We start from the raw sequence: 141387 nt of genomic DNA, 5'->3' as shown, positions 1-141387 counted from the left end.
TATATGATATATATGACATATGTTCTCCGAACCTGCACTCAAAACTCAGTGCCACTGCCACATGTAAAAGATAAATACAATGTTAAGTTCATGAAAAATAGTGACAAATCAAACGTGGACTCGCCAAAATAAATAACAATGGGGATGTTTGGACGCCACATGCTTTTTGTGATTACGTTTTAGACTTAGACTTAGACAGACTCTCTAATAAAATGCAATGCAATATAAATAAAATAAAAAGAATTTAAGATAAACAAGATTTGCATATTTTCAAATAGTGTGTAAAAATATAAGTAGATACAAGTAAATGTACACTTTATACAAGGGAGGACAGACAGTAAAGCACAGTCATGTTGTGAAAGATCTTTTACAGACAGGTGAGGTATTTTAGCGTTGTCCTGTAGCGTTCACTGTAGGAACGGAACTGGAGGAGTCTGTTGTCCATGATGGAGAGCAGTTTGTCCAGTGTCCTCCTGTCTATCACTGTTGCAGACGCCTCCAACTGAGTAACGACAACTTGTTCGGCTTTCCGGATCAGTTTGTCCATCCAGGTCCCAAGTCCCTGTACTTTGTCAATATTATCTGTGTAGCGCAAATGGTGTGCATACTGGCAGCACGTCAATAATGACTTCAACTACAAATCATTTCACAGGATGCAATTACAATTCATGTCAGAGCCACTCGATGAAACCAGTATCCATCCAGGATGAAATCATCAGTCACGATCAGATCAAAAGTTCTTTACCATCACTTTACTTCAATGATGTAACAACCACCAACGACTAACACAAGGGTGTCCAAAGTGCGGCCCGGGTGCCATACGCTGTATTGTTATTGGCCTGTGGCACTTATTTAATTCATATATGAATTATATTTAAAATGAAGTATAATTTAACACTGCCCTGCGATTGGCTGGTGACCAGTCCAGGGCGTACCCCGCCTCTTGCCCAAAGTCAGCTGGGATAGGCTCCAGCATACCCCCAGGGCCCTAATGAGGATAAGCGGCATAGAAAATGATGGATGGATAATTTAACACAAATAATAAAACAAGAAAAATCTGCAGTAATTTTGCAAGAATAAAGTCAAAATATTAAGAGAAAAAAGTTGTAATCTAATGATAAAGAGTTGAACTTTTACAAGAATACATTTGTAAGATGAGGAAAAATATCATTTTAGTAGCATAAAGTATGTGAAATATTAAGGAAAAAATACATGATTTTTTAAAAAGTCTGATTTTTATGAAAAACAACCAAAACAATGAATAAAGTTGTCATTTTTGGAAAATTAGGGCGCGGCAAAAGTTATAATGTTACGAGAATAAAGTCAAATATTATGGGAATAAAGTCATAATTACGAGAAGAAAATTTACAAGAAGAAAGTCGAAATACGTCGTCGAAAACAAACAGCTGAAATTTTATGACAATAAAGTCAAAATATTAAGAGAAAAAAGTTGCAATTTTAGGAGAACAAATTTGGAATATTATGAGGAAAAACTATGTAATTTTAGTGGCATAGAGTGGAAATTGTTAAGAACAAATATGTTATTTTTCAAAAGTCTTAATATTATGAAAAACAAACAAAACAAAGTTGCTCATTTTTGGAAAATGAGTTAGGGGAAAAAGTTCGAATTTAATGCGAACAAAGTCATAATATTACGAAAAGAATATGTATGAAGACTATTTAAAAAGAAATTGTAGTATTTTGGAAAAAAAAACAGCAAAAGTGGTGAAGAAGACAGAAGTTGATGCTAACAATAAGATTTTTCACCGATATCACAAAGCTGAGATGCAGTTTTTTTCTTGAACTATAACTTCGTAGCATATCTGTGTTGCTTTACAAAATATAAAGTTGCATCCTTCCATTTTTCATTTTGTGGCCCTTGCTGGAAAAAGTTTGGACACCCCGTGAATAACAATTTCAAAATACACCAAAGTAGACCAACAGCTCCTTGCTAGGAGATGTCGTACTTGCATAAACACCTGCACGGAAGGGATGCGACTGCAGATTCTAAAAACGTTGAACCCCTCCATGGTCGTGAGTGCTTCTCCTGGTGCGGGGCCTCCTCGGAATTGCCCTCGATTTTCCGCCCCCCGCCGCTATTCCAAACCAGCCCATTTTCTTCAGGGCATGGTTTCGTCCTTGCCACCTGCAGTGTGTGGCGGCAATCCGTCTTAAACTGACAACATGATCTCATTTCCTTGACTTGACATCTTTGAGGGTAAATAGATTTCCAGTCATTCCCTTTTCTTAACGAGGCGACACCCCAACACGCTTGAATGAAAGCTTATTTTGAAGTCCCCGAGTTACCTTTGTCCTCGCCGTCACCCCCACCTCGTCTTTGCGGCTTTTCCTTCGCTCTGTCTTTCCCCAGATGTCTGCTCGCCAGCTGCGCTCAGATGGCTGTTTTAGCCGACGTGCACACACAAACACGCGCATCCTCTCCGGGGTGACCCTCTGATTACAAAAGAGGTCCAGGTCTATTGTCTTCCACATGTAAAGACTTTCACTTCTCTCTTTTCATGGCTTTTTTGTTCCCCGTCTGTGACCACTTCAATATGAAACAGATGCCCGTGGCTCTCAAGTGACTGCAGACAAACACGACTTATGGTCAGAGAAGGTCAGGAATTTCAGTGTTTTTCCACCCCTAATCGGATTAGTTTTTGAGACTAATATGAAAGTGATTAGACTGCAGCTCTTGGCACACCGGGGTGGTGAGACCGGGGTTGGTTTATTTATGTTTTATCACTGTTTGATTTATCCCACACGTTGAGAGAGATACGCTGACTTTCCTGTATGGAAACACTAACAGTTTCAGACTCAATGATGAGGGTGTGAATGTGACTGAAGCTAATTAGGCTTAAGTGTGGTTTACACAACGTCAATTTATCAAAACAGTCGTTTATTTACAGCACAACCAAACTGATCTTGACAAAAACCCTGTAAAACAGAGTAGGAGTGTCGACTATTTGATGATTTGATTCGGAGGAGTGTGATTCCACTGTCAATCCCGCCGTGGAATCATGTGAAAATGTCATGTGGTCAAGATGGTACCGTTCTGACAACATGGGGGGGCCCACAGCAGCTGCTGAGCATACATTTTTACATAGAATGTCTATGTTTTTGTTATAACAAGCCTATTTTGATACAAACTCAGCCTCATTTGTGTTATTAAAGAATTGAAAATGACGTATGTCATAAACAGAAGACCTATACTTCTCTAAGATGGTGGTGGGTACACACGCAAAGCCCAGTGTGTCTTCCAGATTTGTAGGTTTTTAGTTTTTATTTTGTTCATATCAGGTCTGATGTAACATCTTCTATCTTCATTACACTAGACAAGATCTTCTGGATGTTGGACTTCACAGTGCCAACATTTTAGCACCGATTTTCGACTCATCTCTGAGAGCTCCACAGTACCAGAGCCTACACACACCACCCAGCCAGGCAGAAGTGCTTGCCCGCCGTGTCCAGAACGTAAACCAAGGCGAGGAAGGCGCGGAGGAACACAAGCTTAACACCAAGCTAGCACACGGCACAAATTCTCCTTAGCGAACATTTGTCTTGATAATGTGCGGCCTTTATTGAATAAAATGGACCCAAATTAAGATACTTTTGGACTGCAACATCATCATTTTCACCGAGACATGACTAAACAACGGAGTACCGGACAAAGCTATTGAGCTAGCCGACCATCACACACTTTGGGCTGAAACAAGCGAGACAAGAGGCCGAGGACTGCGCATTTACAGTATGGGAAGTGCTTTCTGTTTTCTGTGGGAAAAATGTGTAAACAAAGATGGTAGAAAAGTTAGTTGAATGCGATGGAAATGTGAGCGATCACACACGCTGGCATCGATAGACTGTGACAGGCTGTCGTCAAATGACTCCACATTTTAAACACTATTTTTCATGCTCACGGTCATAAGGGGCAAAGTGCGGCCCTTGTCAACGGGCGTACTGTTATCTGGTCGCACATGTGTGAGTTGATGAAAAATGTACTCGCAACGTCTCATATTTTATTGGCAAAATGCGACCATTGAGTCGCAGCCTGGAGCGCTGTGTACAAGACCGTACTCATGCGCGCTGATTGGGTGCATGAGTGCAAACGGACATGTTATTATATTCATTGTGTCTGACGCTGAGAAAAGCTTTCGCTGCTTTTCCACCGTCTTGTTTCAGCTGTTGTATGTTTTCATGCGTCACGTCACGTACACTCACACAACTGGAGCAAATCATGTCATCAACATGCACTGTTACTCGCTTTAGTCTACAAAATATTACACAAACGTACTGAGTGTGTATGTGGCTGTATCTCATGTCTGCTCGCCGTCACGTGGTTGAAAGCCAGTAAGTCCGCACTGCTATACAAACTGTACACTGTACGCCTGTGAAGTATATCCAAGTTTCATTTCTATGGAATTGTCCCTTGAGAAAATATAACAAAATACTTGCTGAAGTATGAGGGCTGTAGTCCGAGTTTAGCAGCACAATGGTGGTCTGTGTAGTGTAGTGTGGTGTTTCCATGGCGACAGGGGAGTCTGTTGTGATGCCGCCTCGCTAAACCAACACAAATTTAGACTTGATGCAAAGTTCCAGCCTGTGTTTGACTTATGACGGTGACATCATCAAGCATTACATTGAAGTGCGGCGTTCAAGCACGCTTGCTTTCCAAAGATCCAACTCATCTCCGATCCCCAATGTTGAGATGATGAATGGCCATGAGAAGCCGCTGGAGAACAGAGTCTGGTCTCATCTTTTTTTGGGTTTTTTTCCCCCTGACGCGTAACTCTTTCCGCCCGGCTCTCGTCTCCGCAGTCTGTCTCTCTTTGTGGCTTCTTCACCTCTGACCTTTAACCCCCTCAGAGCCTGAGCCGGGGTCGTTTTTGAGCCCAAGGTGGAAGATCATAAATCTGCCACTACTGAGACAAGCACATCGGTGTGCAAAAAGAGCAAAGTTAGCAAAGGGTCTCGTCACCGGGTCGATGACAACCACAGAGGAAGTTTACCAGGTTTATGTTGCGGAAAGGATGTGTGCAAAGTCACATGATGCAGCACATACGCTTTGAACCTCGCTGTTAATCAGTAGTTAGCCATTCATTCATATTAAAAATGCCTTTACATCCACTCCTGATCAAAATTTCAAGACCAGCTAAGTAAGTCGAGCTTCAAAATGCAAAAAGAAAAAATGGGAATGAGACAAATAAATGTTTTGAGTAAGAAGTTTATTGCAAACAAGAATTAAAGTGAAATGAAAAAGACCATTAAGACCACAGACTTTAAAAGCCAAAATCTTGTCAAAATGGGATTGCGGAGCTGCATAAGCAAGGCGTCTCGCAGCGCGCCACTGCTGCTGAGGTTGGACGCAGTGAGGCGGTCATTTGAAACTCATCCTGAGGGTTATGGAACACAAAAGTGGTAGACCCCAAAAAATGTCACCGGCCCTAAGCCAGAGGACCTCATTGGCTGTCATCCAAGACACGAGACCATCCTCGGCCCAAATGAAGGTTGCTACTGGGGCAGAGTGCAGTCCAACAACCATCAGACACCATCTGCCAGAGAAGGCTTTTAAGAACAAAAAATATGTCTTCAAAGGCCTCGTCTCCTTCAACGCCACAAAATTGTCAGTTTGGAATTTTCTGGAGCACACCAAACATGGGACATTGAAAGGTGGAAGAAAGTTTCATTCTCTGATGAGAAAAAATCGAACCTTGACGGTCCTGATGGCCTCCAACATTACTGGCATGAAAGGAGATCCCACCTGAGAGGTTTTCCACATGGCACGGTGGAGGGGACGCCATCCTGATCCTCCAATGGAATAATGGAGCTTCAGGTTGTGCAGGGGCGTCAAACGGCAGCTGGGGGCATCCCTCATGACTGAAGACCCTCGTCTGTGCTGGCTCTTTCAACGGGACAACGCTGCATTTGGCAATGTGCACGGCGTACATGTCAATTCAATGTCAATTCAATGTCAATTCTTGAAATTTTTCAACTGGTCTTAACATTTTGGTCAGGTGGCAGTTCACCATGTTATTAGTGTTAATGTTTAAGTTTTCCTACACACACCAGTATTTGATGCCGCCGTTAAGTTTTTCTAACTTAACTTTGCATTTGATTTATGAATGGGAGCTTCATCGCAGACTTAAAAGGGATCATTGTGTGTTTGCCGTGTGCAAACATGGCAGAGGGCAGACCCATGCGGTGTTAACGTGTGCACACACACACACACACACACACACACGCACACACACACCGCTCAGCGCTCATGCACAAACCTGAGCCACGCTTTACATGAATGCTGGGGCTTGCATCAGCCAATATATGCCGTGTTGTGTAAAGGTAAACAGAAGCAAAAGCTTTTTTAGCGGCGCTCTAATGCAACACAGTTTGCAGAAGATAGGGTGGATTGATAGATTGATTTGTTCTAGAGTCAACCTGTGGCCATCATAAAACCTTTAACTGTCCAGGCCATGCTTCCACAAACATTTAACCATTCTTCATTGGCATACAAGTGTAAAAAGAAGTGAACTACTGTATATTAGAGTATAAAGATCCCCCCAAAAATGACCAATCAAGAAAGTGGAGCTTTTTCAAGAAATATTCAGATATAGCATCATTTTTAGCTGTCATACAAGTGTAAAAAGAAGTGAACCACCTCATATTAAATGATAAAAGACATGACAATCACTCTTTGACACAGGATGAAAGTTGGGTTTGGTTTGGTTTAATGTTATGTGAACATGCATGCAGGTGACAATGGAATACACCTCATGAAGCAGTTCACGGTTCCACTTGTCCAAAAGGAGCAGGAAGAAGCAAAGCTTATTTAATCCTACCCCCCATCCGTTCCTCATCTCGTGCAGTACATGTTATTCACTTCTTGTATTCCATGTAATATAATAACCTGTGTAATAATTAATAGATGATAACAAATAAAAACTAGCATGACAGAACCATAAATATAATAATCAATATCATAAGAAATAAATAAGATAAAGCAAGTTCAAGGCTCTTCTGCCTTATATTTAGCAAACATCAACTGCTTCAATTGGCTCGTCTCGGTACATCGTTTGACTTCCTTGCTCAATCCGCTCCGTAGTTGAATTCCGCATACTGAAATGCTGGGGGTGTTCAGCGTTGTTCTCGCATGTACTGTAAGTGTTTCAAGTTTCATTTTCCTGTAAGATCATATTTCTCCTCTCTAGTAAAGAACGTTTTGGGGTAACAAGTTTTTGTTAACCTTATGCATTATTTTAGCAGTTTGAAAATTTACTAAATCAGCAAATTTTAGTATCTGTGATTTAAAAAATAAAGGGTTTGCATGTTCTCTATACGCGGCATTATGAGTTATCCTCACCCATCTTTTTAGCAGCACACTGAGTCAGTCATTTGTGATGTGAAAAAAAAGTTTGTCTTTTTCCAAATCCAATTGTTTGTGATCTGTGGAAGAAAAAGCGTCCAATTTCGCATCTTCTTGTGGCTGTTTTCCTTTTCCATGTTGGGAGACCACAGAATTTATCTCGATCCTTGATGTCTTTGACAGCAAGAACTCTGGCCTCTGGTCCTCCAATTCATTTGATGTTTACTGGCATTCATGGAGACGTTTGTTCCTTTCAGCTTCCTTCCTTGTTTCAGCAGTGCAGCCTTGAATTTCCTGTTAGTGAACTTGACGATGGTGTTCCTGCCATGCAGCAGGATGGGTACAAGTGTCAATAGTTTGGATGCCTACGTCCACCTCCTTAGCTTGCAAAAAGTGACTTGTTGCTCCGTTGAGGTGATATCCATTTCGTCTGGTTGGTCCGTGTTGGCCACTGCCCTGGCAAAGGACCTAGGCTTGACCCGAAGCCCCGTCACGACCACATCATTCATTCGTGTGTTCTGTTCCGTGTCATCTATGGAGGTTTTCAGTTGCTCGATGATTTCATCTTTTTCTTCAGTCTCTTTTTTGTGAGTGGTTCTCCGTGCTGCATTCATTTCCTGTGACTCTTTGTTCTCCACTCTCAGACTTTGAACTTCATCCGTCAAGTCCTGGACCTTCTTCATTCAGGAGCCCGTGTTTTGTTGCAAGGGGTCCAGCATCTTTACCTTCTCCTTCTTGTCAAGTTTCAGTAGCATTTGTGCTAGGATATCTTCTTGCTTTTCCACGTTGTCCTGGAACTTCTTCCCCATTTGTACATCAACATGATTACTCGGTTGACGCTTCCAAAAGGTCTCTGCGGCGGAGGGGTGGGTACAAAACTCGCACCTCTGGATATCGGCGACTGGTGGGCGGGTACGGAACCGACACCTTCCATGCTTTTAACCAAATCCGGAGTGCTTCGACCTGAACTGCTGGAGCCACCGCGAGATCCGCTTCTTCTCTCTTTTATCTTTGGCATTATTGCGGTTGCTGGGCAACACCGTCTCGAGTGTTGTCAATTAGCCGTTTTACACTGCCTTCGGTGTTTAATATTGGTTGGAACAGCGAGTTTGTGTCTCTCACCAGGCCTTGTTACAGCTGGACATATCTCCTCAAGAAGACTCCAAGATGTTTAAGAGTCAGGCTTCGTCGATTCAAAGCCGACAGCTGTGCAGGGATTCATGACATTTTCATGCATAGCACTTTTCATTGTTCTCAGCTGTTTATACAAGTGTAAAAAGAAGTAAATCACAATATATTAAAGCAGGGGGGTCCAAACTCTTTCCAGTAAGGGCCACATATGGAAACGTCAAAGGATGTGTGGGCCCTTTTGGTATTTTTATATTGTAAAAAGGCTAAAAAAAGACATTTTGTATGTATTTCAAGTCAGCTTTGTGTGTTGGTGACGAAGCATATTGTTCTTATTTATTAGAGTGACGGAGATGTCGGCAATATGATGATAGTTTTTACAATGATGTGCATTCCAGTTATTGTCATTCTCATCACTATCATAGTTCATCATTTCATGACTACTATTACTACTAATATGCATGACTGTTTCAATGCAGTATTGTTATTGTGCTTGTTGATATTATTTTGTCCGTCAAGGTCTTTATAGCCCTCACAGACATTTGCTGGTGTAGTCCTGTTTGTTTCTGTTGTTTTGTTATTGTTGTCACAATTTTTGTTGTTGCTGTTGTCCTTGTCTCTCTCTTTTTTGTCCCCCTCTTATTCCTACACTCCCCTCCCTGTTTTCTTTTCTCTTCTTCTCTATCCCCTCCTGCTCCGGCCGCTCCAAATTTGCATAACAAAAAACATCAAAGTCAAATAACTTCTGTATAACAGGGGAAGTGTAGCTCACACTTTTCCCTGGCAGAGCAAATCTGTTGAGCACTTGAGGGCATTTAGATCAACAACACTATCTGCCCTAATGGCTGGACAGGACAAAAAACCATTTATATAAGACATATCTGGAGTTATTACATAATTCCACATGTGTTCCTTCATAGTGTTGAGAATCTACAATGTAAATAACAGGAAAATAAAGAAAAGGCATTGAATGAGAAGGTGTGTCCAAAGGATATATATTTTTAAATCACAATCGCCCTTTGGCGAAGGGTGAAAGTGAAACATTTTGAAGAATGTATAGCACTTTTTAAAAAATCATTTTAGCTGTCCAGAAGTAACCACTGTATATTAAGATATTAAAAAAAGACAGTCACCCTTTGCCGCAGGGCAAAAGTGAACTCTTGTCAGGAAATGTTGACATATAGCGCTTTAAAAAATCATTTTAGCTGTCTTATACGTGTAAAAAGAAGTTAAATACACAAGATATGTTTGGGTTTTTTTTAAATGGCCATCATTCTTTGACAGAGGAGCTTTTTCAAAAAATGCTCACGCATAGCCCTTTTTAAAAATCGTTTTAGCCGTCGTACAAGTGTAAAAAAAAGTGAAGCACTGTGTTTTAAGCTATGGAACAAAGACAGTCACCCTTTGTTGCTGGGCAGAAGTGAAGTCTTTTCAGGAAATGTTCATATTTAGCGCATTTGAAAATCATTTTAGCTGCCAAGCATAAAAAGAAGTTAACTTGTAGCCAATTTGCATCGTAAAACTTCAAACCAATAGACCAGGGGTCTCAAACCCGCAGCCCGCGGGCCATTTGTGGCCTGTCGGGTCATATTTTGCGGCCCACGACTACGTAGACATGGAGGAGTAGTGTAAATGCTATAAAAAATATTTCTTTGTGATATGATTCTACTTTATATCATTGATCTACTTGAGAGACATGAGATGTTGTGTTTTACTGTTTTTCAGAAAGCGAAACTAAAGTCCTGTTTACACTTATGTTGCTAAACATCCTCATTCTTTTGTACCATTGCTGCCAATACTTCATGCGGCCCAGCCACAACCAGACCCTATCTCCAGCGCCCCCCAGGTAAATTGAGTTTGAGACCCCTGCAATAGACTGAACTCTTTTCAGACTTCAATCCGCTTTACAGACGGTGACATGTGACAAGTGGAGGTGTCTGCTTCCAGTCAGCAGCTCGTAGAAAGACGTACCACAGGTCAACTTCTAAGATAAGTCATTTACACAGCTGGGTCCTGGCTCTGTTTGGGCCAGGAAGCGGTATCTGGTTTGGGTCACATGGTGCATGCGGGCCCCCTACATTTAAACGCACACACACACGCCATGCTCGGTTAACATACGGGTGGTTTACTTTGCGGCCTTGGCTGGTAAAGCATGTGAGACAGGATAATTGCCCAGCGTTTTCCAGACGAAACGCTACAATTAGCATGAAAAGCTCTGTGCTATTGCTTTGTGTTATGGACGTATGGGGGGGGGGTGTCGCAGCGATAGCGGGAGTGATAGCGTCACAAATCATATGGTTGCCTTGCACTTCTGGGGTTAATTACACCCCACATTAGACACACTAAAACATTTATTTCCCTCTTACAGTTTGTCTATACATGGCCCCATTCACAGAACCTTGTGTTAAGTGCTCAGCATGTCAAGCGCAAGCACATATTTACAATGTCGTAAACACCGACTCATACTTGCAGCCTCTCTCCACTCGGGTGCGAGTCAGAGCTGCACTTAAGCACATACAGGTGTGTTTCTGGCACGGGTGGAAAGCTGTCAGGTGTGTTTGCTATTACAACTTGATAATGACTGTCATTAGGGCCCGGCTTAGAACAGGCATGCTGGCAAGGAGGGCCGCTGGAAATGTAATAATGCTTTTACCACCGGGGAAGGCATTTTACACTCCTTACGTCACCCGTCAACATGTATTTATAGAGCAGCCTTTCCCTTATGAATAATACTGGTATTCTGGTTGCAGTGGGCTAGAAGCGCATTATTAGCATTATTAGCATTATTAGCATCACTGGCAATGACGCATGTGCATTTCATTTTTTATGAACGCCCTGGGAGACAAAAGTAACAGAAAACAAATATGTTTACAAATACAAATGAACATTTTTTTTGTCTGGGTTTTTAATGTCACAAGCAAGACGGAGCCGTGAGTGAGGGTTTTTTTAATGGGGGCGACAGGAGTCACCAAAAGTGTCGCTAGATTAGTTGCTACTTGTTTTTTGTTGTTGTTTTTTTTTAAAAAACAGAATTTAGAGCGCTGTGAAAACTTGCTAAATTTGCAACACTGCTGCATCTTCTTCTTTTCTGGCAAACCATTCATTCATTCATTCATTTTCTATGCTGCATAACCCTCATTAGGGTCGCTGGGGTACGCTGGAGCCTATCCCAGCTTTGTCATTTTGCCCATCATCCATAATCCTTATGTGGGACATGAACGCACGTCTTTCTCTGTTCTGTGTGTTCTCTGTTCTGTGTGTTGTACGTCCCATTACGTGCATTCTTAGCTGCCTCTTTTTATCTGTTTTTATATCTTTAGAAAGCACAGAAAAGAGAAAGACGTGTGTTCCTGGCACGCAAGTCTAAAAATAAGTTAACCGCTATCAGCAATATTAAAACATGCACACGCAGTCGTAGCTTTAATGACAAAAGCGTAAAGCAAAGGGGATTTGCGTTGCATGTGCACCTCCCGCATCCTGCGTTGTAACTTTGGCATCGAAGTGTAAAAATAAATTAACCGCTGGAAAAACATAAAAACAACAAGAAAAATCGAAACACACCCACAGTGAATGAGGTTTCAATTTGATGCAGTTTATCAGCTCATACTGGTCACCTTGTTGATGATTTCCTCGAACCGTGCAAAATTGTTAAGACCTCGTTCATCGTGGTTAATTGGTTCCTGACCCGACTGCAATAAGTACATTTCCAGGATATGAATTAGCTGAATATTTTTGTAATTAGAGCATAGAAAACCTGTTTATGACTTTCACAATACGCGTTTTAACATCATTAGAGCCCTGTAGACATGAAGTAACACCCCTATAGTCACTTTTACTCTCCTATTCGTCTTTGTTTACATCACATTGCTCAGCACGCCCTCTCAGCCACGGCATGTCGGCTCAGCTGTGCTGGCTCCGTAGCCAGTGTCCATGCAGTGTGAAAGGTAACGTAATCTAACGTCATGGCTCATAACATTGCTGATGCCCTTGTGACCACAGTGGAACACGTAACGTTTTTTTTCGTATAACTGCTGTTTTACCATGCACATGACAATAAAACTCTCTTGAATCTTGAACTGGTCAGTCTACATGTTTTCACGAATAACAGGCCGTCGTCACACACGTAACAGAGATCATTTCTTTGTTGTTTTTTGAAAAAACGCCATATCGTGAGGAAACGGTACTCGAACTGCGATACAGCGAGGGATGACTGTGCAGCCCTTGTGTGCGATCCCAGTAGGTGGTGCATGTGTACCCAATGTTGTGTCCCAACCGGGTAGGGTAGCGAGCTGCCAAAGTTTTAAAGCTTAGTCTGCTGTCGTATGAGACGACGTGCAGTTGTGGCGGCCCACCCTCCTCGCTTCCTGTGCTGCTCGGCCTCCTCTTCATCCTGCAACAGCCTGACTGGATCATCCGAGGCACAGCTGCACCTGAGACCACGGGGGGAGGAAGGAGGCTTTTTGGGGGGTGTGATGGTGCTTTCATGTGCATGGGGGGGAAACCGCTTGGGAATGGGACGTAGATACGCTGAATCTCTGGAAGGTTTGTTCTCTTTCACTTTCATCTCTTATTTTACAACTTGATTCTCCTCATGTTTTGATGACAAATGGCGCCCGGACCGCACTTTGGACGCCCCCGGTCTAAATGAACAAACACAAATGTGAAGCATTGAACGGCGTTGCGAGGATGTGTCGTATTCTACACTGGTCGCTAGGTGTCAGTAATGTTCCTGTCATGTTTGGTGAGACACACAAGCACCAGACTTGATCGCCAGAGCAGCAGGCTTTTCTTGCAGGTGTGCCTGATCTCAGGCACAATAATCCCTAAGACGGGCTGCTGTTGCGGCTGTAACTGACGCCGAGCTCAAACTCAACTCTGATCCGCCAACGTCACTTCCTGTCCGCCCCCCATTTTCCTCCCCCGAGCACCGGAACACATTTACAGCAACACACACAAGCACAAGTCTTATTTATGTCTTCTTCTCTGATTATGTCTGCTTTACTGCATTGGGTCGTTTGTATGTAAAGGACTGCAGGGGTGTTATTTCATGTTTACCGGGCTCTAATAAATTAAAAAATACGTATTTAGAAGGTCGTAAACAGTTTATAAATAACGAAATTCACTTCTGACCATCAGGTCTGGCACCAACAGCGATAAACGAGGGATTACTGTACTTGTAACACTTGCATGACAGTTAATCTAAACAGTTAACCTAAAATTTTTAACGGTTCTATGGTGGCGACAGTTTTCCCGCCATTCCGTTGGGGAAATTAAAGTGCATTAGATTGTTTTGGTGCTGCACTGAACTCAGTGTGAAAAGTAATTCCAGACAGGAGGCGGACAAATAGTGGAATTAAGAACATAATGTCCTCCTTGCCGCAGTAAATGGACCTCATTACCGTCGAACGACTTACCCAACATGTTTTCGTCATGAGAACGCTCTCCGCCTGGAAGCGGAACATTCCCAAACGGGAACCTTGCCTAATTCCCAGCTGTCTGAATGCATAATAATAAAACCCCCCTTTCCACTCCCTTCCTCTCAGTACAGCCTTCCATCGTGTCAGCGCCTCCTTCCAGTCTTTGAGTTGACTGAGTTTGGCAGCTCCGATGCAACAAGTCCCAACACTGCTGCTTTTCCTGCACCTGCACACACGCAAGCACACTCTCCTGACTGACAGGGATTCTTTGAACCCTTTTTCTGTTGCAAGCCTGAGCCCAGTTGCTTGCACAATGAACACATGGGCTTGTTTATTGACAGTATCGCGATCAAACTTGACGCCACTTAACTGCACACTGTTATTTTCTTTAAGGGCTTGCACTTTTTATTATTGCCGCCTCGCCAGCTGGGATGGATCCATCAATGATATCCATGACCTCCTTGGGTGCTGTGAGCAGAAGCACAGGCAGATGTGCTCACATTCGCTCAACGCTTCAGCTAAACATCCTCATGTCTAATTATATTCCTGAAACCTGACCGTCCTGCAATAGATACGACAGGGGTGTCCAAACTTTTTCCACAGAGGACACTAGGGCCACTTTTACATTTTTTAAATCAACCCAAGTAGATATGCTGAGACCTTTTTTTTATACGAAAAAAATGCCTCCTGCTCAGCTTCGGTGACAAAGCGTACAGTCCTTGCTACATGGCGGTTCGAACATCACTGGCTTTCAAAAATAAATAAATTAATAAAGGATGGCCGTTTCATTAGCTTACATTACATGACCTTAACTTGCACTGCATTGAGCCAGCCATGGCATGTCCGACATGATGGAGTGATCAAAAAGTTCTCCTCCCATTCCGTGTGGAAGTGGTGCGTTTTCGCTTCTTACTTTGTCTTCCCCACTCTGTTCAAAACACACAAGTCTATTGGAGGCTAGCTTGTTAGGTCGATAGCTTGCTACGCTTAAAGCAGCGGCCATCTCTTATGTCCCTGCAGTGGTCCAGTAGCCTGCACATTAGTGTTGTGCAAGGTGGTGAAACAAAGAAGAATAGGAGTGTAAATCTGACTATGGGGGTGTTATTTCATGTCTACAGGGCTCTAATAATGTTAAAAAAACCATATTTAGAAAGTCATAACCAGGTTTTCTATGCTCTAACTACGAAAATACACTATTCTGTTTATTAATATTGAATTCTACTCTACGGAAATTCACTTATCTCCGTCAGGTCTGGAACCAGTTAACCGCGATAAAGTGTAACCTTTTCGAAACACTCCCCAAGTGGTGGCCCCCCCTCACGGAAGTCTGTTTGCACAACCACAGACGACATCATGGGCTGACTGCTGGTTCCGGCTGCCATTTTGTTTAGCGAGCTAATTGGATGCTAACAAAGAAGGACGTTTTGTGATGAAAAGAATACATTAAGAACACAGCTGGACTCACACAGTGCATCGACATCATGGCACCATGCCGCCATGTCGTACGCGGACCGCAGAACGCTCGGAAATCGATTTTCGATGTTAACTGAAATTTTCTGGATTGTTTCTCTCTCTCCCAAATGTCCCCAAAAAGTGCTGGGGGGTAAACTACCAAAATGAGCTGCGTATCAAGTCCATGTTTCCCCACACGGAGAGCCAGCGTGTCTCGTTGCTGCCAAACCAAAACAAAAGATACAAACGAAACATTACGTCCTAGCACGAGAACACACAGAATGCGCTTCTAATTTACGACAATGACGGTGATAATTCTAACTGGACAAACCACTTCTGATTGGCTGAGGAAGCTAAATGAATGAATGAGTTAACCGTAGACCAACGACACATAAGCACAATGCAACAAAAGGGTTGTGACACACTGGATGGGATCGTTCAAAGGCTGGGCTCCTTTTTTTTTTACACTGTGAACCAGCATTGTGCTCCTCTCTAGTTGTCTGTGTGTGTGTGTGTGTGTGTGTGTGTGTGTGTGTGTGTGTGTGTGTGTGTGTGTGTGTGTGTGTGTGTCTTTGTGAGTATCGTGGCACCTTGTTGCATGACTGTATCTCATGCTACACTCTCCTTTCTGGCTATTTTTTGTTTTTTGCTCTTTAACACCAAGCAGCCGCTGACTCAAATCGGGCGTATTTGAAGAAGTGTGCAACCTTTCAAAAAGGAAAAAGTAACGTGGCCGTGTCAAGGAGAGGGAGGGTAAATAAAAACGTGAACGAGCCACTGCATTCACCGTCGTTCTCCTTTCTCGCCACAGTGTAACTGTCAGGACGTTGGGTAATTCATAAAGACGCTTCTCAAGGCGGTCGGCTAATGCACCCTCGTCTGGCTCGCTGTGTTTGTTCAGAGACTTTGGCACATTTTGGGGTAAAAGTCGAGCCCGTCACACGCAAACCGGAAAGCGGGACCGATGTCTCGCAAAGGCCGGGAGCAGAAACAACGTTACGGCATCTCCTGCACTGCAGTCGTTGCTTCTGTCTTAGGAGGCGCTATACGGAGCTCTTTGCCTGGATATTTTGGTACATTTTGGGTGAAAACCCCCCAAAAAACAAGTACAGCTGCACATCACGGTTGGAACATCACTCATTCATTCTATCGTGTTTTTTTTTTTTAATGAATGAATGAATAATTTAATTTTGTGGTTGACTATGGACTATTATCAGTCCCAACATATTGAAAGACGCATTGTGGTCACCAGGCGTCAGTAACGTTACATTAGCTTACATCACATGACCTTAACTTGCACTGCATGGAGTCCGCCATGGCATGTCCGACATGATGGAGTGAAAACAAGTTCTCCTCCCATTCCGTGTGGAAGTGGTACGTTTTTGGCTTCTTACTTTGTCCTTCTTCCCCATTCCGTTATAAACCCTTTAATGTGAGAAAAAATACATTTGAAGCTAAATAGCTAGCTCGATAGCATGCTATGCTTAGAAGCCGTGGCCATCTCTTGTGCTATATTTTTGTGCAATGTAATGTAAACAAAGGATAATCAGAGTGTAAAAATGACTATGGGGGGGTTATTTCATGTCTAAAGGGCTATTAAAAACTGTCTTAAGAAAGTTATAAACTGCTTTTTTTATGCTATAACTGTGAAAATATTCCGTTTATTAATATTGAATCCTACTTTGCAGAAATGCACTTATCTCTGTCAGATCGGGAACTAATTAACCGCGATAAACGAAGGACGACCGCGCAAACCTTTGCCAAACACTTCCCAAATGGGGGCCCCCTCTCACGGAAGTCTGTTGGACGAGAGAGGCACCCTGCCGACCTACGCATCCGTTGATCTTTTTGCTAACAGCAAAGACTCCAAAGTGTCAAGACCAGCCAATCATTTCCAGCGCCGCTGTTGCATCGGGTTCCACGTCACCACCGTGCTGTGTGCGCCCCAGGCCGCTCTCTGCCCCGAAACAAGCTAATCTCTGTTTCCAGCGCTGGCCTGGCTCCAGCTGGCCAGCGTTTACACAGCCAGGCATAAACACTTAAGATTATGGATGAGTCTGATTTATTGCTCCGGCCCCAGACGGCTGTTTTGGCACGGGACGTCACGGAAAACTCTCATGGCGATCTTTGCTTACCCTCCAAGCATGACTCATTGTTATTGTTATTGTTGTCTTTCCGCATAATGGAGAGGATCAAGTGTTGCTCACACCCACAACTCAACACACTGTATCGACAAAAGTATTGGGACACTTGGTTCTTTGGTCCCTTCTGGTTTATCCAAAAGGTGCTGTAGTTTATTTCGAGAAAAAAATGCATCTTTGCTGTTTCTTTTTTCCCCATTTTTGCTGGGCTGTTTTTTTCAAATTCTCCAAATATTTCAACTTTCTTCTTAAATAATCTTTGTAAAAAAAAAAATAGTTTGGTGAGATTTTGACTTTGTTCCCATAATATTGTAACTTTTTCCCCGTCCTGCTCCGGTCATCCCTCGCAGGATGGTGTTTTTCACAAATGAATGAGTGAGAGCTAAAAACTAGAGATGCTGCCGATACCGCTATGGATCATCCTTGAGTGAAATCAGCCGATACCGATACCGATCACATAGATTAAGTGTACATTTTTAAACGTACTTTTGGCTTTATCAAGGGTCACCACCCTTTTTTCTCGTGAGAGCTACTTTTACAAAATGAAAACGGCCGAAAAGCTCCTCGGCCGTCAGGGTTGGGGGGTCAGTCATTGTATGTCCAAAATGATAGAAGGAAAACAAAAAAATATCCTCCAATCCCGTGTGGAAGTGGTACGTTTTTGGCTTCTTAAGTTTAGAAGAAATAAATTTGAGGCTAACTGATTAGCTTGTTAGCTTGCTAGCTAGCGGTCTTCTTGAGTCCCTGCAGCATTTGAGTTGTGCAATTTGATGTAAACAATGAATAAAGGTGACAAGTGGGGTTGTATTTCCAGCTCTAATAATGTGAAAAAGTGTACTTAGAACGTCACAAACACATTTTCTACGATCTAACTACAAAAATTTGTCTTCATGTTTTGATGTTATTCTTGTCAAATTACAGGTGATAATTTTCTTTTAATATTTTGACTTTATTCTTTTAACATTATCATTTTTTCCGAATTCTAATTTTCCAAACGTTTCGTTTGTTTCTCATAATATGACTTTAAAAAATAACATATTTCTTTAATATAACTTTATTATTTCTTTCCTTTAATTCTACTTAACATTACGTCATTATTCTTGGATTAAAATAAAATTTCCCATTAAATTACAACTTTTTTTCTCTTAATACGCCCCCCCGGGCCACCCTGTGGACAGCCCTGGCCGACACCAAACTCATCCAAGCATGCCAAAATGGACTTTGCGTTGTGCTCTTGGGAACAGAAAAGGACCCCCCCCCCCCCAAGCTGTTCCCACATAGTTGGACCCATACAAACGATTACAAACGATCCAAGATGTCGTGCTAAGATTCAGAGTGGCAGTCCAACGCATTTAAGGAGCGCGTCTCGATACTTTCATCCATTTGATACACGCACATGTACGCCCTCTCTCTCTCACACACACACACACACACACACACACACACGCACGCACGCACGCACACTTGTTGTTTCTCACAGTCTCGCAGTTGTTTGATTTACTTGCTGACCTCTGATCTCGTCTGGGCGGTGCTGGACTTTTGGCCATGCTGCCGTTCCAACTGGTCCAGCTCCAACATAACTGCACTTGTGTGTGCGCGTGTGTGCGTGCGTGCGTGCGTGCGGGCGTGTGTGTGTGTGTCTGTGTGATGACCCAAGCCAACCTTTACGTTTCCTGTCATTAGTGAAAGTCATTCCATTCACATGCACACAGGATATCGGCGTTATTGAAAGAAGCATCTATCTGGGGTGTTGTGCCGTGTTTGTACGTCCCACAGTTGAAGCTGAAGGCCCCTGAGATCGTACATTTGGGATTTTGGCCAACATTTTTGGTGAAAAACCTGTTAAAGTCACGGAGTTGCAACCGCATAACTTCATGAGAACCTGACAGTGGTTAACTTCTTTTTACACTTGACAATTAAAAGATTAGCTTACCCCGGGCCTTCGTCATGAACGTGTTTTCTGGGTGGTTAGCTTCTTTTTACACTTGTGTGACAGTTATTTCCACCCATCCTTTTTCTATCCTAATTAGGGTGACGGGGTATGCTGGAGCCTATCCCAGCAGACTCCGGGTGAGAGGCGGGGTACCCCCTAGACTGGCACGCATGATTTCCTGTTAGGAAAAATGTTAGTAGTTTTAAAAAAGCGAACAAGTGCAAAGTCCACCGGCGTTCCAGAAGTCCCATAACGGATTTGCAAAAACACAAAGTCAAATATGGCAGGAGGAACTGGAGAAATGCTCATCAGACAATCAGCGGTTTGGCTGCGGGACCCGCCGTCACCCTTCAGTGAGAAGAACGTAAACTTCTCAAATATGAAATTCATCGCATAGACTACACTGATGTATTTCAGTTTGAAATGTAGAAAGACGGTCTGCAATGGCTACGTGGCTGCCCGCAGCGTGCTGGCTTTTCAACGTGTTGCAAGCGTCCCAGTATACGCCGCCCTCACCCTGCTGCCAGCACGCCAGCTACGCCCCAAGTCGCTCACGCCCTGCTCCTCCTCCTTCACGGACGTCGCGTCGTTACGCTGCCATTTTGTGGGCAAAGACCACTAAAAAGGGAAGTGAGTCGCGACCCACCAGTTGAGAATCCCTGCTTTATGTGACAAGGTCCTTGAAAGCAGCAAAGATCTTATGTATGACATTTCAAGGACTGCATGGAAAAGAAGAAAAAGCACGGGGCAAACATCGTCTTTATGACCAGAGCGGCCTACAAGAACGTTGTGCGGCGTGCGGCCATCGAGCTGATGTGCTTCACCAGGCAAATGTGATGATGTATGCTGTCTCAACACACGACGGCAGATAGAGAAGTTGGAAAAAAAGAGGTGACACACTTCCAGCGTCTCCTGTTGAGGCTGGCGAGCTCCATCGTGACGCTTTTAATCTACTTGAGCTCGTGGGTTAGCTCCTTGTCCTCATTGTGCAACACTCAAAACACCTCAATCCCTTGTTCTCACTCCCCGTTAAGCCCCAGATAAGGAAGTGGATTGCTTTTTCTTTGGTTTTTTTGCTTCTTTCAGTGAGAGTGAGCCTGTGGGAGACCAAGCGGGGGGGCAGTAAATCTCTGCAGCTCCCAAGTACATATGGAGGAATGATAATCAGCTTTCTGCAGATGAGCTAATGTCCTTACCGCGGCTGAGGAAAGGAGACGAGAGGAGAGGAAAGGAGGTCTATATTTAGTGTCCACGCTCGCCCACTTTGACGGAGGATCACAGCAACGTTCTCGTTAGCATATCTCATCTCTATGTGCTAGAATGCGTTCAAACGGAGAGAGAAGACGTGAAGGAGCGCAGGAGGAGAGCAGGAAGTAGAGACCAGTTAGCACGCATCCCCGGGAGGAGGCCAGGGCTCTGCCGGTAGTAACATCAGCACGTGTTTCACCATCCCAGCCCACCGTTGCCAACCCGCCCGCCGCTAATGAGGTTTGGCAAACGCCGCAGTGACGGCAGAGTGACGTCTCTCCGAGGGGAAATCCTTCACGTTCAGCTGTCACTTGCTGGCAAGGTGGCAGGGGGGCACCTTGGAGCGTTGGCCCGGTAGAACCTTTCACTCATGATAAAGCATCATTGCTTGTTTAAATGCCGAGCGGCATGACCTTAACAAGGAAAAGCCTCCAATGTGGCCGAATGACAACAATTCTGCAAAGATGTGTGGGCCAAAATTCCTCCACAGCGCTGTAAGAGACTCATTGCAAGTTATCACAAAAAAAACAGCCGCGCACCACAAATGGCCCCCGGGCCGCACTTTGGACACCACTGGTGTAGCATGTCCCGCATCGTGCCACATAACCTGTAAATCCTCTTCATTGTTGTGATTTAAAAAGTGCTATTCCAAACCAAAGAAACACTGCGTATGTCAAGGGGCAGCGTTGCTTTAGAGTAGTCAGTGTACAGCTTGTATAGCACGTTTCATATCTATAAGCATCGTCCCTTGAGAAGACATCCTGCAGTAAAACGTGAGGGGTGTACTCACCTTTCCGAGACGCTGTAAATACAGTACGGTGGATCCCTGCATATTGAGGGGGGGGGTTCACAGAAAACACATCTCATTCACCGTACTTGGGTAATAATTGATCGATATGCGATAATGCATGTCAAATGTACAGCATGCATGTCCCACTGTTAGAGAGCCACAATATTGACATGTTTATGTCTTTTCATGCTGAGATGTCACACTTTGTTCAACGGTCCTTGAACCACATTGTTGTTGTGAGCTTAGTGCGAAGCGGAAGCACGAGCTACTCACACTAGCTACTCACACTAGCTACTCACACTAGCTACTCACACTAGCTATTCACACTAGCTACTCACACTAGCTACTCACACTAGCTACTCACACTAGCTATTCACACTAGCTACTCACACTAGCTACTCACACTAGCTACTCACACTAGCTATTCACACTAGCTACTCACACTAGCTACTCACACTAGCTACTCACACTAGCTATTCACACTAGCTACTCACACTAGCTACTCACACCAGCTACTCACACTAGTTACTCACACTAGTTACTCACACTAGCTACTCACACCAGCTATTCACACTAGCTATTCACACTAGCTACTCACACCAGCTACTCACACTAGCTACTCACACTAGTTACTCACACTAGTTACTCACACTAGCTACTCACACTAGCTATTCACACTAGCTACTCACACTAGCTACTCACACTAGCTATTCACACTAGCTACTCACACCAGCTACTCACACTAGTTACTCACACTAGTTACTCACACTAGCTACTCACACCAGCTATTCACACTAGCTATTCACACTAGCTACTCACACCAGCTACTCACACTAGCTACTCACACTAGTTACTCACACTAGTTACTCACACTAGCTACTCACACTAGCTATTCACACTAGCTACTCACACTAGCTACTCACACTAGCTATTCACACTAGCTACTCACACTAGCTACTAGCTATTATCATTCATTAGTGGTGAGCACCTACAGTATACATTTTACTCTTTACATGTGTTTCAGAAAGTTTCAAGCAATAGTTTGGATTTTTTGACGTGAAGTTGTATTACGCCGCACGGTGGCCAAGTTGTTAGCATGTTGGCCACACAAGGCAGGAGGTTTCGGTTTGAATCTCTGTTGGGCATCTCTGTGTGGAGTTTGCATGTTCTCCCCGTGCGTGTGTGGGTTTTCTCCGGGTACTCCGGTTTCCTCCCACATTCCAAAAACATGCATGTTAGCTTCATTGGTGACTCTAAAGTGTCCATAGGTATGAATGTGAGTGTGAATGGTTGCTTGTCTATATGTGCCCTGCCATTGGCTGGCGACCAGTCCAGGGTGTACCCCGCCTGTCACACAAAGTCAGCTGGGATAGGCTCCAGCATACCCGTGACCCTAATGAGGATAAGCGGCATAGAAAATGGATGGAAGTTGTATGACACCAACATTAGCAATAAAAGTGTTGAAAATTTATGACACAATTTTGCCTCACACTCTTAAAGGGATAGTTTGGATTTTTTTGACATGAAGTTGTATGACATGCCCCCCAGCTTGACTTACCCCCCACTTGGTCTCTTAAGTCCAGTTCTGGTCAGATTTCTGTGATGTAGTTCCGCTTAGTTGCTGGGGACAATTAAGTCAAGAGTTTGGTTTCAGAAATCTGAACTGGACTTAACTGGACTGGAATTGTCATTATGGACTAAAAAACATCATTTTTATTGCTAATGATGAGAAATGGGAGAACATCAACGTCAAGCTAGCAGGAGGCTTTGAAAGGCGGTAGGAGGAGTGAGCCGTGTGTCATAGCGAGACATTTTTACTGGCGTATCAGTTATTTGCGGTTTTTTTGGGGGGGGGTGCCATTTGCTGGTGGTCCCGGAATGTGAAAGAAAACAACCAAGATGTGGCTTTCAGCTTTAATTTAAGAGTTTTCACAAAAAAAGTGGCATTAGCCATTCAGGAAGTACAGCCATTTCATCCAGAGCACCGCGTGGACAATGATTGCTAATAGCCATGAAGATAATAACCACGTCAACTGCTATTGGAACAGCTTGCTGGTGTTTGCTGATGATGTCACTTCCTGTTTTGTCGGTGCCGACCAAAGGCAGCCCCTTTCTCTGTCCAAATCGCTGTGGACCCAACTGCGTCTGCTCCTGCTGGTATTGATGCTCTAATCTCAGAGTGGTTAAGGTGCAGTGACCGCAGCGACGTGTACGGTTTGCTTTTGTTTACTGGAAATCATCGACTCACATTCTCCATTTTGCACACGTCAACTGCTGCGAGTCATTGCATTTTTCAGTTTTGGTCAAACGTGACGAAAGGCCGTCTGGGTCGTGACTCTCTCTGTGGTTGCGACCACTTCACCTTCTTTCGCAGCACATAAGAAATGAAACTGTCTGAAAATGACCCTCCTATTTCACTGGTACTGTATCAGCATTTTTTTATTGCGTCTCTCTTTAATTCTTTAGAGTGGCGTGTTGCTACTTCCTCTTTGGTGATCGGCCCGTGTGTTTCAGAGTCTTTTGTCTAAATATTGCAGCAACGACAACAACAAGAAAAATAATCACTTGGTCCCCCGCAGCGCAGGTAACCTCTGCTCAGCAATACATTCATTGAATGGAGCGGATTTCTACAAAAATCACAAAAATATATCTTTCCCTTTAATCCCAGGCACTTGAAGACGTAAAAAGCATGCATTGTTTTGTTGTTTCTCGTGTAGCGGTCATGTAAACAGTAGTCGCTTCCTCATTTTGCATTATTAAAAAAGTCACATGGTAGCAGACAGAAAGTGACGCCCCGTCCACCTTGAAGGGGATGTGGAGATCATTGGCGCTCGGGTGTCCGCTCCCTGTGAGATATCGCCAAAGACAGTCCAGGCTGTTGGGAGGTCGAAGCCTAAAAACTGATGGGTGAGTCTGCGACCCTCCGCCAGGTTCCATTGTCCTCATTCACCCTTCCTGGTAAAATTGGACTCTCACTTCCCCCACTTTAGGGAAGCGACGAGATCGCCCCTTTCTGAGAGCGTGCAAAGTGGACGGCTAGTAGTAGTGGAGGTTTAGTTACAGGGCAGCCATGTGGCGTACATGGGATGCTGCGAGGGGGGGGCGTACGGCTGGGGCGGCGAGGGCGGGCAGGAGAAGAGGGGCTGGACCTGAGCGACGTAGTAGTTGCTGAAGTTGCAGTTGGCGACGTACGGGGCGGGCTGGTAGAAGCAGGTGACGTTTGCGGCGTTGGGGATGGCGTTCTGCTCGGCCAGCACGTGCAGCGCCAGCGAGGAGATGAGGCCCAGCGTCTGGCGCCTCTCGTGGCCCATCAGGCACACCGTGCTCTCCTGCACCACGTCGTACAGTACGGCCAGGTAGTCGTACTTCCTGTCCTCCAGGTCCACAAAGTGGTTCTGCAGGTAGGACTCCAGCTTCCGCTTCTGCTCGCTCACGTCGGGGAAGTCTATGAAGAAGCGCGAGCACATGTAGCGCTGCAGCACTTTCATCTCCGTGTCGCAGGCCGCCCGGAAACCCCTTACCAGCAGGTGGCAATACTTCAGCAGGCCCCCGCCTCGGATCTCCTCTGGGCTCCTGGTGCAGATGAGACGCTTGCGCAGGTGGTCCAGGGCGGCGGGGAAGTCACCGTAGACGCTCTCGCCGAGGATGGTGGGATGGAAGGTGGCGGCCATGGGGTGCTCTGAGCACTCGTAGAAGAGCAGGAGCGAGTCCAGGCGGATTTGAAAGGAGTCGACGCTGAACTCGAACTGCCGCCGGAGGGAGTCCACGAATTTGAGCTCCACGTTCTTGCCTCGGTTGTTGGAGAGCGAGATGAGGCTCCAGCGGTCCGAGTCGTTGCAGACCTTCACCATCTTTTGGACGTAGGCCTCCTGAAGAAACATGGAGGAGCAGGTTGTCAGGAAGGAAGTGTTTGCATGTATCATCAGCAAGTAGCGTTCTTTTTCCGTACAACTGGATCAACTCTGTCATTGGTTACAAAATATTGGACATCTCCAAGGAGCTCAAACGTGTGACACTGGACAGGAAAACAGGAACGTCATAGCGTCGCCTCAAAGCACGTCCTGTATGAAATATCCATTGTTGGCAATGCGTCACCGCAGATCATGTGCGCGTGGGTGTTCCAAATTTTGGTGCTGCACCCTTGGGAGGACCCGGTCGACAATGACAATACCGTACGGAGGCAACACCTCAGAAAGCCGCCTCCACCCTTGTTAAAGGAGACGGAGCAGCCCTTCCTTACCCATTTATGGAAATATGCTAGGCGGCTCCATCGCTAGCCTCAATTGTAAGCCTTTGGACAGCATTAGGACATGATTGGCCTTCATATGTGGCGTCGTAGGGACGCAGGCCCAGAATTGGAACGCAGTTATATTATTCGGCTTTCACGATTTATTTCCGAGGGAATTTGCAGCTGGTTTTGGGGGCTGTTAGCCAGTGTATCTGCATAAACACAAGTACACAACTATTAAGTACTAGTGATGGCCGGGTATTGACCGAGTTGTTCAAAACTCATGAGTTTTTCACTGAACCGGGACTCGCGGGTGTTAACTCGTTCACTTACCCTGCTGCTGCTAGCTACTTGAAAAAGAAAAGCATCAATTGTGCAACTGTTACTCTAACTGCATTTGTATAAATGTATTAACCCTGTGGGAAAAGCAACAGGTCTGCTCCTTGCCTCAAATCAACTCTCCTTTCCACTTCCTGTTCCTGTGTGAGCCGTTTCTCGCTAACGCCGAGCTGAGCACTCGAACCGGGGAGCCGGGCTCACGAGCTTCGTGAGTCGGGTAGGTGGACTGCGAGTTTCTCGGGTGATGAAGACGCCTCATTCAGCGCTGGATGAAATGTGGACGTCGCCGCCATGTTGGATGTGGCAAGAGAGAACGGGGGAGATGCCTGATTCATGTTCTGCATGGAATTGTACCAATCAGTTTACAGTCCAGACAAGAACTCACGGGATTACCTTTCACAGGTTAGGCTGAAAAAAGACTTCTGATTGTATTTTGCCGTAGTAACATCGTTTTACCGACAGAATTTGTTGACTTTGGGGCATCATACCGTGGATTCCTGCGGTGAAACCAGCCTCCACAAACGTTGTATGAAGGCGCTTTATTAAGTTTGGTGTATTTGTTTAAGGAGCAGATCTGCCACATCCAAACGTCCCAATGAGGTGTTAGCATGTACATCTGTGGGAGCCTCCGTGTCATCCGTATTTTGCGCATGCGCACTGTGACCCCCGAGTCGAGTGAATTAGTGAGTGGCTCATAAAAACTCGAGTCAGTGAAAGGAATCGAGTTTCCCACAACTATTAAAAGTTGCCGTTGTCCAATAAGAGACCAAGAGCTAGCTAAATGGAGAGCGGTGAAGCATACGATTCAAGAGTCAAATTGCATGTTGAGTACGATCAATTTGTACTAACATTGAAAGTACTCCCTGCCTCCTCACGCCCTCCACCCCCACAACGGTTCACCTCCACCACCACCCCGCCCCCCACCCGGGGCCTGCCCCACTATTTGAGAAGCACTACTCTCGCTGTACAAAAAAGCAGAACCTTCCGCAAGGAGCAGAGAATAAACATGAAGTTTTGTTGCACAAAAGCCATTACCTAACACACTCTTCCTTGTTTTTACACTCCTGAAAGACTGCTTATTTAACCGAGCTCCTTATCATGGAAAGACAAGTGGGACGTGTAGGCATGGTGTTTTGCTTCTGGTGGTGATGATCATCATCCTCTGGTGGGTCATTGGTCGCCCAGTTCAGTCCAGTCTGGTTCGGCATCGGGGTAACTTAGAAGGCTGACCTATTAATGTTGATTGGATCCAGCTGGATTAGACAGGACCCTCTTAAATGGCCCAAATAGGTTCGGATGTGCTAGATTTGAAAGACTACACATTTTCAACATATATGGGCAACCCATCTAATCTTCACAACACACATGCTTATGGTGTCATACATTTACCTTTAAGGTCATAGGTGTGATCTTCTCCTTGTTCACGCCCTCAGGCAAGAAGTCCAGCAGGCAGTCCAGAACCAAATCTTTCACAATTTGGAACTCGAGCTCCCCTTTGAGGTCGGCGCAGAAGATGAGGTCCAGGTCCTTCCACCCCAGGCCGCTGTCCTCGTGCAGGACGTAGCTGGCCGCCGAGCCGTTGAGCCGCACCTCCCGGACGTGGATCCGCTTCTCCTCCATGCGGCTGCGGACCACCTTGACGATGTCGCGCGGCTTCACCTCCAGCGTGGGGAAGCTCCAGCGGCCGTGGATGGGGATGGAGCCGGTGAGGATGGCGTCCAGCCGCTGCACTTGCTCCCAGTTGAGCACGCTCAGGTTGACGCTCTTCCCGTCGGCGCCCACACAATCCACATTCTCACCCATCTTCTCTTGCCTCTTCTCTCAAAAGTTTCCTGCAAGAGTTGCTGGGCCACTTTTACGCACTGCAGCCCGGCTCTTGGGTGCGCATGGCGGAACAAGCTCTTAATATGATTGTCCTACTTCTTACATAAGGTCTGCGCCCCAGACAAATTTAATTCAGGAGCCTCACGGTCTCGCGGCTCATTAGTCACCGTGCGTCGTAGCAAGGCTGGGGCGTCCGCATCCACTGCAAAAGTCCCCCTCTGTCCACTTTTAGTCCACAAGGCTCGCCGACGCGTCCATGACGTCCCACGCTATACCTCTTTTGGCTGACTTTTACGCACGGTGAGGCTCCGTGTATGCTGGATGAGGACTCACATTTTGGCCCGTTCTCTGTCGCCGATAGTGCATGCCATAGATTTGAAGCTTCCTTTGAAGCAAACTAGGCGAACTCTTTCCTGTGGCCGAGCTTCCCGTCGAGAGAGCTTGAGAGAGAGAGAGAGCCCTCAAGGTGGGCGGGCTCTCTATTGATCGACAGGCGGAACCACCTCCATCGCTACTGTCCCTGTTATTTGTAGAGTGACTGAGGAGGCTGCAGGCTGGAGGAGTGACAAGGGGAGGTCCACACCGGACGCCCTACTTGAAACTGAAAGCTTGTTATTCTCCTAAAATGAGAAGTTTGCCCCAAACTATGCTGCCAGCTAGTTTCATCGACCTTTCTTCTCATGTTGATGCTTGCACTTAATTCATGGTAGTTATATGACCACTGCTGCCTGCCGTGCAGTAAAAGTTGCAACTTAATGTGATATTTGACAGCGATATTAGTCTGGACAAGTTAAACTGGATTTTTCACACATTTCCTCTAAAACCGCATAGCCTTAGTTTTAAAAAATAGTATATATTATATATATAAATATATATTGTAATACAGTATTGTAAATAGGGATTCACAACGTTTTTAAACAGCTAATACCATGCAGAGAGAAAATACACTGTCCCCCAAAACAGAGTACGCACCTTCATCAAGCACTTTTATTACAGTATACCTTCTCAAGGGACAATACTGTAGAAAGTAAGCTTGGATATACTTTAGAGCAGTCCGTGTACAGCTTGTATAACAGCACAGTCACCCCCATTCATGGTAGACTGGTTTATTATTAGTCAAAACATCTTGAAATACAAGTGATATGTAGTATTCTGGTCACTGGGCGGCCGTCTTACCTTGCACTCCATGTAGCCAGCCATGGATGCAGAGTCAAAAAAAGTTTCCCCTCCCATTCCGTGTGGAATTGGTACGTTTTTGCCTTCTTACTTTGCCTTTCTTCCGCACTCCGTTTGAAACCTTTTCTTAAGATGAGAAGAAATAAATTCGAGCCTAACTTTTTAGCTTGCTAGCTCGTTAGCTGGCTAGCTTGTTAGCTTGCTAGCTAGCGGCTGTATCGAGTCCCTGCAGCATAAGAGTTGGGCACTGCGGTGTAAAAGAGGAATAGGAGTGTGAAGGTGACTATAGGGGTGTTATTTCATGTCTACAGGTCTCTGATGTTAAAAATTGTATTTAGAAAGTCAAAGAGGTTTTCTATGAAAATATTCAATTTCTTAACATTGAATCCTGTATCATTTAACACGGTTGGGTCTGGAACCAATTCCCCACCATAGTTGTGGTCTGGGGCTGCATGAGTGCTGCCGGCACTGGGGAGCTGCGGTCCACTGAGGGGGAAACATGAATTCCAACATGTACTGTTGTATTTATGACATTGTCAAGCAGAAACTTCGTTTTCCAACATGATAAGGAGCCCAAGCATACTTCCAAAATGCCAAGCGCCTCGCTGAGGAGGCTGAAGGTGATGGAGGGGTCAAGTATGTCTCCTCCAGAAAGGAAGGAAGGAAGATGGATGAGTGCAAGGGTCTAGCATCCACCAGCTCCACCAGTGATGTCATCATGGAGGACTGGAAGAGGATTCCTGTAACAACATGTGCAGCTCTAGTCAATTCCATGCCCAAGAGGATTAAGGCAGTGCTTGATAACAATGGAGCAAAGGACACAGTTTTGGACTCAACTTGTGTTGCTATTTGCACAATCAAGGCTGTGTGTGGGTAGTGAAAGCATACTGCTCTACAAGCTGTATACTGACTACTCGTAAGTATGTACATGTTTACTTTGACATGTGATGCATCAAATGTAGACGTGAACGCTTGTGACCCTGTTTGTCCGGAAGTAGGCTAGAGGCTCCGCTCTAGAGGCCCGCTCTCACCTTTTGTGTGCGGCGTGAGTTGTCAGGGAGAATCTGTCAGCCAGCATACCTGCGTCACAGCAGACGAGCCCATTAACCAGCTTACTGCAGATTAGCGTGTGTGCGCGCGCAGTGATACACACACACGCGCGCACGCACACACGCGACTTTTACACGGGCATGTGCAGAGAGACGCATGCATGTGTGTTTGCACACGCTCATGTAATAAATAACCACCATTTTGACATGAATAATAGTTAGGGGTGTCACAGGACGACACAAGACTGGGTTTACGAGACAAAAGGGATTTTAGCGTTACTTTTAAGAAAAGTACAATGAAAAAAATCTTTGCATATTTGACATTATGCTGTAATCAGCTCATTTAATTTCTACTACGTTGCACTCGGTATGTTAGGGGCCCTGCCTCCACCCACCGACAGTGTGACTGACAAAAGGGCTCACTCTATTCATGCCGTTGTTCTATGCAACAAATGCACCAAGCTGCTGAAACCAATGCACAGAGTGAACTCCCTTCCTTCCTGTTTGGAGGCGGGAGATGAGGAAAACATGGCAATGTATTGAGGCGGGCAAAATTAACGAGTTCATTTTCTTTTATTGTGTAATTAATTAATTTATTATCGTCCCAGGCCGAGTGCCCACGAGACAGTTTTTTCTCAACGAGAAAGCTTGTCACGTTTTAATCCGGCGAGATCTTGACAGGAGGTCTCGTGTCACCTCTAGCGGCCGTGGCTCCACCCACCGAGACAAAGATGCTGTATGACTGACAAAAGGGCTCACTCTGTTCGTGCCGTTGTTCTATGGAACAAACGGCAAGGTGCTGAAACCACCAATGTACAGAATGCAGCCGCTTCCTTCCTGTTATTTGGCATACGTATTGAGGCCGGAAGAACTATTGACAATTTATTGTGTGATTAATTCATTCATTCATTATCTTCCCAGGTCTAGTGCCCATGAGACAGCCGAATGAGAAATCTTGTCACGCTTAAATCTCACGATATCTTGTGAGAGGAGATTTTGTGACCCCCCCTAACAATAACACATAATTGGGAAGAAGGCTTATAGCAAGTAGCTGCTGCGCACAATATGGTCACCTGACCACAACAATCGGTAGACCAACCAAGTCATCCAAGTACTGTCTTAAAACGTCAACGTCTGTCGTCTTTCGCCAGCAGGTTCCAGTTTCTGTTCACGTCGGCTGGTAAACAATAAGAACGCAGCACATTTGGAGGCAGAATTCGTTTCTGTTTGCTGCACGGCCGTAAGACCATGCAAGCCCTGCAGGTTTGCAGGTTTACCTAATAAATGGTCTTCTCCATAGTAATCAATCAAATACGTTGTGAGCATCTATCCATCCGGACATTTTCTTTCTCTTCCAGTCATCAGGGCAGATAGTTTTGTTGATCTAAATGCTCTTCCATGCTAAACAGATGTTCTCTGCCATCCATACATTTTCTATACCACTTGTCCTGACTCAGGTATTTGGGAGCGTATATACCATATATTCCCCTTGCCACAGACTGAGCAGGCTGAGGCGGGACGGCGAGTCACCCTCCCACTTTCTCCCCATTCATCAGCTGGCTCAATGTCAGACTTAGTGCTTGCGACTCTTTGTCGTGAAGTGGCTACTTAGCCGACCTCTGACCTGCCAAGTGGATGACACCGGCTTGCTCTCCAGCGTCTGACGACATCGGAGGATTGACCATGGGATTTCTGACAAGACCCCTCGTTGGCTTGCCAAATTGTACCCTATAGTGAGCGTTGGTGTTCTCTACGGAAGAAGTTGGCATTGCCTCATCGTTACCCGTTGCAAAGTATGATTTCCTTCAAGGGCTGTGAGAAACAAAAAGAAGAACTTCTCTGTCGCAAGCCCACAGTTATCTGTATGTGCTGAGTCTTCCTTCCTCCCGCTTCATCCTGATCTTTCCCCTTTTCCACTCTTCCTGCATGTGGAAGTTCATTAAGAGCTTAGAGTGAGCCCGTTAGCCGAACGTGCCTTCACCCACGTACCTCCTTCCCACCGCCTCATCTGGATTTGCAGTAGTTGACGGTGGGAATCTCAAACAAAGAATAATGGCAACGCTCAGGGCTATCTTTGAGTAAGGATTTTCATAGTCCAATCTGATTCGTTGGATTTTGATATGTTTTCACCTCTAATGGTGATCCTTACAAATAAACAGATCCCATTTGCGACTCTTTCCACTCACACACTCGATAAACAACTTAGCATGGTAGGTGTGCAACAAGAGTACCTTTATCAGTGGGTAATGTGGGATCGTAACTCATCCATTTCATTCACTAAAGACCGCACATGGTCAAGAAAGATACTCAGTAAGGAGAGTCTGTGCGCTGTGCTAGCTCGGTGTTAGCTCGTATTCCTCCTCGCCTTTGTTTACGTCCTCAAGGTGGCTTGCAAGCACCTCTGGGTGCTGTGCCTGTAGACTCCGGTACTGTGGAGCTCTCAGAGACGAGTCGAAGATCGGTGATAAAAACGTTGGCGCTGCGAAATCCAATATCCTAAAGTTCTTGTCGAGTGCTAAACCAGACCCGATATGAACAAAACAATAACTAGAAAACTGCAAATCTGGAAGACAGGCTGGGCTTCGCTGTGTGTATGCGCCGAATACACACTGGAATCCCACTCCTCTGAACTGAACTGTCCAATAGTTGACTCTTCTAAGGCACCCCTAATTGTAATGTAGAAGATTGAAATAAACCGCTTAGCTGAGTGTAGCCTAGCCCAGCATAAAGATGGTCAACTTGGTGAAATCTTATTTTGCTTGGTTGTACAATGGAGACCAGGTAGTTTAGCTTAGCATATTAAACAAAACGAGCGTTTCTTGACGACGGGACATCGCCAGCTGCTGGCCTGGCGTGCATCATTCAGCTTGTTCAATCCATTTTGGAGGATCAGTGTGAATGGGGACCTTTTCCATTCATGTTGTATGTCAAAATATGCGCAAGAAAAAAAAACAACCCTGTTTTTACTTATTGTAGGTGTCGTCATGTACACGCACCCCCCAGTGTGATAGCATCTCTTGGCATAGACGTCCATTAAAGGAGACACCAGTGTGCAAAAGTGCATTTTATCATGTTTGAAAATAGTTCAAATGTACTTCCCATCAATTCTTGTCCCGACCTCTCTCACAGAGACCTTTGCTGACCGTGATCCACCTTGAGGAGCGCTCTCAGTGGTGTAAGCCCCCACTAAACTCTTCCAAACCCACTAATGAGCTTCGCTGACGTGCCCTGCTGTGTAAGCCACACTGCAGCACTTTCTCTCCTTCGTGCGAGTAAGCAAACACATTCACGTCGCTTTATTTTAATGTGTGGAAATTCCTTCTTAATAAAAAGGCGCCATCTTGCTCACACACCTCTATCATTGTTCCGCTTTTGCGGAGCAGTCATGAGCAACAGGAAGTGAATCATTCTGTGGCTCCATTTCCTGTATTGACTCGCGGCCAGAGATGTGGAGAACTTATTGATACCTTATATGTTTGTCAAGTGAGATCTCGGCTAGAAATGATCTGTTTGTTCAGTCCCGCCTCGAACAGGATGTAGAACAAAACAGGAAGTCTGTATTTGCTGAAATAGCGGTCCAGCATGTCGAGCTTTTAATTCCCTTCAAGTCTCAAAAAACATAACTTGATCTAATGCAGTCCACCACTGGGCGCTAAGTCCAAGAATAATGTAGGGCACGTCTCCTTACAAAGGTCAACTGCTTGAAAGGAGCTGCGGCGCCATCTGCTGGAGGCTTGTTCTCAACCCAATATCTTGCAAAGTAGCCTCTGGGTGGCGCTGTTTTTTTGCAGCAACTCTTAAATGATCCTCAAATGAAGCACGAGCAGATGTGTTTGCACAGCTGTGTCCAGTCTGGACTTTGAACGCAGCAAAATTATAATCTAATCTAGGGATGCACCTCATGTTCAAAGATTGTTTACATGTGACTCGGAGTGATGATGCATCCCTTTGTTCCTGAAAAAGTGCTGACCTGGCTGTCTGGAACAGGCAGGTTGCTTTGTCGTGACTCATCCTGACCTCTTTGTATCAATTATTTACCCTTCATCTTCTCTGTCCAGCTGTGGATTCCTTCTATTCCCTTTATTTGTAATCGTAGGTTTGTGTTACCAGGTGCCAGCAACTGTGTGCTGTCCCATATGGAAAAGATAAAATCTCTTTTGTTTGAAACTTGCATGTAATGCATCAGACATGAAAGCAGGGATAAGATGCTTAGTAAGTTGCTACAAAATGAGACTTATCAGAACAATATATGCAGTCTCAGTAGGGAAGCCCAGACTTTCCGGTCTCCGGCCACCTCTTCCAGTTCCACCGGGAGGACACCAAGGCGTTCCCAGGCCAGCTCCCGGCCTCCTCCCGGCTGGAACACCTCACCAGGGAGGCAAGCAGGAGGCATCTGGACTGAATGCGTGAGGCACCTCAACTGGTTCCTCTCGATGTGAAGGAGCAGCGGCACTACTCCCCCCGGAGCTTGTGTGGTGAGTCCAGCCCCTCTACGGAGGAAACTCATTTCCACTTGAATCCGCAATCTCGTTCTTTCGGTCGCAACCCAAAGCCCATGACCATAGGTGAGGGTGGGAGCGTAGATTGACCTGGAAATTGAGAGCTTCACCTTCCGGCTCAGCTCTCTCTCTTCACCACATAAACACTAACACAACACAACACTTTTTACCATTCTTAATGGTAGCACTGGTGTAAAAAGAAGTGAACCCTTGCACAAAACTAAAACAAAAACACAGTTTAGTATAACTAGTATAGTTAGCATATAGTGTAGTCTTTGGCCATCCCTATGCAAGCTAATTCTATGACGCTATCACCTACATGTTGATATACATTGGAACCTTGGTTAGCGTCATGAATTCGTTCCAGAAGGTCTGACTAACCAAAACGAATCAATTTTTCCCATAGAAAATCATGCGAACCCAATTAATCCGTTCCAGAAAGCCAAAAATGCTAACACCAAACCCGTTTTTATAGCTTTACAATTATAGTTCGACATGCACAAAAATTGCGAGTGACGACTGTAAATGCATTTAGAATTGTGGTATGCATGTAGAACTATATTTATAAACTATAAAAACGTGTTTTATGTTAACATTTTTGAGCTAATAGGATGCTAACAAGGAAGGATGTTTTCTGATTTAAAAAAATATATATGTCACGAACACAGAAGGATTCACGCAGTGTGTTAATAACGCGACAAAACATATTGCACACTAACCGGAGAAAGCAACGCTTTCAATGTTAACCAAAAACCACGCTAACATGAGCTGGCGGCTGCTAACTGAAGTTCCACTCTATTGCATGATTGTGGTCCGAAATGGAGGTTTTGTGCTGCTTTAGAGTCGTATTTTAACCAAAAGTAGAGGTTGTGACTCATCCTGGCATGGCTTTGAAACACTTATTTGCTTTTTACCATCCTTTTTGTTTAGTTTTTGGTTTTTTTTTTAACTATGTGGCCACAGCAACAGCACAGAGCTGTCCCACGAGCCAAAAAAACAACACTAAACCAGCCATATTTGTTTTGACGTCCCCCCCATAATGATTATGTCCACAAAGGATGCAAAAGTAGAAACAAATATCTTGCAGCCGGCGTCTGCTCGTGTGTGTGTTACATTGTTGACAGCTTTATGCAAGAAGGGAGTGCAGTTCATTGACACGTTCATTCCTGGGCTTGTGTGTCTTATCAAAATTATTTATCAGACCGCATTCCTTGCCGCAGCGTCATACATAACTGCTGCGTGGTGTTTATAATCACCGTCTTTTCCTGTTTAGAGCGCCGTGGTGAAAGAAGTGTGTGTACGTACACCATGTCCAGCTGGACTATGTTTGATGACGTCAGCGCTCGCACATGCTGAGCTGGTTTAAGTTCCATTTAAGGCAGACGATGCCACAATTAATGCAAAGAAAGGGACACCACAGCAGCGTTGAAGCATTCCTCACACATTTCCTCTTGGCGGATTTGGCGAAATTTGACCATGGGAACGCTAGAATTGAGATTGAGATCAGCAGCTGCGCGTTATTTGGCCCAGTTCTTCTTTGTCTGCTCCAGTGAATCAATCCTGCTATCGTATGCTGTTTATTTAACAGCACGTAGATGCTATGTCTTTAACCTGGGATGTCCTCAAGGGTGGGTGTTTTGAATCAAGTTCTTTTTGTAGCCCTGTCAGACGAACCATGAGGCACACCTACACAATCGAATGTAATCCAATACAAGTGGGAAGAAAACTAAATGGTAGTTTTACATCAAATCAACTGGAAGCATACTGGAATAATTATTTTAAAATATGTTTGATTTTTTTATGTAGCTCGGGCAATAATAAAAAATAATTATAAATAAATTAAATAAATATAAAATAAATATTACAATAATGCATACATTACAATTAATTAATTTCAATAATAAATAAATATAAAATATTAAAAATGATAACAAAAAAATTCTTTGATTTGTTTCTATCTCACAACAGCTTTACTCCTGCTCAGAAAAGAGGTTACCGTGTGATGGGTCAACCTTTGATGGGCCGTATTACCGTAGTCCTCCAGTATTTCACTACGTTTGAAAAATGTTTTTTTGTGCTGTTACTTACTTATACACGGGAGCGTATTTAGTCATTTGGGGGCTCGAGGCAAACCCAGTCATTGGAGGATGTAATTGTAATTTAGGCCACGTTTTTCCTGCTTTTGAAATCTTCTGCAGTTATCTGTCAGCTTAAGCTGCTAGTTACATTGACATGTTGGTACATATAAATATAATAAATACATATTCATGTTTATCATCGACTAACAAGTGTGGATATGAGAAAATTGTCGTCTTTCCTGCGCCAGCTTCCTCAGATAAAGTCCTTAAAGTCCTCCTGGGGCTTTATTATTCCCGAGCAAGTGAATCATCTCAAGGCTTTCACTGTAATTGATAAGAACACGAAGCAACGTTTAATTGTCCCTCTCGGCTTCATCTCGAGAACTACTGCCTTCTCCGCGGCTGACACCTGCTGTCGTCGCGTGTCTACGTTTGTTGTGACTTTGAAAAAGGTTGACGCCTTCAGTGACCGTCTCCTCTTCTTCGCCCCACCTCTTCTCCAAACGAGGCCAACGTGTTTGTTTTCTTCCGTCTTCCTGAATCCATCTGCACATGCGCAGTAACTTGGAATAGTCCATTGCATAAGAACTTTAGTAGTTCTTTATTACATGAATTAAGACAAAAACAGAAAATAATCAGGTTTTATGAGATGTTTGGGGGCCGTAGGAAATCTCGGGGCCCTAGGTGTTTGCCTAAAGGCAAGTCTGCCCCTGCTTATACGTATAATAGGTATACAGTGTTCCCTCGTTTATCGCAGGGGTAGGTTCCCAAAATAGCCCTCAATAAGTGAAATCTGCGAATTAAACAACCTTATTTGTTTACAATGATCATATACAGTATGTTTTAAGGCTGTAAAACCCCTCACAACACTTTATACACTTTTCTCAGACAGCCATTAACATTTTCTCACACTTTAAACACGCTGAAAGTTCAAATTTTGTTTGAATTTTAATGATTGATCATTGATTGGACACAATAATTGATGAAGTGACTCACCATATTCACAGCTCTGACCTTGCTTCGTCTTGGCGTCGTAGTGTTTTTGTATCCGTGTTTAAACATTTTGCTCCTGCCGTCGTCCTCCTCGTCCTGCTCCTTGAACCAAAGATTCATTTTCTCGGTTTTGCGTCTTCTTTCTTCTTCTATTGTTTTTTGGCGTTAGCAAGCAGCTGATGTAGCTTGCTAGCGACGGCACGAAGGAGATTGATTGACAATGGTCTACAGCCAATCAGGACGCAGAACGGAATGGGCGGGTTCTCCCTTAGCCAATAAGGGCTGTTGTGGCTCCATATTGGGCGCCTATTGTCTGCTTTGGGTTCCTAATTGCTGGTGCAAACACAGACTAAACAAACACAGACTAGGTGGAGCTGCACAGCAGGAGTATACAACACCCTCTACTGGCAGCACTAGTAATTACAATAACAGAGCACCAATAGATTGCTCTAATACACCACAAGGATGCAGAACGCACTTGCTGTTAAAAAAATATTCAAAATTGCAAAAACCCGCAAAACAGCGAATTTGAGAAAGGTGAACCGCGATGTAGCGAGGGAAGACTGTAGTTACTTATATAATACTGTAGGTCTTATACTGTACTTACATAGCCAGAGCAAATCATAAAATGCATCCCAAACAACATGTTGGGCCTGCAGTGGGTTACTTTCATCCAGATGGAAGCAGAACAGGAAGTGTTTGGAAAGCGGTTTGTTTGTCAGGATGGAGTTAGCCAAATAATATCCCGCTGTCTCATGACACAGAGGACTTCTCTGCTCTCACAGGCTGGATGCCCGTCAAAAGCGATAGGAGCACGCCGGAAGACAATCTGGGTAAAATGCTATTAGTATGAATATCAGTAATAAGTAATAACAGTATTTTGTGGTCCGCGCTGGCGTGTATATACCTCTATTGCGTTCCATTTTAAATGTCCATAGACTAGTTAGTTAGTTAGTTGGCCCGCAGCAATATGGAATTGTGTGTCTCATGTGACCCTCCCCAGTTAGACGCAGCTGTTTCCACTTTGACAAAGCAAAGGCTTTTATATCGGGTGTCTCCACATCCTCTGATGAAGTGTTGGGCGATGGCGCTCGTCATCGCTACATGACTTGGAATAAATACGGGACACAAAAGGCTGTAAACATAAAGGACGGACCACACGCGTGTGTGCGTGCAATAATGCTGGAACAACAGTAACAAACACTGCAGGGTGACGGCGGGCCAAGACACACAAATGATGCAGGAACCATTCAATCACAAATCCTCCTCAGGACGATGGAGGAGTAGCGTGGCTGTGCATTTTATACTTTAACGCAACGTGACGTACTTCAGCTGCAGTAGCGCTCCCCTTTGTTGACCAAGTGTCAGGGTGATACCATGTGGATTGCACTGTTATAGATCTTCAAGCATCAAGAAAAGGAGCAAAGGATCCAGGTCCAGAGCCCAGAGAAGGAAAGAGTGAGTCACAACCAAAGAGCTGCAGTCAGTCTTGACCTCTCTCTCTATTTGCTTTTTATTAACTGCGCCGTCTAGACAAGTCAAAACCATGAATGTTGTTGTTTCCTTTGCAGCTGAGGGCTTGAACAGTGCATAAAAACCCGCTGGTCAGCCACACAGCACATTGTAGATGGATACGCTGTAGTTCGGTTATCCTGTAGATGACAAGCAAGAGATGAGGCTGCATCGGTAGCAGCCTCCTGGATCCATAAGAATCAGCCATAAATCCTGAGATGAATGCATTGTGGAGACATGCACCGGGTATCGCAAGACTAGCAACCAGTTCACAGTCCACCTCTTAACGCGAGAGCCTGGGCTGCCAGCGAAACGCTTGTCGTGCATAGCTCCGTAGCTTAGCATGACTGACAATGAGAATGGATGTAAATAGCATTAGCAGCGCGCTAGCTAGTCACCGGGAAACATTTTCAACACATCAGAAAAACATACGCACATTTAACGATCTAATTGATCTTATTTATTATAAAACTAAGACAGGAACAACATCAAATTAAAAGCACTAAATGAATACAGAGCCACCATCCACCAGTTTGAGCCTGGACTTTGTTTTTCAGAGAGGCGACCGAACAAGTAGCACATTAGCACTTGATAAGGTCAAGAAATCTTACCTTCATGCATTCCCACATGGTATCAACATTTGGGACCAAATATGACGTGAAAGAATAAGGGGGAAAGTGCAGTATAGTAGTCTATTTGGGAGAAAGTTAGATAGTGTGTTCAAGGACCATCCAACAAAGCAACAAACAATTTAAACATGCAAAAACTGGTGGATTTCTGCGTATAATTTTTTTTTACAAATTATTTTATTATTTATATTTTAAGTGTGTTTTTTTTTTTTTTTAATCATTGCTCCTGAACGTGGTTGGGGACCCCTGCCGTACCGCATGCTTGGGGATATGATGTGTGCTCATCTACACATCTGAAAATATTGTAAGACTGACACTTTTATACAATTGGCTTTTTTTTATTTTAGAATGATGAAAGTCTACATTAACAAATGTAACTGTTAAATCGTATCCAATCCAATCGAGTCCAGTCGAATTGTTCTGTTTTTAAATATGTCATTTTTGAATCGTATCTTAACTTGTGTATCGAGATGTGTATGGAATCGTCCAACATAAAGAGATTTACATCCCTAAGCTATAGATAGTAGATTATAGCTGCTTAGATGGATGGATCTCATGAAAGCTAGCTAGACAGATGGATGATAGCCACGGACATACAGTATATACGTAGACGCCTCATCGAGCTCTGATCTGTACGTCAACGTCGCCGCCATATTGGATGTGTCAAGGCTGCACTGTAAATGAATACACGCTACTTTCTGCTATATAGCTGATGTAATGTGAATTACTCCTGTGTGGGATCTCAGCAAATACATTGTTTTTGGTGCCTAACTGTTTCCCAAGTATATTAGTGCATGTGGGAATGTATAAACAAGAGGCATTACCTTACATTTCTTTGTAGAAAGGCGCTTTATGAAAAGTAAGTACATTTACTTGTATTCATTTACAGCGCAGCCTTGACACATCCAATTTGGCGGCGACGTTGGCGTATCGTAGCAGTGGACAAACCCACTCGATGCGGCCTCTACGTGAATATATCTGTGGATGATAGCTATAGCTACCAAATGGATGTAGCGTAGCGAGCTAACACGCTCCCTGGCTAGCTGAATGTAGTACATGCGTGCGTTATAAAGTCTTTCTCCTCCTGTTTGTTCGCTTCTCTCTGTCAAAGCAACGCAAACACACATTTCTCATTTCTTCCACTGGATGCGCTCCAACCAAAACATTTATTCAATCTTTTCATTAATTTGGTTCCCTTGTAACTGCAGAGAGACAACAATCAATCCCCTGATAACGCGGCGATAGCCTGAAGATAAATCTTACCTAATATGATAAGAAAACACACTCCAGACTTTGCAAGATAGCAATCACTGAAAAGGGTTATTAAAATGTACAATAAACAGGAAGCCTGCTCTCTAAATGTTCACCAGAGGCTCTTTTTTGAACATTTTTGGCCGTTGTAGTCAGCACACAGCGGATTTGAGGGGAAACAGTGCTTGGTGTCAAACATGATTGTTAAATCATGAATCATGCTTGGGTCTGTGGGAAATAAAAGTCATTTTTAACCACAACTTTTAAAACTCTATTTTAGTCTGAAGTCTTTTTTATTTATTTTTTTTTAGAATGAAGAACTACAAGCCAACTTGATGCTTAGCCCTCTGCTGCCCCCTTTGGTGTAACCTGGTATTACATGGAAAGCACAGATACAGTTGATAAATAGAATGAAATTAAGCGTACAATGAAGTTAAATTGTCACCTGATAAATGCAATCTCACAGGCAACCTGAATAAGCGTCACTCTCGGTGTACAAAATATTTATTCTCCCCAAATATCAACACTTATTTCCATGTGGACCCAAAGGGTGACATCCTCATATGATGAACTTGCAGCCTCCCACTCCAAACCCCACTGTTCCCACCCCCTCATCACAGTGGGATGTACAGTGGATATCTGTGAGGATCCTGCAGAGAGATGGAACTTTTGCACCGCACGTCTTTTAAGTGATAGTGACTTTTACTGGATCACACATTTAAGGTAGATTTGGAATTTTCTCCCTTTTGCATTCCGTGTGTTCACCAAATGTATACTCATACTAAGTCATTTTTGTAGATATTTTGCTAAGGCTTCATTTGTCCTCAAAAAATTCTTAGGATTTCACTTTGTTTTAGGTTTGTTACATTTTATTTAATAGCTTATATTAATCGGTTTATTTGCATTGCTGCACGTGTGTGAAATGTATTGATTTGTAGTCTAGTCGATGCAGTCATTGCTTGCTTCCTTGGCGGTGGGTTAGGTGTTGATTTTGGCGACATCTTCGGGCCAAATGGTATAACGCAGCTTTTTTTTTGGACGTTATGATGCTTCTCGCGAGGTTATTCTATTTTAGAATCGTGCTGCATTCCCGAAACCTGGTAAGTCTCAATGTTCAGACCTCGCGACTTGGAAAGTGCATTGAAACACTACTGGGTGTTTATTTGTAGCTGATATTGTCTATCTGCTAAATATCACGGTGTGTAATTTAGTGTAAACATCAGTTTATCCGCGTTGTTATTCCTTAAAATACAACAATGATTGATGCTAACAAAATAGGTTACCGATTAGCGAGATTTGTAGTCAAGACCAAAGTTGTTTTTGTTTACTGGAGCTCTCAATTTGGGATAATTCCTGTATCCTTGTCCCCTTACCTTATTTATCATTTCCTTTCTCTTTTTTTCCAGCTATGGGTCTTGTAGAACTTCTTTGTCTCCTGTTTTGTGTGGCTTCCAGTCATGCAAACAGCAATTTGCACAAGTGGACCAAGCAGAACCTTCCTGTGCTGATGGACCGTCGCATCGAATTTGTAACGAAAACTTTATTCAGAAGCCCAACGCTTGATGCAGATGGAAGCCCTGTGGAGACACTCTGCGGGATCGAGTGCCAAAGACGCCTACCGGACTTAACTCAGAACGAGCAAGAGAGGATTCTGGGCTACGAAACCATGTACGACAACGGCACGTGTACACGCACCGATGTGATACTGCAGGGTTTGAATGCAACGAGACCTCGTAAGAACACCCCGACTCGCCAGAAGCGCCAGGTTTACGGCGCCGATGGACGCTTCGTTATATCGGACACACAGTTCATCACCAACTACCCCTTCGCCACCGCGGTGCGCCTGTCCACGGGCTGCTCGGGGGTCTTGGTCTCCCCAAAGCATGTGCTGACGGCGGCTCACTGCATCCACGACGGCAGCCGCTACTTGGAGAGTGTGCAACGCCTAAAAGTGGGGGTGCTACAACTCAGAAATAATAGAGCGGGTAGGAAGAGAAGGAGGAGGCAACAGAGGGCTGCGAGGAAAGGGAACAGGAGAAAAATGGAGGATGAAGAGAAGCAGAGTAGCACTGATGAAGATCCAGTGAGAGGGCAAAAAGGCGGGAAGGCAAAAGGGGAGCAAAGAAGTACAGGAGTGAGTCACCTGAGGAGGAAGCCCATCTTTCGCTGGACACGAGTCAAACAAACACGCATCCCTCAAGGATGGATGCACTCCAAGAACTCCATCGCCTCCTTGGCCGCCGACTACGACTATACCCTCCTGGAGCTCAAACGACCCGTCAAACAGAAGTACATGGAGATCGGCGTGGCGCCTCCCACCATCCTCCCATCCCGGATCCACTTCTCAGGCTATGACGATGACCAAAGCCTGCTGACCGGCCTTGGGGGCGAGAAGGTGGTCTACCGCTTTTGCTCTGTGACCAAGGAATCGGACGATTTGATGTACCAGCACTGTGACGCTCGGCCGGGCGCCACGGGAGCGGGTGTTTACGTTCGTTTGAGGCAAGAAGGCGGGAAAGGGAAGTGGCAGCGGAGGGTGATTGGGGTGTTCTCGGGCCATCAGTGGGTGGAGGTAGGGGACGGCGAGCAGAGGGACTTTAATGTGGCAGTGAGGATCACTCCTCCGAAATATGCACAGATCTGCCACTGGATCCATGGAGACCTGAGCCACTGCAAGGAGGTTTGAAAGACAATCTTTGGAGGACTTACTGGAAAACCTTTGTCCAATTTTGTGTTCAAATTGAAGGCCACTAAGGCTGCTCGTCACTTAGTTTGCTTTCTCTGGTGCAAATCATTTTGTGAGACCCTTGGTTTAGAATCCAAATGAACAAACTGGTGATGTGACTCTTTTTTGTATCGGGCCGGTCAGGCATCACAGGTTTAAGTCTACCGGCGGAAACAAAGAACTATTGGCCATTTTTGACCGGTCGTACGACAACCGGTCAGAATTTTGTTCCGCCCTGACAACGATCCTGGACAAATGTAGCAAAGTTACGACCAGATTTCCTGATCCACTCTTTCTCGCCTTTAAAATTGAACAGTATACGCAAATGATGTTAAGAAGTGCCGTTCTTGCGCATCTAGTATATACGCCTATACCGATTTCTTTTCGTTTTGGCACAGACCAAGGCTTCTTGTTTTTAGCATTAGCATTCCGCATTAGCATTCGAATCTCCAAACAGATTTAGAGAGTGAAACAAGAGTTCAGTTGAAACGTAGCAAATGATACCCGTGTAAAAGCGTCTTGAGACTATCCATAAATTAACGAATAGTTGGCTTCCTCAAGTTCGAGTCTAAGACCCCTTGGTTTAGAATCCAAGTAAACAAAGCATGGTGTGGACGAGTCACTCACCTTTTTTGTATCTCTCCGGTCAGGCATCGTCGGTTTAAGTCTACTGGCGGAAACAAAGAACAATTGGCCATTTTTGACCGGTCATACGACAATCGGTCAGAATTTTGTTCTGCCCTGACGGTGATCCTGGACAAACGTCGTTAAGGCCAAGTTTCCTCTTTCTCGCCGTTAAAATGAACAGCATGTGCAAATGATGAATCTCTACCTCCACCTATACCTATTTCTTAGCGTTTTGGCACAGATCAAGGCTTGTTGTTTTTAGCATTTAGGATTATGCATCATTCGCATTCCGAGTCCCCAAACAGATTTAGAGAAACGAGAGTTCGATTGAAACGTAGCAAATGGTACCCGTGTAAAAGCGGCCTATCGCTAATGACTGTTGATGGCCGCGGACGTTGCGCAGTGTCGTACACGTGTTCCCATCATGTGGTGAGACTTTGTGCACGAGCCTGGTCATGGTCTACTAAAAATACTTCATGTGTCAGGACGGCGTGGGTCATAAGAGTTAACCTGTGCGACCGTTCCATCAATCAACGGACAAGACCGGATGGAGATGAGTGACGAGCCGTGAGGGTGGTTTGGGTCAGTGTATTTGTATTTTATTGCATCTCAGATGGGGGGCTCACATGCAGGTTGGACAGGGAGAAAGGAAGGAAGCGGGGCGGCCATCCTCAGAAAATCTCAACAGCCGTCACAGAAGATACTGAGCAAACATCTATCCGCATTCTCTTTGTATGTAAAGGTCATCGTCGTCTTTATTTTCCTTTTCAACACGTAAAATGCCACAAGGAGATTAAGTTACAGTCACTTGTTTGGAAATCAACAACACAGAAGAACATCCAGCGTATGTATACTTGAGTGCTTTACAGCGGGTCTTCCCAGTGAGCGTCCAATCGCATGCACCGATGCTAGCATGTCTCATTGAGCCTGTTTGGAAAACAAAAGAAGGCGGGACCTGTCGCCATGCACTCCACACCAGCAGAGGGCACCACAGAGCAATGTTTTGTTCAATACTGCCTCTACTAGACCGACAAAATCATGCTCCCCCTCTTTGATATGTAACTAAAATATATGGTATTTGTTATCATCAAAATGAATAAAATATGTCAAATCTATCATCAAAACAGTCTTGAATGCATATGTCCTTTTCAGCACTAAGAAAAAGAAGGTGAACACAGTGGATAACGCCGCGTTTGCATGTATTTTTGTTATCAAGGATGAACATGGAGGGCAAAGCGGACATACTGGAGGTACAAGCATGACACAAACATCGCTCAGTATTAGTTGGGACAACGAGGACAGCTCAGTATTAGTTGGAACCAAGAAGTAGGAGGTTAAAGGAGTAAGGAGGCTGGGTGGGTTGTTGGCCAGTGAAGTTACACACACCGAAACACAGTCCACATTGAATTAACAACACAGTCCTCGTCTGCCAGATGCACAAAGAAACCACCGTACCATTCCAAGTCCAGAATGAATCTAAATACACATTCATTTTTTTTCTCTTTTTTCTCCCCTCATAGTATATATTAAGTAAAGTTTAACACTGATACACACACACACACGCACACGCACGCACAAGTTTGTCTGTATCTAGGGTTCACATTCACAGTTGTGCTACAACAGTACATCATGAAGGGCGGGGGAGTTTTTGAGAGGTTGCGGCCTCTAGAGGGGAGCGGGGGTTCGTTGGGCTGGTGGTCCAGGTGGGCGAGGGAGGCGGCAGTGGGGAAGTGCAGACATCCACAGAGCTCCAGACACGAAAAGATTCCAACCTGCGTTAGCAGCGAGACATTCACGTTAGTAAACGGTGTCTTTCTAGCAGCCAATTCTGATTGGACGATACCAGACGTCGGTCGGTATGGTACTTGAACTTATGTAAGTGCCATGTTTACCTTGGAGGTCTTTGTCGGGCCTACATGAAGTCCTTGATGTTGAGGTCATCCAGGGCGTTCCTGGGGGGAGGAGGCTTTCTGGGGCTCTGGGCCACTCCAGGAGACATCTGAACACACACACACACACACACACACACACACACACATGTCCGCTCACTTTGTCAGGGGAAAAGCTGTCAATTGACACGAAGTGACTGACATGCATACAAATCCATGAGTCTGTAAACAAGAGTGGGTTACCGGGGTGGCACCGGTGGCAGGGAAGCCCGGCCTAACCATACTAGGCATCATCGGAGCTCCAACACCCGGTGCCCCGGGCTTTCACAGAGACAGACACAAAGAAAAGGAGACGCTAAGACACAAGCTCTGACATTTAAAGTGTGCTTTAAGGGGAGGGACACCTAATAAAGGGAAAGTCCTTGACTTTCCGGTAATGTCCGCTTTGTTTTGAGGGACATTACTGGACTGGACTGGACTGGGTGGTCTTACCATGCTGTAGCCCGGGTGGCTCCCCATAAATGGAGGAACACCCAAGGGTGCTGGCTAAAGGTGTAGAGGGGAGGGAGAGGAGGCGGAGTTGGGGTCACTAACATGTAAGACAAACAATACAAGACAATGCACGGCAAAGAAAAGCACACACGTACACGCGGACACACTAACACAACAACAACCCTTTAAACCTGAGAAGTCAACATCAGCGCTTCATAGATGAGCACTAGCAGGAGCTCGCTAGAGCATGCACAAAGGTTTAACTGAGAACGTTTTTACAGCAGGCAGCCTTCAGGTGAGGAAGTTTATATGGAAGCCCGTTTCCGCCACTGAAGCAAAAGAAAACGTCTCAATGCTAAGTCAGAATTATGAGGTAAGAAGTCAAAATGATGACATCAAAAGTTGAAATGATGGGATAAAAAGTCATATTCATGAGACAGGAAAGTCATAATTATGAGATAAAAAGTCGGCATTATGAGATACAAACTGCACATTCACAGTTCCTATCTCCTAATTTTGACTTTGCACATGCACACATTTCTAGCTCATAATTTGGACTTCTTATCTGAGCTTTTCGACTTTTTATCTCGTAATTGACGTTTCTATCTCATGATAATGACTTATCTCATAATTTCAACTTTCTACCTCATAATTATGACTTTTATCTCATAATTTCTACTTTTTATCTCATAAGTTCAAATTTTTGATCTCATAATTATGACTTTATCTCATAACTGTGACTTTCTTATCTCATAGTTAGGATTTTTTTTAATCTAATCATTTCTACTTTTATCTCATTATTTCGACTTTTTAGCTCATAATGTCAACTTTTTATCTTATAAGTTCAACTTTTTGGTCTCATAACCAGAACTTTTTATCTCATAATTATGACGTCCTTATCTCATAATTTCGATTTTCTATGTTATAATTATGACTTTATCTCATAATTTGGATTTTTTTATCTAATCATTTCTACTTTTTATCTCATTATTTTGACTTTTTAGCTCATAATTTCAACTTTTTATCTCATAATTCAGACTTTTTAGCTCATAGCTTTGACTATGGATTATGGCTTACCATTGGGATATTTTATTTTATTTCAGTATCGGACACGGGCTTCCATAAGTTTAACACAAAATCTGTGTTAAAAAAAAAGCAAAAGTAGGCGGAGTTTAGCTGCCAAGCAAGTAGTGTTTGAACTCCAAACAAGCTGCCTCCAAGCAACAGCTTCCATCAGTCGCCTTTTCATCACTCTCCAGCGGATACTCCAGAAATGATATCATGATTCTAAAAGTGATATTTAAAGGTCCCCTACTAGGCCGATGTATGATGGTGTTCTAGCAGTGTGATGTGTCCCTGGAGCCTGAGAAAAGTTCATCAGCAAAAAGACTAACCTAGCATGATGCTGCTGTTAAAAAGGGAGTGTGATGTTAGCACTGTAGCTCACATATGCTATTGTTAATAACGTTTGTATCGTTAATGTTACGTTAATTAACTAATAATGATTAAAAAAAGGTCTTTAGAGGATCGTGAGCAGGTTTTCCATATCGGAACTACGGACTTTTCTAAAGAAGGAATCGTAGTTCGCAGAAATTCACTTACCACGGTCGGGTGTGGAAGCAATGAATGGCGCTAAATGAGGGATTGCATCTATGACGTTGGACAAGTGCAGAGTTCAGGTGAATATGTAAAAAGTGGATAAAGGGCTCAGTAGCGTTAAAGCTACAGTAGCACAAAACGGCGCATTCCCAGTGGGACTTCTGACTAAAAGGGTTTAAATTCTAGAATCAAGGTTGGGTTTTGGACAAAACACTACTGTGGGACCTCTGACGTGTATTTAAAAGGTTTGAAAAATATTACAATACGGGACCTTTAAGTGAGATTTGACCTAATCTTATCTGCTGCCTTTTCAAACACAGGTGGACCTGCCACCTGGAGAGCCCGATGAAGGCAACGCGTCCACGCCCTGCCTGGCACGGCCATGCGGCTCCACTCCATGCTAATAAAGACACACAACATTTACCATGGGGGCACCCCAACTGGGGGGAGCTACCTGAGGGGCCGCTGGGGTTCCCATTGTGAGATCTGACGTGAGGAAGAGAAAGGGAAAGAGAAAAAGGTACTGCAATATTACCGTCTTCTTTTTAAATAAGTCAACATTTGCTAAATACCGAAAACAGTGGAGCCTCGGAACTCGAACACAATCCTTCCAGGACGCCTTGACCTTTTTTTTAGTTTGTTTTTGGAGTTCCGAGTCTGCCAGACACTGCTTTCAATGTGAGTGATATTGGTGTGACTAAAAGGACTACTTACTACTTGCCATGTTAGCCATGGAGGTGTCAACATCACCCGCCTGGGGGGTCAGGGTGGGCTTCATTACGTCTCCTAGCCCATCAAATGCTACAGGAAGGAAGGGAGGGGGGGTACAATGGGCGAGAAAGGGAGAGGAGGTAGTTTAGCTATCTACAGTGTCGCAGCAGACACGCTTGCTACTTGGAGTCACCATGACAACCAGTGGCAGTCGCCATGACGACAGAGGGAGGAAATGAGCTACAGAGCTGATAACTATGATTTAAGCTTAGAGGGAAGTGTAGCGAGCACATGCTACCATTTCAGTCCCAAATAGGCTGCATTGTTTATCTCGTATTTAAAAAGGATGCTACTAGTTTGCATTATTGGACGGACACATAACCGTTTATAATGACAAAAAAATAATAGTAAAAAATATATATTGAAATGTAAAATCATTTTATTTATTATAGTATAGATTATCCAAATGTTGAGGATGTAAGGCAAACAATAAAAGCAATATATCATATCAAAATAGAAATATATGAACATGTGAAGGAATTACCTTTCATTATTTTTATGAATGAAGTTCTTTTTAAACGAGGCTTTGAAAATGAAAGACAACATTTTAATACATTTAAATGTAATAGAAAACTATATTATATTTGTCGAAATATTACAAAATCTGTTTTTTACATATTTGATTGACTTGTACATTTTTGAATTTTGTATTATCTTTTAAACATTGAAAACGGAATTTACTGACATTTCAATATCATATATAAAGGTGTTGTTTTATTTATTTCTACATTTTAGTCAGCTTTTTTTGTTGTGTTTTGAGGGCTGAAAATCATAAAATGTTAATATAATGTGAAGGAATTATATTTGATTTATTTGTACATACATTTTTAAATTATATTTGCGGAACTGAAAGCAAAACATAATCACATTTTATATGCCACAGGGGCTGTATTGTATTTATTTGTACATTTTATCCAGCTTTTTTAAATGATATTTTTAGAATTGGAAGCAAAATATAATAAATTCTAATATAACACATAAAGGAATTCAATGTTATTTATTCGTACATTTTATTTAGCATTTTTTAAAATTCTGTTTATAGGAATTAAAGCAAAACATAATCAATTTTAATCTGACATATAAAGGAATTGTATTGTATATTTGTACATTTTATTCAGCTTTTTTAAAGTGCTGTTTTTTAGAATGGAAGGCGTCAGACACATGCATCCCTGCCGTCTTAGTGTGGGCTCGATGCTGTGGTGCTTTATGGGAAGGGAAAGTCGATCTGCAGCAATGTTGGCGGGCGGGGCCTCTCTTAAAGAAGCACCGCACTGCAATGCAGCACCGCACCGTCCATGAGACACGACGAGCAAGGCGTTAAAAGGAGCGAGGAAACTCACCGAGTCAAATGGCGGGAAGCAAGCAATGAGCCAGCCCGAGAGCCAGAACAGAGAGAGAGAGAGAGAGAGAGAGAGAGAGCAGGGAAAATAAGAGAGGAAGAAAGAAAGCGGAAAATAAAGCGCATCAATGCCAAGAATATGAGAGACCGACAGGAGAGAAAGGGTTAAGGCGGCAACCCGGCACACTGTCGGTTATATAATCATCATCACCATCATATGATGCAGAGCGGCGGCACGGGCTGTTTGAGTTACCGTGGTTACCAGTGACACAGCGGGGAGTGGAAAGGTGGAAGGAATTCCCTCAAGACTCACGAGCACGACGGCCGCATGCAAATGAGACGACGCTAACACGAGTGGGATTTAGTAGGATTTTGCACCAAAAAGAAAACGCACTAACTCGCGGAAGATGTCATTTTTTGCAGCATCTTCGGCGAAAGCGGAAGTCAAACATCATTAGTGGGTTTTTTGTTGCAATTTCCTGCTAAATTCGCATGGCAACAAGTGGCATGATAAGCTACCAGTACTAGATGCTATATGAGTTGCAATTAGGGCTGTCAAGTGAGTAAAAATTGTCATCAAATTAAATCCCAGACATTTTTCAAAAGGAAACCCCTTCAGTAGCGGCCGTTTTAGACAAGTTTGGCTGATCGTTCAAGGCACACAGAACATTGTGTCCTATGGTTATATAAAGATGGAACCTACCAAAGGAAAGATTAGACTCCCGTCTTTCATCAGGAAAAAAAAGTTTGTTTCTACCATTTTCCGTTCTTTAGTAATCAGCAGTAGAACATCGGTAAGTTTCGGGAAAATATCAGTTCCTGACTAAAAAACAGAGAGAAAATCAGCTTTTTGTGAAAAGACACGTTTCAAGCATAATTTTCAACTGAAATATCTAAACAACGACTCCAACAACACAACAAAAGGTGTTTCTTTTACATCAAAATACAAACATAACACCATGAACTTTTTACCATTTTCACATTTGGAAGTGAACTATGTGTGTGCACGTGCACGTGTGTGTGTGTGTGTGTGTGCGTCCAAATTTCCCTACAATGCGTCTTTTTTATTTTGTTGTGGTCCACAATGTAACTGCTGCCTTCATGCTTTATCCTATTGCGTGTTTCTCCTTCCTCTCATGTTGCACTTCTGCCACCTAGTGGCCTAGTTTTTGTGGCATTAAAATTGCTCTCAAGCCCTAATGCACTGGTGAGGAGTTGCATCATCACCTCCTTAAAAACGTAAAAGAACGTAAAAGAAAGGCAGAAGTACGTCTTTGGTATGAATGAGTTCATCAGTTTTCAAATAAATAAATCACGATTAATCACCATGTGCAACTATATGTGACTTTTTTTTTGCTCAGCTTGCTCACCATCACGGCATACGACGCTCTGTGCCATTCGTTTGCGGCCGAGTCGGCAGCGCTGTTCATATGTGGCGTCCTTGCTGAGTTAACCTGCTGTTGATGTGTTCAGGTCGGGATAAAGTTCTCAAAGAGCGGCAGATGCCGTGGGGACGCCGTGGTGGCGCCGTCTGCCATCATAACAGATGTGACTTGACAGGATGCTCATGCGTTATTGACTCGAAATGCTTTAACATGATTTATGCCATAAATGACCTCATTTTCCGGACTATTGGTCGCACCAGCCGAAAATGAACAATGAAGAAGAAAAAAACATACTCGCACTGGACTAGAAGTTGCATTTTGGGGGGCAAATTTATTTGATAAAGTCAGAAAACCAAGAACAGACGTTTCGTCTTGAAAGGCGAGTTAAACACCATGCTAAATAGGCATCTGCTAACGTACCATATCAACACTTAGCCTAAACAGCACAACTGGTTTCTCAGTTGTCGCTGAGAAGGTAAGTTGATGCTTACATTGTAAATTGTCAGTGGTACAGGAGTGATGGGAGTAGCAGATACTGGCACACACGCCTACAGCGCCCTCTCGTGGCTGTCAGTGTGGAAAAACAACACATATAAGTCGCTCCGGAGTATAAGGCGCAGGACCAGCCAAACCATGAAAAAAAGTGCGACTGATAGTCCGGAAAATACGTTAGTTGCCGCCGTTAACGAGCTATTTTTGAGAGCCCTAGCTGCAACATAGCTGACTAGCATGCATCGATAATGAGTCAAATGAAACCACATGTGTGAAGGGTCAGGGTCAACATTTCAGAGGGTTTACCTGACATGAGTTCCGCCCCGGGGGCAGCAGCGGCGGCGGCTGCAGCGGGGGCAGCTGCAGGGGCGTCGCCCGCTCCGGTGGACTCTGTCGGGTCAACCGAGCAACGAGCGTAAATGTGGCAGGTCAGAGCCCGCGGAGACGCGTCCATCGCAGCATTAAGGCAAAGAGGGGGGAGGAATAGTCAGCCTGGGACCTGACAGCACACTGCTAACGCCAAAAAGAGCTCGCAGTTAGAAAGGACAGGCTGCAAAATAAACACTGGCAGCACATATTCAAGATTCACACATTCGTCCAACACATCAAACAAAGCCATCGCTATCGAGTGGACATCTTTCCCAAAGTTTGAAACCCTGCTGTGATGCTGGCTACCCACCACAAAACAGGCTCATGAGGTCTCCGCTGTCAGTTTTGGGTGGGGGCACAGAGGAAAGGATGGGTGGGATTGCTGACACGTCGAATAAATCCGCTGGGGAAGGGAAGGGGTTAACATGGAGATGATGTTAAAATGGGACATCAGCAAACAATCTCAATGCATGCAAGAGCAAACAAACAGTGGCCTCCGCTCTTCTAGACGTCCTGCCTCCTTTTCCAACTTCCTTTTAGACGATATCGGCTATTCTTCAACCAAAATACTGTACAGTGCATTAGCATGGTCTTACAGCCGTGCAGCAAGTGCAAACGTAGATGTAACTTTGCCACAGCACGCGTGCTTGTCTGCTCCAAGTAACATGTGACAGTGAGGAAACAAGCAGCGGACGTTTAGTTCCGCCTCCAGCTGCACTTCATTATTGACAGGAAGTGATCATCAAAATACGCGCATATCATTCGTGCTCATAAGTCATAGTCTTGCTTTGAGGAACAAATGAATTCAATGCCTGGCTCAGGGGCGTCCAAACTTTTGTTGTTGTTACCGCGGGGCTGCATACTGAAATTCAAAGGATTCGAGTGGCCATTTTGATTTTTTTAAACGGGCTGAAGCTAACCCATGTAGATATACTAATAGATGTACTGTAGATATATTACATTTTTTCAACTTTTGCTGCTGTTGTTTTTGTTTAATGGTATTTTTAGAATAAGCCGCAGGTCAATAAGAAACACACTCTGGACCGCAAATGGCTCCCGGGCTGCACTTTAAACACCCCGGGTCTAGAACTGGAGAAGGACTTGTGTAAGGCTCTAATTGAGTAGATAAACATCCAGGAAAGACAGCATTTACATGAATGCAGAGCGTGCAAAACATGCTAAAGCAGGGGCGGCTGTTTTTTTAGTGGCTCACAGCATTTCAGCAAAAAAGTCACAATTTTACGAGAATAATGTCATAATATGATGAGGAAAAATAACGTCCTTTGGGTAGCACGACGTTTAAATATTAAAGACAGATGTCAGTTCTTTAAAAAGTCGTAAGATGACGAGAAACAAACAAAGCAAATGAATAAAGTTGTCACTTTTGGAAAATTAGGTTGCGGAAAAAGTTACACTGCTACGAGAATAAAGTGAAAATATGAAAGGAAATAAAGTCACCATTACAAGAAGAATATGTACAAGTGGAAGTAGATGGATAATTTACAAGAATTAAGTCAAAATATTACGAGAAAACGGTCGTATTCTATTGAGAAAAAAGGTCGCAATTTTATGACAATAAACTTGTAATATTATGATTCATAATAGAGTTGAAATATTTAAGAAAAAATATGTTGTTATATTTTTTTAAGTTGTAATTTTTGGAAAATTAGGTTGTCAAAAAAGTTATAATAATATAGGAATAAAATCATAACATTATCAACATGTACAAAGATTATTTAAGAAGAAAGTATATTTGGAAATTTAAAAAAAAAGCAAAAATGGGAAAAAAGAGCAAAGTTGATACTAATAATGCACTTTCTCACCTGTCGAGCAAAGCTGACATGCAGTGTTTCTTTTCAAATATCGCATCCTTTCATTTTTCAGCCTGTGGCTGGAACAACTTTGGACACCCCCGTACTAAAGTATTTAGTGAAAATTTTAAAACATGTTTTCTTATCTGGCTCGAGTAGACGACAACGCCGCCGTGTGACACAGCAAAGCAGGAAATGAGAGCACACCAGAGGGGGGGCAGCATGGATGCAAGAAGGGGAGTACCTGCTGTGAACAAGTCAGCAGTGGGCGCGGCCTCTGCTTTGGTGCACCTTGTGTCAGGCGTGGACTCAAAGAAAGCTACGAAAGCATGACCAAAATGCTCAAAACATGACAGCAGGCAATCACAATGAGTAGTAAATTCAGGCGCAGGTCAAGAGGAGCGAGGCAGCGCACACACGTTCCACGTTCGTCGTTTACCGCTGAAAAGATCGACCGCAGGGTCGGCGTTGGGGGCTACGGGTGCCGAAACGGTTGCCGTGGTGACGATGCCGGTGCTGGATGCGGAGGTGAAGAGCGATGAGGGTGAAGGGGGGGGCAGGGCAGAGCTAAACCCCGGGTTCTCCGCTGAGATCACGCCAAAAAGGTCTAGACCTGGAGATGCTGCGGTGGTGGTGCTACCATCTGAGGGGGCGAAGGGGTCTTGTGGGAAGATGAAGCGGGATGTTAGACACAAAAAAAACTAAAACACAATGGATGCTTGATGCCTCAAGCCATGAAAAATGCTGCATTCAAGAGACCTGGGAAGTTGGAAGTTTAAGACAGACGAAAACTGCCCTTTTTTTTATTTCGCCCGTCATCACAGTCCTGATGTGAAACATGAACACACGTGTCTTTTTCTTTTCTGTGTGTTCTGAAGATATAAAAACAGCTAAAAAGAGGCAGCTAAGAATGCAGGAAATGGGATGCACCTATTCCGCCTATAAAGCCTTCTGAAAAAAATCCCAAAAGCGCCAACAACGCTTCATTTCCCTAACATGACCTGCATATTAACCAAGCTACAGCGACATTGTTATCATTATTGTTATTAACATTGTTACGCCCAAAAACGACTTTACTGCCGTAGTGACACTTCGCCACACCATACCGGCTAGCTACTAGCCGACTAGCTTCACCACACACTCGCTCACGATGCCTCAGGCCACTAGCGAAAGGTAGCGCTACGTATTGGAGCTGCCGACACTGCTGCTGTGGTTTTGTTTTGGGGCTTGGAAAAGTTAGCGCTAGGCGTAGCGTTCCTTTCTATGTTGCTATGTGAAATCAATGCACCCAGGAAGGAGGTTCCCAAAATAGTGTAAGTATTCCATGTTATCATGAATGTACCTGTTACTACATGCTCACAGCATGGATAGAAAACCATAAAACCTTGTTGGAGCTTTTTAATAGCGGGCTATCTAGGCGGAATAGGTGTGTCCCATTATGTGCATTTATTAGCTGCCTCTTTTTACCTGTTTTTATATCTTTAGAACACACAGAAGAGAGAGAGATGTGTGTTCATGTCTCACATCAGGATTGTGGATGATGGGCACCGTTCCAAAAAATGTATTTTTCCTTGAAGTAGAGTACATCTGTATGGTGGATGGTGGTTAGCATATTCTGTGGTGGTCATCCATGTTTTTTGTTTACGTTCGACCTTTTGGGCTGTCTCTTGTGCACTCCAAGCGGGATATTTCCCACTTCCCACTGCTCTCAAATGCAGCAGAAAAGCTCCCATCCGCTCCTGTTGTCGTTTGTTGGCTAAACATCCCCGATGCACAGCATCTTGTTAGCTGGTCCTAACAAGAACTAAAAGCGTCCACCTGCCACGTGTCCTCCTTTTTTACACGGACATGTGAAGGCAAGTGATGAAAGAGAGGGAGGGAAGTGCATTGTCTTTTGTCTCCATGGCAACAAGAACTCAGAGCATCACGGAGCACCTCCTGGAAACGTTCAAGCCATACTGCTACAATAACTACAACACTTCGGGGAAGGCCATTTTCATGCCCCAGCTCCAAAAAGGCATCCTTTGGGACAACAGCAACAGAGATTAGAGCAAAGCCAGCAGGCCGTCTGTCAGGTCCAACATCAGTGATCTCAGACCTCACAAATGGACCAGAATTTCCACAGAAACACACCAAAATCTTCTAGAACGTCTTCCCAGAAGAGTAGAAGCTGGCATAGCCACAAAGGACGGGACCCACTCCACATTTCTCATCCTTCCATCCATCCATGCACACTCTTTCACACGCTCTTCTTTACTGTAGGTCACCCACCAGCTCCGGCGGTGGCGGACGGTGCTGCGGCCGGGGCGGCGGCGGCAGCGGCTCCGCCCTCCGCTGCTGCGGCAGAGGCCTCAGTGGCGGCAGCGGGTGCGGCGAAGGTGTCTGAGGTTCACACGCGACAGCAGATAGACGAAGGAGAAGAGACAGAGAAGTCAAGAGAGAAAAAGGGAGTCGGGACAAGAACTTGCAGCGCTGACTGGTTGCCGTGACACGAAGGTGACAGACGAATGGTGGTACAGACAAGGAGGCATTCTAGCAGAGAATATTCCACACGAAAAAACGATATGCGGTGATGGCACGTGTTTCAGCTCACGTCAGCAGCTGTGACAAGAGTTTGATAGAAGTGCTTTCCCGCTGCGTTGGAGAAAAGCACACCAGTCTATCAAACTCAAACTCCATATAAGATGGAAGCTGATTACGTCACCAATGGCCAGCATTTTAACACCAATGCATCGCCAAGGATCGATTGCTTCACTTTTCTTGATGCATTTTGCTTGCAGATTGTACACATCATTGAGTGAAGTACAGTGGAACCTCTGAGGTCGTACAATGTGGAACTCTGGGAAATAGCCCTCCAAAGTTGCCGAAAACATTCTAGTAACTTCCGGGACGCATCAAAAATGGATTCGGCGTGTTTTACTGTTTTTTGTGCTTTTTTTGCGACATGTTTTCCGCAAAGAAGGAGAATCAACAAGAAGAAGACTACAGTATACACAGAAAGTGATGTGAAGTTAGTGGACTTGCATTCAAAGACTCCAGCCTCATTTGCTATCAAAGAAGGGGTACAGTCATCTCACGTTTATCGCCGTTCATTGTTTGCAGACCCCAATGCAGTCAAGGGTGAATTTCTACAAAGTACTCAATATTAATAAATGGAGTATTTTCATAGTTAGAGCATACAAAACCTGTTGTTGCCATTATTAGAGCTCTGTAGACATAAAATAACACCCCTATAGTCACCATTACGCTCCCATTCTTCTTCTTCTTCTTCTTCTTTGTTTACACTACGTTGCACAACTGTCATGCGCAGGCTACGGGGTCACTGCAGGGACACAAGAGACAGCCGCCGCTTTAAACATACCATGCTACCGAGCTAACTACTTAGCCTCCAGTGTGTTTATTCTAAACTTAAGAAAGTGTTTCAAAAGGATTGGGGAAGAAGGACAAAGTAAGGAGCCACCACTTCCAGACGGAATGAGACGGCAACTTTGTTTCAGTCTATCACGTCGGACTGACATGAAATATCTTGAAATATGTTTTGACCAATAACAGGCCACAGTCAACCACGAGCAGCCATCATTTATTCATGTGTGAATGGTTGTTTGTCTACATGTGCCCCGTGATTGGATGGCAACCAGTCCGGGGTGTACCCTGCTTCCTGCCCAAAGTCAGCTGGGATAGTCTCCGGCACACCCCTGCGGCCTTCGTGAGGGGAAGCGGCACAGAAAAAGGACGGATGGATAATTTTGGAAAAAGGCGATTTTCGAACCTCAACACAGCGAGTGACGACTCATTTTAGCAAGTTTTATAACTTCTTTTTACGCGTGTGTGACAGTTAAAAGAAGTGTATGCAGCGGGTTCCTCCAGCTGCCTCGAGGGCGCCAACATTTGAACGTACTACAAGGTTTATACCCCGCCTGGTCGTGCTTTGATGCGTAAGCTACGCCGACATCACAGACGCAAGCACACTTGTTGTGTTTGTTGCCAGCAAATGATATCAATTTGGCAAAGTTGACCTGTTAAGAATGGCAAAGCAATTCATTGAATGTATTGATGATAACCACACAATGACCCCAAATTATTGCTTGCTTCGCTTGCCACACAGTCATGGCCAAACATATTAGCATTATGCTAGCCGGCAGTGGTTTTCTTATATTTTTGCGTTTCAAAAGCAACATCATTTGGAGCGAGCCGCATGCCGTCCCTTTAAGAATATAACAAAAATGAACAACTTGACTATTTTAGATTTGTAGGTTTTATTATTAACAGTGGTCTTTATTTATTTATACTTTATTTGTAACTTGAACTTTATTTGTGCACCTGTATGAGCCTTAAGGTCACTTAAGAATCGTACAGTCATGAATGTTTTATCTGGGACAGATTATTTTTAACTCCGTTAAAAGAAAATATTTCAAAAAGCAAATAAATCAGTCGTCAATTATCATCCTGAAATATGTACAGTAGTACCTCGCATAACATAAACCTCCTTTACATAAATTCCACTGAACGTAAAGACTTTATGTAAAGTGTTTGCTTCGTTTTACAGAACAAATTCCATGTAACATAAAGCGTCAAGTCAGTGCAAGTCTTTTTTTTTTCAATCAACTTTATTAATGCCTCAAGTCGGTGCAAGTTCAGACTAACACTTGGTGACGCTTTCTGACGCATCACGCTCTCATTGGCTGATTATCGGGGCCTTTGATTATTAAAATTTTGCACACAGCATCATCGTGTAGTGCGTGTGCGTTTGTCTGTGAGACCAGCTGACTCTTACACTCGGTGAGTCGCGTTTCGACTCAGGCTAGTCCTCCTCCTCCTTCCTGCCTCCACTTGCGCTCCTGATCAAGACATCTCGTGAACTGTAGGATTGTTTTTGTTTTTCAGTTTTATTCATTTACATTAATCTTGTTTATTACCTTATTTTATATTGGAATGTTACTCTACTATGTTTATGCTAACGTTTTCTTATATTTTCCCACCATATTTGGTGGACTTTGAATATTTTGAAGTGCCAAAGGGGTGAGTTTGGGAAGATCTTGGAATGGATTAGGCTATTTACATGTATTTTACGCTTCGTATAACATAAAATCCCTATAACATAAAGGTTCTCGGAACTGATTATTTACGTTGTAAGGGCGTCTACTGTATTGTGTTTGACCTGAAAGGTTCCACTCTATTAGCACATTTTCTGTGGTTGCACTTTAGATGACAGCCTGCAAATTCCAGTCACATGATTTTATCAATAAAAAGCTTGTTACAAGGCAGGGTTACAAGGTAAGGAATAATATGATCTCATCTGTTAGTTGAGGAAGTACTGCAGCTGAACAACAGTGAGTATTATCATTTACATTCAAAGGTCAAACTAGTGATGAGCGCTATCTCCAGTCCCTCTACGTCCTCATCACATGACACCACAAAGACGTTTACACTCTAGTATCATGTCCCGCTCTGCAAAAAATGCTGACAACATGAATTTGGGCTGTACTTTAAAATGCTACCACGTATGTGCATGCAACTGAGTGTGGCATCACATCATCCGCAGGGTTCTGGGTGGGGCGGGAACTGAGCTTCCCAGGGCGGTTCTATGATACAGAACCCCTGGAAGCCCACTAACCTCCTAACAGATCCATATTGGTGGCGCCAGGGGAGGAATCGGCCGCTGTGCTAGTGGGAGGAGCTAGAGAGACTCCGGCCTCTGGTGCCGCAGGGGTGGGCGTGGCCCCCGTGGGGGACTGGGCGGCCTCCGCTGCGAGGGTGGGCTCAGCTAGCAAGGAGTCGCCCATTTCTGCGAGTGCCGACGAGGAAGGGGGGAGTGCGGGGGGGTCGGCGTCCCCAAATTAAAGGCGCCAAAGTAAGCAGGAAGCAAAAAGAGGCAGCCATGGCACCCATTTACAAAAATAAAGGTCAAATTCAAATCAAGCCCAGTTAAGATCATTTGGAATTGAAAAGCAAAATCCAGATTGTAACCAAATCAAAAAATAGCAAACAACCCCCAAAAAAATTTAAAAAAAGCCCCCGTTAGAAACCAAAACCAGACAATGGAAGATGCGGAAGGTAGGGGGGAGGAGAGAGAGAGAGAAACAAGAAAACTCAGACTAAAGAAGAAGAACAGCTTAGAGGACACAAACCAGGAGGTAAACGTGACACATCCCAACACACTGACACACTTGGAGGGCCTCCGTTACGGAGGTCACCTGAAGGATAAAGAAGGAACACTCACCCGAGCCGAGGAGGTCTGTGCAGGACAACACAATCATTATTACAGGATGTTTGCAAGAACATGTAAACATGTACAGGTATATGCTGTACCTACCTCCCCAGGACGTGGGGGCTGCTGACGTTGCTGGGGGGCCAGAGGAGGAGAGGGGATCCAGGTCCAGCAAGGAACTGGAGAATAACGTGAAAAAAATATTAATGTACTCACTTCCTTACATCACACTTTTAAAAAGTCCCAAAGATCGACCTCCCACTGTAAACATAGAACATATACAGTATATACGTACTTACTGTATTTATATATATTTGAGTATTTATGTACGCCTTCTATCTCTTACCATAAAACATAGCATATTTACAGTCATGGAAATCATGATTAGACCACTAGGGGTGCAACCATACACTAAATTCACGGTTCGGGTCTGTTCGATACGTTTGTGTTACGGTTCGATATTTTTTCGATACAAAAAATAAATTACCTTGCCTTTTTTAATTTGAATTTTATTGAAATTGCCAACATTTTTCAACATTTCCAGCACGGTATGACTGTGGGAGGCGGAGCTCAGCGGCTCCGTGCTTGACAATGCAACCTAAGCCAGAGTAGTCGATCGCAGATACACTGAGCTTTCAGCACAGAGCGCCGTCAGAAGTTGATGAAATAAATATGAAACATCATATTGTTCGATACTGGGGTCAGTTCACATGTGTATTGAACGGTTCGATCCAGATACATGTGTTGTTACACCCCGACAGACCACCCTTGTTTCTTCACTTTCTTGTTCATTTTAATGCCTGGTACAACTAAAGGTGCCTTTGATTGGACAAATATAACAATGACAACAAAAATAGCTCATATGAGTACATTTTTTGGCAGGACAATGCTATAACTATTCATGTAAGAACTTACTGTAAGTGATTTTGGTGATCATCAAGAAAAGCATGGAAGTTGCTGGATATCAGCTCTTAAATGAAATGAATGTCCTAACAAATGTACCTTTAGTTGTACCAGGCATTACAATTATATTCATGATATTTTGATTTTATTACGCAGTCGTGAACCAACTGCTAAAAAATAATGTCTATAAATGACCTTGTCCACTCGTAATGTTTATGAATTGCCTTAATCTATAGCTGACTTCCTCGCTTTTTGGGGCAACGTAGCGCAGGTGAAACAGCGCTTCTGAGTAACTTTGGGTTTTTTTGGGTGTTTGCAGGAATTCCGCCTGGCAACAACAGCGGCCACATGAGCCGTTACATACTCTTCCGCTGGCTCCGGTGCAGCTGGAGCCGCGGCGGCAGCGGCGGCGCTCTCCCCAGGCGGAGGCTGCAGTGTGGGGACGGCGTTTGAGGATTTGGCCGGAGTGGAAGTTGGAGACACGTTGTTTGTGGGAGACCCCTGGAAGGTACGTGACGGCTGCTCACTCCATGGGCCAACAGACACAAGTCTAGAAGCTGTTTAAAACCTGCAGCTTACCTTAGTTGGAGACCTAGAAGAACGGAAGGGAAGGGAGACATTTTGATTAAGTGTCATTTTCTTTGACAAGAGACTCGACAAATTTGCTAAATGTTGCTCCACATAGTGCATCATTTGAGCATATGAAGGGTTTTATTCCAAAAGCAACGTATTCATGACATTCAGACAGTAGTCGGCTGAGCAATGATTCATTTTTGTGCTAAATGAGCACATTTATGAATCCGGGAATAAACCTCTTCATATTTTTCACAAGAATTTAGCAGTTATTTAAAAATAATGATTGTAAATACATTCATATTTGTATTTACTTAAATTCATATTCAGTTATTTGAAGATCTTTTATTACACATGAATCCCTGACTCCTTATTATAATATAATAGAAAAATGACAAAAATAATTTGATTTAATGGAAAATGAAAGCAATTTGATAGCAAAAATGTAGAAATATAGCCGCAATTACAGATTTCTACTAAATTCTTGTGTGGACACATTGTTATGATTCTATTATTATTATTATTATTAAGTATGACTGAGACAACACACACTTGTCTCGTACGGCATGTGTGTCTTGTAGAGCTCACACATGCACACACACACACACACACACGCACACACGCACGCACACACACACACACACATAACATGTAATCTACAGCGTCCTAATAGACTCTATTCCCATGGGGATCACCTGATAGCCTCCCATGGGAATAGCACGTCCGTTTACGTGCTCGGGGTAAATAAAGTAACATTCAAAGAGATTACAGTCCGCCGCCGCCCCAAAGCCAACACACGGTTGATGCTCACCCTTCACTGGGGGTTCCAAATGAACGAAAAAGGGGGGATAAAAGAGAGGAAGGGTTAAAGGAAAAGATAGGAATACAACAACTAGAAGGGCACCTTGTAGATCACAAACCTACAATGCCCACAAATTCATCTCTCAGCTAATTAACAAAAAAAAGTGATCATTATTTGAAATGTATGACATATCATTTTACTAAATAGTATTTCATTTTTAAATATTTCATTATTGTTATGAATAAATAAATTCAATAAAAAAATAGATTTAAAAGGTAAACTCTTTAAAGCAATGGGGATTTTTCCCAGAGAAATTAATGAATAAAAACAATATTTGAAAAACTGGGAGAAAAATCCTGAAAAAAAAATCAAGTTCTCTGTAATTTCTTGAGGTGGCATGAATGTGATCCTGCTCACAAGCAAACAAACAAAACCTCTCTAAATGTGATCCTAAAGCCACGAATGAATGAAATTAAAGTTAAAAATAAAGCTCCAAGATGACACTAAAATTCAAAATTACCCCTTCTTGCCGCCTTTTACGTCCTCCAAGCCATTCATGTGCGTTTCCAGAGACTCCAGGATACTGCTGGGAGCCTGACAAGAAACAAAACAACACCGTCATCAAGGTTGAAATAAGGAAACTCCCACATCAGAACACACAACGGTCTACACCAGGGGTGTCCAAACGTTTGTCCAGTGTGGGCCACATGGAGAAATGAAAGCATGCAACTTTGCCACTTTGATATTTTGTAAAGCTATGCTAACAAGTTATATATATTTAAACTGCATCTCAGCTTTGTGATATAAGTGAAAAAGTAGGGATGAGCGATGTACTGTACAAGTATCTGCATCTGCATCTGCATCTGTATCTGTATCTGTATCTGCATCTGCATCTGTATCTGTTCACCCATCTAAATTATCCATATCCGTATCTGTACTCGGAGCATAAACCTGAAGTGGGCGTGGTTTAAGCGGAAATGGGCAGGGCTTAAATCAGTACATTGTTTTAAGTGTGAAATTGACATGGATTGATCAAAGGTTGCTATATTTATTGTTTATGATTCATCCATATGTGTACTATGTATGTGTGAAAGTCACCTGTAAGACTTTATTATTTCATTATTTTTGAATGATGTGTGTGACGTTGGTGATTCATGCAGACATCCGTTGATGGCAAAGAGGGAAATAATCTGTCAGCCTTGTTCACTGTAGCTTTCTCTAAAGCAGCGCGTTCAGGCCTACAAGCACCACTTTCCAACTTTATATCACCAGACAAATTATAAGCAAGCAGACGGAAACAAAACAACAACGTCAGTGACTGACGCGCGAGCTGTCTTGTGAAATGCACCGCATGCATCACGAAACAAGTTCAAGATTGCAACGTGCATCCTGCAACGTATTGAGAGGGGTGTAATGTTTGACCACGATTATGTATACAGTGCAGTATGATAGCCATACAGGCAGAATGTTTGATGCAGCTGGGCAGGTGTACCTAATGTTGTGACCAGTCAATGTATGTTACTGTTACCACTCTAAAATTGCCAAAGGAAAGTTAACAAAATTGTTATATTTTAGGTAGCACGCCTGTTTTATGATGACTTCATGGAATAAGACAAAAATACATTTCAAGGAAAAAAGCGGCAATGCTATCCCAACTGAGTTGCACAAGTGACTGACGCAACACAAGCCTGCACAGCGCTGTCCTGGCAAATGCACGGCGTACTTCACCAAACAAGTTTACCAAGCAACTTTAGATACAAACCGAAATAGAGGCGAGCTGAGGAAAACCTAATAAACGCCACACGAGCCCTTTTCAACTTGCCAATTGCGCCGTGTACGTGAATGAGGCACCGCTCAGCTCCCATGTGGCTCCAGCCCAGACGGCGTGTCTTGGGAGGGGCGGTCGCTGTGTGTGACTGGCCAATCACAGAGCGTGAAGAGCGAATACATAATGAGGATTTTCTTTTCATCACAATTACGAATAATGACGAGATATACTCCTTTCATGCTCGTATTCGGCAAAAATGTTTATCACGAGTATCCGGCTCATCCCTACGAGAAAGCATATTTCCCCCAAAAATACATATTTATTTTCTTTTGTTTGATTCTCCTATTACTTTTTTAAAATAATGTATTTTTACTTTAATGTTTTTTTTTTTTATTTATGTTTATTCTCATAAAATTGTGCCTTTGTTTCCTCATTGGAATACGAGTTTTTTCTCTTAATAGTTTAACTTTACTCTTGTAAAATTGCAACAATTTTTTTCCATTTCGGCTACTGTTTATTCTTCTTGAAAATTGTCTTTGTGTAATAATAATTTGACTTTATGTCCAGAATATTTAGACTTTATTCTCGTAACATTAGATAACATTATATAAATTATTCCGCAACCTAATTTGACAAAAATTACAACTACATTTTTTTTGTTTCTCATAATATTACAACTTTAATAATAATAATAATAATAATAATAATAATAATAACAATAATAATAAATGTTTTCTTGAGTATTTCAACATTTTGCTACTAACACGATGTCATTTTTCCTCATAATATTAGGACTTTATTGTCATAAAAGTTTTTGTCGTTAGAGCCCAACTTTTTTCTCTTAAAATGTTTTTCTTTTTTTTTTGTTAAATTGTATTTTTAGAATGTGCCGCGGGCCAATAAAAAAACAGCCACGGGCCACAAACGGCCCCCAGCCCGCACTTTGGACACCACTGGTCTACACCTACATTATAAATGACCAGGATTTAAAAACAGAAGACCCAACACCAGCGCTTCAAAAAACCCACACCCATACATGCACACACACACACACACACACACAATCAGCGTGTACTGTACATCTGACTCGTGTGTCAAACAGGATTAAAGTCAACATGCCGGCACGCCATCCTGCAAACAGGCACTCGGCCTGCGTTACTACGGTTACCGCTTCCTCGAGAGGTTTAAAAGGACAGTCGTCATCGTCCGAGTCTGCCAGGTCCGCCACCACCCCCGGGTGGAGACACTGAGGTCAGTGGTGGGGGAGGGGTGGGTGGGAGATGGCAGTGGGTGAAACGTGGCGTACGTGTGCGTGCATGAGTGCAGCATTCGTGCACGTTACCAATCTTAGTCTATTGTAGGAATTCGATGGAGAGATGATGGGGTGACTCACGTAGTTGATGTCAGGAATGTCATTTTTGTCAACTCCAACTGTCTGTAGAGAGAAATCAAGTTTTAAAAAAACAAAACGCCACTATTTATTTTATAATGTGCACGAGTGGTCGGCAGGTACCTCTGCCAGCTTCATGAACTCGCCAATCTTTGTCACTCGGGTCAGGAACCTCTTGTAGATCTCCAAAGCCTCTTTACAATCACTCTTTTTCATTTTGAAGTATTTCTCTGCACAAAAAAACATCACAATCTATTTTAGGAGCCGATATAAAGGAATTATGACATCATACTGAGAAATCTGATTTTTAAAAAATAGCTACGATAACCGATCATTTAAAAAAATGCTCCAATGAAGCGAGATTACCTGTACTGGGCAGGTGAGCAAATCAAGCGCTCCTTTTTTCTCCTGCCTGTGACGTTAACGGGCTGCTGTAACTTCCCCCGAGCTCACTTGTAAACATTCACGTTTCGAGGAAGACCAACATTCACACTCACATTCATACCTCGCCACTGAACCTAACATGCTAATTTTGGGAACGTGGGAGGAAACCAGAGTACCCGGAGAAAACCCACGCACGCACGAGGAGAACATGCAAACTCCACACAGACATTCGAACTCATATCTTCCAGATCTCCTGACTGTGTGGCCAACATGCTAACCACTCGTTATCGGTACCATATCGGTCTTGAGGCGCACAAAGTTATCGGTATCAGTATCAGTTTGAAAAAAAAGATATCGTGCATCTCAAATCTATTTTTTTGTCCGTTTCTGGTTACTATGGTGTTGCCAGACGGACCTAATAGGTTGATGATGCCATCGTTGTAGGATGCAAAGAGTTTGACCAGGTCCTTGAAGAGCAGCATGAAAGCGGCGTTGATGATCCCGTTGTTCAGCTCCTTGGGGTGAACCTGACCAGAGAAAGGGGAGAGCTTTCTTCCCACTGGTGTAATCCAATCAAAACATAGAAGCAAATGGGAATTCTTGTAGCCGGACTTACGTCAAACTCAAGGAGCGTGTCGATCTGAGTCTGCAGGACAGGCATGCCCTTCAGGAGCTTCTCTGTGGTCATGGTCCTCATCACGCCTTCGGCCCTGGTTTACAAACACAACGTGCTCACACTAAGACGTGCAAATGAGCCGAATGGAAGAAACCAATTCCACCAAACGTCTATGAACCGATAATGTTCACACATTTGTGTTTGGATTCTGGTTTCCGGTTTGACTTTTGGGCATTTCTGTAAAACGTCAGGTACTTCCTGTACTAGCTCACCGCTGTGACTTCACATCTGTATCAAGAATCAGTCACTGCTGACTGTGGTTCTGGTGACGTACCCCTTCTTCACTCTGGTGAAGTCAAACGCCATCTGGCGGTATGCAAAGGCTTTCTCGTTCAGGTATCGCCCGTACCGTCTGATGAATGTAGACATGTCGTAGCCTTAAGAAGAGAGCAGATAATGTCCATCATGTATCGTTTTCCACATTACCAACTCATGAAGAGGGGCCGTGCCAGTGTGCTCATATGGGAAGCAGCTGATCTCGACACGAGAATGCCTTATTACGTAAGTCAGGCATGGAGGCATCAGCTGTTTGTTTTTGGCGGGTTTTACCGTGAGAGCCAGTTTTGTCGATGAAGTTGCTGAGGTTGAACAGGGAGGTCCTGGAGGCCAAATACTGGATGAACCTCTGCAGGGAAAGACATTCAAGGATGCTTTTTCAGCCTCAAAACCATGTGCTTCTAGACAGCTCTTGTTGGCTCACCTCATTCCCGTGCACACACATGTGGTGGGTGGTGACGAGGGCCTTGAAGACCACCACCCAGCTGGCGTTGGTGGCCCGCTCGAACAGCGTGTCGGCCATCTGGGGGATGTTGACGTTGGTGGTGTTGGTGGCCGACACCAGGTCTGGAAGACAAACACGGCCACTTTTATTTAGCATCGTCATTAGTAGTAGTAGTGGAAATGGGAAACCATGCCCCACGGAATCCAGCAGATAGATGCAATTTGCATTTGATATGTAATACAGAGCAGTGATTCAACAATGAAACCATGTGTATTAAAAGCCACCACCCTTGTAGTTTGAGCATAGAAAACCTGTTTACGACCTGAAAATGTTTTTAACATTATTAGAGCCCTCTGACATGAAATAACACCCCTATAGTTAATATAATATATTATATACAGTATCTATATCTATACAGTATATTGTATGGACTCACACAGACACACATAACCCTAGCCGACAGTTTGTCTCATTTCATTCACTTACTACACGCATACACAGTAATCCCTAATTTATCGCGCTTAATTGGTTCCAGACCCGACCATGTTTAGTGAATTTCTGTTAAAGCAGGATTCAATATTAGCACAGAGTTCCCTCGCTCTATCGCGGTTCACCTTTCGCAGACTTTTTTTGTGCTTTTTTTTTTTTATTACAGCGTATGAACGCGTCAATCAGTCTCCTTCGTGCTGCCCTGCCGTGTCTCCTGTGTCATAGCTAGCTTGCTTGCTTGCAGTCTTTGTAGGTTTGCAAGTTTCTCCTCGACAAAACCCACAAAGTCGACGAAACGTCCTGTGCCCAAAAGGCAGAGGGGGATTCTAACCATTGCACAAAAGGTTGGACTACTAATATTCGGTTCGGGCAGGGGGGCTGCAACAGGAGAAGTACTACAGCAATATGTTTTAACAAGGACATAAAAACGCTACAGTACAGCAGAACGGCGACAGGATGAAAAGGCGCGGTCAGAGTAGTGAAATACGCGTGAGTCACTTAATCATTTCCTGTGTCCAACCTAATAGGTTGGTCATTAAAATTGAAACAAAGGTTAGAAGTTTTTGGAGAGTGTTTAAACAAGAAGGAAATGTGAGTAAATGTTAATGCCTGTCTGAGAAGAGCGTATAAAGTGTATGGTCAGGGGATGCAGCCTTAGAACATACAGTATATAGTAATTGTGAAAAAATGTAATCGGCCACTTCGCAGATTTCGCTTTTTATGGGCTATTTTGGGAACCTATCCCTCGCGATAAACAACGGAAAACTGTAAATGGAATATTTTTGTAGTTATGGCATAGAAAACCTGTTTATAACCTTCTAAATACACTTTTTAACATGATTAGAGCCCTCTAGACATGAACAGCCATAGAGACACCTTTACATCTGTATTACCCAATGTAGTAGATATAGTCAGAGAAAATAAGACGTATTAGACGTGAATCAGACAGCATAGACTCACACGTTAGCAGTTTCTTGTTGTTTATTCTGGACAGCGTACTTCCGCCATTACAAGCCACTCGTAGTAGCCATTATAGTCACAGTAAATGTGTTCCCTTGGGAACCTTTGTGTGGGGAGTCTAGCACCAGTCTCACCGAACACTGACACCTAGTGGCCAATGTAGAATACAGTAATAGATTCACATTTACAATGCTTCTTCTGCCTCGTATTTGTATTTTAGTTCATTTACTGAGCTCATTTCACCATTTTATGCTTGAAAATGCTTGATTTAGACCAAGAATAAGTTCAATTTGCTTAAATATGCATATGGAGTAGGTGGCATTCAAGCACAAAACAGCGATCATTTATAAATTCAGTAATTTTGGAAAAAACGCAATAGATTGAGGGAGCGATGATGATGATGATGCTATGTTAGATACGCGTCAGAGTTGCCAGGTCTCGCGAGAGAAACACGTGACAAGCCCAAACAGGGAACTTCCAACTTTGCAAGCAACTTTAAGTTGCTTATAATAAGCGGACCTGGCAACACGGATACATGTACCCAGGCCGTTTGAATACATGACTACAGCATGTCTTCTGAATGCCTTAATTTTGTATTTTGTGCTTGAAAATGCTTAATTTAGGCCAAAAATGTACTTAAATATGGATATTTTTCATATTTGTGGCTAATACCAGGCTGCAGTAAAGTGTGAAACGGTGAGGAACCGCGATATGATTTTTTTCATGAATATTTTTGGAGAAACCGTGAGAGAGTGAAGCTGCGAAAGTCAAAGCGCGAAGTGGCGAGGGCTGACGGTATGAAGATGTTGTTCGATGAATACTGCTAAAACTGCTCAATTCTATTTTCCATTACAGCTCTTGTATGGCAGGTGTCCCTATTATTATGTTCGTAGAGTGTAAATGAAGTAGAGGTTGAGTAAAGATAAGTGCTATGCTGTCCCCTGACACTGATGTCTAAAAAAAAGGGGGGGAAAGAGGAGAGCATCAACTATTGGCAGGCAGCTTCGTTAATGGAAGCAGATATAGTGAGCAGGCCTTGGCCTTGCTTTAAATAGACACAGATATTAAACGGTAGACAAGAGGAAGAAGTGCAGTGAGCTAAGGGGAGGACGGTGGTAACACGACAGAATAGCAGGCTGGACATGAGGGGTGAGGAGTGGAAGGGGGGGCTTGGAAAGAGATTATATCTAATCACTCGTCTCAGTCTTCCTGCCCAGCCCCCTTCAGGACATCAGCCACACCTGTTTTGACACACCATCTCCAACGTTCTGCATTTTTATGGACTAAATTGTACAATTTCTTGTTGTTTCCATATTGTCAGTGTTGCAATACGCCCCCAACGTGCATGACCCACAATGGGTGCTTATACTACTGCCATACATGATATTGTCATGTCACAGCTACAAATGATTGTTAATTTGACATTACATACAACCATATCAGGTCATATTAGTAACCTGTGTGATCATTTTTTGCATTTTTGTTGCTGTGCAGGTTTTCAGTGTCAGCTCTCTGCTTTATGTCATGATATCATCACCTATAGTAAACAAACAGGCAGTATGTGACACATACTGTCAGTGTGTGTGTGTAATAAGGATTGTCCAAGCTAAATAAAGACTCTTACGGTAATCCACAGGCTGCAGAAGCACTGTAAGAATGAACTATGAGCTCTCCTGGTCATTAGGTACACCTGCACACCATCCACTGCAAGACTTGTACCAACACACATATGCTTTTACAAAGACAAATGCTCTCTTTTCCATTCACCCTCTCCCACACTGTCCTATGGAGAGTCCTTTCTAATAACCCGATAACCCCGTTTGAATACAAGAGAGGTGTGAAAATATTAGGAACAGCTTTCACCGTGATGCCACGCACTTTTTGCACCACGACACACAACAAAAACAAAAGTGACGTTTTTTTCAATACAGATTTTGTATTGGATCTTAATAATAATAATAATAATAATGTTCTTGACAGATCGGCACCCTGGACATTGGCAACCAGGTCATGTGACCACAGCAAGTCTCATGACGTCCCAGACTGTCCTAACACTGAACTTATGGTGAGACTGCGCTCAAGAAGACATTGGACTTTTGGGTAAATGCTTTAATAGCAACATTATTTACCCGTGATGACAGCACTGCATGTCACGTTTCTTCGTTGTCATGGAAACGGACTCTTTATCACTAAGATAGCGCCGCTGCAGTGTACTCTTAATTGATTAAATGCACGGTTTGGAATATGTGTGCTCAGATTTATTTTGAGCCGCTGTTGAGTCAGTTGACCTTGTGTGCGTGCATGCGCACGTGCGTGTGCGTGTGTTCTCTATGTTCTCTATGAATGCCCCCCAGTGTCCATTTGACCACAGCGTCTAATTAGTGGTCGTGTTCTCAAGCTGAGAGAGAGCAATATAATGTGACTTCCAGCAGAGTTTTATTGGTGTTTATTTTAATTTAAGCCTTTAATATTTACAAGTTAACAAACATACAATTTACCAACCGCAACAACCACCAGTGCACTCACAATAATGCCGTAATGCAAATTCATCCCTGACACTCAGGCCTGTCATTTGCCCTCTCTCTGTCCTGTCATTTCACTGCCAACCCCTGACATTCTTAATCAGTTACCATGGCTACAACACTGCACCAACAACATGCACACCCCAGGGCCACATGTGCTTTGCAAAAACACCACCCGAAGGAGTAAAAATAACACTTTATATCAATCTAAAATACCATGGACCATGCTAGTCTGTCATAAAACACACAGAAACACTTGACGCTATCTAATATAGTTCCAGGCGACTGTTATTGGTGAGTAGCATGTTCTCCCCCCATTAATATCTAGGTTAGAAACACAGAAAGAGAAGCACGGTGGCCTATATACCACGACAAGGCGGCCTAGAAATAGACACAAACAAGAAATGCATTCAAATAGTCTTGGATTGTCTAGAAGTGATCGCTCAAAGGTCTTTCAGGCGGTGTGCATGCATGTGGAGCACCTCTACGAGCAACCATGCATGCAACACATGCACAGCAGCAGATGCCTGCAGTTTCGTCTTAGCTCCAAGAAGCCAAAGAAAGGCGGTCTTAACATCGACGCCTTTTGCTGTGTAAATAATGCAGGACAGTCATTGGCTGATTAGTGAATTATTCACAAGAGGGAGCGGATCACAAGATATGTAGCCTTCGTCCAAGAAGGCGGTGAAGTGTACTTATAGATAGATCAAAATATATCTGTTGCTCTGCGTGTCAATATTAGTCAATATTTTACGTCGGGCTGTCGTAGTGATTCATCCTGGTTTGCCTGTGCTGTGATAAAGCCGTTAATGGAGCTTCTTATTTAGCTTTTATGTTTTATGTAGAAAAACACTTTCATTTGTACATTGTATTGATTTGCAGGTGGGTTATGATTAGAGGCTGGGGTTAGGGTCAATTTTGGGAAGGGTTAAGGTTAGGCGTGTGGCGACGGTCAAGTTCTGTTATACTATTTTCTCATAAGAAAGCACGGAAATAGCAATAATTACCTGCACGGGTAATTTGTTTCAATGTTAAAGTGTATCAAGAAGTTAACCAGCTTAATATTAATATGTTTAACTAGAATAAACCTTCTCAAACGCTGACAACTAATGCACTGAAAAACAAAACAACACACTGCTGAAAGTTGCTACTCTTGTTAGGTACTCTCAATCTGGAGTTGATGTCTATATTATCTACTTTCTAGTTGTATTCTAGTAAGACGGACAAATATTCAAAGTGAAACAATTCCTGGGCGAATTAAAAAACAATTTTGCCATCGTAAGTCATGGAAATGGCAATAACCCGTTCCAGGGTCAAATTGTCACCATCATAACACTTCTTTTAACGACAGGTATTTAAAAAAATAATAATAATTTAACCTCAAAGTGTATCAATAAGTTAAGCACTGATGCAATGCAAAACACAAAAAAAAGCAAATAGGACACTGCAAAAAGTGGTTAGCCAGATGGTAGCTTGTTTGCGGCTAGCATTAGCTATTTTAAACTTTATTCGGCTCAATTTGGCATGAATTCACAATTGGTGGACCTCACAGGTGGTTCCTTAGCATTTGTCAATTACAGCGCTGCTAAAAACACCATCACCAGATATTATTACACTTTCAATGTTGATTTTATGTCTCTATTATCTCATTGTTGTTGCACCATGTATTGGCATTTCTGCAGTGCCTATTGTGAATACTGTGCAGATGCTCCATGCTAACAGCTAGCCTGCCTGCAGCACAGACTGGTTGCAGAGTCATTTAGTTGCAAGTGATAATGAACCAGGTGGTTTCTGTGGCTTGGCCTATAGCCTGTCTGGGTTTGTATCGTCCTTGCTAGAGGATCGCCATGGTTACTTTAATTCTTTCAGGGGTGGTGTCCAAACATTTCCACCCAGGGCTGCATGCTGAAAAATCAAAGGATGAAGTACAGCATGTAGAATTTTTTTATTTTGCAAGTAAAAAAAGTTGCATTATTATTAGCTATCCCAGCATTTTCTCATTATGTTGTGCCTTTTTGCTCAATTTCCCTCGTTTTTTATGTGTTATTTTATTTCTCATTATTACTACAATGTGCAGCAGGCCGCAAATGCCCCCATGGCCGCACCTTGGACACCCCTGAATTCATTACACCACCATTGTGCATGCATGCTGCTGCCTTGAGCACATTTTGTGAATAGTTAAACTGCATGTTGTGCTTGACTTACAGTCCAGGTGCTTCTTCTTGGGCGCCATCACTTCATGAGTGGTGGCCTTGCACACGGCCCGGGCCATGTCTGAGCCCGTCAGCTGGTACTGGGCCGCGGCGATGCGGTCCGTGAGCGTCTGCCCGGACATTTGGACCCCCTCTGGAATGCTTCACCGCAGGAGAAACAATCAATCTATATATCGCCCACCGCAGCTTCCCAGGTGGTTCTGCAGCAAACAGGCCTTTGACCTTCTTCTTGCCTGGTTTGGATGGAAACGACACAGGAAATGTGGTATTTGTTTCAAATGGGGCTTCGTGCTGATAAAAAATGAGTTTCTTGTGGTTCGACTTACGTGACTTGCTCACGGCTTGTCCGGTTTTCGGCAACCACGGTGCGCCTTCAGCACCTCGGACAGCTAAAGCCACTCGGTTATGTAACACCCCACTAGCGGTGGGAGCCCTGCAGCTGATATTAAGCCCCCAAATGTGTGAAACTAAATAACACACAAATCCGCCTTTTTGCTTAACATTCCATGGGTAGGTCCGATATTACGTCCCGGGGGTGCATGTGGATTATTCCTCTTACGACGTCTTCAAAGAAAGGGAAAAAAATAATCATCAAAAAAAATTGCGGCGTTCTTCCCTTGATTCTGCGGCGACAGAAAATGTGCACCGAATGCGCAAAAAGTGTGCGCAGTACAAGAAGCCGAGGAGGAGGGGACAGGATCCCTATTCTCCTTCCATGCGCTATTTTTTTTATATATACGCCTTTTATCTGTATGGACACGGAGACACTCCTCCCCCCAGTGGATGCTTGGACACGGGTGGGTGACACACACGGACCAGCCCACCTCTCTTAAAGGGGAGTGGACATGGGCGGTGGGTTATTTAGTGTTCAAGCAGCCGGCGCGCCACAACAAAGGGTTAATAAATGGCCGTGACATGGGTTTATGCACGGCTGCATTCAACCTTAGCATCACATATTTGCAACTATAAACCCCACAGTAAACGCGATTTAAGTCTGTCCCTGTTTTGTTTTGGCGCAGTGCACTGGAAATGACGTGTCTAACCTCCTGTTGGTTACATGCATGGCGTAATTTCAGTATTCATATCATTTTAATACGTAATGTGTCATATTGCATTCATAATATCGCTATTATTTCCATAGGGGTGTATATTTTGCACAAAAACGCAAGGCTTTCCGGTCCCGGATATCACGTCGCCCAGCGTAATGACGTCACACAAGAATACTCCCATTTCCCAGCCTCCTCCGGCTGTTGATCGAAAACGTTGATTTCTCTCGTATTTCCTGCAGTCAGTTCATAGAGATGTAAAAAGACGCGATGTCTGTGAGTGTTATTGTATATGTTTATATTTTTTTATTTAATAGCTACCAAGAAATTAGTCGATTCATTAAACTGACACGTCATGCGTCACGTGAGGCACCCGGAAGCTTACTTCTGTATTCTTGCATTTTCTCCCAGTCGTCCCACTAAAATAACATAATTTACGCAGCATATCCATTTTGTTTTATATATTTATATCGTTAAGGTAATCCGAGGAAACTACTCGAGACACGAGCGCCTGTCATCACCTCAAGGTGACGTACCCGGAAGTGTGGCCACGTCGCCAAGTACTACGGGGAATAGAAAACTACACAATAGGTGAGTAAAAGTACTTACTGTTTTAACGGGTCAAAGTAAGATGTTTACAGCGTTTATTAGCACCAGATTTGTAAGATTTAAGCCATTTACAGCGAGTGTGTGCAAGTTGGTTGTATCATGTAATATTAAATCACTTTTATTGAGTTTAAACTTTGCCCTCGTCTTGTTCTTCTTGCTGGTCTAGTCGGCATTGATAGAGCTAGACTTTTGTATATTTTCCTCTAACTGGAAACACACAAGTAGGACATTTAGTATAGTATTTCTTTCTGCTACCAATGCTGGACCTAGCATTATATTTAGTTGACTGAGTGATGTGTCTGTGATGTGTTTCAGCCATGGCACACTTTCAGGAAGTGTCAAAACGGTCCACTTTGCATCCTAAACCTGCAGGCTTGGTTTTGCAGTATGGCACTGCTGGCTTCAGGACCAACGCCAAGCATCTGGACCACATCATGTTCAGGATGGGGCTGGTGGCCACTCTGCGGTCCAAAAAAACGAAAGCAGCCATCGGAGTCATGGTCACCGCCTCTCACAACCCTGAGGTTCTCTGGGATCAAGTCATGTTTCGTTGTCCGTTCTCTGTGACACAGAATCATTAGTGATCATTAATGATTCCTTTATGACTGAACTTGTAGGAGGACAACGGTGTGAAGCTGATTGATCCCATGGGTGAGATGTTGACTGCAGCATGGGAAGGCCACGCCACTCATCTGGCCAACGTGGAGCAGCAGGAGTTACCTTCCGTGCTCGAAGACATGATAGAGAAAGAAAGCATAGACATGAGCCAGGAAGCAGTTGTGTTTGTGGGCAAAGACACCAGGTATAGTGTAACGTTCCCAAACGCTGGCACAGTTAGTCCTTCATATCTTCTGAAAAATGTCACTACAGGAGCAGCAGTGACAGCCTCTCACAAGCAGTGCTGGATGGAGTGCATGCGCTGCATGGTCACAGCAAAGGTTAGCATCATTTTCCTTTACATTTCTTATTTGTTTGTTTTTAGACTTTACCTTGTCATATCCCCTCAGATTATGGGTTGGTGACCACCCCACAGCTCCACTACATGGTGCGCTGTCACAACACACAGGGGCTCTATGGTGAGGCCACAGTGGAAGGCTACTACAGCAAACTCTGCCAGGCTTTCATTGAGCTCACCAAGAATGTAAGACAATTCTCCGACGTCACGCTAATTCTTCATTTCAACGTATGTGTGTTTGATTTTGCCATCCATTTATCGTGTCATCAGACACCCAACCGCACAGATGACCAGAAGCACCTGACTGTGGACGGCGCCAACGGCATCGGTGCGCTGAAGGTACGCGAGATGGAGCACCACCTCAAGAGGGAGTTGCAGGTTTCGCTCTTCAACCACGGCGATGGACAGCTCAACCACCAGTGTGGTGCCGATTTTGTGAAAGTGCAGCAGAAACTTCCAACAGGTGTGATTTTTGTCTTAAGATGCAATTTTACTTGCAAAAGGTGCCATGAAATGCGCTCATTAACCACACAATTTAATGAGATCCAATACTGGAACTAGGGATGCTACGATTGATCGGCCACCGATCAGTATCGGCCGATTTCCGTGAAAACGCACGTGATCGGCATATGCCAATTAATGCCTTTCAACGCCGTTTACAAAAGCCGATCACAAAAGCCGATCACCTGTGACTCGTACTGTTGCAGCCTGCAGCGATCCCTGCGTGCAGTGTAGTGTCTTACCCCAACGTAGGCCTCACCGCCTGACCTTGGCATTGCCCTAACCTTTCTCCCTTATACGGCACACCTGGCCAATAGCACTCATAAATAAATTGAAAAATGTATCGTTAATCCATGTGATCAGTATTTGTATCGGCTGATTTCAGTCATGGATGATTGGTATCGGAATTGGCAGCATAAAACCCTTGTCTGAGCATCCCTAACAGGAACAGTTTTAAATATCCTAAGACTGGCTAAACATTACGTAAATATTATTATTTAACATAAATGAATAATATACAGTATAGTAATTATTAGTATCATTATATAATAATGATTATTAAATATCATGTTAATGAATCTATCTTACTGTGTCCATAAAAGGCATAAAGGTGAACACGGGCGAGCGCTGCTGTTCATTTGACGGCGACGGCGACCGCATCATATATTACTACACCAGCTCAGATGGACGTTTCCATCTGCTGGATGGAGACAAGATAGCAACGCTCATCAGCACTTTTCTGAAAGAGCTGCTCATCCAAGTATGACACGTAAACAGTAAATAAATGTACTGTAGCAACAAAAATGCTCACACGTGTACATGATTCTTTTAAAGGCCGGTCTGAATTTGAAGTTAGCAGTGGTACAAACCGCGTACGCTAACAGCAGCTCAACACACTACCTGGAAGACAGCATGAAGGTGATCGTGAGGTGCACAAAGACTGGAGTGAAGCACCTTCATCATGCGGCACAGGAGTTTGACACGGGGGTGTACTTTGAGGCCAACGGCCACGGAACGGTGAGGGACGCATATGAATGAGAAAAGTCTACTTCACGACAAGCACCTCGCAAGCTTGTGTGTCTGCGTTGGTGTCAGGTGCTGTTCAGCAAGGCAGCTGAGGAGAAGATAAAGCAGCTCGCTGACGACCCAAACACAGACGACACCAGGAAAAGAGCAGCTCTTCTGCTGCGGCACACCATCAATGTCATTAACCAGGTCTCTCTCACACACACACACACACACACACACACACACACACTTTTGAATAGGGATGTATACTATTGCTGACATCATTTTGCTGTGTTTAACTGCGTAAAGACTGTAGGTGACGCCATCTCTGACATGCTGCTAATAGAGGCTATATTAGCCCTGAAGGGAATGACTGTGCAGCAGTGGGACGCCATCTACACCGACCTGCCCAACAGGCAGCTGAAAGTCAAGGTAAGGCCTCTCTGACACCACCAACAAACACCGGAACACTTTTTTCACTGATAACCAAAGCAGCTTCATTTGTTTTTGTTGAAGTCTGCACTGCCGGGGGGGGAAAGGTCCTGGGACACATGGCAAAGCTGAATTATACATAACATTTATACTGTACACGGCAGGCACATATACTGTATTTATACTGTATTAACAGTAGTAGGGTATTATTAATAGTGGCGTTTACGTACTCAACTGCAGCGAGTACTGGGCATTTATTAGACAATTTGTACAAGTTGGTATTTAAATGTACTGTATTTGTGGAAAAAAGAAAAAGTACTATTTTATAGTAATAAAATAGGAAAATTAAAATGATATCGAATACGGTTTAATAATAACCATTATAATAATAACCATCGCTATCGGCAGCTTCATCACATTGAGCTTTTGTTGATTTTGATCACAAATAATTTCTTAAATTAATGTATTAAAGCAGATGTTTACTTGAGGTGTGGCATTTTTTTTTTTGTTCAAGTAGACAAATGATTAATGGAGGCAGAGGCCATTTTTTTGAGCAGTGTACCCCATTACTTTTGTTTGTATCATATATTCTGCTGTAGTACAGCTAACGCTGATTCACATACTGTAGACATAGAGTAGAGTGGCTTTGTGTGCGCTACAGGTGTCGGAACGCAGGGTGGTTGACACGGCCGACGCCGAGAGACGCGCCGTGAGCCCCGCGGGCCTGCAGGACGCCATTGACGGCCTGGTGAAGAAATACAGACACGCTCGCTCCTTCGTGAGGCCGTCTGGCACAGAGGATGTCGTGAGAGTTTACGCCGAGGCCGAGACTCAGGTAGGAATCTTTCCTCTGACACTCTTCTGGATTTGTGTACATTGCTTACACTGTGTGTTTGGTTTTAGGAGAGTGCTGACTCCCTTGCACATGAAGTCAGCCTTGCAGTGTATCGCCTCGCTGGGGGGGTGGGAGACGAACCCAAACCTTTGCACTAGACAACAAAACAACACTGTTTTGTATTTGAAAAAGACTGGAAGCAGACATGCTCAAACCTCGCACTGTACGTGTAATAGTGTACTTGTAGCTTTTTGCTGAGGTGACGTTATACCTGCCATCATTATCACACCACTACGACACTACGAAAGCATTAGAAACACAATCAAGGGTATTTTTATTACAGGAAATGTACTTTGTTGTTCTTGTTGGGTTAATTTTGGTTCATGGTTCATGGTTTTAATTCATCTTGAACATGCATACAAGTCAAACAGTTGCACATCACACAATACAGTTCACAGTTTTGCATGTCCAAAAAGGAGTAGGAAGAAGCAAAGCTTATTTAATCCTACCCCTCATCAGCTTCACATCAATTGCAATACATTCACTCCCTCTTGTTCTTCCAGGTATGCTTTGTAAGGCTACATGACAATGTAGTGCGATCATAACAAGGTTTTCACTTACTAAAAGGAAGCTACAGGCATAATGATAACTGATAGAATGATTGAAGAAGTGTTTGATTGACAATGAATGAGTACAGACCATGTAGTCACCACAATGAAAAGTTAATAGTCAGTATAGTAATGGTTAGATGTAGTATTGTATGTACACAGTGGTTCAGGTCTCTTCTTCTTTGTATTTTGTGAACATCAACTGCTTGTACTTTTTCTTAAAATGGCTCATTGTTGTGCATTGTTTGAGTTCCTTATTCAATCCGTTCCACAACTTGATTCCACATACAGAAATGCTGAAAGTTTTCAGTGTTGTCCGTGCATAAAGGTGTTTTAGGTTAAATTTTCCTCTCAGATCATATTTCTCCTCTCTTGTTGATAAGAATTGTTTTACATTTTTCGGTAGAAGGTTATTGTTTGCTTTATGCATAATTTTAGCCGTCTGAAGGTTTACTAGATCCGCAAATTTTAATAATTGTGATTTTATAAATAAGGAATTTGTGTGTTCTCTGTAAGCAGCATTATGGATGATCCTGAGTGACCTTTTTTGTAGCACAGTTAGTGGCTGAAGTGCACTTTTATAGTTATTGCCCCATAACTCGGCACAGTAAGTTAGATATGGTAATATCAGTGAACAGTAGAGCGTATGTAGTGCTTTTTGGTCAAGGACAAATTTAGCTTTATTCAGTATTGAGGTGTTTCTTGCCACTTTATGTTTTACATTTTTAATGTGAGATTTCCAGTTCATCTTCTCATCTATTATAACCCCGAGAAATTTATTTTTGTTTACCCTGTCAATGTCTACCCCATCAATTTGTATTTGCTGGTACGTTTCCTTTTTACACTTACCAAATAGCATTACTTTAGTTTCACTGAGGTTCAGTGATAGTCTGTTTTTATCAAACCATCTTTTTAGTAGAGTTAGTTCATCTGTGATGTGTTGTACTAGCTCTGGTGTGCTGTCTCCAGAACATAATGCGATTGTATCGTCTGCAAATAATACTAGCTTTAGGTCTCTTGGGACTTGACAGATGTCGTTTATATATAGATTGAATAGTTTTGGTCCTAGAATTGACCCCTGGGGAACGCCGCATGATATGTTTAACTCCTCGGACGTATGTTCTCCTAGCTTCACATATTGCCTCCTGTCAGCTAAGTAGCTTTTAACCCAGTTCAAGACTAACCCTCTGATTCCATACCTTTCTAGTTTAGTGATTAGAATATCATGATTAATTGTGTCAAAGGCTTTTGTTAAATCCATAAATACTGCAGCCGTGCACTTTCTATGATCTATAGCATTGGTGATTTCCTCTGTAATTTCTATCAGTGCCATGGAAGTTGAAATGTTGCTTCTGTATCCGTATTGACTCTCCGTGAGTAACTCATTTTTTTTATAAAATTGTCCAACCTGTTATTAAATAGTTTTTCAATGATTTTGGAAAATTGTGGCAGTAAGGACACTGGTCGGTAATTTATGAATTGATGTTTGTTTCCATTTTTAAAGATTGGAACTACTTTAGCTATTTTCATTTTATTTGGGAATTTACCTGTCTGGAATGATAGGTTGCTAAGGTACGTTAGCGGTTGTACAATCTCATTTATAACCCTTTTTATCGTTTCCATTTCTATTCCGTTGCAATCGGTTGATGTTTTTGCTTTGAATTTGTTGACAATATCAATGATTTCCTTTTGTGTGACGTTAGTGAGGAACATGGAATTGGGATTCTTGTCTATGATCTCATTTCTTTCTTCTACTGGTGGGTAATTTGGGATCTTTGTTTCCAGTTCCGGTCCAATATTTACGAAGTAGTTGTTGAACTTTTCAACTACCTGATTCATATTATCATATTTATCATTTCTATCTATAAAATAAAGAGGGTAGTCTTTCTTTGCACCGTTCCGTATAATACTGTTTAGAATGCCCCATGTTGCTCTAGTGTTGTTTTTATTCTTGATTAATAATTGACTATAATAGTCTTTCCTACACACTCTCAGGATGTTTGTTAACTTATTTTTGTATGCTTTATATATTTTTTAGAATGATAAATCTCCTATATAGTGTATTTTTCTTCTTACAGGCATTTAGTAGTCCCTTGGTCATCCATGGCTGATTTCTCTTCCTTTGCTTATTAAATACTTCTCTCAGTGGACAATGTCTGTTATAGCACTTCATGTAGACATTAAGAAAGTTTTTATACGCCTCGTTCACATCATTCTCACTATATACGCACTCCCATCTTTGTTTTTCCAAATCTTTCCTAAAAGCACTAATACTTTCCTCTGTATGTGATCTTCTGACTGTCCTGATATCGTCCTTCTTTCTCTTTTTATAGTTTTCATTATAAATCGTAAACACCGGAAGATGGTCAGTAATATCATTAATTAACAGTCCACTTGTCGTGTTGTCGTCGAAATCATTGGTAAATATGTTGTCAATTAATGTTGCGCTGTGATCTGTAATTCTGCTTGGCCTGGTGATTTTTGGATAAAGACGTAAACTGTTCATTGTATCTATAAAGTTATCTTTTCTGTTTTGGTTGTTTGAATTTAGAAGGTCAATATTGAAATCTCCACATAAAAAGATTATTTTTTGGCTAGTGTCTGTCAATGTTGCTTTGATCCAATCCTCAAATATTTCAATGCTAGACTTAGGTGTTCTGTATATACAACTTATTAGTACATTTTTACTTTTCTCTTTACTGATTTCAATAGTTATGCATTCTAGAATGTTATCAATAGCAATTGACATGTTCTTTACCACTTTATAAATCAGATTTTTATCCACATACACAGCCACTCCTCCTCCACTTTTGTTGTTCCTATTGACGTAGTTCATGTCATAACCTTCCAGCTCAAAGTCCACGCCTTTGTAGTCATTAATCCAAGTTTCTGAGATAGCGATTATTTTAAAGGGTTCCTTAAATAGACTCAAGTATTGTTTGATGTTATTATAATTTGCATACATACTTCTACTATTAATGTGAATGATTGACAACTGATTGCCTATATTAAAGTTGTCATTGTATTGTTCATCTGTATAGTAGCAGCAGTCATTTCTGATATGAGAAAAGAAGTTTGTGTCTGGGTCTATGTCTTCCTCCAATATTGTTTGTATGTGTTATGAAATGTAGTAGTATAATGTCTACATATGTTAACCAGCTACCATCGTCATGAGGTCAATCATGAGCTATTATCAATAAGACAATTTGTATTATATTAGTTTCTCCAGATCCTTCAGACTCCTGACCATTAGTACTTTTGCTTGTTCTGGTGTTCTGGTGCTTGTTTGGGAACAAATTGCTGCACACTGCTTTGGTCGTATCCACTTGTCTCTGACAATGTGGGCTGTGGCTTCTCCTTGGCACTATGGTACTGCTCTGTATTTGTTTATACGCGTGACACAAGACACACTTCCTGGCTCTAACTCAATGTGTGCGATGTGGGATAGTGGTACGCTTCTGTACTGTACCGGGAAAATCAGATTACGAATACATGTACCATTACACCGCTACATAATAACTGTCGTTAATTCCTGGGTCATTTTTACACTCCCAGTCTCCATTAACATTTGATCTACTGTGTAAATTGCCTTTTTAATTTTGTAAATAATAAAACAATCACATCTGTTTACATCTGTTCTAACGATTCCTGGGTGGAACTGGAAATAAATAATGCAAAAATACATACACCATTTGTTCTCGTTTCTTGCGTTGTCATTTGTGTTTATTGTAAAATAAGTCATCCAAACACACACACACACACGGGAGTGAAGCACGTTAGATAGAATATCAGGTTGCTAAGTGGGGGGAGGTTGGGTAGTTTTATTCTTCCTTTGCGTCATCAGCAGCAGCAGTTTCGGAAGTGCTGAAGGTACGCTCATGTGTGTCGCTCTTGTTAGTTTCCCCGTCTGTCCTAACTGTCCTGGGGAGACAGAAGGGTCACAACAAGGGGAAAAATAGGATTAAGATACACTGCGAGTATGATTACAGTCACCCCTTGCAATATCGTGGTTTGATTATCCTTCACTGTATTGCGTTTTTTTTAATTAATTAATGAATAAATGATGGCAGTTTGGTGGTAGACTATGGTCTATTATTAGTCAAAACATATTGAAATACTGTACAAGTACAAAACATTGAGACATTACCTTACATTACCTTAACCCTGCATGAAGTCAGCCATGGCATGTTCGACATGATAAAGTGAAAAAGACTTCTCCTCCAATTCAGTGTGTAAGTGGCACGTTTTTGGCTTAAGTTTAGAAAAAGATCATTTGAGGCTAACTGATTAGCTTGCTAGCTGGCGGCCGTCTCAAGTCCCTGCAGCATAAGCGTTGAACAGCGTGTTGTAAGCAAAGAATAATAGGAGTGTAAAGGTGACTATGTGAGTGTTATTTCATGTTAAAATCCATATTTAAAGTCATAAATGGGTTTTCTATGTCCTAACTACAAAAGTATTCCCATTTATCAACAATGAATCCTATATCGCGGAAATTAACCAATTAACCGCTATAAACGAGGGACGACTGTAGACTGCCTTTTAATGTGGACACAACGTGGTCCAGGTTCTTTTTAGCTTATATAATAAATTAAGGCTCCTTTTTAAAGTTAGATCACAATGAAGTAAACACAACAGGAACTGGGTCACTTTTTGGTGTCAACCCAACACATTTCATTTATGAGGGACCACATAGTACATGTGAAAACAGCCTCAAACCCTCCTGGAATGAACCAAATTGACACCAGCATAAGTTCAGTGTGCTTCGGTTTCTTGGAGTGGGTGTACCATGTGACCACAAAGTGGTTCAGGTTCACTTAGCCTTGTATATTGACAGAGGTGGACCATAAACAGACCTGAATCCTCTTTCAAATGACCATGCAATATGAACACAAGTTGTACAAGTTTTTTTTTTTTTTTTAAAGGGACCGAATGTGAAAATGTCTAAAGTGAGTCGACCTGAGACCGGTCTCAGTTGTGTTGCTTCATTACTCCCTTAAAGTGGTTTGTCTAACATGTGCAATGTGAATACAAAGTGGTCCAGGTTCACTTTGCCTTACATTACCATTGGATTGAACTGGAGCCTCTTGAGACCTGAAATGGACCAGAAATAGAACCCCTTTTCTGTTCACTTTGTGGGCAGGACTGAATTCTGTTCGTGTGTAAACAACAGCCTGGCAAAGTGAATTTAAAAGAGGAGCCACTAGATGGCAGATGTGCCACTGCTCTACCTTTCAGACGTTTCCGTGGCCTTGTCCTCATTGGCTCTTTCGGATGGCGGTGTGGCGTCCTCCGCGCCAGCTTCACTGCCACTCGGAGCTCCCTCCACCTCCATCGCGGGTGCGTCGACGGCCACCGGTGGGGAGGGGTCACTGTCTGAGACCACCAGTGTTGTGGATGCTGGACTCAGAGACAGGCTGCAGACCATCGTGCTCAGACGGTGGTCTTCACCTTCAATCAGTTTCCTGGTGAAGAGAGAAAATGCCAGGTCACTTTTGCGCCTTTTGTCCATTTAGTGTATTGTGTAATTGTCACACCTGTAGGTTGTAATCTCAATCTCCAGAGCCATCTTGACGTTCAGCAAATCCTGATGTTCTCGTAGAAGCAAAGCGATCTTCTCCTTGGTCACCTTCAACTCCAGCTTGAGCGCTTCGATGCGCTCCTGCGCCAAGCAAAATTTGTTTTTTCTTTAAAGACTTTTTAGTGTTTAATGGCGTAAATACCTGCAGTTCTTGCTCTTTCTCCTTGTATTTGTCCAAAGAGTCACGAATCAGAGCCTCCAAGTATGCGTTCCTTGTCTTGAGTGCATCCAGCTCTCGCTCCTTGATGAGAATCTACTCCCAAAAACAACATGTTTTCACCTTTTCTCAGGCAGAGAATTGAAGTAAGCAGTACTCACATCCTTCTTGTAACAGCCCATCTCCTCCCTCAGACTGCGAAAACTTTGGACGTGCTTGCTGGAGGCGTTGCTCAGGTCCTGAAACTTTGCTTTGTACCAAGCGTCCATGTCCTGCAGAGTAAAAACCAAAACCATCATCTCTGCAGATGAAGTCACTTCAAAGATGCTGCCTGGCTTCAACTGCTGCAGCCCACCTGGAGGTTTTTAGCGGCGATGCAGTCGTACTGAGACTGGATCTGCTTTAGAGCGGAGGCCAGATCCGGAACACCAAAGGTCAGGTCAATTTTAGAGGTGGCTGAGGAGATCTTCTGCATCAGCTCCTCGATTTCCTTTTGGTGGAACAGAAACAACGTGAAACACTCCACACAATACTGTAAAATCAAATGACAGTACTATGCTTACTGTATGCACTATTATTATTGTTGATGTACAAGATGTAAGACATCCTATTTTATGTGCTTTTGACACTACCGCGTCCTTCCCCGTAGACTGGGGGCAGATAAATAATAGAAAGTGACGACCGGAGCGGCGGCTGCGGGCGCTGCGACACGCCGTCGTGATGGTGACGCAAAAGCTTCTCCTTCGTCCGTCTTCCTTTTTACGCTTTCTGTTTATGCTCCTGCGTGGATGGGGAAAAGTGTGATGGTGGCCGGGGAAGCAGTGATAGCAGAAGATTCAAGCACTCACCAAACAAAGTGCAGATGTTGTCTGGGGACACGTGCAAAATGGAAAGCTGTGACGTAGCTTTATAGTCATCTATCATTTTCTTCGTCAGTGTAGCTTTTTCTTACAAACAACAAGAATGTACCCTGAAAGCATATTTAGCACGGGTTTTACCAACACCATACTTCTTGTGGCCGTCCCTGAAGCACCCACTTCCTCTTGCAGTCCCTGCTGCTGACTGAAGAAGAAGACGACGAACGAGGAGAAGGAGAAGGATGGGAAACAGAAGAAAAAAGAGGCAGACAAAGAAGAAGGGGAAGGAAGAGTAGAGGATAAAGAGGAAGGAGGAAAAGAAGAGAACGAGAAAAAAGGACAAGAGAAGAGGAAATATGAGAAACGGAAAAAGAGGAGGACAAAGAAACAGATGAAGAAGAATAAATAGAAGGAGGAGAAGCACTAGAAGATGAAGGGGAAGAAGGACAAGAAGAAACAAGCGAAGCAGGAAAAGGAGGAGAGAAGGAGGATGAGGAAAGAGGAGAAGAAGAAAGATGAGAAGAAGGAGAAGAAGGGAGAAGAAAAGGCAAAAGAAGAAGAGAAGGCGGAGAAGAAGGAGAAGAAGGGAGAAGAAAAGGCAAAAGAAGAAGAGAAGGAGGAGAAGAAGAAGAGAAGGTAGAGAAAAAGAAAGACAAGGAAGAGGAGGAGGAGAGAATGAAAGAAAAGATGGAGAGGAGGGAGGAAGAAGAAGAAGACAGAAGAGAAGCAGGAGATGGCGTAGGAGGAGGAGGAGAAGAGGAGATGAAGGAGAAGAAGAATACAGTGTTCAGGGGAGAAGAAGGCAGAGGAGAAGAAGAAAGATGAGAAGGAGGAGAAGGAGAATAAAAAAGAAGGAGGAGAAGAAAAAAGAGACAAGAGGAAGTCGGAGTAGGAAGAAGAAAGACGAGAAATAGGAGAAGATGAAAGAAGAGTGGCAGGAGAGGGAGAAATCGGAGAAGAAGAGACAGAGGAGGAGAAGCAAGACAAGGAGGAGAATAACAAAGAAGGAGGAGAAGAAGAAGAAAGAAGAGACCGACCAAGAGAAGAAGTTCAATGAGGAGGAGAAGAACAAAGATGAGAAGGAGCAGGAGAAGTAGAAGGAGGCGCTGGAGACATAGAAGGAGAGTAGGAGGAGGAGAGGAAGACAGTGTTGACTTGGCTGAATGGTGTTGTGTGTTGTTGGAATACGTCTTGTTGGATGACCAGCTGCTAACGACTAGCGTGTCATCACGTTGATGACATCATCACCTCGCCTCTGCTTGCTCGTCTTCACCTCAAACTTTTCATCTTTTTTTTTTCCTGTGAAAACATGAAACGTCCTCTCTTGATGCTCAAACCCACTCGTGTTCTCGCTTTGATAAACGACCAAAGGCTGGATGACCACGATGATGATGCTACTCCAACTAGCATACTCGCCCGCTCTTCTTGGCTTACGTACGACACGTAATCCATCCTTTTCACGAGCATCCATCGCGTGTCGTTCAAAAGGAGTAGGCGTCTTGCACACAGGAACACATGAGTACATTTCAAAAATCAGCATAGCAGCAGATTGGTGTTTTTATAGCATTTAGATGGAGAAAGATTTTAAAAAAACACCCACTCGAGTCTAAAAATACATCCTGGCCATGATGAAGATGCGCTGCCGTCATGGAAAAAGTGCTCATCTAATTATGATGTTGTGTTGTTCCTGTTAAAGCTGCAAAGACCCCACATTTTCTTCACTTTTGACCTCCTGCGCGTGTCCCAACACTTTTGTCCAGTCGGTGGCTGCTGTTGTCTAACCTGCAGAAGGTGCACGAGTTCGTCTGGCAGACGGAATGCTGTACTCGTTACGCGGCAACCACACCGCCAAGACCACAAACACCAGCGTCACCTTTTCGGAAAAACGAGGCCTCCGTGGGCTTTTGCTCAGGTGGCAAAGCCAAAAAGGACTTTCAACACGGTGGACTGCATCCCCATGCCAACGCAGCAACTTTAAAATCATTTCATGAAGTCATAAAGCACAAGGTGACAAGGTGAGGAAATTACTTTTCTTTTTGTATTAACTGCATTATTATTATTTTTTTTACAGATTTACAGTCTCAAACTTCAACTTACTGATTTTCATTACTGTTGCTCCGTGCCTTGGTGTATCCCACACCAAGAATACGCATCGAAAGTATGCCTTGGATAGCATACATGAAATACATTATGGATTTAGCTTTAAACGTAAAAAAAAACAACCAAAAAACAAAAACGATTTCCTTTCGTGCCTCTCATCCGAGCCAGCTTCATCGTGTCATGCTCAAAGACTAGATAGGACAGCTGTCGTCAGACTAGATGTGATATGATTCACTTCATTCCACTTAGAATACGACTCACTCCAATCACCATCAGATCTAATCGCATTGCGTAGTGAATGGAGTGAATTGTATTGCATCGCGAAAGGAGTCAATCGTATTGCATTGCGAGATGAGTGAATTGTTTTGCGACGCAAATCGTGAATGGATATCACGATATCACGTATTGCATCGTGACCGGAGTGAATCGTTTTGCATCACAAGCTGAGTGAATTGTATTGCATCTCGAATGGAGTGAATCATATTGCATCCTAAACAGAGTGAACTGTTTTGCATCATGAACTGGTGAATTGTATTGCATCATGAAAGGAGTCAATCGTATTGCATTGCGAGATGAGTGAATTGTTTTGCAACGCAAACAGAGTGAATCGTATTGCGTCGTGAACAGAGTGAATTGTAATACATTGTGAATGGAGTTATCGTATTGCATTGTGAACGGAGTGAATCATATTGCATCGTGAACAGAGTGAATCACATTGCATTGTGAACAGAGTGAATCTTTTTGTAATGCAAACGGAGTGAATCGTATTACATCGTGAACAGAGTGAATAATATTGCATCACTAGCGGACTGAATCGTATTGCATTGCAAACAGAGTCAATCGTTTTGCATCATGAATGGAGTGAATCGTATTGCATCGTGAACGGAGTGAATCGTATTGCATTGTGAAAGGAGTGAATCATATTGCATCGCGAGCGGAGTGAATCATTTTGCATCGTGAACGAAGTGAATTGTATTGCATCATGAGCACAGTGAATCGCATTGCATCTTGAACAAAGTGAATGAAATTGTATTGTGAATGGAGTGAATCGTATTGCATTGTGAACAGAGTGAATTGTATTGTATCGTGAACAGACTGAATCATATTATATCACTGAGTGGAAAGTGGAGTGAAAGTGGAGTGAACCATGTATCTGGAGCAGAGTGAATTGTATCGTACCATTTCATGTCCTAATTATGTTGCAATTGCAGTGGATCGTATCATATTGGAATTTGAATTGTATTGCATTGTAATTGGAGTGAGTCAATTGTTCTCGTAAATATAGTGAATCATTTTGTATCCTAAGTGGAATGAAGCGAATCCTACTGCATCTTAAATTGAGTGAATCATATTGCTACTGTGTCACAGCATAATCGTAATGAAGTGAATCGTATTGTATCATAACAGGAGAGGAAAGTATTGTACTGTACAGCATTGTAGTCCAAGTGCATGAACCGTATTACATTGTATCGTTACCAGAGTGTTGGATCCTCATCTGAGAAAACTGTATCGCATGTAACTGATGCAAATCGTAAATTTGTCCAGAAGGGCAACAAAAAAGCTTGGAATGCTGCAAAGAGATGCACTGCTTCACGGGCCAAACACCCACCAAAAACTACAAGACACGTTATCTTGTCTTGCTTGTTGCAGACGAAAGAGACCAAACAAGAGCGAGGGAGCGTCTTTGTGCGTCTGCTTTTGTTCATTTAATCTGTCGCTGCGTGGAATGTTTACGATTTAAGAAGCTGCACTGTTTTCTGTTCATCCCGCTTTCAACAAACTTCAGCGCTAGCGAGCAGTCAGAAACAACAACAGCAGATAAAAGTCACACGCGCACACACGGATTCTTGAAAACCTCCACTGTGGAAGAACGTCATCATCAAATGAACAATTTACGGTGAGAAAAAGGTTACTTTTATGGTGGAAACTTTACATTTATGTAAAAAAAAGGCTAAACATGTTGCTTGAAGCTACAAATAAACAAATATAAGCTTACATTAAATAGTAAGGAGGTGACTTTAAAACGTGATTCCAAATAATAAGCGTGTTCTTGTGGTAAAGAAATGCTGCGGTCCTCTGTGGCCCCCTGGTGGCTGAAATATTGCATTGCATCAAAAGTGAAAGAAATATAATAGTGAAATAAAAACACCAAACCACATAATAAAAGATCTTTTTATTCACAATAGAAGTGTAACAAATATAGTATATTAAAAAGTCTGCAGCTCATTCATCTAATTTGAATCCACAAAGCGCAGAATATCTTTATATAAACGTCCAGTGGTCTCTCTGCCACTATGGAATAGTTGCAATAATTCTCCATAATATTTCTAATAATCACCATCATTTTATGAACAACAACAAAAAAAATTACCACAAAGTAATATTTTATATGAAGACCAAAAAAAAGAGAGTAAACTGTGTGCAATGGAATGATTGCGGTCACATAAATCTTGATTTATTAAACAGGAAAACTATAATTAAATTAAACAAAATTATTATTAAAACAAGAGCTACGTTTCTGCCTACATCAGCTGAAATTAGCTAGAAAAACAAAATCTTAGGATACAAAAATGAATGTCAGATGCAATTTTTTTCTTTTAAACCCTTTTTTAACCACAATTATAGAGTAATGTAATGTAATTAAATTATCTCACGGAGCTTCCAGCCTACAAATATCTTCAATTATCCTCCAGCAAATGTATTACCAAGATACACTGCAACTGCCAAATAGTTTTACCCACGCAGATTGAAATAAAGCAAAGTTGTCCTCACCGAAGCAGTGAAATTTTGTCGGGCGGGTAAACATCACAATAAATAAATATTTCATCTATCCACGGGTTTCCAGATTAAAACGCCCCAAATTGGAACTGAAATTAAGAAATGTCACGGAAAAATGCCAGCGAAAACGTCTCATTTGAGGAAGACAAATGTGAGGAAAAAGAAGACAACGATGGAAAAAAAACAGGAAAAAGTAAGATGAAGAACAGACCGGGAAAAAAGAGGAAGACAAAGAAGTCGCCGTCTCATTTGTGCTCTGAGACGAAAACAATACTACTTCTTCACATTAGCCGGTACATTCACAAATTTCTCTCCAAAACTTTACGTGTACTTCCTGCTGTTCGCTGACATGAACCAATCAACTACGACAGTAGTCGCTAATTCGTCACAACGATTATTCACTCCTACTAATTAGACTGCAACAACAGCACCCCCTGGTGGTCAGCTTGTAACGCTACAACACTATCGGCAGGTCCCGAATAAGTTAACACAATTAAAGACATTCAAATCCATCATTGCATGGATACAAACGCAAAGTCAACACAAATTAATTGTCACTGATTACAATCTGATGGGACGGCTTGTCAACCACAATTTTGACCGAACGGATGCCGTACACGAGAGAAGTGATCCCCATTCCTTAGGTACACCATCTCATCTTTATAGTGGATACAGAAATGTGTGTATTTATCGTATAATGTTATTTTGACACGATTGCTAGCCATCATTATAGCTGCTGCTTCCTGATGGGACAAATATTGTACTGAAAACATGATCACAAGCAAGTCGCGTTTGTATAAAGAAAAATGTCGACAATTCACATGAATGCGAAATCCCTCCCCCCACCACACAGACACACACACAGTTGATGTACCTAATGAAATGTCCACGGAGTGAATAACGTCAAAGGTATGAAATGGTCCGGACTGATCATGTGATCTAATCAATTAAGGACCAGAAATCAAACAAGAGCGCCCGTGCATGACTGAGATGTTTTCTGTTGTAAAAAGCCATCTTGTGTCGAGCAGTGGACCGCTGTAATGTACACCTCTCACCACTTGGTGTCAGTGTTGCACAACGTTTACCCTCCACTGGTCCCGTCAAAGCAGCTGCACGTTTCATGTTCGCCAGGAGGGGGCACTACTAAACCAACTATCACCTGAAGATGATTTGTTGTTGTTTTGGTAGCATCCTCATGTCTCTCTCGCTCTCTCTCTCTTAAAGCTACAGTACTAATATCTACCACTAATGATCACCAAGCCTTTGTTTGTGGGAGCAACTTCAGAAGCGAAGGCACAAGTTCAAACTAGCTTCTGAGGTGTCGCCTTGGACACGCCCATAAAAAAAAACATCTGGAGAATGATGCATTGAGAAGCGGAACTACAAGGACTGTTATGGCTTCCAGTGTGTGAGCACGTGTGCGTCTCCTCATAGAGGAGGGGGGCAGCCTTCCTCACATGGCAGAAAAACCACCCAAGAAGACGACCAACATCCAAAACAAAGATTGCAAAAAAAACAAAAACAATAAACAAACTAGCACAAAGTTTACCCTCCCCGCCCCCAATAAAAAAAACTTTTTTTTTTTTTGACACGCATGAGCGCCAAGGAAGAAATTCTGCCCTTACATAAACTATGCTTGGTAGACGACCACCAGGTATCCCACCTGACATCTCGGGTTTTTTTAGAGTGCATTTTGGGGGTGTGGCCGCATACGCAAAAACTTTCCATTTTTGCTCCATTTTCCAACATTATTTCAATCGATCCACACTTCAGACGGCCCCCGTGTCGCTGCACCACATAGTGGCAAGGACTGGTACTGCAGTTTCATCAACACTGACTGGTCAATTTGTCTTCATTTTCGGAGATAGTCATTTTGTCCCACTTTTTGCAAACCGGGCCCGCAGCTTGTGTCTTTTATTGTACCGCTGCTTTTTCTGGAAATACTTTTTTTTTGTTTGTTATTGTTTTAAAGGCCTGCAAAGAAAACAAAAAGCTGGGAAATAAGTTGAAATGTGGAATATTAAAAGAAACGTCAGACTAATAGGAAAGAATATTGGCTTTGTCAGCTAGAAAAATTCTCATTTCTGATCATATTTTGGATTATTTTGGAATAAAAAAGAGAGGTGAATAGAAAAGCGGTTCCTGCATGATTGATGTTTCCTGCACGCGGTCTCGGAGGAAGCAGCCTGGGCGTCGCTGCCCTGGATTGTGTGGTTTCGCGCCGCCTTGTTTTTTTGAGAAGAATTTCGAAAGTTGCGTGGTGAGTATTTAACGAGGGATAGATTTCGGGCACGTTTTCTTGTAAACACGATCACAGGATGCGACGTTACTGGCAGGTCATGAGAGGGCGTGGCTACAGTTCCCAAGCCACACCCCCCTCAGGAGATGTCCTTTTTTTTTTTGGAAAACATCCTGTATCCGTCCTGAAGGTCAAAAGAGCAAACGTGGTTTCCTGCGGATGCTGAGGCGGGACAGCAGAGGGGGGAGAAGACGAATGTAAACAAAGATGGCGTCCGGGATCGTCCTCCTTGGCGCCACCGGTTAGCACACTAGCGTCACGTCTGGCGCCGGTTCTGAAGAGAACATTGGACCACCTTAGAGTGGTGAAAATATCCCACAGAAGACAAGTGGAAAGTGAAAGTCCACTTGGATCCCATGAATTCCAAAGCAAACAAACTTCCGGTCCAGAGAAATCCGAAGCGTCGGGCTCGGGTCTATGAGATCCGAGGTTCTCGGTGCGCATGGTCGGCTACTCCACCTCGTTGTTCTGCTCCGTCTGCCGCTCGCTCCTGATGACGGGCAGAGGGTGGGCCTCCGTGTTGAAGACCCAGTGGTCGAAGGGAATGTGGTCGTCATCAGAGAAGAGCAGGTAGAGATACCTGAAGCACACGCACACAACGCTCACCTTCAAAGTCAAAATGCCATGTGTGTGTGTGTGTGTGTGTCTCACTTGAGCGTCTCCGCCAGGAAGAAGCTCTGCTGCACGTCGTCGTGGTTGGGCTTGGCCGCGTAGACGTCCCTGATGCCGCTGTAGCCCCCCTCCATCTTACAGTGCCGCTCCAAGGCCTGCAGACGAGGTCCCGGCGGTTATAAAGCTTACAATGCGCCTGCTGCTGTGTTAGCTGACGTGGCTGAGCTAGCTGTTAGCGTCCCTCACCTGGACGGCCTCCCAGCCCCAGTCCCGGTACTTGGGGTCGTGGGTGAACCTCCACATGTACATGTAGGTCTCGATCACCTCAGGGCGCAGGATGAAGTATTTCTCGTTCTGCCGAGTGGCGATGGCCTCCACTCCTCCGTCGAAGCGGAACGCCTCCGGGCCCAACTTTAAAGCTAAATAAAAAGCAAAGCCGTCAGGACCGGAAGATCGTCTCGAACGAGAACCTGATGAGTTACTGGTTCTGGAAAGACTCGTGACAGGTGCGTGCGATCTCGGCGGCTTGCTCCATCTGGTGGCCCGTCTTGTCGCCGGGCGCCCCGTCGGCACCGAGCGCCATCATGCCACCCGCAAAGCAGGTGAGGTGACCCATTTTGTGCTCCAGTAGACCCCCCTTCCATTCGGCGATGTACGTCAGGCCGCCGCTCGACTTCCTTATCAGGTTGGTCTCGATGGCCTGGGACGGACGCAGACGAACACCGCTTACAGACTCCCCGCAAAAAAGTCACGTTTAGCCACGTAACGGCGCAGCACGTCGTCGTTTACTCCACGCTTTTGAAGCTGCAGCTTTTCATAACGCCACGAACTGAAAACCGTCCTCCCCGGGCTTCACTACACATCTAAAAATGACGGCTAGAGCTCTGCCAGAGATCTGTCGGTCTGCTACAGACGCCGGAGCTGCAAGTTTTTCTTCAGCAAACAGGCTAACCTAGCATGATGTTGAAGTGAAATGTTAGCGTTGTAGCTCACATGTGGCTATGCTAGTATCGGTTTCTGCAGGCTTCTCTACACATCTGAAAATGATGCCTGGAACTCTGCTAACTATCCATCTATCCGCCAGTGCTGGTGTCCCACTCCTTCATGATACTACGGTGTATTTTGGGGAGTATTTGTACATTTTATACGTGGTATGTTGTGTGCTAAGACGTTATAAACGGTATATTCCAATGCAAAAGTGAAGGACATTATGTTTTCCTTATAATATCACAAGCTTATTCTCTTAAAACTGAAACTTGTTTCTTGTTTCTTCATCATTTCTTAATAATTTGACTTTGTTCCGAAAAAATGGCGGCTGTTTTTTTTTCCTCTCGATTTTCCAACTAATTTTTGGCTTCCCATTTTCTTCTCGGAATTCCGACTTTACTCCCTTAACTTATACCCCCCCCCTCCCCAAAACGCAATTTTCCCAAAATTAAAACTTTATTCAGTGTTTTGTTTCTCATAATATTCTAAATACAGTGATATGTTTTTAAAAAATGTCTTTTTTCCTTAAGGCATCTTTTTTGGTCAGGTTGTTCAGCCTGCGGTAATCCACCACCATCCGCAGATCTCCATTTTTCTTTCTGACAAGAACAACTGGAGAGGCGTAGGGGCTCTGTGATTCCTCTATGATGCCTGTTGCTAAGAGGTCCTGAAGATGCCGTTTCAAGTCACTGAAGTCTGCAGGTGAGACACGCCTTGTTCGTTCCTTGAATGGTACATGATCTTCCAGTTCTATGCGACGGGTGATCCCTGCAATACTGCCAACATCCAAATCATGTCTCGCAAATGCAGTGGGTACCTCTTTCATGACTCTAGCCTCTATGTGCTCCTTCAGCTGTGGTGATATGGGGCTGTCACTGAAATCCAGATGGAGGGCATCAACAGCTGAGTTAACCTTTTCATCCTGGGACACCAGCAGGGAATATGCTTGCGGCTCAGACATATCTGACAGGGTGTTCTGGTCAGAGAGCACAACAGGCACAGCCCAGTCAATTAAGAAACACTCAGCAATGGTTGTCTTTGGATGCAAGGTAATGTCACGTTGGGACATATTTCGTACAGCCAGTTTAAATTTGTTGTGGGATTCAGATTTTACATCCACTATCTGATTATAGACAATCAGACCACCTGGTGTGGGAATTTCATCTGTAGCCCCTACAAGCGCCTGAAACCCCTCAGGTGATTTAGTGTGGCAGCTGCCTTTCACTGTGCGAAGTTCACCACGCTTTATACGTACAGGTACTTTGCTACTCAGAGTCACGCGCAGAACTTTGGCATCTTTTGTTTGGGAGTCGGTAGCTTTAGAACATTCGGTGTAAGCCATCGCCCAGTTAGCCTGGATAGGAAGAACTTCCAGAAACTGTGTTCCACCCTGCTTTTGGCAATTCTTAACCATCGGGCGCAGTGTGTTTGTGCCAACAAGGAGAGGGTACTTGTTGTTGTAAGATTGGTCTGGGCTTATTAATGCTAAAATGTGAAAGCATTTGTCTGTGCCACATGCACCTTTAGGGAACCGAATATCCACTTCCACATAGCCCACATAAGGAATTCTTTGTCCAGCTGCACCTTCAATGTCGAGCACCTTCTCAGTGGAGAACAACAGTCTGTGGGAAAGATATCGGGAATAAAATGACTGAGATATAATTGTCACTTGGGACCCTGAATCAACAATGCAATTGCATTTCACTCCATCCAGCCATGCTTCACTATCACAAGGCTCTCCCACAAGGCCTTCTGGGACATTAGAGATTTGGCTCTCATTTGAGGGATTACGCATACGCTGACTCAAAAGATGGAAGCTTGTATGGCAATGAGCTCCAGCTTGCTCCACAGCTGGAGCTCCTACTAGTTTAAAGACAGATCTTGCTGGAGGTTTTGCTGTTGATGGGTTAGTGAACGTCTGTCCTGTCTGACTTGGTGTCTCTCACAAAGTTTCTTTTGCACCAGCACCGCATTTGGTGGGCTAGCGCACTGTGGCAGCATATGCGAGTCTTCGCCACAATTGTAGCAGAAATTCCTAACCTTTGTGAAACTCTGGGTGGGAACATTCAAGACTGTTGCTGTGGTGTTATTTTTAGCCCGAGGGGGGAGCTTTCTCACAGGACGGTCATTTCTAAAGGCTTGTTCGTTCGGTGGACATGCATTTTTCCGAAGCTCCTCCTCCAACTGACTGATCCTCTCCTCGAGTCGCTTCGTGTCCAGAGTATGCAGCCTTGGGTGTTGGTTGCAGGAAAGAGATGTTGACTCATCAGGAGCTAAATGTGCTTTGGTATAAACTTTGTTTGAAACACCGCCCACTTGTCGCTTTTTCCTCATTTCCTTTAACTGACTTTCTTTTTCATTAGTCCTAATTTTGAACAGTAACTCGGAGAAGGTAAGAGTCCGAGTGGCAAGGTCATTCAAATGCAGGGTGGCAATCAAAAAGTCATCCCAGCAACCTCTGCGAAACTGCTTCAATAGCTGCATGTCAGCATCTTGTTTAGCCACACCACCACTTTCAACAACTTCCTGCAGAAGGGTTTGGAGTCGACGCAGGTAGTTGGATGCTGTCTCTCCACTGTTCTGGTGAGTCTCTAGGAACTGGATGTACAGCTCCTCTCCTCCTGTAACATTACCATAAGCCTTGTCTAGTTCAAGGAGGTAAGCACTGGGTGATGCTTGTGCTCCAATGGAGAGAGCTACATTTAAGGCAGGGGTCAGCAAGCTGTCGAGTAACATACGACGCTGCTGTGCCTCTGACAGACTAGAGTCGTCTAGTGCCTGCTTAGCTCGAAGCCTCCATATGCCATAGTCTACCTCTGTAGAAGGTTTGGGAGAGTTTCCAGAAAATAGGCGTGACTCTCTGGGAGCAGGAAAAGACACCAGTGGATCATGTTTCACAATATGTTCCACAATCACTCTCGTGACATCTGCGGGCAGTGGGTTAACAAGCAAGGTGTCATCAGGGGCCTGTGTAGCACTTGATGGCGGAGTAGTATGGTGTGGGACAGCGAGCCTTGGATTGGGTGCAGTATGTGTTTCAAAGGCAGCAGCCGGGGTTGAAGTTGTCGGCCCCTTGTCTCCATCATCTTCACGCCTGATATGTTTCATTGCTACATGACGTAGAGTAGTGGGATTCACATTGTATTCTAGGGCCAACTCATTAACTTGCTCACTAAAACTAGCAGTTAGGTCACCAATGACACCAGCAAGGGGCACTACATCCTCTGAGTGGCTCACCTGAAGACTTGGGTGGACAGTATTTATCTACCTGAATAACCTCCCAACATGAATCCTCAACCTGATACTCTTCGTCTAAGAGCATTGGGGTTATATCCTCACTAAACTGGCATAGCATGACACTGGAAAGACTGCTAATATGCTGCACTTTGACAACATCATCTTGTGCAGCAAAAACCCTTTTAACTTCTGTTAGCTGCACATTAGGTGAAACACCTCTGAGAAGTACAGTGTACTCTGGATCAAATCCATACCTTTCACAAAACTCCATATTTTTCTTTAGTTTGCAAGTAATATATATGTTCTAATGTTTGACCTTTTAAGTGCTTTACAGTTTGAGATGCACTTCAAGTCCCTGTTCGGGCGCCAATTTTTTTTCTTACTACTTTGGATGTAACCAGTGAGTAATTAAAACAGAGTCCTGATAGCAGTTTACTATCAATCCAGATTTAATTATTTGCTGGACTGAAATGCATCTCTTATTTTGTTTCACAAACTAGAAGTCAGCGAACATAACAACATGCATGGACAAAACATTTAAACATAACACACAAAAAAAAATATCTATATATATAATAATGAATGTCCCTTAAACTGTCCTGAGCACAATTTAAGATTTGCTGGCCAGCATACAAAAATAAAGAGTCTATAGAGCTCTATACATGTATATATGGGCTGTGTATGAAGGAATGAGTGTGTGCTGTGGTGCCTGGGATGCTCCAGCAACAGCAGGATGGTAACGATGATGATGACAAGGAGGTGGATGGTGTCCTCTTCCTCCACTGTAGCCAACAAGGAACAGCAACAGTCTCTCACATCCAATTCGCTAGCAGGAAAACAGCATAATGTCATGCAGTGATGGATTGAGCAGACAGGCCTGGCACACACAGGTGGCTCTCCTACACACTTTGACCATGTGCGAGCCTACAGCGCTCACTATAACAATATACTGTAATGCACACTGTAATATAAACAAACACAGGGAACATAGTCACCTATATCATTTAAAATAACCTTCTGCTATGAACTAACAGGATTCAAACTATCACATCTATACAAATGAATGGCAACTCCGCCTAGCATAGCAACTAATTAGCGATTAGCGATTGACACACTAATACCATTATTTTGCAAACATATTTTACAATCAACACAACTGTATAATATAAATGACATTGCACATCTCACATGAATGCTCACCTAGCAGGAAAACAGCATAATGTCATGCAGTGATGGATTGAGCAGACAGGCCTGGCACACACAGGTGGCTCTCCTACACACTTTGACCATGTGCGAGCCTACAGCGCTCACTAGGGGCACCATGGTAACCAATTAACGACTGTCGCAATACTGTCGTAAAGATGTCAATTTCTTATAAAGACAATCACATACAATTATAATAAAACAACGAATGTATAAAATTTAGTAGCACCTTATTTAACTGATAACTGATAACGACAGTGGCATTAATCCCTGAACATTATCTGTAGAAAAATAACATTTCTTTTAATCACACAAAACACAGCTGGGTTACAGATTCATTAAACAAAAGGAAAAGAAAAAAAAAAAGAAAAAAAAAAAAAAAAAAAGAAGAAGAAGATTCATTAAACTGACACGTCATGCGTCACGTGAGGCACCCGGAAGCTTACTTCTGTATTCTTGCATTTTCTCCCAGTCGTCCCACTAAAATGACATAATTTACGCAGCATATCCATTTTGTTTTATATATTTATATCGTTAAGGTAATCCGAGGAAACTACTCGAGACACGAGCGCCTGTCATCACCTCAAGGGGAGGTACCCGGAAGTGTGGCGTGTGGCCACGTTGCCAAGTCCTACGAGGAACGGAAAACTACACAATAGGTGAGTAAAAATACTTACTGTTTTAACGGGTCAAAGTAAGATGTTTACAGCGTTTATTAGCACCAGATTTGTAAGATTTAAGCCATTTACAGCGAGTGTGTGCAAGTTGGTTTGGTTTGGTTTGGTTTAGTTTATTTGAACATGAAGGTTACAATGGAATACATCTCGTGAATCATTTTTTGACAGTTCCACATGTCCAAAAGGAGTAGGAAGAAGCAAAGCTTATTTAATCCTACCCCCCTTCCAATCTACATCTTGTACAGTACATGTTGTTCACTTCCTGCATTCCATGTCATGTTTTCAGTGATAGTCAGGATAACACATAATAGATAACGGTGAGATAGCCCTCCCCCCAAAAAAAGAAAGAACATAATAATGATGACAATACTAAATAAATAAATAAATAAGAACAAAGCTTTTTCTTTTTTTTTCTTCTTTTTTTCTTCTTTTTTCTTTTTTTTTTAAACACAACAAAAAAAATTATAAAAAAAATAAAAATAAAAAATAAATAAATAAAAAATAAAATTTAATTAAATTTAAAAAAAAATTATAATAATAAATAAATAAATAAATAAAATAACAAACCTGACAGAACAATCAGGACTCTTCTGCCTTGTATTTAGCAAACATCAACTGCTTGTATTGTTTTTTGAATTTGCTCATCTCTGTACATTGTTTGAGTTCTTTACTCAATCCGTTCCATAATTTAATTCCACACACGGAAATGCTGTGGGTTTTCAGCGTTGTTCTCGCATATAAATGTTTTAGGTTTAATTTTCCTCTAAGATCATATTTCTCCTCTCTGATTGAGAAATACTTAATTAGATTTTTGGGTAACGAGTTATTATTAACTTTATACATTATTCTAGCGGTTTGAAAGTGTACTAAATCTGCGAATTTTAATATCTGTGATTTTAAAAATAAAGGGTTTGTATGTTCTCTATACTTGGCATTATGAATGATCCTCACAGATCTTTTTTGCAGTACAGTGAGTGAGTGAAGATTGCTTTTATAATTATTTCCCCATATCTCCACACAATACGTTAGATATGGTAATACTAAGGAACAGTACAGAGCGTGGAGTGATTTTTGATCAAGAACATATTTTGCTTTATTCAATATAGAGATGTTTCTCGCCACCTTTTGCTGTATACATTTAATATGAGATTTCCAACTCATTTTTTCATCTATTATAACCCCAAGGAATTTATATTCTTCCACTTTTTCAATATCCGTTCCATTAATTTGTATTTGGTCGTACGTGTCCTTTTTACTATTACCAAATAGCATTATTTTAGTTTTACTTAAATTCAGAGATAATCTATTCTTGTCAAACCATGACTTTAATATGACCATTTCATCTTTGACCTTTTTAATGAGTTCTTGTGTGCTTTCACCAGAACAGAAAGCGGTGGTATCATCGGCGAATAAGACCAATTTTAAGTTGTTAGTTACTTTGCAATTGTCGTTAATGTACAAGTTAAACAGTTTTGGTCCCAGTATGGACCCCTGTGGTACTCCACACGTATTGTGTAGACTCCCAGATGTATATTCTCCTAGCTTTACAAATTGTTTCCTCTTTGCTAGGTAGCTTTTAACCCAATTTAAGACTAAACCTCTAATTCCGTACCTTTCTAATTTTGAAATTAAAATAGTGTGATTAATTGTATCGAAAGCTTTTGTCAGATCCATGAATACTGCAGCTGCGCATCTTCTGTTGTCTATGGCAGTAGTGATTTCCTCCGTGATTTCCATCAGTGCCATAGAAGTTGAAATGTTGGCTCTGTAACCATATTGACTACTTGCCAATAATTCATTCTTATTAATAAATTTGTCCAACCTATTATTAAATAGCTTCTCCACAATTTTCGAGAATTGTGGTAACAAGGAAACTGGTCGATAATTTGTAAATTGGTGTTTGTCTCCTTTTTTGAAAATTGCAACCACCTTGGCTGTTTTCATTTTGCTTGGAAATATTGCAGTCTGAAATGATAAGTTACTAATATATGTTAACGGGTCTGCGATCTCATTGATGACCCTTTTAATTGTTTCCATTTCGATCCCATGACAATCAGTTGATGTTTTTGCCTTAAAATGGTTAACAATGTCAATGATCTCCTTTTTGGTTACAGCAATGAGAAACATAGAATTAAGATTCCTATCAATAATATCAATCCCTTCATCAATTGTGTCTTGTTTTGGAATTTCTTCTTCCAGTTTTTGTCCAATATTTACAAAGTAATCGTTAAACATTTCAGCTACCGCATTCATGTCATTCCTGTAAGTGTTTCCAACCATGAAATAGGGAGGATAGTCTGCTTTCTTAACGTTGTTCTTTATAATACTATTTAAGATGCCCCAAGTTGCTCTCATGTTATTTTTGTTCTTATTTAGTACGTGACTATAATATTCCCTCTTACACACTCTCAAGATAGTTGTCAACTTGTTTTTGGAAGTCTTATACTTTTGTTCTGCTTCTTTAGTCTGTTGAATGATAAATGTCCTGTATAATGTGTTCTTCTTCTTACAGGCGTTTTTTAGTCCTTTTGTCATCCATGGCTGCTGGTTTTTCTTTTGCTTCTTGGGCTTTTCTTGCCAGGGACAGTTCTTATCGTAGAGCTCCATATAAGTACCAAGGAAGCTGTCATATGCCTCGTCCACATCTATTGCACTGTAGACACTCTCCCAACTTTGTTCTTCTAGTCCTATCTTGAAGGCACGGATGTTGTCCTCTGTACGCAATCTTTGAAAAGTCTTTTTTGCCTCCGCCTGTTTTTTCTTATAATGTTCATTGTAGATTGTAAACACTGGAAGATGATCACTGATGTCACTAATTAGCAGGCCACTGATGGTGTTGTTATCAAAGTCATTGGTGAATATATTATCCATGAGGGTGGCACAGTGCTCTGTTATTCTACTTGGTCTAATGATTTTAGGATATAAACTCAAGCTATAATATTAATATTACATGGTTGTATCATGTAATATTAAATCACTTTTATTGAGTTTAAACTTTGCCCTCGTCTTGTTCTTCTTGCTGGTCTAGTCGGCATTGATAGAGCTAGACTTTTGTATATTTTCCTCTAACTGGAAACACACAAGTAGGACATTTAGTATAGTATTTCTTTCTGCTACCAATGCTGGACCTAGCATTATATTTAGTTGACTGAGTGATGTGTCTGTGATGTGTTTCAGCCATGGCACACTTTCAGGAAGTGTCAAAACGGTCCACTTTGCATTCTAAACCTGCAGGCTTGGTTTTGCAGTATGGCACTGCTGGCTTCAGGACCAACGCCAAGCATCTGGACCACATCATGTTCAGGATGGGGCTGGTGGCCACTCTGCGGTCCAAAAAAACGAAAGCAGCCATCGGAGTCATGGTCACCGCCTCTCACAACCCTGAGGTTCTCTGGGATCAAGTCATGTTTCGTTGTCCGTTCTCTGTGACACAGAATCATTAGTGATCATTAATGATTCCTTTATGACTGAACTTGTAGGAGGACAACGGTGTGAAGCTGATTGATCCCATGGGTGAGATGTTGACTGCAGCATGGGAAGGCCACGCCACTCATCTGGCCAACGTGGAGCAGCAGGAGTTACCTTCCGTGCTCGAAGACATGATAGAGAAAGAAAGCATAGACATGAGCCAGGAAGCAGTTGTGTTTGTGGGCAAAGACACCAGGTATAGTGTAACGTTCCCAAACGCTGGCACAGTTAGTCCTTCATATCTTCTGAAAAATGTCACTACAGGAGCAGCAGTGACAGCCTCTCACAAGCAGTGCTGGATGGAGTGCATGCGCTGCATGGTCACAGCAAAGGTTAGCATCATTTTCCTTTACATTTCTTATTTGTTTGTTTTTAGACTTTACCTTGTCATATCCCCTCAGATTATGGGTTGGTGACCACCCCACAGCTCCACTACATGGTGCGCTGTCACAACACACAGGGGCTCTATGGTGAGGCCACAGTTGAAGGCTACTACAGCAAACTCTGCCAGGCTTTCATTGAGCTCACCAAGAATGTAAGACAATTCTCCGACGTCACGCTAATTCTTCATTTCAACGTATGTGTGTTTGATTTTGCCATCCATTTATCGTGTCATCAGACACCCAACCGCACAGATGACCAGAAGCACCTGACTGTGGACGGCGCCAACGGCATCGGTGCGCTGAAGGTACGCGAGATGGAGCACCACCTCAAGAGGGAGTTGCAGGTTTCGCTCTTCAACCACGGCGATGGACAGCTCAACCACCAGTGTGGTGCCGATTTTGTGAAAGTGCAGCAGAAACTTCCAACAGGTGTGATTTTTGTCTTAAGATGCAATTTTACTTGCAAAAGGTGCCATGAAATGCGCTCATTAACCACACAATTTAATGAGATCCAATACTGGAACTAGGGATGCTACGATTGATCGGCCACCGATCAGTATCGGCCGATTTCCGTGAAAACGCACGTGATCGGCATATGCCAATTTATGCCAATTAATGCCTATCAACGCCGTTTACAAAAGCCGATCACAAAAGCCGATCACCTGTGGCTCGTACTGTTGCAGCCTGCAGCGATCCCTGCGTGCAGTGTAGTGTCTTACCCTAACGTAGGCCTCCCCGCCTCCCCGCCTGACCTTGGCATTGCCCTAACCTTTCTCCCTTATACGGCACACCTGGCCAATAGCACTCATAAATAAATTGAAAAATGTATCGTTAATCCATGTGATCAGTATTTGTATCGGCTGATTTCAGTCATGGATGATTGGTATCGGAATTGGCAGCATAAAACCCTTGTCTGAGCATCCCTAACAGGAACAGTTTTAAATATCCTAAGACTGGCTAAACATTACGTAAATATTATTATTTAACATAAATGAATAATATACAGTATAGTAATTATTAGTATCATTATATAATAATGATTATTAAATATCATGTTAATGAATCTATCTTACTGTGTCCATAAAAGGCATAAAGGTGAACACGGGCGAGCGCTGCTGTTCATTTGACGGCGACGGCGACCGCATCGTATATTACTACACCAGCTCAGATGGACGTTTCCATCTGCTGGATGGAGACAAGATAGCAACGCTCATCAGCACTTTTCTGAAAGAGCTGCTCATCCAAGTATGACACGTAAACAGTAAATAAATGTACTGTAGCAACAAAAATGCTCACACTTGTACGTGATTCTTTTAAAGGCCGGTCTGAATTTGAAGTTAGCAGTGGTACAAACCGCGTACGCTAACGGCAGCTCGACACACTACCTGGAAGACAGCATGAAGGTGATCGTGAGGTGCACAAAGACTGGAGTGAAGCACCTTCATCATGCGGCACAGGAGTTTGACACGGGGGTGTACTTTGAGGCCAACGGCCACGGAACGGTGAGGGACGCATATGAATGAGAAAAGTCTACTTCACGACAAGCACCTCGCAAGCTTGTGTGTCTGCGTTGGTGTCAGGTGCTGTTCAGCAAGGCAGCTGAGGAGAAGATAAAGCAGCTCGCTGACGACCCAAACACAGACGACACCAGGAAAAGAGCAGCTCTTCTGCTGCGGCACACCATCAATGTCATTAACCAGGTCTCTCTCTCATACACACACACACACACACACACACACACTTTTGAATAGGGATGTATACTATTGCTGACATCATTTTGCTGTGTTTAACTGCGTAAAGACTGTAGGTGACGCCATCTCTGACATGCTGCTAATAGAGGCTATATTAGCCCTGAAGGGAATGACTGTGCAGCAGTGGGACGCCATCTACACCGACCTGCCCAACAGGCAGCTGAAAGTCAAGGTAAGGCCTCTCTGACACCACCAACAAACACCGGAACACTTTTTTCACTGATAACCAAAGCAGCTTCATTTGTTTTTGTTGAAGTCTGCACTGCCGTGGGGGGAAAGGTCCTGGGACACATGGCAAAGCTGAATTATACATAACATTTATACTGTACACGGCAGGCACATATATACTGTATTTATACTGTATTAACAGTAGTAGGGTATTATTAATAGTGGCGTTTACGTACTCAACTGCAGCGAGTACTGGGCATTTATTAGACAATTTGTACAAGTTGGTATTTAAATGTACTGTATTTGTGGAAAAAAGAAAAAGTACTATTTTATAATAATAAAATAGGAAAATTAAAATGATATCGAATACGGTTTAATAATAACCATTATAATAATAACCATCGCTATCGGCAGCTTCATCACATTGAGCTTTTGTTGATTTCGATCACAAATAATTTCTCAAATTAATGTATTAAAGCAGATGTTTACTTGAGGTGTGGCATTTTTTTTTTTTTTTTTTGTTCAAGTAGACAAATGATTAATGGAGGCAGAGGCCATTTTTTTGAGCAGTGTACCCCATTACTTTTGTTTGTATCGTATATTCTGCTGTAGTACAGCTAACGCTGATTCACATACTGTAGACATAGAGTAGAGTGGCTTTGTGTGCGCTACAGGTGTCGGAACGCAGGGTGGTTGACACGGCCGACGCCGAGAGACGCGCCGTGAGCCCCGCGGGCCTGCAGGACGCCATCGACGGCCTGGTGAAGAAATACAGACACGCTCGCTCCTTCGTGAGGCCGTCTGGCACAGAGGATGTCGTGAGAGTTTACGCCGAGGCCGACACTCAGGTAGGAATCTTTCCTCTGACACTCTTCTGGATTTGTGTACATTGCTTACACTGTGTGTTTGGTTTTAGGAGAGTGCTGACTCCCTTGCACATGAAGTCAGCCTTGCAGTGTATCGCCTCGCTGGGGGGGTGGGAGACGAACCCAAACCTTTGCACTAGACAACAAAACAACACTGTTTTGTATTTGAAAAAGACTGGAAGCAGACATGCTCAAACCTCGCACTGTACATGTAATAGTGTACTTGTAGCTTTTTGCTGAGGTGACGTTATACCTGCCATCATTATCACACTACTACGACACTACGAAAGCATTAGAAACACAATCAAGGGTATTTTTATTACAGGAAATGTACTTTGTTGTTCTCGTTCGGTTAATTTTGGGAACAAATTGCTGCACACTGCTTTGGTCGTATCCACTTGTCTCTGACAATGTGGGCTGTGGCTTCTCCTTGGCACTATGGTACTGCTCTGTATTTGTTTATACGCGTGACACAAGACACACTTCCTGGCTCTAACTCAATGTGTGCCATGTGGGATAGTGGTACGCTTCTGTACTGTACCGGAAAATCAGATTACGAATACATGTACCATTACACCGCTACATAATAACTGTCGTTAATTCCTGGGTCATTTTTACACTCCCAGTCTCCATTAACATTTGATCTACTGTGTAAATTGCCTTTTTAATTTTGTAAATAATAAAACAATCAAGTGTTTACATCTGTTCTAACGATTCCTGGGTGGAACTGGAAATAAATAATGCAAAAATACATACACCATTTGTTCTCGTTTCTTGCGTTGTCATTTGTGTTTATTGTAAAATAAGTCATCCAAACACACACACACACACGGGAGTGAAGCACGTTAGATAGAATATCAGGTTGCTAAGTGGGGGGAGGTTGGGTAGTTTTATTCTTCCGTTGCGTCAGCAGCAGCAGCAGCAGTTTCGGAAGTGCTGAAGGTACGCTCATGTGTGTCGCTCTCGTTAGTTTCCTCGTCTGTCCTAACTGTCCTGGGGAGACAGAAGGGTCACAACAAGGGGAAAAATAGGATTAAGATACACTGCGAGTATGATTACAGTCACCCCTTGCAATATCGTGGTTTGATTATCCTTCACTGTATTGCGTTTTTTTTAATTAATTAATGAATAAATGATGGCAGTTTGGTGGTAGACTATGGTCTTTTATTAGTCAAAACATATTGAAATACTGTACAAGTACAAAACATTGAGACATTACCTTACATTACCTTAACCCTGCATGAAGTCAGCCATGGCATGTTCGACATGATAAAGTGAAAAAGACTTCTCCTCCAATTCAGTGTGTAAGTGGCACGTTTTTGGCTTAAGTTTAGAAAAAGATCATTTGAGGCTAACTGATTAGCTTGCTAGCTGGCGGCCGTCTCAAGTCCCTGCAGCATAAGCGTTGAACAGCGTGTTGTAAGCAAAGAATAATAGGAGTGTAAAGGTGACTATGTGAGTGTTATTTCATGTTAAAATCCATATTTAAAGTCATAAATGGGTTTTCTATGTCCTAACTACAAAAGTATTCCCATTTATCAACAATGAATCCTATATCGCGGAAATTAACCAATTAACCGCTATAAACGAGGGACGACTGTAGACTGCCTTTTAATGTGGACACAACGTGGTCCAGGTTCTTTTTAGTTTATATAATAAATTAAGGCTCCTTTTTAAAGTTAGATCACAATGAAGTAAACACAACAGGAACTGGGTCACTTTTTGGTGTCAACCCAACACATTTCATTTATGAGGGACCACATAGTACATGTGAAAACAGCCTCAAACCCTCCTGGAATTAACCAAATTGACACTAGCATAAGTTCAGTGTGCTTCGGTTTCTTGGAGTGGGTGTACCATGTGACCACAAAGTGGTTCAGGTTCACTTAGCCTTGTATATTGACAGAGGTGGACCATAAACAGACCTGAATCCTCTTTCAAATGACCATGCGATATGAACACAAGTTGTACAAGTTTTTTTTTTTTTTTTAAAGGGACCGAATGTGAAAATGTCTAAAGTGAGTCGACCTGAGACCGGTCTCAGTTGTGTTGCTTCATTACTCCCTTAAAGTGGTTTGTCTAACATGTGCAATGTGAATACAAAGTGGTCCAGGTTCACTTTGCCTTACATTACCATTGGATTGAACTGGAGCCTCTTGAGACCTGAAATGGACCAGAAATAGAACCCCTTTTCTGTTCACTTTGTGGGCAGGACTGAATTCTGTTCGTGTGTAAACAACAGCCTGGCAAAGTGAATTTAAAAGAGGAGCCACTAGATGGCAGATGTGCCACTGCTCTACCTTTCAGACGTTTCCGTGGCCTTGTCCTCATTGGCTCTTTCGGATGGCGGTGTGGCGTCCTCCGCGCCAGCTTCACTGCCACTCGGAGCTCCCTCCACCTCCATCGCGGGTGCGTCGACAGCCACCGGTGGGGAGGGGTCACTGTCTGAGACCACCAGTGTTGTGGATGCTGGACTCAGAGACAGGCTGCAGACCATCGTGCTCAGACGGTGGTCTTCACCTTCAATCAGTTTCCTGGTGAAGAGAGAAAATGCCAGATCACTTTTGCGCCTTTTGTCCATTTAGTGTATTGTGTAATTGTCACACCTGTAGGTTGTAATCTCAATCTCCAGAGCCATCTTGACGTTCAGCAAATCCTGATGTTCTCGGAGAAGCAAAGCGATCTTCTCCTTGGTCACCTTCAACTCCAGCTTGAGCGCTTCGATGCGCTCCTGCGCCAAGCAAAATTTGTTTTTTCTTTAAAGACTTTTTAGTGTTTAATGGCGTAAATACCTGCAGTTCTTGCTCTTTCTCCTTGTATTTGTCCAAAGAGTCACGAATCAGAGCCTCCAAGTATGCGTTCCTTGTCTTGAGTGCATCCAGCTCTCGCTCCTTGATGAGAATCTACTCCCAAAAACAACATGTTTTCACCTTTTCTCAGGCACAGAAATGAAGTAAGCAGTACTCACATCCTTCTTGTAACAGCCCATCTCCTCCCTCAGACTGCGAAAACTTTGGACGTGCTTGCTGGAGGCGTTGCTCAGGTCCTGAAACTTTGCTTTGTACCAAGCGTCCATGTCCTGCAGAGTAAAAACCAAAACCATCATCTCTGCAGATGAAGTCACTTCAAAGATGCTGCCTGGCTTCAACTGCTGCAGCCTACCTGGAGGTTTTTAGCGGCGATGCAGTCGTACTGAGACTGGATCTGCTTTAGAGCGGAGGCCAGATCCGGAACACCAAAGGTCAGGTCAATTTTAGAGGTGGCTGAGGAGATCTTCTGCATCAGCTCCTCGATTTCCTTTTGGTGGAACAGAACAACGTGAAACACTCCACACAATACTGTAAAATCAAACTACAGTACTATGCTTACTGTATGCACTATTATTATTGTTGATGTACAAGATGTAAGACATCCTATTTTATGTGCTTTTGACACTATAAGCTTCCAGTTGTGCCAAGTTTGCATTTAGATTAAGTGGTAACATTACCTCTTTTTGAACCCTCTCCAGGAAATCCATCTCCACCTCCAGATTCTCCAGCTGTTTCTCCAACATGATGCGTGTTGATGTGGCTTTGTCCACATCCTGGGACAGTGAACGACGTCAAAATAACGTAGCCCAGTAGCTCAGCTAACAGTTTTTAAAAATATGAATACAATTTAAATGTGAAATAATGTGCAGAAAAGCAAAGCCCATAATTTGTCATTCAAACATCCTAGTGGGTGTGGCTTGCTTACTACATGTGTTTCATTGGGCTTTCATACACTAATTTTGATTGATTTCTGTGAATTTTGCCGAGCAACAAGCAGCCAATCAAATGTGAGGTGACCTGTGAGGCGACCAGGTTTTCAAAAAATACAATTTTGTTGAGCTATATTATCTTTTTTTTAATTTAAGTTTTGATCTTTCTTTGTGTGTGTTTGAGTGCAATTTGCCGTTGGAAAATGTTGCCAGTGCGTTACCGGGCGAAGGGTGTCAATCTCGCTCTCAGTCTTCTTCCGAGCTTCCACAGCGTCTTCATACTTGCTCTTCAGCAGGTTGAGCTGGCCCAACATTGCCTCCCGTGCAGCCACAGAGAAGTCCTGAGCCCGGGGTGGAGGGAGACAAACAGACTGACATAATTGAGTCATCATGTTGTCTTTATAGTCCTCCTCACCCTCTGGACTCGTGTTTGGTCGGTGACACGGTTGAGATCCCTTAGTTGGGATTCATACAGCTGCCTGAGGCCGGATGGGCGGACCTGGCAGCCCTTCAGGGCCTCAATCTCAGCCTCTAACATTTTGTTTTTGGACTCCAGCGTACGAACCTGCACAGGGAAAAAAGACATTTGGATATCTTTAACTATACTGATGCCTGAATGAAGCTATTCTCATGATGACCTTTTCGATGTAGGCCGCCAGGCGATCATTCAGAGCCACCATCTCTTGCCTCTCGCTGGTTCGGGTGGTCATGAAAGCCTGGTTCTCTGCTGCAGCCGCATCCAAGTCCAGCTTTGGTCCAAGTCCCATGGACATACCATAGCACACACTCGCACTAATGGAAACACATTACAAACACTGATTCTTCCATGTGAATGAACCATTATGGAGGTGAACAACCTGGTTAGGCGAGACTTCCCAGAGGTGACCCTCCGCTCCATGGTTCTTCCACTCCGGGTGAGGCTCACTGATCGATGACGAGTGGGAGACACGCTGCACACCCTACTAACTTGGCTGTCGGTTAAGGTGCTGTCAAAATGACGGCGGTAGGAAGACCTCCTCTCTGAACTGGAGCTCATGTTGGCGATGTGTCTGCAGGGACTGGGTCACTCACACAGTCGAATGGTACTGAGGTGAAGTGTGGGGGGTCCTTATATACTAAGTCCTTCCCAGAAATTCTGCAGGAATATAAGAAAGCTGCCCAGCCCATGCATGACTGTCCCTGCAAGCATCTATCATTGTCACGCCACGCAAGATACTGAGATGATAGATTACACTGACCTCCTAATTAAAGAAGGCCTTGAGATGGTCACAAGTAATTTAAAGCTAAAAATAATTAATATGATACGTGATATATATACAGTACCAGTCAAAGGTGTGGACAAACCGTCTCATTCAATAAAGTGTCTTCTTACTTTTATAATTTTACTCTGAACATATTTATTTAAAAAATTAATGTAAAAATAAATACTAAATTATTTTATTATTATACACATGTCATAATCAATCATAATATTAACTTACTGGTTTTGGTTTTGTTTTGTCAACTTTGACTAGCGGAACCTTCTTTTACATGCTGTGGTTTTCACCGGAAGTTTTTTCGCGTACCCCCGCCATCTCCGGTAAACACTTCTTTGAACGAAAGTAACGTCAATTGAAAGTGTTCTCTACTACCTCGTCTCGTTCGGAATGGCTGGAAACTTCTGGCAAAGTTCTCACTAGTAAGTTTTAAGTGAAATAAGTCGTCGTGGTAGGTTTTCGGGGCCACAACTGCCGTCTTTTTTACGCGGCCTAGCGTTAGCATCGCGGAAGCTAGCTGCCGCTCTCGAACTGTCACTACTAAAATCAAACAGTACTGTTTGGTCAAAATACCACAATTTGGGTTATAAAAGACGAGACCACTTTCAACCCTGCATGTTAGTGTCATGTTAGACAAACCGTCCCAATTTGTAACTACTAACAGAATTGGTGGTCACTTCTGCTCTGTTGTGCTATGTCTTACTGCTAATAACTGTAAAGTGTGTAAAATCCACTGTATTCATCTTCCCCAGTCTGCAGTGGGTGCTGGACAAGCAGGACCTCATGAAAGAACGACAGAAGGACCTGAAGTTCCTCTCTGAAGAAGAATACTGGAAGCTGCAGATCTTCTTTGCCAACGGTAATCACATTATGTACCATGTATTTGCCTGATGAGGTCAAATAAAGGTTAATATATGTGGTCTCTTCCTCTTATCAGTCATCCAGGCTTTGGGAGAACACTTGAAACTGAGACAACAGGTTATTGCCACTGCTACTGTCTACTTCAAACGCTTCTATGCAAGGTAAGTCGCATACAGTCGTATTTATGAAGTATTTTAATATGACACAGCCTTGGTGTAAACCCTCAGCGAACAGGCATTGTCGCCTTTCTCCACTTACAGATACTCATTAAAAAGTATAGACCCAGTTCTCATGGCTCCTACATGTGTTTTCTTAGCGTCTAAAGTGGAGGTAAGGACTGTTTTTATTTAGCAATTGTACTGCAAATGGATATTAGGGCCACACTGCAAAGCAAAAATTGCAAATTTATCAGAAAAGTTGTTAAAGCAGGTATATATGTACAGTATATGCTTGAGTTATTTTTATATTTTATTTTTTCCCCTCACAGTATTATGTCGTTCCTTGTTTGATATTTTTCGGCCATTATGACATTGTAGGATAAATCTTTTTTTTTTACTTTTAATGACAATTTGTCAAAAAAATTACATGTTTTTTCACTGCATATTTTGCATATTATTGTCGTATTTTTTTCCTGTCAGGGTGGCTCTAGTACTTTTCTGCTGTAGATTTAGCCTGTAAAGTAAGTAACTTTTATTTTATTTTTTAGGAATTTGGAGTGGTTTCCAACACCAGGCTGATCTCGGCAGCCACGTCTGTGTGTAAGTCAGTGCTTCTCAAATGCTGGGGCGTGGTGAACTTTCAGGGGGGGCGTGAGAGGCGTGGAGGACTTTCAATATTTAGTGCAGACCTGCCAACATGTGTGAATTTGTTGTCCTCGGCATGCAATTTCTCTCTTGAATACGCATGTATCCTTCACTGATCTCCATTGTGTTGCATTTCGCTGGTTTCCCAACTCAGACATGGAAGGAGTTCGGAGAAGCCATGGAGAACGACTTATGGACGGCTTCGAAGAGATTCTGGACCACGATTCGGCGTCTCAGGAGGGGGAAGCACTACACAGTCAACACCGTATATGGTGGGGATGGTGTGCTGCTGACCTCGACTCGGGATGTTGTGGATCGGTGGAAAGAATACTTCGAAGACCTCCTCAATCCCACCGACACGTTTTCCTATGAGGAAGCAGAGCCTGGGGACTCCACGGTGGGCTCTCCTATCTCTGGGGCTGAGGTTGCTGAGGTTGTCAAAAAGCTCCTCGGTGGCAGAGCCCCGGGGGTGGATGAGATCCGCCCGGAGTTTCTTAAGCCCATGGATGCTGTAGGCGTGTCTTGGTTGACACGACCCTTCAGCATCGCGTGGACATCGGGGGCAGTAACTCTGGATTGGCAGACCGGGGTGGTGGTCCCCCCTTTTTAAGAAGGGGGACCACAGGGTGTGTTCCAACGATCGTGGAATCACACTCCTCAGCCTCCGTGGTAAGGTCTATTCAGGGGTTCTGGAGAGGAGGATCCGCCGGATTGTTGAATCTTTGATTCAGGAGGAGCAGTGTTGTTTTCGTCCTGGTTGTGGAACTGTGCACCAGCTCTACACTCTCAGCATGGTCCTTTAGGGTGCATGGGAGTTTGCCCAACCAGTCTACATGTGTTTTGTGGACTTGGAGAAGGCATTCGACCGTGTTCCTCGAGGAATTCTGTGGGGAGTACTCCGGGAGTATGGGGTATCGGACCAGCTAATTCAGGCTGTTCGTTCCCTGTATGACCGGTGTCAGAGTTCGCATTGCCGGCCATAAGTCGGACCTGTTTCCAGTGAGGGTTGGACTCTGCCAGGGCTGCCCTTTGTTACCAATTCTGTTCATTATTTTTATGAACAGAATTTCTAGACGCAGCCAGGGCGTTGAGGGGTTCCGTGGTGGCTGCAGGGTTCAGTCTCAGCTTTTTGCAGATGATGTGGTCCTGTTGGCTTTATCGAGCCATGAACTTCAACTTTCACTGGATCGGTTCGCAGCCGAGTGTGAAGCGGCCGGGATGAGAATCAGCATCTCCAAGTCGGAGTCCATGGTTCTCGCCCGGAAAAGGGTGGAGTGCCATCTCGGGGTCGCGGATGAGATCCTGCCCCAAGTGGAGGAGTTTAGGTACCTCTGGGTCTTGTTCACGAGTGAGGAACGGATGGAACGCAAGATCGACAAGCGAATTGGTGCGGCGTCTGCAGTGATGCGGACTATACATCGGCCCGTTGTGGTGAAGAAAGAGCTAAGCTGAAAAGGCAAAGCTCTCAATTTACCGGTCGATCTACGTTTTTACCCTCACCTATGGTCATGAGCTTTGGGTAGTGACCGAAAAGACAAGATCGTGGGTACAAGCGACCGAAATTAGTTTTCTCCATAGGGTGGCTGGGCTCTCCCTTTAGAGATAATGTGAGAAGCACTGTCATCCGGGAGAGACTCTGAGTAGAACCGCTACTCCTCCGCATTGAGAGGAGCCAGATGAGGTGGCTTGGGCATCGGGTCAGGACGCCTCCCTGGGGGGTGTTCAGGGCAAGTTCGACCGGTAGAACGCCTCGGGGAAGACGCAGGACACGTTTGAGAGACTATGTCTCCCAACTGGCCTGGGAACGCCTCGGGATCCGCCGGGAGGTGCTGGTCCAAGTGGCCAGGGAGAGGAAAATCTGGGCCTCCCTGCTTAGGCTGCTGCCCCCGCGACTCGGTCTCGTTTTAGCGGTAGACGATGGATGGATGGATGGATGGATGGATGGTTTCAGTTTCGAGTTAAGTCTGTACAGTACAGATAAATAAAATATATATCAGTTTTCCAATAGTGTTACTGATATTGCAGCCTTGAATGTCGGCCAATACCGATATCAATTCAATATCAGTATGAATCATACATACTTTTATTACTTACTTTGTAGTGTGGCATGTTAGAAAAGGCTTGATCAAGTGATATTACTCAGAATAATAATCAGCAACAGTAGGTATGAGAAAAACTGATGTATTTACTTCTTTAAGCATCTGGGGTATAGGTTTATCAACAATGTGGCATGTTATAGCGAGGTTGGAGGTGATCAATTAAGTGTTTAAACCGACTTTACTCACCACAGACAGGTGCTGGTCCTCTTTTCTCTTTTGGCTAATGACTTTATGTCATCCCGTGGGAGTTTCCCGTGTGACGCTGCTACAAATGCACAATGAGCTTGGTCGTATGAAACTTCCCCAGTTCCACATGTTTCCACCATGGGAAACTTGTGCGTGACAAGTTTCACTCACCTGCAACATCTATTTCGGCACATGGCCGATGTCACTCCAAATCTATGCTTAACATGTTAGCACACACGCTGTTGTTGTCATCACGTGGGCTCTATTCACCAGTGCTGGGGAAGAGTCTGGAATCAACTGCTTGTGTCGGAGCTTTTAGATGCAGGCCGATTGTTTGGGATATTGGGACGCCCCTACACTCACTACAGCATCACAGTCTATCCATCCATCCATTTTCTATACCGCTTCTCCTCTTTTGGCATGCTGGAGCCTATCCCAGCTGACTTCGGGCGACAGGCGGGGTACACCCTAGACTGGTCGCCAGCCAATCACAGGGCACATATAGACAAACAACCATTCACACTCACATTCATACCTATGGAGAATTTAGAGTCAACAATTAACCTAACCTGAATGTGGGAGGAAACCGGAGTACCCGAGGAAAGCCCACGCATGGGGAAAACATGCAAACTCCACACAGAAATGCCCAAGGGAGAATCGCACCCAGGTCTTCCCGATCTCCAGGCTGTTACTGTGTTGGACAACATGCTAACCACTAGACCACCACTGTGCAGCCGCATCACAGTCTATTGAGTGGAAAATTAATATGACATTGTTGATATTCTTTTTGTTTTTTCCTCAAACCAGTGAAAACGAGATTTTCCTACGCTTTTCCAAAGGAGTTCCCATACAGAATGAATCATGTAAGTAACGCAGTCAACCTTTGTATTCACAGATTGAATGGCAACTCTTCCACTGACACAAAATATCCATCTATGTGAGGCGGGTGTGCGTGTGCCAGCGTGGTGTCAAGTCATGAAGCAGCCATTTTTATTTATCCATCATCACCATAGCTGCGGCTTTGTTTGCCATGTTCTCTGTCCAGGAAGCTTTTATTTATAATCTGTGTACATGGAATGACAAGAGGGCGTGAATTAGCAGGTTGCTACCACATAGTTATATTATAACATTTAATGAGCATTTGCTGGCGACGTGAAAATATGGTTGATGTCACTAGGTAGGGTGGGGTCGATGACCACAGTCATTATAGTTACGTGGGTTTAAAATTCATTTAATAGTTTAACGTAGTTATTACAGGGCTCCAGGCGACTTTTTTTTACTAGGAGCGCAGTGCATACACCGAAATGGACTTGCAAAGAAATATTCACGTTTCCTCTAATTTTCACTGTATTACTGATAAATACTCAAATAAATGACATTGTCTTCTTTATCCACCCAGAAGGCCTCATTGATGGCATCATATATATTATAACTCCAATATCGCCCTCCTTCCTTCTTTGGTGTTATTCGGCTTTCTTCCTCTTTAGAAGTTAGTGGGAGTTGTCAAACTAGCTCATTTGCACGTTACTGTCAACTACCGGGCTGAAATGTGGAGCACAAGTTTGTCAGCAACAAAAAATGTTCAGTAACAATAAAATAAAATCGGCAAATGAACTGGTAGGGTTACCAACTTCAGCAAAAATAAACAAGGGACACCTTGCTGGCAGGGCCAACCAACCCGCCTTTTTTTATTTTTTTGCCTTTGTGAGAAACAAATGTACTATTTGACGCAAACCTGAATTTGATGCCTGTTTTAGAGTAATACTAACACATCAGAAGTTAACTGTTTAATAATACTGTATATTATTTAGTTAAAAAATAACACAATTTACAGAATAAAATAATTTAAATATCTTTTTTAGAGCAATCTGACCTACTTAATGTAAAACAGTTTAACTTGAGTGTGCAGGTTTATGATATCGCAGTCCTCCACTATTAAAGCTACTTTGACAAAAAGAAAGAGTTTTATACGACTGCCAACATTTCAATTGTACTTTATTTGTCTTTGTGATATGTTGTGCTCATTTGTCATTAAATACAGGCGTCATGTCTGAATTGGACAGTTATAGTAAATACGAAGAGTTTAAGCAAATATTCTCTGGTGAGCTGCTCAACTGATCAGACGACAAACTACTGGTAGTTCACGAGCTACCTGTTAAGATCCCGCGCTAGCGTAGATTCCCTCTGGGACAAAAACGAGCTCCGAACGAACCGTATTGCTTGTTTGTTTCAGAGACAAAATGTCACAGTGGTTAAAATGTTTTTTTTTAAGTTACACTTGGAATCTGTGGACCAGAAGCTAGGTGGATAACTATAGCTAGCTAGCTGCCACCAGGAGACCGTGGAGCCATGCAAAATGTGTCAAGAAAGATGGTAGAATAGTCAATCGTGAGCAATCACACACGCTGGCATCGATAGGCTTAGACTGTGACAAGCTTTCGTCAATTGGCTTCATATTTCACAGACTATTTTCATTCTCACAGTAATATTGGACATCCTTTGTCAACTCAGTACGGGACGTGCTTTTATCTGGTTGCACATGCGGGAGTAGATGAAGTCACTCCCAATGTCTCATATTTTAGTCACAAAATGCAACCATTTAGTCACAGTCTAGAGCCCTGTATTCATTTTTGATATCTTTTTAGTTGTTTTCAGATGGCAGGAAAAAAAATAAGTGAGGCAAGAGTTTTACCACAATGAAAACTTTATTCCAACGCAAGCTAATAACTCTTGTGGCAATTGGACATTCAACTAAGAATATAGCGCTAGAAGCACTGAAGACTGCAGAGGTTGGCCTAGAGGCTCAGAGATAAATCTCCTTGTTTTCAAATACAACTATAAAAAGGTAATAAAGCGAGTCCAGAACCACAATGACTTGCTAAGAAACATGCAAACATGCACTCACAAGGTACTCGTGTTACAGTACAAACATACTCGTGAACTAGCTTCGCTCCAATCACCATTTTACTGAAACTATATTAGAACCGTAACAGAATGTCTACTTCTTGTTTGAGTGCTTCTGCCAGCAAAACTACACCATAGTCATAAAATCTATTGTTGTCCGAGTTTGCTTTAAGATGTAGCAACTACTAAATTATTGAATATCAATTTAAATTTAGATTGCCCATCAGAGAATAACATTTTTCTTTTGCAGATATTAGAGTGTGAGTTCTACCTTCTGGAGTTGATGGTGAGTTTAAATATTGTTGTTGTTTTACTTTATGGTTGCTGAGTTGTTTTTGTTTTGTTTCAGGACTGCTGCCTGATTGTGTACCACCCATACAGACCACTGCTGCAGTACGTGCAGGACATGGGCCAGGAGGACATGCTGCTGCCGCTGGCCTGGTACATGTCGTTGGTTTTCTGTGCATCTAAAGCTTTGTAGTCTTCTCTGCATCACATACTCTCTCCGTGTGTGCATGTGCGTGTGTGTGTTTGTGTGTGTGCCAGGCGCATTGTGAATGACACCTACAGGACCGACCTGTGTCTGCTCTACCCTCCTTTCATGATCGCCCTGGGTATGATTAGTGGCCTCTCTGAAGCTGCTTTGTGCATCTCCATGGTAGCTTGCATTGATCCTTGTCTTCCCTCAGCGTGTCTACATGTGGCCTGTGTGGTGCAGCAGAAGGACGCAAGGCAGTGGTTTGCTGAGCTCTCTGTGGACATGGACAAAGTAAGACACTTTGTATGGAGATTTGCAGTTGCTTGTCTACAAACAGACTCGACATATATAATAAATCACGTCACGTTATTAATATTTCAACTAGGAACATAGTGTCCGAGCCACACGCATGACTCACTTGCTGTTGATTTAGGCGAAGAATAACTATCGTGTTTCCTGGTTTCCGTTTTAAACATGAATCAGTCATTTTATGATGCGACATTTACTTAATTATGCATGCATTTGTACGCAGCCACTCAACTAAGTCAACCAACCAACCAACATATACTGTATATTTTTTACCATTTTAATTCATTTTAAATGATTTAACTGACATTTACTTAATCTTGGGACAACTTCATGCCGAATTAGGATTGGACCGGTTCATTGAATTGAATCAAATGAATGCAGCTCGATTAGGTTCATTTTGTCTTTTTACTGAATGAATGTTCAGGTGTTGTTTTTTTCAGACTTCAGACAACTTTTTTTAAGGTATGTTGGGGGGCGAGGCCAACCGGGTGGACCCGTTGAGTTCGCCCAGTTGGCTACACCTAGGAAGTACAGCTGATAAGCGCCACGTCACAGTGGGCCGCTGACCCTTCAGAAGAAGACTGCAGATGACAGTCGAAACATGTCTACGTAAAATATCCACTCAACATATCTTAAAAATGTTTTCTAAATACACTTAATGGAACATTCATCAAAAAATGCAGTACAAAATGAAGGGAAACAGTACAGTCAGCCCTCGTTTATCAAGGTTAATTGGTTGCAGACTCGACTGTGATAAGTGAATTTCCGCAAAGTAGCGTTCAATATTGATAAACTGAATATTTCCGTAGTTGGAGCGTTGAAACCCTGTTTATGACGTTCTAAATACGTGTTTTAAAATGATTAGAGCCCTGTAGACATAAAATAACACCCCAATAGTCACTTTTACACTCCTATTGTTCTTTGTTTACGTCACATTGCACAAGCTACGGGATCACTGCAGGGACATACGAGATGGCTGCCGCTAGCATAGTAAGCTAGCGAGCTAACTAGTTAGCCTCTCCAGTTTACTTATTCTAAACTTTAAAGGTGTTTCAAACGAAGTGGGGAAGGACAAACAAGCCAAAAACTTACCACTTCCACACAGAATGAGAGGAGAAAAATTTTTTCCACTCGATCTCAGCCATGGCATGTCCGTCTCAACCATGGCATGTTGGCTGGCCTCTGCTGGCTCAGTCGCCAGTCTGTTTGCAGTGTGAAAGGTAATGTAATCTGACGTCATGTCTCATAACATTACTGATGCCTAGTGACCACAATACTAAATATAACTTGTCTTTCAATATTTTTTACACATAATAGGCCATAGTCAACCACGAAACGATATAGTGGTCATGTAAAAACATCCATGTCTCACTTCCCCTGAACGTTGTCTCTGCATTCGCACAGACCCTAAAGTAGCAGCACAAAGTTATTGAGTTTTAATAACTTAAGGAAATTAAATCAACTTAATCTAATAGGTATACTTGATATTCCTACAAAAAAGCAACATTTTTACCAAATATCGCATTATCTACAAACGCCTTACTTGCACTCTTGATAATACCACCATTGCAAAACAATGAATTCAGATCCTGGAGATCATTCGCGTCATCCTCAAGCTTTACGACCAGTGGAAGAACTTTGACGACAGGAAGGAGATCGCCGCTGTGCTGAACAAGATGCCCAAACCCAAACCGCCACCAAACAGGTAAGAAAAACATCAAAATAAATCAAAATGAAGTGAGCATTACTTGTAAATATGTGAAAACACTCATTTTGGTTTTGTTTCCAGTGAGAATGACCAGAGCTCCAATGGCAACCAAAGCAACTCCTACAGCCAGTCGTAGCGCTGAGAGAGCAGCACAACGTTTGTGAGGTCACACATTCAGACGACCCCGTTCCTCCTCTGGGAAGGAGCAGCAAAAAGTAAAGGTGGGCTCCATGCTCCTGATTAGACTAATGGATAATGGTAGAGGTGGGGGGGGGGTTCTACATATGATGATCCTGACATCCTTGAATATCCTAGAAGACTCATTTCAAACTTGATCACAAGTTGTGTGTGTGTGTGGAGGGGGTGTATTCCTCAGGGACTGCAGTAGTCGTGTCCACTTACAGTAATAATGTGATGCTGTGCTCTTTAAAGACATGAATAGACTATTTTTTAACACCCCCCTCCATATTTTCCTTCCTCCCTTTTGTAAATATATTGATTTATTTTCAGCTGATTCTACTCGTGCTTCTTTATTTTAGTGTTTACTTGCGGCTTCTTATACTGTATATATTTTTTTTAAAGCTTTCCACCTACTCAATGGAAGTTGTTATTTTTCTGTTTGGCCTCCATCTATTTAATCAAGGAATCGTGGTGTTACACCTGTGCACAAACGTGTAAATGTGAATGTGTGTGTGTTTGTACCAACAAGGTACTTTAAAGCCTTACAAAATAAAAGCTGCTGACAGAACATGTTCCATTTTTGGTAAAACTATGAAATGTATTTTTGGGGAGGATTTTGCAGCAGTGCAGAAGCAGAGGAAGCATCTCTCATTTCCCTCCTAAGGCTTGTTAATAACTTGTTAATGTCCCCAACTCATTCACTTTTACCGACGTGTGTGCTTCGAAGTCATTGAGCTGAAATGAAGTGCTTCCCTTTTTAAAAAAAACAACAACTCTGCCTTCTGGCATTTTCCTCCCCGGCCAGCAGTCTCCATCTGCTACATGACTGTTCACTTGAGTCTAAGATTAAAAAAGGGCTTTTTCCTTCACCGCGAGCGGAATATTCCAACGTCACCTGAACTGTTTTTGTTTTGTTTTTTGTCTACTTGAATATACCGTAATAAAAATATGGTGTTAAAAAAAAACAAGTTACTAGTTCCAATTCTGTTTTTTTGCATGTGCATGGATCTTCCAGACGCTAAGAAAAGCAACAAAAGTGTGTTTGCCCAATGTCTGTTTATGTATGTATGTACAGTATGTATTGTACAAGTGTTGAGTTCGACCCCTAGTGGTAAAGCTAAACATAACGAGCTACACATGATGTTTTGATAATAAAAGCAGAATACATCGCGTACTGAACAAGTGCCTATGATGATAGAAAATATACCAAGTACAGGTACGTGTTTTATTTGTAAAAGTCGTTGTATTATTCTGTAGCTGTTGGTACTACATAGACTGTGACGTAACTGCAGTTTTGTAAAGGTAGCGGAAGTGCATCATGGCTGGCGCAGCTGTCCTTCAAAATAAATTATTAAATGTTTGTGTAGATGAAGTACAGCTTCCAAAACATTACACATTTAATATTGTTATTTCGTACCTGTACAGATCGTACTTCATTATGCTCTTAATTAATTATCAGACCTTTTTTTGTAGTTCCAGCCGTCACTAAAGTTTACCTTGACGAACCCAAACCGGAAGCACTGGTAATGACATGTCTAACTTGCTGATAACAAGCGACGAGAGGCGACAGCCAGCGAGGATGCAGCGGACCCCGCAGCGGGGACGAGCCGCGGGCAGGATGCTTGTGTCCGCTGGCCTGCCGTTGTTGTCGTCCCCTCATCGCTTTCGGACCCCGCCGCACCCATGAGTCCTCAGCCGACGCCGATGACGCCCGGAGCAGCGACAGCGAGGCGGAAAGTGTCCGCGGACGGCGAGCATGTGCTGCTGGCGCGTCGGCTTCGCATGGACGAGGTCGTGTGTGGTTGATCTCGGCCGGAACCAGAGCGTCTCCGTCCCTTGCTACGCCGGCGAACAGCACTCGTTTTATGGGTCCGTCATCGCCCTTCCCCTGCACGACCACGGCGGGATCATGTCAGCGCTGGGGTCAGACTCCTGGTGGCGGAAGACGCTCTATTTGACCGGGGGGGCTCTGATGGCCGCCGCTGCCTATTTGCTTCACGAATTGCTGGCTATCAGGTACCAACACAATCGGGGCTTAGGGGGTGTCATGGACCATAGCCACCTCTTATACGTTCATGGCTTTGGGGCGCTCTGCTGTTTTCCCCTGGGGGGGTTGTTATTACTTAATGTTGTCAGGTTGGGCGGGGGGAGAGAGGAGTCTGGATCGTGAGTGGGTAGCTGGAATGTAACGGAACATAACACCCCACCTCCCCCCCCCCCCCCCCCCCCCCCACACACACACACAGCCCCCATTACAGTATTTCATTTGTATGGAAATGAACACAAGCTAATGCAAATGACACAACATATTAGAGTTGTAAATGATCAACGCAGCGTTTAACCTTAAAGGATCAGTCTCATTGCCGATATGACAGCAGGTCAAGGACGCACACACACACACGCGCGCGTTATGGAGGACAGGAAGTAACTGGCATCCATCTAAAATGTCTTAGATTTATGTTTTTGTCGGGGTTGCTGTATTTCAAAATTTTGAGTTTCCTAGCAGATGTTGACGCCCATGCAATGGCACATCTACTCTTTCTTAAATAATGTGACTTAACCGCTCATAGATGTTAATATTTTGGTGTTTCTAACACATTTAAGCTGCTCTTTTGACGCAGTAAAGTGACTATTGTGCTTTTACACTGGATGCTAATGATGACATTTTTCACTTCCTGTTTTCCTCGTGGAGTGAGGTGGTGCGATTATTAGTCGACTTTACGTCAGTTAGAAGATATCTGAGACAGGAATAGCAAGAAAAAATGCAACAAAAGGCTCATATTTCAGCACCGGACAGCTCCACATAGGACTGCCTGTGGACTTTGCAACGTTGTAGTAGTGCACTCTTTGAAAGGACCAGCAGGGGGCGGCGTAGTATGAGAGAACGAGCAAATCAGTTAATATACTGTAGGTAATAGTTTCAGTCAATATTATCTAATACTGTATAGTTGTTGTAATGTGTGTTAAAATTGACAAATTCATTTTGGATTTTGCAAATTCTTGTTATTTTCAAAATTGTAACCATTTCTTTATTTTTAAATTAATGTTATTCATAATGATTAATTATTTTAATTAGGTTATTTAATTTTATAAGTTAAAATTAGCCTTTGATGCATACCTATTTTTGTATTTGAACGTTCTATTCAAAACTAAATATTTTTATATATTTTAAAATTAGCATTTATTTAATTTGGTATTTTTATATAATTGAAAATAGAATGAAATATTAAATTCATCATTATATTATATATTGGGCCGCACGGTGGTCTAGTGGTTAGCATGTTGGGCACACAGTAACAGTCGGGAGATCGGGAAGACCTGGGTCCGATTCTTCCTTGGGCATTTGTGTGTGGAGTTTGCATGTTCTCCCCGTGCGTGGGTGGGTTTTCTCCCACATTCCAAAAACATGCATGTTGGCTTCATTGGAGACTCTAAATTGTCCATAGGTATGAATGTGAGTGTGAATGCTTGTTTGTCTGTATGCCCCCTGCCATTGGCTGGCGACCAGTCCAGGGTGTACCCCGCCTGTCGCCCGAAGTCAGCTGGGATAGGCTCCAGCATGCCCCCACGACCCTAATGAGGAGAAGCGGCATAGAAGATGGATGGATGGATCATTATTTTATTTTATTTCTGTATTTAAAATTTGTATTGTATTTTTATTCGGGTTCAGTGGAGTAATGTAGTAAAGCTACATATGCATGCCTGGTCAAAAATTTTAAGAACAGTTGAAAAATTGCAAGAATGTACATTTTGCACTGTTGGATCTTAAGGAGGTTCTAAGTAGAGCTTCAAAATGCGAAAAAATGGGAGTGAGACTAAAACGTTTTTGGGTAGGAAATAATTGCAAACAAGCAGTAAAGTGAAATAGGGTGTTCATCAGCTCATCAAAAGTTTAAGACCATAGCTCAGAAAAACATTAACCCCCCCCCCCCCCCCAAATAGGAATAAAATGGTTAAAAAAAAAACGAGCCAGCAATAAGCAGCTGCGCCATTGTTAATGAGGTGAAAATGGCTTTGAGCATGCATGCTCAAGCCGTCTGTGTGTCATTACCACACAGACGAGGGCCTTCAGTCATGAGGGATGCCCCCTGCAACATCTCCACATAGCCAGCTGACGCCCCTGCACAACCTGAAGCTCCATTCTTCCATTGAAGGAAAAATCAACCCAGGGAATTTTGATCAGGAGTGTACAATATATTTCTATATACATACCATATAGCATCATAGAATCATATTCTAATCAACACAAGCCAATAGACTGCGGCTTATTTTCGACCATCTCCAATAAGAGCGGTCAATAATCCAGACACAACACACCGGACATCGACTGAATAATGAGGGCTGTAAGAATTGTGCCTTTACAAAAATAATAATGGTGTGTTTTTAGGTTATTCATTTAGCAATGTGTTATCATTGTGCTTGCACAGCTCTGTGGTGTCAAACGTGCTGTTTTGTTTCAGAAAAGAAGAAGAGTTGGACTCTAAAGACGCCATCATTCTGCACCAGTTCTCACGACCCAAAACCGGCGCCCCATCCCTGTCCCCCTTCTGCCTTAAGATGGAGACCTACCTCCGCATGGTGGACCTGCCCTACCAGGTAGTCGTGGTCCTAGTCCCTAAAATATGCTTTCATACAGCAGTAAAGTTCTGAATGAGCAATATTTCCCCTCCAGAACTACTTCGACGGCAAGCTTTCGCCGCAGGGCAAGATGCCGTGGATCGAGTACAACCACGAGCAGGCGTGCGGCTCTGACTTCATCATCGACTTCCTGGAGGAGAGGCTGGGCGTGAGTCTCAACAAGAGCCTGTCGCTGCAGGAGAGGGCCGTGTCACGTGCCGTCACCAAAATGGTGGAGGAACACTTCTACTGGTGAGGAGAAACCCCCCCACCACAGAGAATGCTGTGATGTGCATGCTAGACCAGTAGGTGGCGACTCTGGTAGACAAACGCACTCCCCCACAGGACCATCGCCTACTGCCAGTGGGTGGACAACCTGGAGGAGACCCAGAAGATGTTGTCCGTGAGCGGGCCGCTGAGCGAGCTGCTCAAGTGGATCCTGAGTCACGTGACCGGGGGCATCGTCAAGCGGGAGATGTACGGACACGGCATGGGACGCTACTCCAAAGAAGAAGTCTACGCCCTGATGGAGAAGGACATGCGCACGCTGGCCACCCTGCTAGGTGAACAAGTAGCTCACGTCGTACTTACATAAACATCTACTGTACAGTCGTGCCTTGTTTATCACGGGTAATTGGTTCCAGACATGACCGTGAAACTGAATTTTGAAACAGGATTCAAGATTAATAAAGTAAATATTTTTTATAGTTAGCATAGAAAACCTATTTATGACTTTCTAAATATGGTTTCTAACATCATTAGAGCCCTCTAGACATGAAATAACACCCCTATAGGTCACTTTTACACTCCTATTATTCTTTGTTTACATCACATTGCGCAGGCTACAGGATCACTGCAGGGACATAACAGATGGCTGCCGCTAGCATAGCATAGCAAGCTCACGAGCTACCTTGCCAGCCTCTCCAATTTACTTATTCTAAACTTAAATGGAGTGGGGAAGAAGGACAAATTTACCACTTCCACACAGAATGAGAGGAGAACCTTTTTTCCATTCAATCTCAGCCATGGCATGTCGGCTCGGCTCTGCTGGCTCAGTAGCCAGCCTCCAATGCAGTGTGAAAGGTCATGTGATCTAAGGTCATGTCTCATAACATTACTGATGCCTAGGGACCGTAATACTACATGTTACTTGCCTTACATATTTTTTGACTAATAATAGGCCATAGTCAACCACGAAACATTTATTCATTATTTTTTGAAAGTAGTAGGGAAAGTATAGTGAGGGACAGTGGTGGAGCCATGGGGTCACTCCCGGGCCACCCCACTGGCCATCTAGACAATTCAGGGTTCCTGGAGTTCCCGCCACTGGTGAGGGAGCGATACTGGAACCACAATACAGCGAGGGATGACTGTACTGTCATGGAAAAAATAATTAGACCACTCTTGCTTCTTCAGTTTCTTGTTCATTTTAATGCCTGATACAACAACTAAAGGTACCTTTGTTTGGACAAATATAACAATGACAACAAAAATAGCTCATAAGAGTACATTTTTTGGCAGTACAATGCTATAGCTATTCATGTAAGAACTTACGTGATTTTGGTTGTTATCAAGAAAAGCATGGAAGTTGCTGGATATCAGCTCTTAAATGAAACTCTTATGAGCTATATTTGTTATCATCATGATATTTATCCAAACAAATGTACCTTTAGTTGTACCGGGCATCAAAATGGATCAATAAACTGAAGAAACAAGGCTGGTCCAATCATTTTTTCCCATGATGAGTGCGTGGCACACCCAAAAGGCAATGAATGACAATACTGCCCTCCTGTGGTGACAAGCAGAACTGCAACCTCCAGCTAACGTGTGCTTTGTGTGTCGTAGGCAATAAGAAATACCTGATGGGTTCCAAGATTTCTACAGTAGATGCCACGGTGTTTGGTCACCTGGCCCCCGCCATGTGGACCCTACCTGGAACCCGACCAGAGCAGCTCATCAAAGGTGAGAAGTTATGTTTTATGTCGTTATGTTATGTTATGTTAAGTTACGTCCTCCATCTAATGCAGGGGTGCTCACACTTTTTCAGCCAGCCAGCTACTTTTCAAAAATGATCTACCTCCTACTATAATTATAGAAAGTGTAAATATTTACTATATTTATTTGAACAAAGACATGAGTAGGTGTTGATGTACGTTATACATGCATATCACTTTTTCACCCTGCAGGTTCCAAGTCAAAATGATCTACCACTTAGTGTCAAACATATAAGAAACATAAGATCTGAAGAGTAAACATTGAAATACTGTTATAAATATGAATTAGTGTTTCACGTTCACATTTTCAGACTTTACAGGTAATCAAAGTAGTTGATATCATCATTATGTTCAATATGGCAATAAAGACAATTCCCCAATAGTTAACCTGAGTACCGGTGCCATGTCAGACAAAAGAGCTACGTAGCATTTGCAGATATACAACAATTGAAAATGATGATGCAGCCGAAGTCAAGGCAACATTAAAAAGGTTTCAGCAATGCGCACATTTTCCAATTCATCATGAAATGATAGTTTAAGAAGCAGACGTGTAGAAAACACTGATTTCTGTAGTGGAGTTCATGACCACAAAGCAAAGCCATCCAACAATACAACACTTTATTTTCCTACATAATCAGCCGCTGCAAGTCAACAGATGACTTTAAAGATGGCAGCATCCCAGCGCTGAGTTAGTTCATCCCGAATCAGAATCATAAAGATGAAAGCTGCAGTGAATCAGGAGGGGAGCTTCATGTCGGCTGACTGATGTCATATGACATCTGCAAAAGAACGTGTACGTCAGGCGTGTCCAAACTTTGTCCAGCGACGGCACGTAGAGATACGCTAAGAAGCCACATGTGGCTCAAAAACTGCATTTCACCTAAAAATGACGTTTTTCCATCATAATACGAGTGCATTCTTGTCAAATTGCGACTTGTGTTCTTCATTCGATTATGACTTTTTTCTTAACATTTTGACTTTATTCCTGTAAAATTACAGCTGTTTTTTTAGTTTTTTTTTTTTAAAATTTCCAACTATTTCATTTCAGCGTTCCATTTGTACATTTTCTTCTCGTAATTATAACTTTATTCCCATAATATATTTGATCTTTTTAAAAAAAGAATGTATTTTTCTTTATTTAAACATTGTTACTAAAATGAAATTATTCCTCATATTATAAGTTTATGCTCATAAAATTGCAGTTTTTCCCCCCCATGAGAAAACAATTTTTTTCTCTTAACATTTTGACTTTACTTTACTAAATTGCTGCTGTTTTTGTATAATTTTCAAATTATTTCAACTTTCTTCTTGTCTATTTTCTTCTCCTCATATTTTCACTTTATTCTCGTGTTAGAAATGTTCCCCCCACCTAAGTTTCCAAAAATCACAACTTTATTCATTGAAAAAAATCTTTCATTTTTCAACTTCAGGCCACTAAAATGACTTTTTTCCTTGCTAGATTACAAGTCTTCTCTTTAGAATATTTTGACTTTTCATTGATTTCCCATTTTTGCTGCTGCTGTTGTTGTTTTTTTAATTTCCTTGTTAAATTACATTTTTAGTCTGTGCTGTGGGCCGCTAAAATCACAGCCGCGGGCCGCACTTTGGACACCCCTGGTTTACACGATCGACCCAAACTACCGTGGCGGTCTTTTTTCACCCTTTGTTCGGCAAAAAATCCCAAAAGCCTCCTTCATTTTGGTGCAGATCTGGCTCAACGTGCCCAACTTTTCATTCCACTTTCGCATCTCATTTTTGTGTGTGGACAGATCCAGGATGCTTTTTTATTCCTGGATTTTCTAAAATGTTCTGCAAGATGTGATGATTTGCCTTGGGTGGGTGGGGTCCAATGTCGTGTGGTGGATTTCTGGCTTTTAAAAATGTTTAAAAGTCACTTCAAATCTCCTAAAACGTCTTCAGTGCGATTTTGAAAGAACTTCAACATGTATTCACGTTACTTCATTTCAAACAACTACGGTACATGAACGTCAGTCTCGCTCTTAAATGTTGACTTTTTGGAGGACGCTCCACGTGCGCGTGGCGTGGCGTGCTGCCGCGGCCCGTGGCGGCAGAGAAAACTTCATGAAAGCCAAATGACTCAATTACAACTTCTCACTCCAGATGCAACGATTGAAGAGCAAACAAATACTAGCTGACAACAGCGCATGTGCTGTGAATACGTTCATCTGGACGCTCATCCCTCCTTTATGGCGCTTAATTGCTTCCACACCCGACCACCATAGGTGAATTTCCGCAAAGTAGGATTCAATGTCAATAAATGTTACATGTTTTTGTAGTTAGAGCATAGAAAACCTGTTTACGATCTTCGTTACCATTATTAGAACCCCGTAGAGATGAAATAACCCCCTTAAAATCACCTTTACACTCTCATTATTCTCTGTTTACATGACATTGTTCAACTGTAATGCACAGATGACGGGATCACTTCAGGGACACCATTAGCAAGCTAACTAGTTAGCCTCCAATTGATTGTATTAAGAAAGGGTTTCAAATGGAGTGTGAAGAAGGACAAAGAAGCCAAAAACCTACCACTTCCACACAGAATGGGAGAGAACTTCTTGTCAGTCACTGGCTGACTGTAACGTGATGTCCTGTGTAAAAATGGAACATGATTGACGCCTCACGGCCAGAATACTACGTACGCAGATGTTAGCAACTGCAGCAGTGATGGAATTTCGGGTCGTGTGTGTCGTCCAGGTGAGCTGATCAACTTGGCCATGTACTGCGAGCGTATTCGCCGGCGCTTCTGGCCCGAGTGGTTTGTGGACTTGGAGGACTTCTTCTACAAGGACACGTCGGAGGGCAGCGTCTCGGCCTCCAGGCTGCCTGACCTTGGCCTCTATTCCCGCACGGACACCCTCCAGGACGACACCCACTCGCACAGCGCACACACCAGCCACACGCCGCCGCCGCTGTCGCCCGCCAGCGACCCCACGGGCCACTCGCTGTACGACTCCGACATGGACACCGAGTGCTCAGAGACGGAGCTGCTCAAGTGTTGACGAAAGGTTAAACAAGAGGTCATAGACGCGGGAACAACAGTTGACCACGCGCTCGTGCGCTGCAACAAACTTGCGTTGATGTCGCATCGCCGTAACCGTGGCCGCCGTGTGCGTTTGCCACCTCGTGAGCCAATAGCGCCACCGAGCCTCTTCTCCCGATGAAGGCCACATGCAGAAGGACGCTCCTCAGTGTAAATACATGGAAAAATGACGTACACATGCATAGAAATAGTATAGCTAGCCTGCAAATATCAAAGAATAACAATCATGCTGTGTAAATACTTCACCCACATGTTGGCATTACTCACAAAAACGCCCCCTTTTACCTGATCTCGGGTCAGTAGAAGCGGCTTCAAAATGCATCTGTAGCCCCCTTTTAGTCATCTTTTTAGCAACATAACAGGAATACTCACTTTGACCAACTTGTCAACATGGAAATGAAATAACGTGGTGAGCGGATTTATCCATTCATACAAAATAACTTTATTTTTATCTGTATTTTAGATTCATTTATTGCTTAATTGATTTCATGCCCACCTCTGCTATGATCATTTGGCGCTCATCATCCATATTTGGATTATTTGGCCTTGGCGGAGGTCTTCGCCCCCACTGAGTGCCATTCTAGTTTGTTCATGAGGATGCTGAGCTGCAACAGCACCAAAACACAAACATTTTGTGAAAATATGCTGTGAGCCGTCCATATTTATGGTAAATATGGCTCCGCCCCCTTCCACGGCTATGGATTAGTGCATCAGATGGACGTGTGACGACAAAACAAGCACACGTGTAAAGGAAGGCTTTGTGTTACGTGAACAAGAGGGCAATCAATCGCAGAGCAATAGATGGAACACTTTCTCTGCTGACTTACTCCACGCTCCCTTTGTCTCCTCACGCAAACACGCTGGTTGTTGTGTGCGTTTGTCGTTCAGCAAACACGCATGTTGCCTAACAGCAAGGTCAGATGTCGAAGGGCTGCCTTTTCCACAGCAATTACGCTCAATTTTGATGGACACAGTCATTCGACGCCACGTTCGTTATTACAGTTGGCGTTTGTTCGAGGCGCTGGCTTAATATTTTGACCCCCTCGTGTTGCTGAATACGTTTTTCGCCAAAGCATACTGTACGTGTTGTGTCACACGTTGCCCTACAAAAGAAGAAAATAAAGACATTGTAATGCATGCAAACATGAAGTAAAGCCAAATGAATGAGTTGACGTAAGTAGCGTTAATGTGTAGCGACATTCATGGGGTGTACTTTAAAAAATAAAAGCTGTAAGGAGGCTGAGAGCAGCAGTTTCCTTTATCAGTTATTCTTTCTTCTTTCAGAGGTCAGGCATGTTGTTGCCTCGTGCCAGCATTATTCACATTTGGCCTTATGTGGGTGGGAAAAAGGTTCTGTTTTATTTATATTGTGTATGTTATATTTTATTATATTATGTCATCATAATTAATTGTGGTTGTTTATTATTAGGAATTTTTTATATATTATTTGTATTTTTTTACATTTGCTATTTAATTTGTTTTTGTTGCTTAGTGGTGCCAGCATGCAAATACTTGTTTTCTGTTATTGCTTGATTTGGTCTGTTATATTTTCAGCTTTGTAGAAGTGCAATGTCCTCTGTACTTTAGTGCGCCTTCCAGCGCTGCGCTGGTTGAGATACAGGTATATGTTTGGGGTCGCCGGTTCAAGTCCTCACAGTCAACTGTTCATCAGACAAAAAAAAAAAGTTTTATCCCGAGAATTAAAAACAGAAAAACTGACTTTTAAGACTTTAAATCAACAGATGGGGGTCACTCGTGTATCAAAAGAGGTCATAAACTGTATAAGCCATATTACATTGTGTCTTGTTAGTGTGTGTGTGCATCACGTGTACATAAGACAACATGATGTACTGTATTGTTATGAATGTATGTAGAGATGAATCATTAAAAATAAGCGGGATATTTTACTTTTTTTGTCTACTACGAAGGGTGCGGCTGTGGGCGTACACATACACGTCCACCCCCCAATCCTTTTCCTGTGTGCTTGCTGGCAGCATTGGGATTGACTTGGAATTTCTCACACTGCGCTCTACAAAACACCCGCTGTAACTTCAGGGCGTTGAGCCGAATCGCCACTGAATTTGGTGCACACCCTCAGGGGACTGGCAAGCACACGTGTGTCAAATCTTAGCAGGATTGGTTGAAAAACATGGCGCCCATCACATGACTGACAAGATACTGCCGAATATTACAAGTAAAACTCTGCGTCGAACACAGTTATCGCCCTCCTTTTTTGTTGTATTACTTTCCATTAAATCCTATTGAAAATGTGTATAATACAATTATTGCTTCTATGGTAGTCAAACACAAAGAAGCTGAGCGAATGTCAGTCAAAACAGCCACAGCATGAGACAACGCTAGTGGTAGTACCACTGTCATCCACTAGATGGCGGTCGTCGTCTACTCCTTTACACGGAAACACAGCTTTCAAGGTATGACGTAATGTCACAGCCGCCAGAAGGTGAGCCTCCGCTTGGGCACGTGACGACGCAAATACGTCATCGGCGTCACAAATTACGAGCTTTTCGACTCAAACACGACTTTTATGCATAACTTCTACACAATTATTTTCAGTCACTTCGAGTCTTCCCGTTCGTCACCATAATGGTTGTAGACACACACCATTGTCGTTTGCCTCCACGTGAGCAAACGACAGCGGAAATACGTCATCAACGTCACCCATTAGGAGAGTTCCGATTCAAACACGAGTTTTTTTGTGTGTTTGTACAATTATTTTGGTCATTCAAAATCTTACTATGTGTCACCTTACTGATTTTAAACGTGTGAAAGTCTTCCAATTTACATTGGTATGATTCGCAACCACACTTATTTGAATATCGTCTTCCCCCCCCCCATAATAATCCCAATGAAAGTGTTTTTTCAGTGAGTTGTGTGCAATTTACGGCATTATTATGCATACGTTTAACATATATGTGTATGTGTGTGTGTGTGTGTGTGTGTGTGTGTGTGCCCAATCACTCGCAGTTGCCCTTCAGGTTAATAAGCATACAAGGACTGAAGTGTCATAGAAAACAAATAGGATTTAATGACAAAAAAGCATGTATAGAAATTGTGCAATCGTTGATTTGTTTTCCTCGTCACAGATTTCAGGTCGATAGTGTTTTGTTTTGGTTTTGTATTCATTTCCACCCCCTTCTACCCACACAGAAACTCAAATTCAGCTGGGCCTGTTCAGAAAAAAACATTATTATCAATAATAGTAATAATAATATAAACCATTTCTGTAAGTATTTCGTCATGTTGTCCACAGCGTTTACATTCACAAAGCTTTTGTGTCGTTGTGCATGTTGTTGCAATGCACACATTAAAAAATTGTCATCTATATATATATATACATATATATATATATATATATGTATATATATATATACACCCAGTATACTGTATATATTTACACATACTGAGTATATATTCCACATCCTCAAGCTGCATTTGAGTTTCTGATTTTCTCCACCGTTTATCAGGAGAATGAAGTCCCTCCCGGCCTCCATATACGGTATAACCTCATCAGATAAGGTTACTTGTCACAGTAGCACAAGAAAGTGTGTGTGTGTGTGTGTGTGTGTGTTGGCACAGACTGACAAGAGAAACAAACATACAAAACAAGGCGTATACAAAAACAAAAAAACAGATGAGATACATCCCACAAATAGTCTGGGTGAATGTATGAATCATACAGTAGAGCTGGTATACCAGGAGATATTTCACTTCTTTTATTAGTATTAGTTGTTTTTTTTAATTCATGTCCTCCATCTTCATAGGAGACGAAGGCAAAATTAGATTGCTTTTTTTTAATCTCCAGGCATTTTTTTAAAACCTTTTTTTTCTGGAAAAGTACAGAAATAACAGCAAAAACACACTGCACAGAAAAAGCTTTAAAGTGAAGCAATAATAGCTCTCTATTATTATTATTATTATTATGTTATTATTATTATTATTGTTGTTGTTGTTGTTGTATTATTAAACGATTCTTATAAAGAGCTTTCAGTACAAATGTGCTGTAGTCATAGCAAAAATGATTTTTATATATATTTATAGCACTTCAATGGAATTATTTTACTAATTTGAATTGAATATGAATCACTATAACAGTAGCAATTATAACCAACAATAAGAATAGCAGTCTGATTAAGAGACTGATCAAATAATAATAATAATAATAATAATAATAATAATAATAATAATAATAATAATAATAATAATAAGGATGTTTTTGCTGGCTTGAAATGTCATAGTCTGCTATTTCCTTCCTCCTGTCGCTGTGGAGCCCCTGTTGCTTTTGTTCCCCGGAAAGATGGCGTGTATTTACCCCTCACTGCGGTTCATCCAGCCCGTGGAAACATCCACATTTCACACGCTGCCTTTTTGCACATGACGCGCCTTGTCTTCACTTTTGCAGAGAAACAGACACAAAAAATGTGTTTTCATGTCTGCCCGTAGCAGCCACATCCCAAAATACATGCCATAATACATCCCATAATAGGCGCCATGAGTTCCGCAGCGTGCAGGAGCTCCATCCAGCTGTCTGCTATGTCGGACAGTAAATCCAGGGTGTCCTTGTGGATCAACATGTTGTGTGTGAAAATGGCCTGTAAGGTCCGGTAGACGAGAGTGGGTCACTGCACAGGGGTCTGTCCTCCGTGGTGAGGGGGGCTGTCCCCGTACATGTCCTCCCCCCCTGGTAGTTGCCCTCCAGCGGGCGTCATCCTCTTCTCCTTCTGCCTCCTGTTACAGAACCAAACCCGGACCACCTCCTTCTCAAGCTGCAGGCTGTCCGCCAGCGAGTTGATCTCTGCCGCCCCGGGCTTGGGACACTTGAGGAAGTGGCTCTCCAAGGCCCCCTTGACGCCCACCTCGATGGAGGTCCTCTTTTTCCTCTTCCTGCCCTGCGCGGCGATTTTGTCCAGGCTGGTGGGGCTCCCCGAAGTGGAGTCGGCCTCCTCCAGCCACTTGTTCAGCAGAGGCTTCAGCTTGCACATGTTCTTGAAGCTCAGTTGCAGCGCCTCGAACCTGCAGATGGTGGTCTGCGAGAAGACGTTGCCGTAGAGGGTCCCCAGGGCCAGACCCACGTCCGCCTGGGTGAAGCCCAGCTTGATGCGCCGCTGCTTGAACTGCTTGGCGAACTGCTCCAGCTCGTCCGAGGTCGGCGTGTCCTCGTCGGACTGGTCCTGGTGGCCCCCGTGCTGCTGCTGCTGCGGCTGCTGCTGCTGCTGGTGGCTCCCCGGCCCGCCTCCGTGGTCGCTCAGGTGCGGGCTGTGGCTGTGGTGCTCCTCGTCCTGCAGAGGGTGGTGGTGGTGCGGGTGTGTGTGGTGGTGCATGCCCCCCTGGTCCCCCCCGGGCATCATGCTGAAGCCGGACTGGGCGTAGAGCAACCCCTGGCCCTCAGACGTCGCCATGGCGGGGATGTGCGTGGAGGCGGTGCTGCCGGTGCGCCATGCTCTGGCGTCGTGATGCGCGGCGTGAGGGTGTCGCTGTTGCTGCGCGTCGCCGCCGGAGTCGCGCAGCTCCTCGCGGTCGGCGTCGTGCAGCACCGGCTTGACGTCCTGCTCGCCGAGGGGGCTGGGGGGCCACGTCGCCCCGCCGTCCCCGTGAGACAACGCCGCGATCCACTGGTGCGCGTGGCTGAGCGAGTGCGCGCCACCCGCCAAGCCGCCGTAGTCACTCTGGAGGAGGGCGTGCGCGTCCCTGTACGCCTGCTGCTGCTGCTGCATACTCCCGGATTCCGTGTGCGGCGGCGGCGGAGGCGGCGGCGGAGGCTGCGGCGCGCTGCCTGGGGCGCTGAGGACGCTGAAGTGGTTCGACGTGGCGGTGGCCATCACCACCGGAGTCGGGGGCGAGTCAAAAAGAGGCTTCCTTGGACGGGAAGCGGTGCGCGCCACAGGGCAGCCGGGCGTCTCTCTCCAGCATCTCCGGGGCGCTGTGCCAAGGGGACGCAGCGGCGCGCACCTGTGGTCCGCCTCGCTCCGCTCTTTATTGGCCGAGAATGGCTGACAGATGTGGTTACCCCTGACAGCACCCCGCTCATTGGTCACGGGAGATTGTGCACAAGCCCCCCATCACTCTGCCCCACAATACTACCGCGTCCTGCAGCACGCTGGAGCACTAAATGGAGGGAAAGTGTAAACACAGGAGACACTCCATCCATCCTGGAGCCTATCCCAGCTGACTGGACTGATCACCTGACTGACACACACGACCATTACACAGCTATTCAAACCCACTCTTCAGGGGCAGACGTTGTGTTGCTCTGGAACATGCAGCAGCCCGCATGGTGGAGGGACAAAAAGTGTGTATTGTAATATAAGGTGTCTCTTCAGTAAACAAATACAGTGTAGGCCAATCTTTGGCTAATGCCAAGGAGAAGACTGAGCTTGAAAACCTTCTTCAGTAGTTAAAGTCTCTGCTTGCACCCTTCATGAAGAACGTTACTGAAAATAAAAGGATCATTCAGACTCTTCACGCACTCGTTCCTAAAAGGAAACCTTCTAAGCTATCATGAATGACCTCATTTTTAGTATTTATTTCAGAAGGACCATTTTTTAATGTTTGCATTTTGTTCCCTTCTGCACCCAAAACAAACCAAACTGTGACCTTAAAATTGAGGCACACGCCGTGCTGTCATTATGGCGTGCCATTACACCAGGGGTGTCCAAACGTTTTCCACATGGGGGGGGGCTGCATACTGAAAAATCAGATGATTAGTTTTTATATGATTCATGTTGCAAAAAAGGCTAAAACCAATCCGATATGCGAAGAAGTTAAAAAAAACCCAGCTTACACGTTGGCTTTGTGTTACTAGCATCAACATTCCAATTCTTTCTCCGTGTTATTATTTAATTATTATTATTTTCGGTGCTGTGGTACCTCGCTTTTCATTATTGATGTCTTCCAAGAGGTCCGACGAAAACGGAAAATGTACGAAAATCAACGCATTTTTACATGGAAATAACAAATAACAAATTCTTCCGTTCAAGACACTCAAAAATATGAACAAAAACATTTTTTTTCTAGGCGATACTTATAGCCTTGTGCAGAAATCAGTGCAAAATAATTATAAATGAGGACTAAAATGGATAAATGAACATTTAACATCACTTTTACCTTTATTGAAGACTCTTGTTGGCGGAAACGGCGAGGAGCGGCGAGAGAAGCGGAGGAGGGGATCCACACCACAACCACAACTTGTCAATATTGCTGATGGTTTGTGATAGCTCACGCCTTTAGCCATTTCGCAACATTAGCTAGCTTGCTTTCTTCGTTCTTTGCCAGGACTGAAATTACTGTTGCTGCGGCAAACTAGTTTGTGTAGTCTGTCAAATGAATGAGCCTTACAGGATACCGTAGTCATGTGTTCACCAAGCATCGCAAGATTTGGTGTTGGCTGGTGATGTGCGATACCACGGATTTTCTTTCTGATCCCATACGAAGTAAAATTCAGGCGGGGGTTCGGGGGGGGGACCGGTACCGGTAATGATAGACATGACCTCAAATGAATCAAGTATCAAAGGATCAACGTTTTGATTTGAGAATCGATTCTTACAGCAAAAAGTTCTGGCATCGGAAGTGTAGATATTTCAGTATCCATCTGCACATCACTAGATGTTGGGTGTGCGATCCAAGATGGCTGAATAAACAAGCAATTCTGGGAGTATCGTCCGTCTACTAGGGGTGCAACAACACGTGTATCTGTATCGAACCGTTCACTACACATGCGTACCGAGCCGTGACCCCTGGATCGAACGATACGCAGTTTCATATTTATTTGATCAACCTCTGACGGCGCTCTGTGCCGAAAGCTCAGTGTATCTGCGATCGACTACTCTGGCTTGGGTCGCATTGTCAAGCACGGCGGCGCTGAGCTCCGCCTCCCACATTCACACCATCCTGGAAATGTTGAAAAATGTTGGCAATTTCAATAAAATTCAAATTAAAAAGGGCAAGGTCATTTCTTTTTGGTATCGAGAAAGTATCGGAGCAAACCGAACCGTGAAGTTTGTGTTTGGTTGTACCCTACCGGTCAAAAGTTTTAGAACGCCCCAGTTTCTCCGGAGGAAAAAGCTACACTTTTAAGTACTAAAACTAAGATGGTCGGCCTCTCTTGCTTTATTAAGTGCCTTTTTCTTGCCATTTTTGTAGCTACACATGACGTTCTCCAGTACGATGCTGTCCAGCTGATGTTCACGGGGGTGTAGTACCACAGTGTGATCCTAAACATGGTTTTTATGCGGACGGAGGAGGTAGTAAGTCCTCCACCTGTAGGAATGACTTGCATCAACTGCCAAGGCTTGATCAGCCTCCATTCCTGCAGAACAGTTTTAAATTGTTGAGCCATTTTCTGGTCCCTGAAGCAAAAATACCTTTTTTTCTGACCTCTTGCACGTCACCTCTGACCTTGGTACCAATTTCAAAGCTATTCATTGGACTTGAACGACCTGAATTTCAATTAAATAACTGGAAAAATCCGGGTGTCTGAAAACTTTTGAGCGGTCGTCTACTTTTAAGAATGTGCCGCGGGCCAATGAAAAAAACGAGCTTCGGGCCGCACGCACGGTGGACGCCCCTGCCTTGCACGGTATCGTACGATACAAGTGACTTGCAGTGCGTTTTCAAAAAGCTGAAAAAGCGAACAATAACACAACCTGGATCCGCATGAAGGAAGCCTTCTTATTAAATCTTTTGTTCTTCACATAGTTGAGTGCTGACAACAAAATCACACAAAAATGTATTTATTTATGATTCAATTTGTAATTTTGGAATTACGTCTCGCTGTCCACCTGCTGTTTATTCCATTTGCGCGACGGCAAGTGAAAGTGATTGTCCTTCCTAAGTTTGATTTCACAGAAGCGTGATGGACTTGGGAGTTACGTTGTGTTGTTGAAGTGTTCCCTTTATTTTTATGAGCAGGGTATTTTGTTCCATCAAATCAGGCCCCCGGGCCTTCAGGTTGGCACCCGAGTCGTGAATGAAGTCGAGAAGACTGAATCAACATTGATAAATGGCGTTACGATGAAAATGGTGCATTCAAGTCACTTCAAATGGAATATCTGAGATGCTTTTCCTGCATGGAAGACGCTGCAGAAGGAGACGTCCAGCTGGCTCTCCTGTCCAGAGAGGCTTCCAAGGGCCTTTTGCCCCGTTGCCATGGCGAGGGCACTGAATGGAACAACAACGCCCACGTCACAGCTGCAATCGCTCTTCTTCTTCTTCTTCTTTTCGCTCCCTTCCAAAAGGGCCCAATGGAGGCCGCGCGCTCAGCCCGTAGGGACAAATAATAAGAAGCGGGGAGGGGAGAATGAGAGTGTTGGGCGGGGGGGGGGGTTGTATGAGGGCAGCGAGAGGCCAAAGAGAATGGAGACCCTCAGCCCACACGCTGCCCTCCTCCACCTGCTTGTTGGCTAAACTTTGCGATGGAGGCAGCGGCCATGAATGCCGTTGTCTCGCTAAGCTCTGCACACAAAAAGGCGTGGAAAAGGAGGGGGTGGAGGTTGCTCCAATGTCAGGATTTGTTTTGGAAATACACCCGGCAGCCACAACATGAGGACCACCTGCGCTATCTCACCAGAATGACGCCTTTATCAAGAGAATGCTGCGTTCATGGTTTGAAACAAACCTTTGGAAAGGCGCACCTTGCAACACTTTTAACGCATGTAGTGAATACTATCCATTTTTATACCTCAAACACTGGCACTGAAGGGGTATTTTTATCATATGCACACACAGGTGGATCTCAGTACATTAGAATATGGTGCAAACATTTCATTTTAGGCGTTAAATTCAATGACATCAGGAAGTTTTTGCAGTTCATTTGCTGATTACGGTTGTTTCAATTCCCCCCGTCAATTGCATTTTAAAATAAGGGAATTTGTTTGGGAACCTTTCCTGAAAATAAGGGACATTTTTG

At 43.3% G+C, this 141387-nt stretch overlaps 11 protein-coding genes across 31 annotated transcripts; 5 read left to right on the top strand and 6 right to left on the bottom strand.

The window, feature by feature from the left end:
* Positions 1-23563: 23563 nt before the first annotated feature.
* LOC129171968 (terminal nucleotidyltransferase 5A-like) lies at positions 23564-28351 on the bottom strand. Its single transcript, XM_054761188.1, has 2 exons — positions 27423-28351; positions 23564-25335 (listed from the first exon to the last, which is right to left on the bottom strand). Exons 1-2 carry the CDS (start codon positions 27834-27836, stop codon positions 24520-24522), a joined length of 1230 nt encoding a protein of 409 aa, XP_054617163.1. The 5' UTR covers positions 27837-28351; the 3' UTR covers positions 23564-24519.
* A 3649-nt stretch (positions 28352-32000) lies between these two features.
* On the top strand, positions 32001-45502 carry LOC129171967 (inactive serine protease 35-like). Of its 3 annotated transcripts, XM_054761185.1 has the most exons (3): positions 32001-32292; positions 34338-34557; positions 42451-45502. In XM_054761185.1, the coding sequence occupies exons 2-3, from the start codon at positions 34485-34487 to the stop codon at positions 43728-43730; spliced, it is 1353 nt and encodes a 450-aa protein (XP_054617160.1). In that variant the 5' UTR covers positions 32001-32292; positions 34338-34484; the 3' UTR covers positions 43731-45502. The 3 variants fall into 3 exon arrangements, with proteins under 3 accessions (XP_054617160.1, XP_054617161.1, XP_054617162.1); XM_054761186.1 differs by lacking the exons at positions 32001-32292; positions 34338-34557 and adding an exon at positions 41664-41767; XM_054761187.1 differs by lacking the exons at positions 32001-32292; positions 34338-34557 and adding an exon at positions 42139-42144.
* LOC129171963 (clathrin coat assembly protein AP180-like) lies at positions 44756-74960 on the bottom strand. Of its 11 annotated transcripts, XM_054761177.1 has the most exons (25): positions 74479-74960; positions 74145-74385; positions 67948-68090; positions 67797-67872; positions 67522-67624; positions 67188-67281; positions 66987-67098; positions 66311-66417; positions 66191-66232; positions 63550-63623; positions 63039-63044; positions 62234-62246; positions 62019-62155; positions 60857-60930; positions 60764-60778; positions 56815-56925; positions 54983-55204; positions 54788-54862; positions 53043-53135; positions 52670-52753; positions 49091-49177; positions 48801-48862; positions 46529-46606; positions 46289-46395; positions 44756-46168 (listed from the first exon to the last, which is right to left on the bottom strand). In XM_054761177.1, the coding sequence occupies exons 2-24, from the start codon at positions 74272-74274 to the stop codon at positions 46309-46311; spliced, it is 2025 nt and encodes a 674-aa protein (XP_054617152.1). In that variant the 5' UTR covers positions 74275-74385; positions 74479-74960; the 3' UTR covers positions 44756-46168; positions 46289-46308. The 11 variants fall into 11 exon arrangements, with proteins under 11 accessions (XP_054617152.1, XP_054617141.1, XP_054617142.1 ...); XM_054761166.1 differs by lacking the exons at positions 53043-53135; positions 54788-54862; positions 54983-55204 and adding an exon at positions 60158-60328 and having other exon boundaries at positions 44768-46168; positions 74479-74958; XM_054761169.1 differs by lacking the exons at positions 53043-53135; positions 54788-54862; positions 54983-55204 and adding an exon at positions 60158-60328 and having other exon boundaries at positions 44772-46168; positions 48831-48862; positions 74479-74958.
* Positions 74243-83838, top strand: LOC129171965 (phosphoacetylglucosamine mutase-like). 2 transcript variants are annotated; one of them, XM_054761182.1, is made up of 12 exons: positions 74243-75789; positions 76123-76331; positions 76425-76609; positions 76678-76745; positions 76815-76948; positions 77033-77225; positions 77866-78023; positions 78098-78280; positions 78359-78478; positions 78581-78703; positions 79365-79538; positions 79607-83838. In XM_054761182.1, the coding sequence occupies exons 2-12, from the start codon at positions 76125-76127 to the stop codon at positions 79694-79696; spliced, it is 1635 nt and encodes a 544-aa protein (XP_054617157.1). In that variant the 5' UTR covers positions 74243-75789; positions 76123-76124; the 3' UTR covers positions 79697-83838. The 2 variants fall into 2 exon arrangements, with proteins under 2 accessions (XP_054617157.1, XP_054617158.1); XM_054761183.1 differs by having other exon boundaries at positions 74245-75789; positions 76180-76331.
* Positions 83839-83859: 21 nt separating this feature from the next.
* On the bottom strand, positions 83860-88677 carry LOC129171969 (vimentin A2-like). Of its 6 annotated transcripts, XM_054761190.1 has the most exons (8): positions 88339-88677; positions 88080-88236; positions 86237-86371; positions 86043-86153; positions 85867-85977; positions 85681-85805; positions 85375-85608; positions 83860-84067 (listed from the first exon to the last, which is right to left on the bottom strand). In XM_054761190.1, the coding sequence occupies exons 2-8, from the start codon at positions 88203-88205 to the stop codon at positions 83968-83970; spliced, it is 942 nt and encodes a 313-aa protein (XP_054617165.1). In that variant the 5' UTR covers positions 88206-88236; positions 88339-88677; the 3' UTR covers positions 83860-83967. The 6 variants fall into 6 exon arrangements, with proteins under 6 accessions (XP_054617165.1, XP_054617167.1, XP_054617168.1 ...); XM_054761192.1 differs by having other exon boundaries at positions 86514-88677; XM_054761193.1 differs by having other exon boundaries at positions 86237-86661; positions 86730-88677.
* Positions 88678-90992: 2315 nt separating this feature from the next.
* LOC129172669 (mannosyl-oligosaccharide 1,2-alpha-mannosidase IA-like) lies at positions 90993-96856 on the bottom strand. The gene is made up of 6 exons (XM_054762628.1): positions 96770-96856; positions 96332-96490; positions 95161-95227; positions 94774-95108; positions 94567-94682; positions 90993-94495 (listed from the first exon to the last, which is right to left on the bottom strand). The coding sequence occupies exons 1-6, from the start codon at positions 96854-96856 to the stop codon at positions 94366-94368; spliced, it is 894 nt and encodes a 297-aa protein (XP_054618603.1). The 3' UTR covers positions 90993-94365.
* Positions 95915-108131, top strand: pgm3 (phosphoglucomutase 3). 3 transcript variants are annotated; one of them, XM_054761181.1, is made up of 13 exons: positions 95915-96216; positions 100494-100613; positions 103880-104017; positions 104111-104295; positions 104364-104431; positions 104501-104634; positions 104719-104911; positions 105570-105727; positions 105802-105984; positions 106063-106182; positions 106283-106405; positions 107076-107249; positions 107318-108131. In XM_054761181.1, exons 3-13 carry the CDS (start codon positions 103928-103930, stop codon positions 107405-107407), a joined length of 1518 nt encoding a protein of 505 aa, XP_054617156.1. In that variant the 5' UTR covers positions 95915-96216; positions 100494-100613; positions 103880-103927; the 3' UTR covers positions 107408-108131. The 3 variants fall into 3 exon arrangements, with proteins under 3 accessions (XP_054617156.1, XP_054617154.1, XP_054617153.1); XM_054761179.1 differs by having other exon boundaries at positions 103866-104017; XM_054761178.1 differs by having other exon boundaries at positions 103809-104017.
* On the bottom strand, positions 108100-112043 carry ngs (notochord granular surface). The gene is made up of 11 exons (XM_054761184.1): positions 111864-112043; positions 111645-111798; positions 111422-111571; positions 111228-111347; positions 110755-110850; positions 110430-110564; positions 110236-110346; positions 110060-110170; positions 109874-109998; positions 109568-109801; positions 108100-108260 (listed from the first exon to the last, which is right to left on the bottom strand). The coding sequence occupies exons 1-11, from the start codon at positions 112040-112042 to the stop codon at positions 108158-108160; spliced, it is 1518 nt and encodes a 505-aa protein (XP_054617159.1). The 5' UTR covers position 112043; the 3' UTR covers positions 108100-108157.
* A 486-nt stretch (positions 112044-112529) lies between these two features.
* Positions 112530-122758, top strand: ccnc (cyclin C). The gene is made up of 12 exons (XM_054761197.1): positions 112530-112684; positions 113015-113121; positions 113200-113284; positions 113384-113453; positions 113830-113881; positions 117019-117074; positions 119366-119401; positions 119465-119556; positions 119662-119729; positions 119805-119884; positions 121489-121607; positions 121692-122758. The coding sequence occupies exons 1-12, from the start codon at positions 112653-112655 to the stop codon at positions 121744-121746; spliced, it is 852 nt and encodes a 283-aa protein (XP_054617172.1). The 5' UTR covers positions 112530-112652; the 3' UTR covers positions 121747-122758.
* A 583-nt stretch (positions 122759-123341) lies between these two features.
* faxca (failed axon connections homolog, metaxin like GST domain containing a) lies at positions 123342-133787 on the top strand. Its single transcript, XM_054762659.1, has 6 exons — positions 123342-123806; positions 126251-126386; positions 126463-126659; positions 126753-126970; positions 128253-128369; positions 131120-133787. Exons 1-6 carry the CDS (start codon positions 123547-123549, stop codon positions 131422-131424), a joined length of 1233 nt encoding a protein of 410 aa, XP_054618634.1. The 5' UTR covers positions 123342-123546; the 3' UTR covers positions 131425-133787.
* A 714-nt stretch (positions 133788-134501) lies between these two features.
* Positions 134502-140682, bottom strand: pou3f2a (POU class 3 homeobox 2a). Its single transcript, XM_054762756.1, is given in 2 exon segments — positions 134502-137347; positions 137350-140682. Coding segments are annotated over 2 exon segments (1407 nt in total). The 5' UTR covers positions 137512-140682; the 3' UTR covers positions 134502-136102.
* Positions 140683-141387: the final 705 nt, after the last annotated feature.

Source organism: Dunckerocampus dactyliophorus, chromosome 19, assembly GCF_027744805.1.
Source record: "Dunckerocampus dactyliophorus isolate RoL2022-P2 chromosome 19, RoL_Ddac_1.1, whole genome shotgun sequence".
In the NCBI taxonomy this organism is placed as follows: Eukaryota; Metazoa; Chordata; class Actinopteri; order Syngnathiformes; family Syngnathidae; genus Dunckerocampus; species Dunckerocampus dactyliophorus.
Note: the sequence above shows the minus strand (reverse complement) of the source record. Positions and strands in the feature narration are given on the sequence as shown.

Coding starts and splice junctions, on each gene's coding strand:
- LOC129171968 (XM_054761188.1), bottom strand. CDS start 27,836: ATGGGTGAGAATGTGGATTGTGTGGGCGCCGACGGGAAGAGCGTCAAC. Junction 25,336..27,422: donor TCACACCTATGACCTTAAAG/GTAAATGTATGA, acceptor ATGTTTCTTCAG/GAGGCCTACGTCCAAAAGAT.
- LOC129171967 (XM_054761185.1), top strand. CDS start 34,485: ATGCGTGAGGCACCTCAACTGGTTCCTCTCGATGTGAAGGAGCAGCGG. Junction 34,558..42,450: donor CTCCCCCCGGAGCTTGTGTG/GTGAGTCCAGCC, acceptor CTTTTTTTCCAG/CTATGGGTCTTGTAGAACTT.
- LOC129171963 (XM_054761177.1), bottom strand. CDS start 74,274: ATGTCCGGGCAGACGCTCACGGACCGCATCGCCGCGGCCCAGTACCAG. Junction 67,625..67,796: donor CGACAAAACTGGCTCTCACG/GTAAAACCCGCC, acceptor TCTCTTCTTAAG/GCTACGACATGTCTACATTC. Junction 52,754..53,042: donor CCTCATGAGCCTGTTTTGTG/GTGGGTAGCCAG, acceptor TTGACCCGACAG/AGTCCACCGGAGCGGGCGAC.
- LOC129171965 (XM_054761182.1), top strand. CDS start 76,125: ATGGCACACTTTCAGGAAGTGTCAAAACGGTCCACTTTGCATCCTAAA. Junction 78,024..78,097: donor TGAAAGAGCTGCTCATCCAA/GTATGACACGTA, acceptor ATTCTTTTAAAG/GCCGGTCTGAATTTGAAGTT. Junction 79,539..79,606: donor ACGCCGAGGCCGAGACTCAG/GTAGGAATCTTT, acceptor GTTTGGTTTTAG/GAGAGTGCTGACTCCCTTGC.
- LOC129171969 (XM_054761190.1), bottom strand. CDS start 88,205: ATGCTCGTGAAAAGGATGGATTACGTGTCGTACGTAAGCCAAGAAGAG. Junction 86,372..88,079: donor TTATCAAAGCGAGAACACGA/GTGGGTTTGAGC, acceptor TTCCACCAAAAG/GAAATCGAGGAGCTGATGCA. Junction 85,978..86,042: donor TGGGCTGTTACAAGAAGGAT/GTGAGTACTGCT, acceptor TTTTGGGAGTAG/ATTCTCATCAAGGAGCGAGA.
- LOC129172669 (XM_054762628.1), bottom strand. CDS start 96,856: ATGGCTTACACCGAATGTTCTAAAGCTACCGACTCCCAAACAAAAGAT. Junction 95,228..96,331: donor AGGCTAGAGTCATGAAAGAG/GTACCCACTGCA, acceptor CGTCCGTCCCAG/GCCATCGAGACCAACCTGAT. Junction 94,496..94,566: donor TTCCTGGCGGAGACGCTCAA/GTGAGACACACA, acceptor CGTGTGCTTCAG/GTATCTCTACCTGCTCTTCT.
- pgm3 (XM_054761178.1), top strand. CDS start 103,811: ATGGCACACTTTCAGGAAGTGTCAAAACGGTCCACTTTGCATTCTAAA. Junction 104,296..104,363: donor TTTGTGGGCAAAGACACCAG/GTATAGTGTAAC, acceptor ATGTCACTACAG/GAGCAGCAGTGACAGCCTCT. Junction 107,250..107,317: donor ACGCCGAGGCCGACACTCAG/GTAGGAATCTTT, acceptor GTTTGGTTTTAG/GAGAGTGCTGACTCCCTTGC.
- ngs (XM_054761184.1), bottom strand. CDS start 112,042: ATGAGCTCCAGTTCAGAGAGGAGGTCTTCCTACCGCCGTCATTTTGAC. Junction 110,851..111,227: donor AGATTGACACCCTTCGCCCG/GTAACGCACTGG, acceptor TCACTGTCCCAG/GATGTGGACAAAGCCACATC. Junction 110,171..110,235: donor TGGGCTGTTACAAGAAGGAT/GTGAGTACTGCT, acceptor TTTTGGGAGTAG/ATTCTCATCAAGGAGCGAGA.
- ccnc (XM_054761197.1), top strand. CDS start 112,653: ATGGCTGGAAACTTCTGGCAAAGTTCTCACTA. Junction 117,075..119,365: donor TCCCATACAGAATGAATCAT/GTAAGTAACGCA, acceptor TTTCTTTTGCAG/ATATTAGAGTGTGAGTTCTA. Junction 119,402..119,464: donor TCTACCTTCTGGAGTTGATG/GTGAGTTTAAAT, acceptor GTTTTGTTTCAG/GACTGCTGCCTGATTGTGTA.
- faxca (XM_054762659.1), top strand. CDS start 123,547: ATGTGCTGCTGGCGCGTCGGCTTCGCATGGACGAGGTCGTGTGTGGTT. Junction 126,660..126,752: donor GTGGAGGAACACTTCTACTG/GTGAGGAGAAAC, acceptor ACTCCCCCACAG/GACCATCGCCTACTGCCAGT. Junction 126,971..128,252: donor CACGCTGGCCACCCTGCTAG/GTGAACAAGTAG, acceptor TGTGTGTCGTAG/GCAATAAGAAATACCTGATG.